The sequence below is a fragment of the Centropristis striata genome, chromosome 14, assembly GCF_030273125.1.
Source record: "Centropristis striata isolate RG_2023a ecotype Rhode Island chromosome 14, C.striata_1.0, whole genome shotgun sequence".
NCBI classification, from domain to species: domain Eukaryota; kingdom Metazoa; phylum Chordata; class Actinopteri; order Perciformes; family Serranidae; genus Centropristis; species Centropristis striata.
In genome coordinates, this window is record NC_081530.1 from 21,151,729 (window position 1) to 21,293,513 (window position 141,785).

The following is a 141,785-nucleotide window of genomic DNA, read 5'->3' on the forward strand; positions in this document are numbered from 1 at the left end:
TCCAAACTTCCAGTGTTTCCTCGTGTCATAACTAGTGGTGGAATGTAACTAAGTTCATTTGCTCAAGTACTGTACTTAAGCACAATTTTGAGGTATTTTCCACATTTACAGTCATGGAAAAAATTATTAGACCATTTTTTTCGTCATTTTTTTGTTCATTTTAATGCCTGGTACAACTAAAGGTACATTTGTTCGGACAAATATAATGATAACAACAAAAATACCTCAAAAGAGTTTAATTTAAGAGCTGATATCTGGCCATTTTCCATGGTTTTCTTGATAATAACCAAAATCATTATAGAGAAAACCATGGATAATTTTTTCCATGACTGTATGTAACTTTATACTCCACTACATTCTAGAGGCAAATATTGAACTTTTCACTCCACTACATTTAACTGCCAGCTTTAGTTACTTTTCAGGTTGAGCTTAAACATGAAAAACATGATCAATTTAAAAATAATTATTAGAAGTTAAACCACATGGCAGTATATTATAATCACATGTGGAATGTAACCAAGTACATTTACTTAATTTAAATCAGGTACTTGTACTTTACTTGAGTATTTCCACATATGTAATTTTATACTTCTACTCCATTACATTTTAAGTAAAATATTGAACTTTTTACTCCACTAGCTTTAGTTACTTTTCTGGTCGAGATTCAACATGAAAAATGACAATCAATTTAATATGATTATGCATATTTATAAATTAAACCACATAACAGTATATTAATTCATTCAATCACTATCTTTACCCGCCTATCTGCACTCGGGTCGCGGGGGGGCTGGAGCCGATCCCAGCTGACATTGGGCGAGAGGCGGGGTACACTCTGGACAGGTCACCTGACTATCACAGGGCTGACACATAGAGACAGACAATCACGCTCTCATTCACTCCTACGCGCAATTTAGAGTCACCAATTAAACCTAAGTTCATGTTTTTGGACTGTGGGAGGAAGCCGGAGGACCCGGTGAGAACATACAAACTCCACACAGCCACAGGCCGGAGTCGAACCAGCAACCCTCTTGCTGTGAGGCAAGAGTGATAACCTCTACACCACCGTGCAGCCCATAACAGTATATTAAGTAGTTAAAATAAGCCCTACATGGACATCAGTAAAATGCTGCTTACATAAAGGCATCAATAATAGTAATTTTATATATTTAGAATATATAAAAAAGTCTGAGTGGGTCCATTCTGCATAACTAGTACTTTCAGTTTTGGTACTTTAAGTACATTTTGATGATACTATGAACTTCTGGGGCTGTGGCTCAGTTGGTAGAGCGTTCATCCAGTAACCGGAAGGTTGGTGGTTCTATCCCCGACCATGGCAGCTACATGTCGAAGTATCCTTGAGCAAGATACTGAACCCCAAATTGCTCCCGATGCTGCGATTGGTGTGTGAATGAATTCCCAAAGGTGGCTGGTAGCCTCGGTCAACAGTATGAATGTGTGTGTGAATGAGCGTAGTGTAAAGCGCTTTGGATAAAAGCGCTATATAAGTGCACCCCATTTACTTAAGTAAGGGATCTAAAGACTTGTTCCACTACTGGTCACAACAGTAAAGCAAGTGGTTATAATATGGTGAATGGATGCACATATTTTCAGTCAGTCTACTCCTGGGTGCACATAATCTTAATTTACAGTGATCAGTTATTTAAAAAATAGGAACTACTAACTAACAGCAGGGCAAAATAGACTTTCTTTAAAAAAAAAAAAACTGTTTAAACTCTGAGCGCCAGTCAAAATAAAACTGCTATCTTTACAATCTTCAGCTGTGACATCAGCTTGTAGTTCATGTTTAGTTTAGTTTTAGTAAGGAAACACCACATCAAAATCACATATCAACGCCATTTAAAAGGTTTTTTGGTACTGGATGTATTGTCATTAGTTGCACATACACGGCCACTTTATTAGCTAGCTAGCAAGGTATACCAAATAAAGTGGCGGTATGGTCTTCTGTTGCTTCAAGGTTGGACGTGTTGTGCATTTAGAGATGATCTTCTGCAGACCTTAATTGTGACAAAGTGGTTACCGTGAGTTACCGTTGCCTTTGTATCATCTTCAACCAGTCTGGCCATTTTCCTCTGACCTCTGGTATCAACAAGACATTTTGGCTCACTGGATATTTTCTCTTTTTCATACCATTCTCTGTAAACCCTAGAGATGGTTGTTAGGTCAGCAGTTTGTGAAATACTCAGAACAATCATGCCACGTTCAAAGTCACTTAAAATCACCTTTCTTCTCCATTCTGATGCTCCTTTTGATCTCCAGCAGCTCGTCTTCACCATGTCTACATGCCTAAATGCATTCAGTTGCTGTCATATGATTGGCTGATAAGATATTTGTGTTGACGAGCAGTTAACAGGTGTACCTAATAAAGTGGCCGGTGAGTGTACAGTCATGGGAAAAAATTATTAGACCACCCTTTTTCTTAAATTTCTTGTTAATTTTAAAGCATGGTACAACTGAAAGTACAAATGAAATAACAACATAAATAGCTCATAAGAGTTCAATTCAAAAGCTGATATCTGGCCATTTTCCATGGTTTTCTTGATAATAACCAAAATCATTATCAAGAAAGCCAGCTATAACAACAAAAATTGTTATTATTATAGTTGTCCAAACAAATGTACCTTTAGTTGTACCAGGCATTAACATGAACAAGAAATTAAAGACAACAAGAATGGTCTAATATTTTGTCCATGACTGTATATTTTTTAAAGGGACTTAAAGATTATGCAGGGAGTAAAGAGATGAGGTCTAATACTGAAGTCACAAGGAGTCATCTCCAGCTATGCAAAGCATTGCAAATATTTACTCTTGTTTTACTTCTTTTTATCATTTCTTTGAGGTTCTACATGTTTTTTTTCCTGAAGCAGGCGGTTGGGATGATCATAAAGGCCACTTGCCAAAAGCTTCAGTCATCTTTTTGTGCATTGTGCAACTAACCCGCAGCTGTGTCATTAAAATGTGATCGACAAGCCCTCGGGGGAGCTCTACTACTTTTATCTTCCTCCCATTTTGGACTGAAGGCAGACTGGAAATACAGTGACTCATTATATATGTCAAGAAACAAAAACCTGAATTGTTGAGCCCCTTAAGCCTAATCTTTATGTAAAATAGCTGAAGGGCCACTTGCTCTTTTATTTGGTCATGCACAGATCAAATGTTGTTGTTTTTTAAGGTTTTGGCCAGCAGGCTTACTGTCTCTTCAACCACAAAACTTATATGTATTTCAGATTGAGAAGGCACAAAGTTAGATTTTAGGGATCAAAAATAAACTGCCGTAATGGACTTCAATCCCACTGTTTAAATGTAATCAAATGAATGGAAAACAGTGCAATACGGCAAGACAAACTCAAAACAATTATTGTTTTGAAAAAGAAAAGAAAGATGGGTTTATTATGGGGTTTTATTCAGAACAATCTGGTGATTTTTCTCTTCACTTCACCATTTTACACCTGATATTTTATAAGACTGTCATCTAAATTCAGCCCTGATGGGATCATGTGTGTTATCTGAACAGTGTGTTACCTTTTCAGTGAACTTTGCTGCCCCCTAGTGTTTTTTTCCACCCATTTGCACAATGTCACAAGGAGAGTCTTACTATGCTTTTACTTGTGTTTTTGTATATTTACAAATACAACACTGTGATTACTCCACTACAAGTAAAAGTCCTGCATTCAAAAGTACTTAAGTTAAAGTGCAAAAGTATCAGCATCAAAATGTACTTAAAGTATCAAAAGTAAAAGTATTCATTATGTAAAATGACCACACACAGATGGGTTTATATATTCCAAATATGTTATTAGATTATTATTATTATTATTATTATTATTGATACATTTATCCAAGCAGCATTTTACTGTTTTTTAAGTTGTCATTTTAACAACTTAATATACTTTTATGTGGTACCTCCACCACTGCAACTTGTATTGATGGAGAGTTTTTATTTAATAGCACAAGCTGGTTCACTGTGTGAGACTAACTGAAAGATTAAGTTATATCATTGTTTGGCTGTTTTTAAATTGGACAGTGGACAGTGGCAAGACAGACAGATATTTGACAATGAACAAAAGCCAGCTGGTGCATTTTAAACATAATCAATAGTAAATTGTGTCTGTCAGAAGAAAATAGGACATGCAGGGAAAGCTATTTATGTCTGCTCTACTCTTTCAGGATGAAGATTAACTTTATAAATACCCTCAGATTTGTGTTTTTGGTGTGAAACCCACCGTAGAAAGCGTGGAAACCAGGAACCAGGAACCAGGAACTGATATCAGCTTACATGATGTTCAGGCTCAGATTAAGGTGTACAAACTGTGGCAGATTAATTTTTAAATGTGGGTTTTTGCTCCAGCAGCCTGAGGCAATGCAGCACTCAGCTGTCTGTCAGCTGAGCTGCTCCTGTGTCACAAGAGCAGACTTCAGGCCAAACACAATGTTTGCACAGGACATCTATGTGTAGTTAAGCAAGATTATAAATAAGATTTTAGGCAAAAGAAATTGCAAGTAAAGACAAAGCTGCAACAACTTCACATGAACGTCTTTTTCTAAGTCAATCAATAGATATTATTATTATTATTATTAGATATAATTTATTTGACAGTTACAGTTTCTTACTTTCCAGAATTCATATTTGTATAGAAAATAAACTCAGTTTTTAAGGCATGATCAATTGTTGTAAATCAGATTACCTATTCCAGTAATAGCTATACAATTCTCTCCAGATACAACGTTTAAAAAGGCTGATGTATTTAATACAAAAACAATCTAAAAGGATCATTCATTGTTACTTTTTTGTACCTTTACTGTACAAATATTTTAATAATAATTTGAAATAGTAGGGGTAAGATTTTAATATTGTGGTAATCCGAATACCCAATACCAGTGGTGGAAAAGTCATTAAGTACATTTACTTAAATGAAGTTGGCTATTTTAAAAAAAACATACATTTTCTTTTTTTGTGATTTATAAGCAAATTTATTAATGCACCAAAAAAGTGTAATCTAATAATATTTCTCTGAAATATGCCATTCTGCATAATTTACTTGTTACAGGCTATCTACACTGCTGTATTACTTTAAGGCTACTTCAAAATTTGAATGCATGAGTTTTATCCAGCTGTAACAAAGTATTTTACTTTTAGGCTACTGAATATTCAAAATGCAGGACTTTTAGCCTACTTGTAATGGAGTATTTCTACACTGCTGAATTGCTACTTTTGGGCTACTTATTATTTAAAATGCAGAACTTTTAGCCTACTTGTAAGAGTATTTCTTCACCGCAGTATTGCTACTTTTAGGTTACTAAATATTTAAAATGCAGGACTTTTAGTCGACTTGTAACAAAGTATTTCTTCAGTGCTGTATTGATATTTTTAGGCTTCTTAATATTTTGAATGCAATAGTTTTACTTGTAACAGAGTGTTTTTACACTGCAGTTTTGGTATGTTTACTTGAGTAAAAGATAATACTCAGGTAAACCGCACAGGTGCAAAGCTCAGCATCCCTCCCCTCTCTCCCACATCAGCACCACTCTGCGTCCTGCTGAGGTTCTTTAAACCGTCCAGGAGGGGGGAGAGAGGGGACGCCATCTTGTTTGTTTTAGTCGGAGGAGGGGTGGGAAAACAGACACCACCAGCCGCAGCAGCTGCACCACCGCGGCCGGCAAAACGAGAAAGGCTCCAAACGGCGGAGCGGTGAGTCATTTGGGTTCATGTTTGATGTGAATTTTATTAAATGTGACGGTGTTAAGGAGGCGCTGGCTCTGCGGTGCTCAGGTTTGGGCATGACAGCGGCTAACGGATAGCTTGTCCGCATCATCACCTGTTGTGACAGAGGGGGGAACGTCAACGGTTAACGTCTACGGCTAATGCGGTTTAACGTTATGTGTCTAACGGTCGTCTCGTTTGAATGACAAGCCTGTCTGGATTATATTGTTATATTTTCTTTAAAATGCTGAACAGTTACCTGTGTATAATGTCACAGTGCTGAAATGTAATGATAGTTTAATGTCTGCGTTTTGTGTAGCAGTTGCAGGTAAGTTACATCAAAATGTTCCAGGTATGGCTGCCATTACTGCTACCTAACGCTATCTAATAGGCATAACACACTATCCCATATCTATGCCCCCCCAACACCCACCCCATTACAGCAGTAAAATGCAATGTTTTTTGAATAATGTAATGCCTAATCTGTATATCGTCACCCTGTTAAAATAATCGCCTAACTCATTTTTTCAAGTTTAGGAGGAAAGACAAAAAAAATTACCAAAAGTGTAACATATGACATTTATTGATCATTTCACTCAAAAAGGATAACAAATGATGGCTATTGGCATAGTAATAACACTGTGTGTAAATTATGTAACTTACTAATAAATGACTTAGGCAATTTTTTGAACATGCCTTTGTGACTTAAGCAAGATATGGTAACACTTTATTTTGAAGGTGTCTACATAAGAGTCACACAAGCCTGTCAGAAACATGACATGACAAGTATCATGAGCATTAATGTTACTTCAGAGTGTCATTAATGTTCATTACACATCCCATGTCATGTTTATGACACGCTCATGTCACTCTTATGTAGACACCTTAGAGTAAAGTGTTACCAATATTAGTGTCAACTATAAAGCACTGATGAACTAAACTGATAACTAAACAATATTCCTCTAGCTCTTCTTTGCTGGGTCATTATCTGATGCCTATGAATGTGGTAAATTGTGCACAATACCACTTTTCCAGGTCTGATACCGATATGGCAACCTTAAGTATTCGGCGATACAGATACCAATACCAATACTGTCTTTTTCCCTTGAACAACTTAGTTGGTAAAAAAAAGTTTCAGAATCCAATTTGCTTAACCTGGCCATCTTAAAGCATCATGCTCTAACTGTGAAAAAAAACTACTCCCTGAAAGAAAGAAATACATTACCCACAACAATACCTCAATATCACAGTAATTGTTCATGTGACATGTGCTGCTCACCTCTCTCTACGGCCGGTCACCAGAAGTTTAGTGAAGCATCTACGTAATAGTTTAGGCTTATGGATCGGATTATACTTTTTTGTGTGATACCAATACTGAATGTCAGATCAGTGCATCCCTATTGAAAACAACATAATGAATGTTGACGATGAGAGGCAACATTTGGCTTTTGGGATGTAACGCAATATTCGTAAGGTAGGAATTTGGCGTAAACACCATAACTAATCTTGAAACCTATTTTTGTTATGACTTTTTCTGTGTCTGACGGAGTTGACATAACGCTAATTTAAATCCTCAGCTGCAAAAATTGCTATTTAAGAACAAATTAGATCACTGGGAGGTTGGACTGTTACTAAGCTTAATAGCCAATACTTTTTCCCAGTAATAGTTGTGAAAAACAATGTTATTGTCCTATTTTAGACAATTTAATACCATTGATATGATGATAATAGAATAGCATAACAATGCAAATACAGCATTGGTTTTTTTTGCTAATTCGGCTTATGCGCAGTGCCTTGCCGGTCTGGAAAATCCAATTATTTTGGCATCCTGGCTGAAATATTGGTGACATTCTTATGTAAACAAACAGGCATGTAAACACAACGTGCAATATCATGCGCTACACGGACATGACCATAACTTTTTCTGAGCTGGATAAGTCGTTATTGTAATTTTTGTGACAGGCCACAAGTGTTGCTGTGCTGGAGTAGAGTTCATGCCACTGAAGCTATGCCATAATAATTTGAGATCTAATTGCTCTAATTGCATATCTTAGTATTGTGTGGGATCCTTGATATGCAAGGAAGAAATACAGACAACAACCATAGTACAACAACCCTCTATAACAATGTTAGGGGGACCAATAGATGGCGATATTTCCCCAGTAATAGAACTTCTGCTCCACTGATTTGCTGGTTCATTCAGAGACACTGAGGGAAAATTACAAAAAATAGCAGGGCTCTGCAGTCCTGACTGGGGCAGTTTCCACACCAGGCAATGGTTTAGAAAACTCCAAATTAATCACTTTGTACCCTGCTATGAACTGCTGTCACTGCTCCTATTTAGCTAAGATAAGCATGTCTGCATCTTCAAAGAGTTTGCTTGAATGCTTAGACCATACAATGAATGTGTCCTTTTCAGCTGTCATGCTTTGTTTACCTAGTCAGTGTTGTGATTTAATCATATACAGTGTGTTGTTTTTCTCTTTGTGTTGTCTCCTCTCTCCAGGCCTCCCCTTTCCCCTTTCCCTTGTGGTGAGAAGGCGCTGAGACAATGTTTTATGCCCACTTTGTCCTCAGCAAGCGTGGTCCGCTGGCCAAAATCTGGCTGGCGGCCCACTGGGACAAGAAGCTGACCAAGGCACATGTGTTTGAGTGCAATCTGGAGAGCAGCGTGGAGAGCATCATCTCACCCAAGGTAATTTCTCAGGGTCTTATTTTTCACAGGAGATGATAGTTTTAATTGTACTTTTTTCCTAACCATATGTGAATATTTCAGACTGAACACTCAAAATCTAATTAAGAAAAAAAAATCAAGAAAGTTTTGTCGGCTTCTTTTGAACATGTTAACATATTTGAACTTTGATTTGATTACTTTATAATTATTTAATTCTAAATGTATTACTTTTCATTTTCATTTCTGCACATACCTCTTTATAGGTGAAAATGGCTTTACGAACATCAGGGCATCTGCTGCTGGGGGTGGTGAGGATCTACCACAGGAAGGCCAAGTACCTGCTGGCAGACTGTAATGAGGCCTTCATCAAGATCAAGATGGCGTTTAGACCTGGTGGGGGACAAAACAAAACTTATTAGTCACCTAAAACCACCACCAGTTTCATGTCCCTCGATAAAGATGTCAAAAAATGTATTTTCTAAAGTGTTTCTATGAGATGATATTTTCACATAAGTACATTTAAAATAAGAGCATGCAACATGTTCTTCTGGTGCAATGTGACAAAGAAAACAGATGAATGCAAACCTGTTTGCAATATTTATTGTGTACATACACATAAACAGAAGTATATTCCTTCACCACCACCCTATACATGCAAAAACAAAAATTCATATTTATACAGATACGTACCTGGAATTATAATTGTTAAAATCATTGTTAAAATCAACAATTTGTCCACCTGTTCTTGGTTTTCTATACTTCTACCCATCTTAGGATCTTTCCTAAAACTGCTCATATTCGTATAAATATTATCATTATATGTCGCATGCTATAACTCTCTTCCTATGCGGTGTTTCAGGTGTGGTGGATCTTCCAGAGGAGAACAGAGAAGCAGCCTACAACGCTATCACGCTGCCTGAGGAGTTCCATGATTTTGACCAGCCACTACCAGACCTAGAGTAAGTCTTCTGTCAAACTACCTCTTCCTGAGAGAATAGTATGTAGATATATACTAGAAGGTAGGTAGGGAAAAGGTCCAGTTAGATACAGGTGGCTCAAAAGCAAGGCACAAAGTACCATTGAAGATATGGCAACTGACCTGGTGAAAAGGGGCAGGTATATATACTGCAGCACTGATAAGGGAAAGTGGAAACAGGTGAGCAGGGGGGCGAGGCGGGTAGTTAAGGTAATGGAAAAGGCTGAAAGGGGTTACTGCAGGGCACCGGGGAGTGGCTGTAGTCAGGTGATGGTTTAAAACTGGTTGGAGAGGGGGTCTGTTTTAAATTGCATACTAACATACCATTCATTTATAATATTGAGTATGTAGTGCATTCCAACTGAATGGTATGTAGTGGCTTTGATGTATGCAAGAAATACCCGGTATCCTGGATTCTGAATACTCATTTGCCTTTGAAATAATACTGGAAATATGACATTGAGTGTAAGATTTAATGTTCATTTACATTCATGATAAACTATTTATTCAACCTGTAATGTCCTGTAACATTAATTCAGTAGGCAGCATGCATGACAAACTGATCCTATATCTGCTGTGCATAACGTTATTATACAATTGCAAACACAGCCAGGAAAAGAGAGGTAGAATGTGACAGTAGCAATTCTTGAGATGGCTCTTGCTCATGCTTTCTATATCCACATCTTACATATTTCCATATTCTGGGAAATGTAGGTAATCACTTACAAATGTTTAAAGAGACAAAACAAGTGAGCTCACAAGCACTTCACAAAATAACTGCTGGAAGGCATTGGATAAGCATATTTTAGCAGCATATTTCATCTTCTTCCACTACTCACCAGAAACAAATTGAATTTGAAGAAAACTGCTGCAAATACAAGATGAATATTGAATAAACGGTGGTGTGTTTTGTACAGTGATATCGACGTTGCTCAGCAGTTCAACTTGAACCAGAGCAGAGTGGAGGAGATCACAATGAGAGAGGAGGTGGGCAACCTCAACCTGCTGCAGGACAATGACTTTGGTCAGCATCTTTCCTCTGAGCATTCATGCTTTTTACAGTAATGTCAGGCTTGAGACTTACTTTTTGAACATGTACTTTTCATTGTTAGTTGACTCATGCACACTCCTTGCTATGTATGGTAAAGACATTCTTGCTTTGCAGCTGACTTTGGCATGGACGACCGGGAGATGATGCGGGAGGAAAGTGCGTTTGAGGTGGACATCATGGGAGTGTCAGCTTCCAACCTGCTGCTGGAGGCTGAGGGTGGAGCTAACCCCATGGCTGACAAGTCTAATCATCTGGAGTACGATGACCAATACAAGGACGACTTTGGAGACAACCCCATGGAGAGCAATGAGGGAGGCATGCTGGGTAAGATCCTGTCAATATTATAGGCATGGACACGACAGTTGATTTGAGACATGCCCAGTTTTCATCTTATTTCAGTTTTACGACATCTGTAAGTGGTACTGTACATCCCGTGTATATATAAAGAGAACTAGAAAAAGGGAAGGCAGAGCTCTGGGAAGTTGCTTAGTGGCACATGGCCAAAAAAAGCTCAACTTCTGTGTATAAATGACCCAGAACTTCCGCATCTCTGGGGTCCCTTCCTTTAACTCACCTCTCAACCACTCATTCTCAGGCATCGTCTCTGGATTGTGAATTTTACAACTTTTAGGACCTAATGATTTTATGACGGGCTATTTGAGTGTTCATACTGGTAAGTCGATGTACCTCAAAAAAACATTTCCAATGATTTACAGAAATCTCTTTACCCCCCCAAGCAATTATTTTTGGGCCAAATGGCATCATGTGATGGACCTGAAAATTTTAATTAGATGGTTTGGCCACGATGTCAAATTGCCTTCACAGACCAGCGCCGTTCCTCTTCACCACTCATAGCTGACATCTAACACGAAATGTGTGTTATGGTTGCTCTCATCAGGTTTTTTTGTGCAGCCATTGTTATGTTAAGGAATCTAGAAATGAATGCTGTCAATGACATCTCCTGTTAATCAAAGTGAATTATCTTGATTGCACTGATTGAATTACCTCATCTCTCTGCGTAGTGGACAAGCTGCTGAGTAACGAGGATGGAGGCGGCATCTTTGACGACCCTCCTGCCATCGCAGAGAGCGTGATGATGCCTCAGGACCACGGAGACGATGACGACGACTTCGATGCTCTCTCGGGTCAGTTCCACAAATAATCTCAGCAGTAGACCCTGAAAAAAAGAGAGAGACAGATTCTTGTAAAGCAGTGGTTTGGGTTGTGTACAATAAAAAATTGCCTATATAATGTGACGTGTATATCTAACATGGTGTGTTTTTAGCGGGAGCCCCGGATAGTCCAGACTCAGGCCCAACAGAGCCCCTACCAGCCATGGCTGACCAGACAGAACAGACCAACCTGGTTCACAACGAGGAAGAAACCTTCGCCCTGGAGCCAATTGACATCACAGGTAACACTGCTGGTTCAACATTTCTTGATTTCTTGAATTTTTAATGGCTTTTCTTACCTTTACATGAACATGATCTTGAACATAGTATCATACCGGATCCCATGTGTGGCATAGGGATACAAAAATCAGAGACTAGAAGCAGACAGAAAAAGCTAAAAACGTGTTGAAAATTATGTAGTGTCTTGCTTTTAAGTCCATGAAAATTTGTCTCTATACATTCCAAGTAGAAATCATTTAATCAATTTTGCTCCAAATATTACAGCTATTGTTTACTGAGCTGATTCATCTCTGTCTCCCTATGGACTGTGCAGTGAAGGAGACCAAGGCGAAGCGTAAGAGGAAGCTGATTGTGGACAGCGTGAAAGAGTTGGACAGTAAAACCATCCGAGCACAGCTGTCTGATTACTCTGACATTGTCACCACCCTGGACCTGGCACCTCCCACCAAGAAGCTGATGATGTGGAAGGAGACGGGAGGAGTGGAGAAGCTCTTCTCACTCCCTGCTCAGCCTCTCTGGAATGCAAGACTCCTTAAGGTAACAAAACATTAGAGATGCACAGTTCAGGGTTGATTGTGGAAAGCAGAATTAAAATACAATATCTTGTTCTTTTTGTCTGCCTCTAGATGTTTACGAGGTGTCTGACACCGCTGGTACCAGACGAGCTGAGGAGGAGGAGGAAAGGTGGAGAGGCTGATAGTCTGGATGAGTTCCTCAAGGATTTGGAGAACCCCGAGGTGCCAAGAGAGGAAACAACAGCACACCAGCAGAGAGACATCCTGGGTAGGAAATGGGTGTTTTTTGTCGCAGTCATAATAGAAACAGTGTAGCTATTTTCATTCTCATACATTACTAAAGACTGTATAAAAGAAGTCAGCGTGACATTTGTGGGCTACTGGTTTTAAAGCCTTGAGTTTGGCATTTTAGCCATTGCCACCTTGGTTTTTGGGAGCGAGAATTGACCTTATTTGGACAAGAGGGTGGAGGTGGAGGGGTTACAGCAAAACAAGATATTTTGTTCATGCACAGTTTTATTAACATGTACAGCATGTCAACATTTCTCTTCCAGACCAGACCATCATGGAGGAGGCCAGTGTTCTGCAGACTTCAGCAGTGGAAGGCAGCAGGACGACACTGGACGAGTCAGTAATGCCTCCTCCCTCCTCCCAGCGTGGTCTGAAACGCAAAGCCCAGGACACAGAACCAGCTCTGCCTGTGAGTACAGTAATAGTGACTATTTACACTGAATCAGGAACATCATTACACCCACGAGACTTTTCCCACATCTGATATTTCCACATATTTGATGTCAAGACTCTAATAACTCGTCTGTGTATCCTTTTCTTTCCCTAGATGGGAGCTCTGGACCAGCAGCAACAGCCGCAGGGGTCCACTGCCTCTAACGTGTCTCAGCAGCTGGAGACGTCCAGTGTGGATCTGCCCCCAGAGGAGACCACCAACATCAGCCAGCTGATAGAGTTGGACCTGCTCTGCGACAAGGACAAGAAGAAGAACGACGATGACTCTGATGAAGAGGTGAGATAGAAATACACAAAAACTTGCACAGCGCCCTTGTGAGATTTATATGTTTTCGATTTTTCCACTTTTTTATGGTAAATTAAGATCATTGACACCGATTCATATTGACCAGGACTTTACTATCATGAGCTTTTAATCAGCGTTTTTAACTGTGTAACTTTCGGTGTCAGGAGGAGGAGGTGCAGGGAGGAGACCAGGACCAGGAGGAGAGGAGGTGGAACAAAAGAACCCAGCAGATGCTCCACGGCCTGCAGGTCTGTATGTTTTCACACTTTACTGGAAGAACAGAGCAATATTTTGTACTATGTCCTTTTTTTTTTTTTAACTACATTTTGCCTGTAGTGTTATATATGACACGTTGCCTGTGCTTGCTTATGTTAAATGTGGTTTTTCCTGACTCCCTCTCTCACCTCCCCACAGAGGGTGATGGCTAAAACAGGCACCCAGTCGGTCGGCCTGCTGGATCTGTGCAGGAACAACAACAAGAAGCAGGCGGCTGCTAAGTTCTACAGTTTCCTGGTTCTGAAGAAGCAGCAGGCGGTGGAGCTGGTCCAGGAGGAGCCTTACAGCGACATCATAGCTACGCCTGGACCTCGCTTCCACATCATCTAGAAAACACAACTTTACAGTATGGAAAACAAAAACCTCTACAGTGTACACCCTGCACACAACACTGTTGTTGTGTTAAGTTTTATTTATTCAAGTTTGACTTTGTTTTGTGTATAATGTGGAGTTTTATCTTCTGTCTGCAAAAAAATCAAGCAGTGATGGGAGCAAAGACATCTTAATAACATGGTTGGATTATTAAGAGGTTTCTTCCACATACTGAGGAGATCTGTGACTCCAACATGGGCACTTTTCCCTTTTATTTATTTATTATTATTTATTGCATCTTATATTATTGAAACTTACTTTATAACTTAGTTAGTAGTTAAGTAAAGTGAGTACTGTGTAGCCCACTTTTTAGTTTGGAGTTGCTTTCTCCTCATTGTTTTTTTCAAGCAGATGTCGATAACTTTAATGAGCACTTCTTCCCTCTGGAAGCTGCTGCGTTGCACTGACATGGACCCAATTTAAAAGGAGTCTATCTTAAGATATGTTTACAGTGAGGAGTGATAACTCAGTCAACCATGTTACTAAGAGACTTGTCTGTCCCACCACTGCAGGAAAAAACAGTTCTCATGTACACTGACAATAGCCAAGAGGAGCATGCACTATATCCACAGTCTGCAAGATACATTTAAACAGTTAACTACAGTAGTGATGTGCAGACTCAACCAGCAATTAATCATTATATGACTGTAGTGTAGCACTTTAAGCATTACAAACTCCAAGTTGTCGTTTTTGCAAATGTGTTGCTTGCATCATCAACTGTTTGCACAAAATTATAGTTGTGTCCCAAATCCATACAACATACTGATGCAAAGCATGTGTGAGCATCTGCTGTGCACATTATTCTTCTGCAATCTGATGTATGGAAGAAGTAGAGGAGACGATGCTCACTGCTGGAAAAATTGAACAAATTATTACACCACTGGACTTTTTTTTCATATCTCTCAATTACATTGAGAGTAGCAGTTAAATGCTAGCGTTAGAATTAACAGACAGTACTGCTTTTTTTCATTAAAACTATTGGGTTACTTTTGTGACTTTATTATGCAATCATAAAATAGATTAAAAAGTAAAACTATCGACACTGCAAGAAAAAAATGTTTTATTGCATTTAAAATAAATGTATAATTAAAAATGTATTAAAAACATTTGGATTCAAAAGTATTTTTGGGGGATTTGCAAAAGAACTAATACATTTTTAATCACAAATGTATTTGTGTTGATAATTCTCTCAAATCTATTTTTCGATTGCTGACTGGAAGGTTTTGCTGTCAAGCAGATTCTGTTATTGCATAATAGTAACCCAATAGCTTTGCAGTTTGTATTCAATAACACATTGATTACTATTAAAATAATACTATAAGTGCTGTGTGATTTGTGATTGAAAATGCATTATTGCAAATCAAAAACCTTTGATTGTAAATCAGAAACTTACCTTTGAATCCGAACGTTTTAAATACATATTTAAAACATGTTTATGGAGTTTATTTTGATTGCCTTGTCGATAGATTTTCTCTCGCATAATAAAGGCAAAAGAAATCCCATATGAAACCTATACTATAAGGTTAGCTTATATAGTACATACTGCATATAACTAGTATATACTATGGAATTGGGACACAGCTAATAAAAAATAAAAAAAGCTTCAGTTTCAACCTATAGATGATGTAAAAACCAGTGGTCTGCCATACTTGCATGCTCTGTCCTGAAATACTTTATTTGGGTGGAATTGCTCCAGAAACTACATTTTTTTATTACCGTGTTGCTCTTTTATTCTTAAGAGACTTGAAGTTTGTGATAGATTAAATGTATCCAGTGTCCCTTTTATATATGGATAATCATTAAGCAACAACTGGGTGACATACAGTAATGTATAAGTTCTGACAGTGTAAATCAAGTAGATACTTGTTCAATATTAATTTATTAACATAACATATGAAGAGAATTCACTGCTTTTTTATTTAAGAGCAAAATGGATTTTTAATCTAAAGAATGACTTGATAATATCATTTTCAATATCAAGTGAAGAGTGAATGGATATATTTGTTATGAACGTGGTTGTTTGGACTTGGGAAAATACTGAAGATTCAATTACAAAATATTACAGTTAACAGGAAAAAAAAAAACTTGCAGACAAACAAGTTACTGAGACAACTCTTCTTATGCTTCTGCAGCTGACTGCATCACTTTTGGTCTCCCCTTCCATATGAACTGTATTTCATGTAATGTCTGAGTGCATCTTATATGCTGAACTATGTGCCTGTAAACCTGCTTTTTTATTTTGTATAAAAAGCCAAAACAAATCTTGTCAATCTTAAAAATAATGCCAGTTTCAGTCTTATGCCTGTAAGTCTTGAGTCCCGGAAACTGTTGCACATTTTTCAAAATAAAACAAATACAATAAGCAGTATTTTAAAATGTAATCATGTGATAAACGTTCATTTATTCTATGCTGTAAGATTGTAAATACAGACTGTGAGTCTTATTATTTAGGATTGGGATCATGGATATCTTCAAATAATATTTATGCAAGAAAAAAAAGTCCCTGTCTTCCTCCTGAACTATGTATTTGTAGCAACAGGAGCAGACATGTTGTCACCTCCTTCCGTCTTCTGTTTCTTGTGTCGACTCCTTTTCTTCTTCTCCCCCTGCTCAGTCTTCTTGGGTGGTGTCGGCCCGCCTTTCTTCTTCTTTTTCAGGCAGCTCAGAGGATTGGGGTTGCTCTGTTTCCTCTTTCTCTTCTTCCCCCGCCTCTCTCCGTCCTTCTGGCCGATGCCCTGCTCCTCCTTCAGGCTGCGGATGCTCTGCTGCTGGGCCGGGCTCACCAGCTCTCCCAGCTGGACGGCCTGGACGTGGTCGAGGGACGTCTGGCAGGGCTTGTCCAGCACGATGGTGTTGAGGATGATGTAGAGCAGAGGAACGCCAGGGATCTTCTTCAGGCCTGCAGTTAATGTGTGGTCCTGGAGAGTAAAAAAACAGCAGATTTGTGTAATCTGTGACATCAATGTAAATTCATATATTCTTGTAAAACCACAGTTACATCAATAGTCCTACATTTGGCCCTAATTTAGTTTACAACACCCATAACAAGGAACACCCTCTGTCAATAAAGTTAGCACTTTTTTATTAAGGAAACATATGCTGCTGCGGGAAACAAGGTGAGGTTATTTGCATGCAGTTTTCACCAGATTATGAATCCTTAGGTAAATTAATAATTAGGTGTAATATAATATGACACCCTTTCAATAAATCCAACAATCATTCAAGTTAAACAATTTCTACAAAAACAACATTTTAAGAGCTTGTGTATTAAACTGTTTGATTATTGTAGAGTCTAGTTTTAATCAATACTAACTGAACAATTTAACAAAAACTGAGCACTATAAACCTTATAATATAAAATAGACTTAATTGCCATCCCGCTATAAACAGTGCGGCGCAGTAAATAGAGGAACAAAACGGTTTCCCTGGTACAGGTGCAAAACAAAAAGACTGAACACATAGTGCAAACAACATAGAAAAAACAGGTACAGAACAAGATACAAGACAAGGGTTGACACAAGTAGTGCCATAATAAACATAGAAATGTACAACGCAAAAATAATATCACAGATAGTGCCAATAAAAGTAAACTAAAGTGCAATAAATAACAGTAAATGCAGTTCCTTGAGGATATTTATGTAGTAGAAGTGCAGGAAATTCAAGTAAAGTGAGGTGCTCTTAGATCGTGTTTCCCCTCGTTTAATTCTCCCTCTGGCTGGGGTGTGTATATCTGTGATGAGTGTTATATTTACCTGTGTTGCCACAAAGTAGTGGTGTGGGTTTGTGTCCCCCAGCATGGACAGCAGACACTCTGAAGCAGAAACAGGCTCCTTAAAATGTGGACACCTCCTCGCCTGAAACCTCTGCAGGATGATTTTGGCTCCATAAAGCTCTTTCCCCAGAGTGTCCAGTTCTTTCAGAGCACAGCTAAGAATAAAGAGTAAATTAATTAATATTATATTAACATTTAACCTGTATTTTCATATAGTGAGTTAGATGAATCTACTCACCTTGTGGTACACAGCTGCACCTCTCCCATCAGGTATTTGGGCATTTGTTCCTTTATCTGGATCTTGTTCTTCAAAGCCGCCTGACAAAAAGTCCCATCGATGAGGATCTGAAAGGGTTCCCTGAAGCTGAAGTTGTATTTGTAGAAACTTATAGTTTTCTTGGCTTGTTTCTGTCGCTTAAGCCCCATGGCGGCTGACTGGAGAAGTCAGATCTATATGTTTGCACGATAAAATGTCCGTTTGTCGCTGAAGATTATTCTTCCGGTTACATTGACTCGTTTTATGGCTGCCCTTTACTGAAATACTTGAATCATCACTATCAGATATTTAAGCATGGACGTTTCCAGTATACACAACACGCTTGCAGTGCCTGCTTCAAATGACTCCGGGCGGAAACAGGATGTAGGACGATGGTTCCGGTCAGGTGTTGTGTTCATAGACATATACATATGATATAAGATGTCTATGGTTGTGTTTGCCCCTCATATACAGTCTATGGTTTGCCCACTGAGATCGGCGTACACTTGCGGGAGCGCGGACAGCGTGAAGCCAAAATAACCAAACATTGTTATTTCTACGAACAAGTACTGTATAAAAGCGATATAAATTTCTTTGAGGCATCGGCTCACATTACATGCAATTTATTGAGGGAAAAAAAGGCTGAATATTTAAAATAGAAGATTTACTATAACCCCATATGGATATGAAGAGGTGTGTCTGTGTATACATCTTGAAAATAAATCGTGAGTTTTCCCATTAAAAATACTTTAATTCAAATATTTATACAAGGTGGGAAATCACTTGAATCCATATCTATCCTATTTAAGTTTTAGGCAGATAAAAATTTTTTGACTTTTTTCAACCTGCCACAAATTGTATCCTCTGTAATGTACAATCTCTACCCTATCATCAAGACTTAATTTTGTTAATATTTCAGATCTAACAACCTTGGTGAATATGGTTACTACTTACTCATGAAAATATATATATATTTTTTTAAAAGTAGTATAAATCAGTGATTGCAAATGAATAAACGTAATATATACATGAATTTAGCAAATGGCGATGCATTATTGTTATTATTATTAATAATAATGGTTATGGAAGAAGTATTCAGATCCCCTACTACAGGGATGGGCAACTTAAATGCTGGAGGGGGCCACAATTTTTCATGGACACTACCACAGGGCCACATATAGGACGGTGCACTTAACCAGATATGATGCAACTGCAAATAAACGTTCATCGCGCTCTTTTGCTCTAAACAAAAGAGCACAATGAATGTTTATCTGCCATGTAATGTTTCTATGTCATGTGTTGTGTGATGTTAATGTTGAGCGTCATCTGTTGAATGTACAATGATGTGAAAATGAATTTCCCCTTGGGGACAATAAATCTAATCTAATTTTAAATATGTTAACAGTGCAGTAACTTAACATAGTTCATGCTCAAATGCATGTATAACAGTATAAATAGGAATACAAAAGGTCTGACGCAAATAAAATAACACTTACTGCGATTTCTTTTTTCTTTTTTTTTCAGTGCAAGAACAGCAGACCAACATTAATTGCAAGAGGTCATTTTGTGCATTTTTACACTGCACTTTTAAGATTTCATGCTCAAATGCATGTAGTTGTACTGAGGGCCACTTCAAGTGAGGGTGCGGGCCGTATGCAGCCCCCCGGGCCTCCAGTTGCCCATCCCTGCCCTACTAAGTAAAAGTACTAATACAACACTGAGGAATTACCTCAAGTACCTCACATTTACTTGACTACAGTACTTGAGTGAATGTACTTAGTTACATTCCACCACTGTTTATTATTATTATTATTATTATTATTATTATTATTATTATTATTATGGCTGAGTGTTGATATTGTCCCCGCCCCTCCTCTGTGTTTTCCCCGGAAGCGGAAGTCCAGACCAGGTAGGTAGAGCGACAGCAGCAGCCTCGGTGTGGTGACACTTGTCGCCTCTGACTCACAGCCAGCGTTAGCTCGGGTCGGGCCCGGTTGGGTTAGGTTGGGTCGGGTCGGTACCTTACCTTCCTCACTCGCACAGTACATATTATGGCGGCCGCGGATCCCCGGTCGTCGAGTGACGGCGGGCCGGCCAGCAGAGGAGGATTCCCGGCCGGGGAGAGCAGCAACGACCGCGACGGGCCGGGCGGCAGCAGCAGCGGCGGCGGCAGCGGGGAGGGCGACCGGGAGCGAGACCGGGCCACCTTCGAGTGTAACATCTGTCTGGACACGGCCAGGGACGCGGTCATCAGTATGTGCGGACACCTGTTCTGGTAGGCGGGGAACGGGGGGAGTTTTAACGTGTGGCGGTGGTTGTTTGTTTGTGCTCAGCCCACCGGACCGGTCTGTAGTTTTCAGCAGTCTGTGCGGCCTCCTTTAACCGTCAGTTGGTAGTTATTTAACGGTGGAATCACGCGCCTTTAACGGTCGGTTGTTTCTACTCTAAGTGGGAGATGACAGCCGCGTAGATGGCTTGTTAGATACAAACTGAACAGGGTGGTGATCTGTTGTCAGTGCAGTGGAGATGATTGAAGGGTGGCTGAACTCTAACCCTCATTATAAACCGGGTTTATGGTGTACATGTCCTGGATGAAGGCTGGTCACCATATCGTCACCCTGTTAAAGTAATCGAATAACTAATTTTTTCAAGTTTTGCAGGAAAATTAAAAAAACTTCACCAAAAGTATGACATTTATTGATCATTTCACTAAAAAAGGATGTAACAAAGGAAGGCTATTGGCATAGTAATAACACTGTGTAAATTATGTAAATTAAGAGAAATAAATAGTTAGGCTTGTGTGACTCTTATGTAGACACCTTCAAAATTAAGTGTTACCATATCTTGCTTAAGTCACAAAGGCATGTTCAAAAAAAGCCTGTCAGAAACATGACATGACAAGTATCATGAGCATTAATGTTACTTCAAAGTGTCATTAATGTTCATGACACATCCCATGTCATGTTTATGACACGCTCATGTCACTCTTATGTAGACACCTTAAAAATAAAGTGTTACCATGTCTTGCATAAGTCACAAAGGCATGTTCAAAAATTGCCTAAGTCACATTTTATTTTGACTAAAGTCACACACTTGACATAGGCCATTATCTTAAAGGGGTAAAATCACATGATCTGATCAACTGAGGATGTAGGCGATTGTACCATAGGTGGCTGGTGTCATGAGGAGATGATTTAGGCAAAAAAAAACCAATTTTGACAAAAATTGACTTAGGCGATTATTTTAACAGTGTGACGATATTTTAACTAGAGCCTGACAGATACATCGGTTGACAGATGTTATCGGCCGATACTGGCATATCGGTATCAGTGTGTATGCTGTCCGATATATAATGCAGCTATTATTTTGTAGTTTGTTGTTGTTTTTATAGTTTGTTAGATAATGCATGCATTTGAACTCATGACAGACATTTCCCATTTCTAAGCAGTATACACTAAAGAATTCATCAATTAATTGAGATGAAAACAGGTTAGCTGCCGCAAATCAAAACAATAAATAAATCTGTAATAAGGGATAGCTGGAATTTTCCCTCTCTAAAATCATGATTGGCATCAGTCTCAAAATATCCATATCAGCCGGGCTCTAATTTAAACATTTGAAGGGCTGCAACTAAGATTACGTTCGAATTGAGAAGAATCGAACATTTCATGTACAGTGGTTATTATAATATGCCACAATACTGTAAGCTAGAGCTGAACAATTAATAGTAATTTTATATAAATAACAATGTTGACTTATGGGTAAAATATGCAAAACACAGGAGGGGTAATATTTGTCAAAGATAAAATGTAAAAATACTATTAGGGCTTGATACTAACTTTTTTTTTAAATCACATTTTGGGTGATGAAACCAATAATGTGGTAGCCATTTTTAGTCACCATATAGTCAGTAATTATGACGCTATGATGCAAAAAAGAATAATTCCCTCCAATATAATTTTTTTCCTCCACATTATTCACTGTACTGTAAAGCAAGGCAATATTTAACTGCTACATTTGAGAACCTGATACATCACAATTTTTGGCTTTTGCTAAAAAAAAAAAGACTAAAACGAGTAACTGATAATCAAAATGGTTACAGCTTTATTTTCTTTGTCCAACCAATAATCAATTGACAAATCCTTGAAGCTTAACAAAATGACACTATGATCCGCTCTGATCTTGTGAGGAGTTAAGTGTCTCAGCCCTCAGTGACTCTGGTTTGATGTAGGTCAAAGGTCACAATGGCTCACTCACACTCTCTGTGACACATTAACTTCCAGTTTAAACTCTCTTGGCTGCTGTGTATGACCGAGAAAGGACCTGATCCCAAAGCTGCTGATCAACAAACACGCCACTGTCAGGTTACCTAGTGCTAAAAACATTGTTTTATTAATTAGATGATAGGCAGAACATGAACTTGTATTTTAACTCCCAAAATATTCTCAGGTTCCAGCCTCTAAGATATGGGGGTTTGGTGGGTTTTCTGCATTTATAGTCATTGTAAAAGTAATATTTTTGTTTTTTTGATAGTTGGTTAGATAATGCATATATTTGAAAAGATGTAGGGAACTTGTGACATTTTCTAACAGTATACACTAAACAATTAATTAATCAATTAAGATAAAATAACTGCAGCAAATCAAAATAATGCAATGGAAATTTAACTTTTTGAAGAATAAATCTGCAATAAGGGATAGCAGTACAGGAATGCCCAGGATGCAGTACGTAAATGTAGAAACAGGATAGTTTGCTACCGGAAAGCACTGTCATGTTTATTTTTCTTTCATAAAACGTCCCGCTGATGTCCCTTGAATTAGTTTAGTAGATGCCTCAATAGTGAAAGTAACTCTAGGTTGCACTGAAACTAATACCAGTCCTTTCTCCTGCCTTGGTATTTAATCAAGTCTTGTGCAAGCCTCAACATTCAAACCACCTTGTGATAAACATCTACACATGCAAACAGTGACGTGTTTCAAGGCTCATTCATGAGTATTGACTGATGGACGTGCTAGTTGCAGGTTGAGGCTAATGTGAGATTAGAGCAAGGAGATTGGGGTCAAACCTAAAGGCATTATAAACAGTAGTAACATGTTAATGACATGCGTTGTGTAAATGATAAAGATCTGTTTGGGTGTTTTGGAAACAGAAACGGAGGCAGAGTTCAGGGATGCAGGTAGTAGGATGTTCTTGCTGTGAACAGTGTCAAGGTTTTTACTCAAAAACAAAACCTTCTGTGGCAAACGAACCAAAAAAAAGCAAACATCAGTTTAAAGCTGCATAAGAACAAACTATACAAGACGTCACATACAAAATGGCTTTTAATTTTGCCTAACTTAATGTTTGAAAAAAATGGACACCTGATCCCAAAGTCTTCATCAAACCTAAAATGAAGAATAACTAACTGGTGGACAGACAGTTGTGAGGTGGACAGTTATTGTTCTTACAGCTTAATTAATTGCTTTTTGTCTAATAAACAAGGAAAAAGTGTAGTTATACAAGCAACATTTCTTTACTAAAAGGGGCAGAGCACTGGGCTGGGCATGAGGAAAAAGAAGGATTACTTCATAGCTTTGAAGTGTCATTAGTGCAGAAATCCAAATATTGTCTAATAATGTTTCACTGTTGATTTGCTTAATATATGATCAGAGAAATTCCCCTCACAGTTAACGTGCAGTTGCATTAAGCTCCTGTGTTGAGGGAGCTGATGTAACGTGGTCGCTATGTTACACGTGTCCCCCCTCGACTCTCATCTTCTGTAACGTGATGAAACTCTCATGTAACTCTGAGCAAGGAAGAAAGCTGCTGACGTCAGATCACCTGCTGCAACTTCAAATCAAAATTGCAACTTTGTTTGCTTATTAATTGGCTAGTTGTTTCTATTTGAATTTTACAAAAATAAATACATTTTAAAATCACAATCCACCACATACATTTTTATATTTAAAATGGCATTAGCGCAAGTTAAACCCTTAACTTTTATGACAGCTTTTATTTAACTTTGACACAATTTCTTACCCTGGACAAACTTGTCTGGTATTCCCCCAGTTTCGCTGCAAAAAAAAATAGTTTGCACATTAGAAATTATTTATTTACTAGCACTCAAACTGCATTTTACTCTTGATTGTGTTGAAATGTGATAGAAGCCTTTTAGACTGCTTTTTAAACTTTCCCCAGACACTTTTTGTAGAACTTATTGCATTAAAATCACAGGGACGGGGTCTAAATTAAGTTGAGATAATCTGGTCGCTGGTTAGTACTTTCTGAAATCACAGAAACTGAAAGTTTTCAGGGGAGAGTTTGCAGGTCAGTGATTGGTCAAAAACACACAGAACGGCTGCATCAACCTGTGTACTGCTTTATTTATAAGACAAGGAAGTATTCTAGTATTAATTGAATACTGAATAATAGTGATTGACTTATTTTAGGAAGAGGGGAGAACATTTTTCTCTTTGTTTGATGACATTAAGTTAGGCTTTGATTTTCTATCAAAAACAGAGTGAAAAAGGGAAAATAAAATATTACATGATTGTATTACAGCAGTTACATTCAAAAGCACAAAACCATCAAACAGTGATTTACTGTGGAGACTTACGCTTGGTTTTATTTTCCTCATCTACATTTCATTGATAACATCACGCATTGCAGTGAGAGGTTGTTTTTGTTTTTTCAGTAATTTTCTGATTAAAGGTGCGGGCACACTGAACTGCAGGCCTAACCACCAGCAGCCCTCCTCATGGTGTCTTTTCATACGTCTGCGGGCTACTTTGCCTAATCTTTGCAGGCCTTTAGACCGCTATGGAAACGCAGATAATAAATGGGCTAAAGGAGCCTCTTAGTTCCTTTAAAAGTAGTCTCGGGACTTAAATTACCAGGAACTTCTTGGTTGAAATGCAGCTAGAAAAAGTATTCCGGAAACTAACAAATTCGTCATGAGCAGACCGCCCTTCACTGTCTCACATTTGAGTTTCAAAAGCAAACAGAAGGATGCCCTACTGGCAAACTGTGCAGGAGATTATAGAGGAATGATTTGTGTGAAAGAGACATTGGTGTCACCTAAATATTTTGAGGTTGTAGATTGAGCAAGTGACGTCTAAGCATTGTGTCTACTGATTAAGATCAGAGAGGAGTAACTGACAATTATCCGGTCTCAGCTTATGTTCCTATTCTAATTTAACATTATGGTTGCACACAATGGAGTGTGTGCGTTCACAGTCAGAGCTTCACTGAATGCTCGTTGAGCCTCTTATTGGAAATTAAGCAGTTAATTTCAGGTCACAAGAGCTGGGCTATACGTGTGGCCACATGTTAAATCACAGTTGAATGGGCTGTTGTTGTTAACTCAGGCCTTACGCTTTGTTCAGCTGTCTGTAGTTGCAGGAATGCCATTCTCAGCAGTGATCTGATAGCCACCGCTGCACTGATACTGCACACACTGAGCTCGATGCGTGTGGAAAAGCCTGCAGAGTTGCATTAAAATCGTGTTTTATTTTTGGGGTTTGTTCGTGATTGTGTTGAGGTCTTTGTTTAGGCCCTCCTGAGGCTGTTTTAAATGTTTTACAGTTGTTAAGTACTGAAAGTTCTGAAAACAAGTCCTGCCTGTTCCTCTGCAGGATCTTTTTACTTCTCTGTTCAGCTCTCAAAGACCCTCTGATAGAAACAGAGATAATAAGAACAAGTCAAGAAGAGACCATTTAAAGAAAAAAAAAAAAAAAAGCTTTAGTAATAAGATTTTCAGCCACATACTGTGATACACACGTTCTGTATTTTTCTTATCTTTTAGCCTTCATGGCAGGAACATGTTATCTTATAAAAGAGGTCTGCTTAGTGGACTAAACTTTCCTTTTGATTATTTTTTTCATGCTGAATAACTTATTCCCATGAAACTTATGAGCACATCTTGTAAACAAAGCAGTGCTTTTGCATGTGTGGGGAAACACGTTTTTACAGACCTGTCGATTTAAATTAACTAAAAGATTAATTAACAAGAAGTGTTAGACTTTTATCATGCTCAGCTGTTGGATAAACCCACCTGAATACCACCCACTTCACCTTTGTTTGTCATATATTGTATTGTAGTTTATCTGTTGTGTCATCCTAAGCTAACTTATTTCAACGTTTCTGTGCACAATTCAATTTCTGTAAATAACTATAAAGGTTAAGACACAGAAATACCTCAGTGTTCAAGCTTTCTTGTTTGGCATTAAACTGGTGCGACGCTTTCTCAAACCTGCATCCTGCACTCCCACAATGCAGCAGCAGCAGGTCGGCATGGCCAGCAGCCACACAGGCACTCTGGCTGCTGACGACAGATGGAGCCAATTAATACTAACGATGGGGAGCAGGGACAGGTTTAATCAGCCACCTCGTTAGGAACAGGTTGTTCGGGGGCAGGTGGGCTTCCGTAGGTGGGAGATTCACAGGTGACGCAGGGTAAAAAGAAAGTACTAAGAGTTTCAAAAACAGTCTATCTCTTGAGATTTATATGATTAATATGCTCAATTGTCTTCAGGATTTGTTGTGCTGTTATTGAAGCAAGCAGCTGAGTTTGCAAGAAAAAGGAGCTATTGTGAGAATGCAAATTAATCTTTTTTTTCTGTTTGTCTCCGTCTCCACAGCTGGCCCTGTCTGCACCAAGTGAGTATTTCTTCCGTCATGTCACCCATTGTTTTGTAAAACTCGTTAAACAGTCAGACAGGTGTTTTCATTACTCAGACTGATTAGACTTTAGTCAGGTTCAGGTTGGGGAAGTGTGACATCACCAAACTATGTCGTAATGAATGTTGGCTCTGGTGAAATGAGCTGAAATCAGCAACAATTTCCCCAGCTTGATTTGTTGTTTGCGTCATTCACAGTTTCCATGCTGAGTCGTGGCTTTTTTGCCTCCAGCACTCAGCAAGTAAACCTCAATGTAATCAGCGTGAGGTTGTGTTGTAACACACTTGGAAACTACACCTGTCAGTTGACTTAATGCAGCTTAAAAATGCTAATGCACTTAATGCCTCTGTTTACTGCACTCTGAGCTGTACGTCGCTCTCACTGTAGCAGCGTAAACACGACATGCATTCAAGTAGAGATTAAAAATGATTGCAACCATTTGTGGGAATATACTTACTGCTTTTGTTGTTAATGTGCTGCTGTGTCCTCAAATCTATTCTGGTAAAAGTCACCAGATTAAAGCAACCACAAGAAAGTTTCATTTTGTGTTGATTTTTGCGCCCCCTTGTGGACAAAAGTGGTAGAGTTTCCATTATCACCACCACCTCGTGTCGTAAGCATCATGCTCTGGCTAATGCGTGCATTTGTTTTGGAAGCGAGTGAAGGAAAGACTATGTAAGATTAATAACTGTGATATGAACATGGTGAATTGAAGTAAACTTTTAGACATCAATGTAAATTCATATATTCTTGTAAAACCATTTTCGACATAAAATCTAAATATTACATGCATGTCTAGGAAGAAGAGGGCTCATTCAGGGTCAGTTTTGAATCCTGCAATTATTTCCAGATGGTTTCTTATAATCCTTAAATGATTGTGAATTTAAGAGGGGGGGGGCCCAAGGACTTGAACGTTTTTTTTTTTTTTAATTAGACATAAAGGCATTTTTTGCATTTTGCTTTATTTTTTTGTTTCTCCTCGCTGATCCTGCCCAAGCATAAAGACACATCTCCTCCTTCCATTTATCTGACTAACACACTGCTCACTGGCTGGAAAATGTAATCATAGCCCCATCTGGTCTGCAGTTTGTCTGATTTTGAGGGGACCCAGGGATTAAGAAAAACTAGATAGAAATAGCCAATTTTCTCGCTGATGGTCTTGTTTGCTTCTGCAGGTCATATTGATTAAATCAACCGTTTCATAACCAGTTAAAAACTGCTTGTACTGGGGGTGGTCCGTAGCGTAGTGGTTTACACAGGCGCCCCATGTATAGAGGCTACAGTCCTCGCTGCGGTGGAGCCGGGTTCGAATCCGGCCTGAGCTCCCTTTACCGCATGTCCTCCCCTCTGTCACCCCCTTTCTATCTGTCTCTCACTTTCAATAAAGCATGTGAAAATGCCAAAAAAAATAATCTTTAAAAAAAAAAAAAAAAAACTGCTTGTACTTGTTTCAAATCTATTTTTAACTGCTGCAGCACACGCCTTTCTTAGAAAACATGAAGCCAGTATTTAGACAGTTAGAAAGGGGGTTTATCTGATCTGTGTTAAAAACATTTGTCATCTGTCGATGTTTGTTGCTCCTCTCAGTGGTTGGAGACGCGGCCCAGCAGGCAGCAGTGTCCTGTTTGTAAAGCGGGCATCAGCAGAGAGAAAGTCATCCCGCTGTACGGCAGAGGGAGCTCCAGCCAAGAGGACCCCAGGTACACACACAGTTTACATCTGTGTCTGTGTGGAGTTTACATCTGTGATAGCTTTATGGCCGCTTCATGATCCGATGTTTCTGTCCAGGTTGAAAACTCCACCTCGGCCTCAGGGACAGAGAACAGAGCCAGAGAGTCGAGGCGGGGTGAGTCCCCATTCACATTCACTTATTTGGCTCATAATAAGTCTGTTTTATGTTGGGTTTTTTAACTTTATCTCTGTTTTTGTGCCAGATGTTTCATGGTTTCGGTGACACTGGCTTTCACATGTCTTTCGGCATCGGTGCTTTCCCCTTCGGCTTCTTCACAACAGTCTTCAACGCCAACGACCCCTTTCACAGAGCAGGTAAACACCGGGGACACTAATTGTTTTCTCACTGGTTGAGAGGGAGAAACTTTCTTATTGGTTTGTTTGAGAGAGAAAATTACACGTGCGTTTTATAAATCACTAGTTGTGTTTCTACCAACTGATTTCTATGCACATTTTGAAGATTTGCATGAAAAAAAGCTTGACGGAAATGCCAACGTTCGATAAAACTTTAAAAAATGTGCATAAAAGTTTTCATGCTCGCTTGAAGTTGTGAGCGAGAAAAAAATGGAAATGATTATTCAGAATAGGTTCTGACGTAGCGAACATTTAACTCAGACCGTCTGCCGGTCAAGACGAGCTGACATGAAAAAGAACAATTATAAGTTGCCCATTTGAATCCATTTCCTGGAGACTTTTCCCCATTTTCTCTCGTAGTTGTTGGCCAAGGTCGGCCCAATTATCAACATCTTTTGTTGTTGCTTTTTCTCTCCTCTGTCTTCTCCCGTTTACTGACGGATGAGCCTACAGCAATACATTACACTGCAGAATTCACTCTAAACCAGTTGATGGAAACGTCTCTTATTCAAATTTTCTTTAATCAAAATTTTGCTTCAAAAGTTGCTTTGACTTTATTGGGAACACGGCTATTGTCGGCCTTATGGTGGTACAAATGGTTTTTGTAAAAAACAGAAACTTTTAAATTACTTTCTTTGTGGTATTTATAAAAATACATTTAGTGATCACTGCAGAAACATTGTGATTGGAGTATTTTGATAATTAATGGGTAAAACTGTTCCTCCAGGCGACAGAGATGAAAGCATGGCGTCCCGTGAGACGCTCGTTATAACCTTTCCCACCCTTCTTCTCTCCTCCCATGTCAGACCAGTATGCAGGTGATCACCAAGGCAATGGGAACCTCAACAACGGCAATAACAACTGGCAAGACTCCCTCTTCCTGTTCGTGGCCATCTTCTTCTTCTTCTGGCTGCTGAGCGTGTGATGGACGGCGGACAGAACGGACGGATGGTTCGATTGATGAGCAGGAGGGAGGAGCGCAAAATAAAAACAAAAACTCTCACACACTTAAACTCCAGCCACAGACACACACACACACTGACTCATTATACATTTCCTAGCAGGTACTAACTTGGGAGAGAGAGGTATTGTGTTTGATCCCAAAACAAGAAATACAGGATTTATTATAGATGTAATGTTTGGTTTCTCCTCCTGGCAAAAGCAGATTCATTTTTTAGGATTCTCAGCCCCGCCCACCTGCTTTGTTGATTTTGTTTATGCAAGAAACACTGGAAAGTCACGGTGCGTGAATCCAAAATAATAAGTCATGTTGGCCCTCCCTCTCTACATGCACCTGTAGATATATGCACACAGAACATTGAGACAGTATTAAGTGTTCAGGAGGAGCTATGTATTTAAAGGATTTTTTTTTTGGTGTATAAAAGAGGTGGGTGGAGGATATTTCGAGGCAGTGACTAATTCTGTTTTGGGTTTTTCACATTCCTCTTGAAGGCTTGTGGTTGTGGAAGTGGGGTTCAAACAGAGAGGAGAGGGAAAGGGATGAGACAACGTAGTTGTTACTTTAGCAGCTTTTCTTACTCTAAAAAGGCCAAAGAGTAGCGGATCAGTCATATACGATGTCGGGAGGGTGAAAAATGTGATTGAATTATGTTCCTGTTTACAGTTTCCTCGTGAATTGAACTCCTACAATTTGCAACTTACTCTTGAAAACTGACGGACAGATATAGCACAGATGGATTTTTTTATATACATTTGTCTTAAAACCTGCCATTGCACTGTGAAGTCATTTGTAGACAGAGATGCCCTAAAGGTCGGAGCGCGTTCTGTTGTTTAACCACTTGTTGCGTCTTTTCCTCACAAAACTGTGCAAACATGGAGAAGCGTATCATAAAAGGGCAAATTTGGGAGAATTTTGCATTAAAATGAACAAATTGAGAGAGTAAAACACAACTGACAAACAGTTTGTTAATTACAGAGCAAATTGTCTGATAAAGTAGCTCAATGAGGTGCTAGACAATACATCATGACGGCAGAGTCGATAAGTGAGGAGAATCCTTTGAGTTAGTCGTGAAAATCTCGGCACGCTAAGAATTTACAGGAACGACAACAGTTCAGTGAACCGTCACAGTTGATTTGTTCTTTTCCTGACTGTATGTCTGTGTGTCTGAGTGAGTGTGTAAACATTATATATTTGTATATATGAATATTGTAAATGCTGTTTTTACGTGTTTTCTGAGTGGACGACCAGCCACAGAGGGAGATAGAGGACGAGATGAGCGAATGGGCCTCGAGATGCTTTTTGTAAAGTGAGAAATGATCTGGTTCCTGGTTTTTCATTAATTCCTTCCTTTTACTTGAGAAAAGGCTTGCAGCCCTAGTTAATAACTCTTCTGCCAACTTCTCCCATTAATAAAAGTTTGTCCTTCCCTGCTAATGTGATTTCATATGAGGATATTTTTTCTCTCTTGTAACTGACTTTAAATTAAATGAAAGATCTGCCTTTTACTATACAAACTAAAGCAGTTGAGCAGCGTTAACTAAAGTCACACACATTCGTCTTAAAGGGATAGTTTGATTTTTTTTTTTTAAGTGGGGTTGTAGTGAGGTACTATCATCACTAGATGACTGTCAGCACGGCCCAGTTTGGAGAGGCAGGCAGTCGTACCGACAAAAAAAGCTAAGCAATGTACTGCTGTGGACTGAGGCAGCAGGTAAAGTTTATTTTAGCCACCTAAAAAATCTACATTTGTACCCTTTAATTGGAATATTCTCAATGCTTTACCTTACAGCCTGTAACGGAGGGAAACTGAAGCCGTTATATCGATCAAAGCCACTACACTTCTTCGAGAAAACCAGTAATTTCACCTCGCAAAACACAGGAGTTGCTGGTCTACTGCTGCCTCAATCGGTTAGTTTGTTTGTGTTATTGGGTGACTTCTGTGTTTTAAAGGGTTAGTTTACATTCACCAAAGTCACAATAACACAAACAAACTGATTGGTGCAGCAGCAGTTGAGCAACTCCTGTGTTGTATGAGGAAATATTTGTGGTTTTGTCAATGGAGTCTTCGGCAGCTTTAGTTCTCTGTTGTTACAGGCTGATTGACAGCAAGGTAAAGCTCTGAAACGATTATAAATATAGTGTGCACTTAAGCTGATATTGATTATTTATGGCAGTAATTACTTGAGTCCCGTGTTGGTACTCTGCCTAATCATATCTGGTGGTGTGCTGACTAGCATCTACTATAGACACTACACTAACTATGGACAAGTACCTCATACAACCACACTTCAAATAATCAGAAATCTCACTTCGTTATAACTCCACACTTCCAGATTTCTTTTCATTTTCTGACTCTTCAGTCCAAACTGAAAAGACAGTTTATCAGATTGATTCTCCAGCACCTGTAAACATTCGTTGACGTGTAATTTCACACCAGGGTGAGATGGTCAGGATGACTGCGGGGGCTCGTCATTTCTTGCATTCTTGTCTGTTCAAGCTGCACTTTGTATTATAAGGCTTATGTGTCACTAAAACAAGTGATGGAAGTCACGATTTGACAGACTTAAACTGGAGACATTGTGCAAAAACCAAATGATGTAGGAAAATAAAACTTCATCAAAACATTTACTTGTTTTGTGTCGTCATTATCGACATTTTAATTTATAACATTTGGGTCTGTGTGTCATCCCTTCACTCAGTTATTTTATTTTATGCAAGAAACAAGGAAATGGTGAAAAGGATTTAAATGTAGTTTGATAGCAGCCAAACAGTACAAAACAGTCATATTTACAACTTTATTACAGTATTTGCAATATAATCAATAATATTGTGGTTATAAAATATTTTGTTTTTATGAAACACTTTCATACAAATATCTAAAAATATATGATGTATAAGAACTTTTTTTGCAGGTGTTGCAAAAAAAATTTGTTCCATCTTAAGAAATCATACCTGAGGACCCCTATAAAAGATTTTTAGCCAAAAGAAAAAAAAAATCTTAGATGCATTAAAAGCTGTTAAACTGGATCAACTAACACAGTATAAATCTATATAAGTCCATTTCAGCCAGTAAAAGATGAAAATGTAGTCTTGTTACCCTGTAAGTCATCAAAATAAGAAACTTATTCAAAAGGAAAATAAATAATTTCAAGATATAAAAATTCCCCATTATGTAAGAATAAGTAACTATTTTGAGCTATTACAGCATTATTTCAAGATAAATCATTATATTTAACATTTAAGAAAGATTCCCATTTTTTACAATGTGGATGTCATTATTTTAAGGTACTTAAACAAGATACATAATTTATTTATTTGGAGACATTTTCTCATTTTGAGGTATTTTCTCATTATTTCAAGAAGGTTTCTTATTAGAATGACTTACAGGACCCCTTTCTTTCATCACATAAGCAGAAATGGGTTTTTGAATAAAAAAGTCTAAAATGTCTTGGGGGTGTATTGGTAATGTTGAATATATTGTTTGAAATTATAGAAGAAATATTTCAGGACTTTCAGTTCAATCAAAGGCCAAGAGCTAAATCAAAAACCTAGTTTCCTAGTTTAGTAGGACACTGTGCAATGTAATATTGCATATTACCTACATTCACATGCTCAGACCTTTTATGTACAGTTATTAATATTATACACAATAAAAAAAAGTGCAAAATCAGCAAATTGGTTTTGGTGTTGAATGGGTAAAACACAAAAAGATATCCTGAAAATGTATGACACAGTGTTTAAGATGTGAAATGATCTTCAGTCTTTCCCTTTAGCCTTTTTTGGTGCTTTGTTGGATTTGTTGAGGATCTTCATGAGGTTTTTGGACATAAAGTACGGCTTCTGTTGAGATCCATCGTTACGCTCCAAGTCCTCCACTGTGAGAGTGAGAGCCAGATTGAAGGAAGTGATGAAACGGGCCATGTGTGCTCGTTTCTGGGTGTACTATTGTAGCATTCAATTTAAAAATGATCCATGAATGTAGCTTCTTAGCTTTAAATTGGCATGTTCAAATAAACTAAAAAAAACTTTGCATAAATAAAATTTACAAAAAACTAAAAAAAATATTTGAGTATGTTCTTCATGTTGGTGGTATTTCTGCGTCAGTAACATAAATGGTGCAGCCTTTTATTCATTTATAAGTTTATATAGTAAACTGTAAACTTGTACTCACAGAAACAGAGGAAGAGTGTATCGACAGCCATGTTGTACACACTGAAGAATCCGTGAGCTATGAGGTAGCTACCAACCACCACCGTCTACAAAAAACACAGAAACAAGACAAAACAAAGACAAGATTCAGAACAAACTTTGACTATGATCAAAAACAGAGAAGAACCATAGTTTTAACTTACAATAATTGGCATCCAGTAGTAGTTGAGGGCTTTACTGTGGAAAGTGCTTCCTGGTATCGATATTCGTCCAGAGAAGAAGAAGAAGGACAGCACACCTGCGGAGGGGGATTATATTTCAGTGTCTCCTCTCTTTCCTGATACATTCATGTAAATGCTTTTCAGGCTTCTCTGTATAACAACACACTTGATTTATCTTTTATATCTTCTTGATTATTTGGGTACAACACTGAAGAACAAAATATTTTAAAGCTGAATGTTATTCCAAATATATTGTAATCAGCCTTCAAAAGTACTTCAATCAAACCCATCGATATAAAAACAAAGTGAATGTATAATTAGCATTATTATTAGTAAAGTATTTAAAGATTTATCAATCTTTCAATGTCTGGTTTACTGTTCAACATGATGTAGAAATGGCAGTAAAAATTAGTCAAAAATGGTTTATTTGTGCACAAATTTGCTCTTTTCAAGATTTGTCGATAAGGCCTTTTGTCAATTTTGGGTCGTGATGGTTTGTCAAATAATGATGTCATCCTCACCCACTCCTCCGACCACCAGGAGCTTCCCAAAGAACAACAGCAGATCTGTCACTTTATCAAGCACCACAACCCTGAGGAGAAACACAACAACACTCTGTACTGAGCTGCTCAGACAAATGCAAATATATTCATGTTGTGAACAGGTCAGATAACATGTAGCCAGCCAGCACTGAAAACACTAAAACTCCTTCAAAATACGAAACAAGACTTCAGCACAAACCTCACTACGTTTCTCATGAGCAGCGAGAAAGCATTTTTGGCTGAGACACAGAAGTTTTTCCCATAAATGGCAATCTGTGGAGGAAAATTAAATAATCCATATTATACATATAATGATACAATATATTTTTTGTTACATTAAGAAGTTTTTTTTTTGAGTCAGAAGGAATAGTGTTTTTCTTAATTTAAGCAAAGCTATTTTTTCCCTTTTTATAGTACTTTTGTATCAGATGAGAGCTAGAAAAATGGTAATTATTACTTCATAGTAACTATTAAAAGAGGAGGGACTAATAACTTTGCAATAAAATGTTGTGCTCACCATGATGTAAGCGTTCCTGTTGAGGAACTTGATGAACTTCTCCAGACACCAGAGGCAGCACTTCATGCAGCACAATATGAAACGTGCACATGGATTCTGCGCCGCTGGAGACAAAAAGCCAAAACATGTATATAAGACGTTTGGAAAATAGAACTGGAGGCTACGTTAAGAAACATAAGAGATTGACAGAGAGAGCTGGATTTAATCTCAAACTGTCATGACCACATGTCTTTTATGACCAGTGAAAAACCACTTTGCTGTGATCATGTATATTTCAGCTAATCCCAGGAGTTTGTAAGGGTTTATTTATGTAGGAGGAGACCTATAAAGTAACACGTCACCCTTGTGTTATTCTGAAAAAACTCAAGATCATTGTGAAATTGTGTTTTGGTCAGTCACAATATTTGGCTTAAACATATCAGCTCTAAACCACTGAAATATGTCCTGGAATTCATATATTATACTTTTAAGACTAAAAGTTGCACCAAATAAAGTGCACTGTCAAGATAAAGACATGTATACTGAAGAACAAATTATTAAAAAAATAAACCAGGCAGATAATACATGCAGGATTTAATTCAGGCAAAGTAATTCCTCTATAAGTGCGTGGTGTTGCCTGTTTCTGCAGAGAGACAGCACTGGAAAAACACAAACACTAAGCAGATAAAGCTCATTCTAAAATGAGTGATTCTATAAGTTTGAATGTTGTGTTTACAACAGTAACAATTCCTGCATTGTATTCCTTTGAGGTAAAACAGAAAGTGAGATGAGGGTAGATCAGTATTACCTCTTGTTTTGTGGTCGATATACTCCAGAAGCATCCTCGCTATCTGCACCAGGGTGAGGATTAAAGCACCGAATGCCAAGGAGCCAACATGGTACCTGAAATGAAAAAAAATATTAATGTCTGGCCGCAATCTGCTTTCCCAAACTGTTATTTGTAGGTCTAATGTGCCCTCTAGGAGCCAGGGAGAGAACTGCAGTCAGGATTTAAGATTTTTTGCCATTTACACAGGTACAGGACAGTGATATACTCATAACTTTCAGGTTAAAGAAGAATTCTCTTCCTACATAATCCTCTGTGGGACATAATATAATCGTGTCACTAGAACTACAACAAAACAGAGTGAACAAAACCAAAAAGGCCCCCTTTAGGGCTGCAGGCATTTAGTATTTTGAGCTTTTTTGACAGGAATGTACACATTTATTGTCGCAGGAATCCAGCAGTTTATTAATCTACCTGAGTGCGCGGATAAAGCTAGCAGTCACAGGAAACATGGGGATGTCTTTTGGTTTGGTGAAGGCCCAGTAGTAGGAGGCAAAGGCACCGGCCATCGTACATTGCCCCAAGGCGATGACGAAGTTGACACACCAGAGGAAAGCCACAATGTTGTAGATCTGCAGGTTGAAGAGGTTCCTCTGGAAGAGACCCTCGTCGTTGTATTTGATGAAGATGCAGCTGGCTGAGGGGCATGAGTAATCTGAAGAATTGAAGTCCTGAGAGGACGAAAGAATGAATGAGTGTAAAGAGTGTGTCTGAGCATCAACAGTATGACTTTTTATCCCCCTCTTATATCACACATTGTCTCCGGTGATTTGGCAAGTTGTATTTACTTTTACTAGATAACTAGAAATTCAGTTTTTCAGGGGAAATATTTTTATGGTTGCACCCACTTACCTGAGGGTCACAGATGACACTGCCATTGATACTCTTACAGGCTTCTAAAGTGTTGTTAAGAGCCACGACTTTGTAGATTGGGTCTCCTGAAGTGGCCAAATATCTACATTTATCAGTTAAAGTGAAGAACAGATACATCTGGACTGTAGAATAGGGATGTCATGATACCAGAAACGTCATTATCAATACCAATACCAGTGAAATTTTGTGATTCTCAAGACAAAAGAAATAGAAAAAAAAGATGACAATAAATCTCTCTTCAATCTTCCTGACCTCCAGATACTATATAAAATACCCAGATGACAATAAACCCTGGCTGTCATCCAGAATTCATCGACTCTTGTTTACATCTGTAACTCTCGTTGGGTTTCAATCTTCCTGACCGCCAGAAGTCATCCAACTTTATCATACAGTCTCTTGTGGTCTGGAAGAATTTATCGAACCCTCATAACTCTTGTTTTTCAGGCACTTTTTCTCCTCTCTTTTTGTTACTCCTTTTTTTTCACCCAGTGTAGAGCGGAGAGAAAGTGGCAGTAATGACTTGGTAGCTTGCTTACTAGTTGATCTGTTTCAACAATGTAGGGCTAAAAAAAACAAGCATGCAGGCTGATATTCCAGCGTGGTGTTCTGTCCGGATTAAAGGGAAACTCTCCCTCCATGCTGCAGCGCATGAAGCTTGCATCATTGGCTAGACTTTAATCAGTAGGTGAGCAGTGGGAGCTCTGTGCGCCGCGGCTAGAAGGGTCACTGGGCATCCTCGGCTCCCTGCGGTACTGTAGAAAAATAATTACCACCAAGTTTTCTGAAATTTGGCATCAACCTGATACTTAAGAACCAGTACTTGTGACATCCCTACTGTAGAAGTGATAAAAAAATAAACATACATTTAACTTCAGTCTATAACTGCAGAAAGAGCACTGTATTATTAACAGCATAAATAATAAATAACATTAAAGGATACAAAGCAGTGGCACCCCAGTAAGCGACACACACCAGAATGAGGACAAAGGTGACCAGAGGGTACAGCAAAGAGGACATCATGTGACCGATTGCCCTGTGGAATATAAACACACACATTATGAGGTTAAGCAGACACCATATGCACTCTTTATGGAGAGATTTTTAAGAAATGAAGTATGAAAGTGATAAACCTTTAAATGTAATGCATGCATGAAACAAAACAAAATGACACAACACATATGCAGATAGCGGAACATGTTTATTAATGTTAAGTAAAAAAAAAAAAAAAAACATTTTCTTAAAAATTCTAACACTTTCAATGACCCATATCTATTTATGTCTATTTCCAATAACTTTTTTTCTCAGTTTCACAAACTTTACAGGATGTCAAGCACATGTGGGAGCCATTTAAACAAATGAATAGTAAGATATGGAACATTAGGTGCAATTACAGATGAGTAAACCCTGTGGACAGTTTCAATGTATAGCATCAGAACTCACTTGCTGGACTCCTGGATGAGGGCGATGGCTATGAGGATTCTGGTCCGCAGGAAGATGATGGTCAGGAGAATGATCGCCTCCGCCACAGATATGATAATCACTGAGGGGCAGGGGAGAGGAAAAGTGTGACAAGAGGGAAAAAAAGCATAGCTTAAGCATAACTCAAAAATCCAACATGGTCTGCACTTACAGTTGTGGCGGGAAATAACCAATAACTCAGGGTTATCTTTTATCAGAAGCATTTTATAATGTCATGAATCAGGTAGTGTTGTAAACATGTGACTCATGTGTATACCAATTATAGTTTTATTGCATTTATTTGTGGATGTGGATGTGATTTTGCATGTATTATGTCAGTGGTTATTTACATTTTACACCTCTCATTTCCTCTGTACTGGTACTTGACTGAATGAAATGTTCTGTGTCCAAACCTTACCAAGGAGCTTTAATTTCTAGCATTCATTTTTCTGGTCTTTCTTTCCAGTAGGTTTACTAATTAGGCAAGCATCTGTCACTCCAAAAATGGCACTAAGCCACCAGGAAAGCCAAAAGGATAAAAGTAATCCCCACACTGTGAGAAGAGTTTTGTGATGGTAATCAGACTCACAGAACGCCAGCCAGGTCTCTTGGACTTGCAGGTAAACTTTGAAGTTGGTGGTGAAACCAACATCAGTGATGGTTGCAGCGGCTTGCTTGAAGTTACTGTACTCCCAGTAACAGTGCCATATACCTGCAAGAGAAACAACAACAACTGAGAGGCCACTTGGAACATATAATCTCATCAAAATAAATAAAACTGCCCCTGTCGACTCCATGTTCCGAAAGTTAAACACAGGTCAAGCAACACTTTTTCAACAAGGAATCTGGATTTTTTAAAAGCACACATGCACACGTTATTTGTGGTGATGTGAAAATCTGCTGCAAAACAGCATTTCACTCATTATTTATTCAGTCTATATAATTGCACCCGCAGACGCTCTGTTCCAGATGTTCAAATGATCAAAGGAATGGATGAAATGGTACATATTAATGCTGCAGGTGAGAGTTTACCATATGCCCCAGCAGCCAGGACCCCTATGATGAGTACCCACACCATCACTGGAGCCGTGAATCTCAACAGCAACAGGAACAGCATACTGACCAGCATGGCTATTACCAGACCACTGAGAGGGGAGAACAAACAAGAGAGGAATGAAACAGTGAGGAATAAAGAAAACAAAACCAGAGAGGATTAAAAGATGAAAGGTCAATTACAGATCAAAAGCATACAGTATTCAATTGTAAAACATATGAGACATATAAAATGTTCCGTCACAGTAAAAATAACATTTTTATTTGAAAAACTCAGAGGAGTTTAGCACATTTGTTTTCTATGTATTTCTGCCAATAGGTGGCAGTGTCTGTGTGGTGTAGTTCTGCTAGACAACTCACAGGAGGATCCACGGCCATGACGACGCAAAATCCTCAAAGATTCGGACGCCTATCTCTCTGGCATTGAAGCCATTCACAATGTCCCTAATGGAGGACAAAAGCAGGACAAGTTGTGTTGGTGACAGTTCCCTTTTTAAACTGTAAAAATTAAAAGTAAAGGGTTTGGAAAAACTAATACAGAGAAGAATAAACCGGGAAAACTAACAAATGTGTTTCTACAACAAGCTTGAATACATTTCTCTAAAGCCTGTTAGAAGTTTCTACAAGTAATGCAGTGGTAAAGACTAAAAGGCTAAAAGACAGAAAGGACCTCAGTATTACAAGAGAGAGTGGATTTTTTTTGTATTTGTTGTAAGAGCAATATGCCTTAAAACTCTAACTATAAGTCCAAGAGAGTTTCACATAGGCTCGTCACGATAATTGTGTTATCAACTTATCAGGGTCAACAGAAATGATCATGGTCATGTCCATATATCGTACAATATTACCTGTTGTGTTGCTTGTGTACATAACAGTGTCACCCACATTTAAGCCTCATGGTGCTATAAAAACAGCAGGGTTTGCCCAACCATTATAAGACTTGGGTGCAATGTACAGTATTATGTCTGTTAATGAATGAATGACTCTCTATACCTGTGTCAAATTGTGAATATTAAAGCAATTGTTGTCAACAGAGTCCATTTTATTTATTTGTTGCATTATTTTATTATTATTATTATTATTATTATTATTATTATTATTATTATTAATGATAATAATAATAATCATAATAAATTTAGGATATATTCATATTGTTTTTACATTCAAAAGTCTGAATATTCTTAAGAATTACAGGTTTATTTATCTTTGAAAGGATGTCACGGCATTCTTTTGACGATAAATTATTGTTTTATCAGTGGCTTAAAATGACAATATTATTGTTTATCAGAATTATTTCTGGGACAATATATCGTCCAACAAATGTAGTTATCGTGACAGGCCTAGTTTCACAGAGCAACTACACTAAAAGGTCCACACAAAAACTCACGAAACCACTGACCCTGTGCTGGTGATGAGGAGGAGAAAGATACAATTATTAAGGTAGGTGTCTTCATATGTGCAGTTATCTGTGATTTCAGAGCATGTTCTAAAACAATGTTCATAGAATCAACATATAATGAGGTCAAAAACCGACTGTATCTTACCCAGTGCCGTTCTTGATTAAGTCGACTGTGCTATTGACTGAGATGGGTAAACCTGGAATACCGGAAAAGTATCCAGGTATCTCCCCCAGTTTTGTGACATCGGGCATACATCTCCCCAGAACTAACAGAAGATAAAAATTAAAACATCAGATAATTTATTACAAGATCTCTAATACACTTTGCATCATGAGACATCTTCTATTGAATATGCATGGAAATTAACAAAAAGTAGCAGAGTAGCTCCTGTTCAGTAGCAGTTACATCCAATCTAGCTGCATGAAAATCAAAACTGGCCGTTACTACAGTGCTCATGTATTGTCCCACTATACTTAATATTAATATAATGTATTGTATAGGGGCACTTTTCCTTACCAGCGATCGTGGGCATGCTGAAGAAAGGACACAGCTCCTGGTCCACAATGTTTTGAACAGACTGAGGGAAAAACATTTTTTGCAGGTTTAATTGCAGACCATCTGGAAGGCCAACATTTTTTCTTTACTTGAAAAATAAAAAAAAAATCCCATTTGGGAACTTTTATAGAACTGTTCAAAGTTTACACATGGTAACAAGCTGGGACTTACCAGTTCAGTAGTTTTAAGGTTAATGGATGGCACACAGAGGCTTTGATTGAAAACGTCTTTAGGCTTTTGGAAATATTCCTGTATTCCTACAGCCCAGAAGTCAGTGGGACAGCTTTCCACGCACACCTACAGGTAATGAAAAGAGGATGGTTTAGTCTAAGACACTGGAAAAGTACAGTTAACGGTCAAGAATAATTAGAAACAACAAAATCAAGAAGCCTTTAGTACCTGCGTGGTTGGACACTGAAAACCATTAAGAGCCGTTGCCATAACATTAACCGATGTGGCACATTTGAGAATGTCGAAGTAGAGCAGATGAGGTCGGCCTCTGCGAGTGAGAAGACAGAAAGAAAGTGTTGATTTTGTATCAATAAAATGCATATTCAGTACATCTTCATGTAAAAATGACATGAAAAGGCAAGAGAGAGATTGAATTACTGATTTTCTCCGATGCCACAGAACCATCCAGTTGAGTTTCTTGCATAAAGAACATGTCTTGGATCTCCAAAGAGCCAAGCTGGAAGAAAAACACACACACACACACACACACACACACACACACACACACACACACATACACACACACACACACACACACACACACACACACATTAGGACAGAGCCAATAACTGAAAAAATAAGGAAAAGTTAGTCACGCTCCATTTTGTCCATTTTATGTTTGGCATTGACAAATGGTACCACTGCATGTTTTAGTACCAAAACTGCCTTTCTTTTGTGTCTGTTTGGAAGGAACCTTAACCCTTTTTTAAAAGATTGCCTGTTTTTTGCTTTGTTTGGGGCAGGTTGTTCCATAACTTATTATTTTCATTTGACCACAAGATGGCACAAAATCTAGCAGGATGCACTTTCAAGTTTAGATAAACATCTCTCTTGTTCCTGTGTATTTTGTTTTGAATGTACTTATAAATTGCAGTGGACAAAAGCATATGCAAAATGAAGTCATTTAAATTACATGTAAGAGTATGACATGTAGTGTTTCTTCACCTGAGATAGATTCACACAGGCCACCCCTGTCTGTCATATATTGACTAGAATCATTTGTTACTAAAGAATAAATCCAGCCAATATGTATTGACACTGCCCAGTCATATATTTACAACAATTTAACCTCTGTTAACCAATGCTTTTGAACTGCCTCCATTGAAGGAAATAGCTGATTATTTGGGACACACTCAGCCGCTGACACACATAATACATATCCGACTTTTCTGTTTACTCTAGATAAAAGAGTGACCCGTGTGCTGGAATGAGTTTGATGACAGGGCAATAAAGAGGCGCTGACTGGATGTTAACGTGGAAATCAGCTGTTGGTGCGTCATAAAATTACTCAATATATACAATTTCGATTTAATTTTGATGATGAATCAAAGTATAGGGGTTGAGGATTACAACAGAGACATTCTGAGAAAGGGAGGAGATAAAAGTTTCTTTTTCAGATAGAAAAACAATTGGAATATTACCCCCCATTAACTGCATGGAATAATTGCAAGCTATAAAGAAATAGTAATCATGTACGACAAAAGCAGTGAATATAACATACAAACAGATTTACATTGACAGTGGTAGTGACTCTGACAAGCATCCAATGAAGGGCTTACGCAAGCCACAGTATAAGGTCAATGAGAAACCAGCAGTCATTGTCTGAGGTTTAAATGGAACAACCAAAATTTGAAACTCTGACAATTGTGACAGCTTTGTTTCTTTGCTGTAAAGAATCTATAGGGAAGCATTTGTTCCCCATATGTCCTATGTTCACCAGCTGAATATCCTTTGAATATGAGGCCTTTCAAAAGGTTTCATGTTCTTAGTTCCCATGTTTTTTTTCCCTAACTCAAATGTTCATTGTACGTTTTCCTCATGTTGAAATCACTCAGTTTATAGCGTATCGACGTTATACTCCTTCAAACCTACGCCGTCAAATTTGCAGGCTAGACAGTTTTCTTGACTTTAGACACTGATATCTCCACATTGACTGAATAGATTTTACCATTACCATTCAAACTGCATTTGAAACATCCATCTCCCTTCATTCTTTTGTATTTGCACTGTGAAGACATTTATTTGTTCATTAAATTAAATGATTAATAGTTTGGTCTATAAAATGTTTAAAAATAGTGAGAAATGTACAGTTTTTTGAAGTCCAAGGCAATGTCGGTCCAAAACTCAAATATGTTCAGTTAAATATAAATAGAATCACTTTTGCAAGAAAATGTATTTAGTGACAAGTTGAATATAAAACAGTTGGCAATTACTTTTCTGTCGATTGATTAATAGATTATTTGACTACCTTTTGCAGCTCTAATGAGGAACCTAGGGATGAAACCATCTATAGCACATACATCTTTACACTTATATACAAAACAAACAAAGTCAAATCTTAATCTAATGCTAGCTGTGCATATTGAATGGATAGAGTGGTGTCAATCTTACTGTCAGTCTAATCCACCTATCTGCAAAACTTTTTCCCCAAACTGTTTCTTGAACAAACCATTTACTTTCCCAGTGTCCAGAGAGGAGAGAGGGGAAAACAATGTCTGATTATGGTATCAGCCGGTATGGGGACAGACAGGGGGTGTGTTGGTGTCAGGTTACTCTCACCTAAAATCCCGACAACTATGTAGCCGAGGATGACTGCCATAAACAGGATACAGCAGATGATATCAGTGCACCCTCTGAGGAAGAAAAGGGAAACAGCAACAGGTTAAAGAGAGCAGGCTGAACTTCATGTTGAAGTTTGCCTTGGGGCTGACAAGTGTGATTTTATCAGTCAACAGAAACTCAGCAAACAACTAGTTGAGGATTTAGAGATGTATGGAGTTAGTGGGAAGCAGCACACGGATTTACCTTTTTTTTATGGTTCCACTGAATGTCGGGTCGAATTGAGCAGGTTCTCCTGGGAAAAGAAAACAGCATTAGGCAGCTTTTAATAGAAAGTAAATTAATGACTGTAACAGCTTTATCATGCAACATTAATCACCAACTTCTGTGTTTGGTTTAAGACAGATTAGTACAGACACATTAGTTTATTGTTTGCTTCTATATTGGCACTTAACCTGCAATTCCACCTCAAGGAAAAGGTACTGCTGATTAAATCTGAGTGCTGTACTTGTGGAAATATCAAGTTCAAGTTCTTTTATTTATCATATGGACAAATATCACAGAAAAGCTGCTGTTGAATCTCTCAGGCTCCCTACAACAATGTTCATAAAATATGGATAGGGAAAAAAAGGATCACACAAATAGGATTTTTGTGTATTTTATATTTTGTGTGTACATATATATATATATATATATATATATATAAACACACACATACACAAAGATATGTAAACAGTTGTTAAACAGCAAGTTTTTCTACAGGTAAACAAGTAGAGTGCCGGGTACCAAGTGATATGTTGAATAAATAACTATATGAGGAAGTTAGTTTGAATAAAAAGGCTCTTTGTGGGAATGCTCATTTTCTTAAAGTTAATGGATTACATTTCAAGCCAATGAGGAAATGCTTTTTGAGACAAGAGAAGAAATCTTATAGTTTTATGGGGCAGTAGCTCACAGGTACTTTACAATAAAATGAGGTGGCAGGTATTACAGGAAAGAAATGTCTCATGGTTGTTTCCTGGAACAGAGAGAGCTGCCAACAAGAACAAACAATGAAATCCACTGGGTGTTGTTTATCTCACAGAACAAGCTGCTTTCTATATGAACTTAAGAATAGTTTGTTCACGTTAGTGCATTCATGTGCTGAGAGACTAAAGAGAAAGTGATCTAAGATGGGGCACAGCGCTGACACTAAGCTCACGCTTATTTGAATAGAATTTGAATTCAAAGCTTTCCAAAGGAGATTCACAGACTTAAAATTATTTTAATGGTTAAAATTAACAATCTAAAATCTTGCTTGAGGAGATCCAAACCTAAAACACTCTTATAATAAGACTTAAATCGGCAAGCCTCGTTAAGCCTTTATCCAGTCTGGCAGGAAAAACACAACAGACTGCTCAGAGTATGTGGTCATAGGAGGAGCATACATCTGACACTGTTTGGCAGGTAAAGCAACTGCATGCAACCACAAAGGAGAATCTGAAGAATCTTTTGTGCTCCTAAACCTTACTAGAAACTGAGAACAGTAGAAGTTAAGAATGAAGAGCCTGAACGAGCAATGTCATAAAAAAAAGTGTGCAGGTGTTCTTTTGGTTATGTTTGGGAATTCTATCTGATACATGCAAATATTAATGCACCTTCCTAATTCAATTGTTCCTCAGGGAATGACATTTTGCCAGCCAGCTCACCATAATAATTTTATCACAGCACCGAGTGCCAAAATACCTCCTCTGTAATTTGAATAGGAGTGGATAGAGTCTGTGTCAACACTGCGAGTGCACTCTCGCATCAGGACTTCTGAGTAGGATGCAAATATTCAAACAGGATGCAATAAGTTGATAACTTTTTTTTCCATTCGGCTCTAAGACTATAGTCTAGTAAACAAATACCAAAAGACTAAACAAACATATTCAGAAGGAGGCTTTAACAAAGTTTCATACAGAGGCCAAGACATATAAAAACATCCATGGAGCAGTGATACATCCATCCATTTTTATCTGCTTAGTCGGGGCCAGATCAAAGGGGCAGCAGACTAAACAAGGGATCCCTGATGTCCCTCTCTCCAGCCACAACGTCCAGCTGCTTTTGAGGGACCCTGGGGTGCTCCCAGGCCAGGCGAGAGATATAATCCTTGCACCGTGCTCTGGGTCTTCCACAGGGCCTTCTACCAGTTGGACGTGCCTGGAAAACCTCTAACGGGAGCCGACCGGGCTAACGGGAGACGCCCAGTGAAACTAAAATTCTTCATCTTAGATAAGAAGGGCTCACCTCTAAACAAACTCCTATAATACAGTAATATCAGATATCGATCAACAGATGAGTGATTTCATGTATTCTGTCTTTGGAAAAAAAAAATATTCCTTGAGAGGCTCAGCAGCCATTTAAAAAAAAAAAAAAGATGGCAACCTCTCATCACATATGTGAGTACTCTCACCTCTCTGGACCCCAACTGAGTCGATTTGATGCATCCAATTTTCATTTATTTTATTAAGGGTTTTTTTTTTTTGAGCACACCAAGCATTCTGTGTTTATTTATGTGTTGCTATTGTTTGTATAATTGTTAATGTTTCTGTTTCTCTGCTCTTTTGCCTCCCTTTATATTATGTTTTTTTATTGTGTTGTATTTATTTCTTTATTTATTTCTCTATTTTTGTGGGTTGTCTTTTTTGTGGTTCTTCGTTCTAATGAACCGTTTAAAAAACAAAAATGCGTGGAACAGCTGTGGAATAACTTATGTCTTGTATTGATGCTTATGAATGCTGATTTCCAATAAAAAATATTATAAAAAATAAAAAAAAGATATGGATCAACAAACAACTGTGTGAATGACAGCAGCACAAAGAGTCCACACATCAGCCTCCACATCAACAGTTCTGTCCTCATCAGCTGTATCCTAAACCTACTTTTGTTGAAAAGTAGAAAAATGATTCGGGCAGTGATACAATTTTCTTTTCAACAAAGGAACCTGTTCATCGGCCCCTTGTAAAGCAACGAGTGTCAGATTTCTGCTGTGCTAAGATACTGCTGTTTGTTAAATGACAACATAGAAAATGGCTTACTGTAACTATGCGTGAGACAAAGGCCTTTTTAGTTTTTATGCCTTCGTAAAAATCTGGAGGAAAGCTATAAACCTGTAAACCTTGAACCCCAGACAGGCTAGCTGTAAGACAATAAATGTGAGGGTCATCACTTGACCTTGTGTCTCTAATTTCATGGCAATGTGCGCAAGTTAAAGTGATTCAGGGTAGCAAATTAAGATATGTATCAAAGAAATGGGTCACTTGACTGAAAGGATTGTAATAGATACTGTAAAGACTGTGGGATATATTGTACAAACCTCACCCTTTTCTCTATTTTAATGTGAAAAGCAATGACAAGATAAATTGGTTACCTGGAGTATACAAATGACTATCCAGGGGGAAAATAAATAAATAAAGACTAATCGTCATAAAGCAGTTATAAATATGAGATTAGGGGGTGTATTCGTTTGAAAGTGTGACTGATCTGATTGTTGAAACTATTATGTGACTCCTGAATACCTTTATGGTTAAACATGTCAAAGCCATGACAGCAACAGAAAGGACTTGTTATCTTTATACAAATATTCAACGAGCAAATAGAGAGTGGGGGTGCAACTAATGATTATCATTCATCATTCTTTTAGCCATAAAAGGTCAGAAAAAAGTGACAAATTTATCAAAAAAGAATACAATCCTGATTTGAAAAAAGTCAGGACACTGTGTAAAATTTATATGAAAACAGAATGCATCAAATTCACAATTCAGAGTGTATATTTACCAAAACAAGTGCATCGGAGAGTCTTTGTGCAGTTTCTAATAGAATATATGCCCAAAAGTTTTAGACAACATCTCAAGTTTTTTGGAATTGGGGTTGTAGATTGTTTTTCCAAAAAATGTGCAATCATATTTTTGTTTTTGTTAGCTGATAAAAATGTAAAAAAACGTGTTAAATGGCAATTCTATTGTCTCATATCGGTTGTAGGCCCCTGAATCAAAATTAAATTGTGAAATATATCAGTATTGTTATCAGCAAATATTGTTGTCCAAATAACTGATCAAATACTGTTTCAGTTTATTGGCATTTATGACAGAGAAAAGCTTCAATTCCTCATATTTGTGCAGCTGGAACCAGCAAATCTTTGGTGGTCTTGTTCAACGAATGACACTTTGTTATTAATTGTTAACCACTAATCACTCACCAAATAGTGATTAAGTGTTTCAGCTCTAATGGAGAGAGTTGCTGAATCCATCGAAATTCAGTAGATGTCTGTTTAATATTCAAACAGAGTTCCAAAATAAGGCATCCATTAGACAGCTGGCAACTGATATATATCTTTAATTCTCACTAATCCAACCTAATATTAAATGCTTTACTGGAAAAATATGATTTTTCTGTATGATGAACCCTACACCACTTTCAAAACCACCACTTTGGTTTTTTAACTCTACATTAGCTACATTAACTTGCTTTTGATTAAAAATCAGACCCAGTTCTTTTCCCCTTGTTGCCTCAAGCAGCTTTAACAAACTTTCTGGTCAATGATTTGCAGCAACAACCCCCTCGCAAGTCACTTATTTCCCAACACCGAGTGTCTTCACATCCTTAACAGAAAAACAGGTTGAATTTGAAATATGTAACTCCTCCAAACAAGACAAAACCAAGACATATTGTACAACAAACTGACCTAATCTAATTGGGCAACAACACACAGTCTGAATTAGGAAGTCTCGTTGTATTTAACATTCAAATTAATTTCTACTTCCTCATGAACGCATGCACGACAGTAGAGAAGGCCTTTGAGAGCAGAGGTTCAGTTGTCACGAGGATTAGTAGACTGGAAGCTCCGACACTTGAGGTCATCTCTTCTGTCATCGTCTTATTCTCTGGAGTTTTCATAAGTTATTTGAGGAGACATGGATATTTACCTCCAGGGAGGGTTTGTTTACTGTAGCCTTTGCAAAAACTCCCAGACTGTCAATAGACGTGAGACTCAATACATCAAATACCACAAAGAGTAAACAGGGATGCAAATGGAGATCTGCTGTAATGCAACATAACAGAAGGCTGAAAATCAAGTCGTCACAGGTAGAAATACTTCAGCAGATATTCCAACTTTCTCTTATGTGTCTTGTACGATACTGTAGTTCTCTTTCAATCCGTCTTTATCATCAGCCGTTCAAAGATTCCGATGTGCAAGAACAATATTAGAGCTGAAACAATTAGTTAATCAGCAGAAAACTAACCAGCAACTACTGTGATAATCGGATATTAATATAATTGAATCACTTAAAGTTTTAAGCAAAAATAAGTGAGGATTCCCTACCCAATTCATATGATTGTAAATTGAATATCTTTGGCTTTTGGACTTTCGGTCAGACAAAACAAACAATCAGTAAAAAAGTAAGTAGAGAAACAATAAATTGATTAGCTGATGACAGATAATGAAACAGCAACAAACTAATTTGTTGATTCAATTATTAAATACGTTTTTTTTTTACACTTTTTACATAACTAATTCTAATTTCAATTTTAAATAACTAATTCTAAAAAATAATCTGAATATTTTGAATTTTGGACTGTTTGGACAAAAGATGTTACCTTAAATTCTATAAAGCAAGGATGGACTTTGCTTCACTAATTTCAAAAAATAAAACTTGCTGATGAACTGATAATAAGAATAATAATTAGCTGCAGCCCCAGAATCTATAATTATAGTCAAAGACATCTGTCACTGCCATTGGCTTCTCTTGGATTTTACTTAAATAAAATTGCAATTTTCTTGTCAAATTAAACACCAGAAACATGGTTAATGCTTCAGATTTACTTCAGAACACCAACTGACAACTTCATTTCCAGCTTGACATCCCATTACAAAGATAAACAACTAAACAGACATTCCTTACATGGTGGTCAACGTGACTGACTGGCTGCTACCACAAGCCTTTACTTATTAACATACTAATTATAAAACCATATATCAAATATTTGTTTTGTTTTTTCGCGAACTCAACGCTTCAAGTTGTTTGTTTTTTTTTAGCATTTCTTCCTCTGTAGGTCAAGGTCTGGGATGTTTTGGCTCAGCTATAATTATATTATGACATAATTGCACGAGTAATGCGTAAACTATTAAACCATGTTTGTGGAGGACTATTTTGGGTCTCAGATACACACGTAACTCACAAACCTCAGTAGACAAGCCTACATTTAGATATCGTCACACTGTTAAAATAATCGCCTAAATCATTTTTTGTGAAGTTTTTAGTTTTCCTGCAAAACTTGAAAAAAATACTTGGGTGATTATTTTAACAGGGTGAGGAAATGAAACGTTAATCGTATTTAAAAAAAAAAAAACATTTGGTAGAATCACACAGAATTTTAGACAAACTTTTCCAGCAAAACAAATTAAGAACTCAGCATGAGAAACAAAATATAAGCTAAATGTAGTTGTTTAGCTAACAGTATGTACAGATATTTTAACTGTGAACTCTCTGAGGTAACGGAAGATATGAACTCACCATACTCGGACTCCGACTCCTTTTTGCTCTGTTTTTGACCCATTCTCCACCTCAACCTCCACCCTTTTCTTCTTTAACCTCTTAAACACAACTTCAGCTGCTTGAATCAACAGTAAAACTTTCTTTAAAAGAGGTAAAATCGCGTCTAAAACGAGCCCCGCGGTGTCTGAGCGGACCAGGTAACTAAGTGAGGAAATCTTTTCTTCCTTGTAACTAGGCACTGACGACACGAGCGCACCTGCTGAGGGATGCGCACCTGCGCGTGCGATCAAAGATTGTTTATTATAGAGGAGTCACTCTGATCTGATTTAAAAACTTTATCCCCACAAAGACTCAAAGAGTCAATGCCGGTTAATTCTAGTGGTTATAGGTACAATTTTGAGGTACTTGTATTTAACTTCAGTATATCCTTTTTAATATTTGTACTCCACTTCATTTTGGAGGCATTTTGAAGTCACTGATTCACTACATAGATTTAAGGTCTTTAAATCTACTAGTAGCTTTGTAGTTTATCAGTTGAATAATTGATTATATTATTGTTAAACATCTACAATATATTATTATAGATTGACCAGCTTGTGCTCAAAGACTTCATTGAGTGAGTTATGGAAAAATGCTACAATGTCCTTTCTGATTGGTTTTAAAGTCTTGAAATCTGGTGCAGACATACTTTGGACAGCAGTAGAACAACTTGGGAATTCAAAATCACACTGCATATGTGCACATATCTTTGATATTTAACTTGTTATGCGCACATAAATAGCTAATACTTGATTATACATATATATACATATACATATATATACATATTTACACACACATATATATATATATATATACATTTGTGCTTTGGCAAGCACAGACAACACAAGTGATTCAACATTTCAGTTATAGGCACAAATTAGTTAAGTAACAGTACATAAATTAATTAAAATTAGACCTGGCTTAACAAACCACATTATCAAAGCAACACAATGATGCATCACAATTTGATGCTTATGATTATCATTTATATTTTGGTACTTTCATTGCTGCTTCAGTAAAAGATCTGAATACTTCCGCTATTGTCCATATCTGTATAAATTACTAAAAGCGCAATATAAAATGAATTGATTGGGGCTTTAAGGTTGGATCCTCCTTATGATCTTGAGTCCCTATCTTACATCAGGGGTATGAGTTCCAATCTAATTTTAACATCTTTAGTATTTAAATTAATTCCTCTTTCAGCTTTTGCATACATATTATTTTTGTTTAATCAATTTAGCATAAACTAATAATTAACTAATACATAATGTACAGATAATGGTTTAAGTGTTTCATGATTTCAAGACTTGGCTACTTATTATACATCCTGAAATTTCAGGGATATCAGACAATAGATCAATGATCTGTGTTACCTTACCTCGTAATCCAAAGAGACTCATGGACACATATTTTATGGCAGAGTGGGACATCTTCCCTTCATTTCTCTTTGACATCTCTGACTGAACACAGAGCAGCATCTCTCTTGCTTTGCATTGTGGCCTGTGAATGCCCTCTGCTGCAAATACATAATCATTATTAGCAGGCAACAGTCTTGATGAGCGCTCACATCTTGTTCATACGGTTCATACACACAAAATTACACAAGATTAAAAAAGTAGGATTATAGGATTACATGAGATAATTTAAATCAGTGAGCACAGATTTAAAAAGAGAAAGACACATTTAATACAAGAGCCCAAAGTTCAACTCATGAGCTAATTTATTACACTAAATGTGAAAAAGAAAACGATGCGTATAAAAATAAAGAACACAGTCATCCAGAAACAATGTGATCCCTCAGGTCCTTGTTGAGTACAGTGTAGGTAAAGGGTTAACCCATTACTGTACGGTTTAAAAAATGCATTGTTCGCACAACAGAAAATACGACAATTAGATGATGGCACACAGTTCATGTATCAAGGCAAATGGACATGGTTGTGATGTACAGTAAACATACTGTATGTACAGAATCAAAAGTTTTTATGTTTTATACCCACACAGTTTAAAAATATGTTAAGGCCCATGTCCACTACAACAAGGGAAATTATCAACTTCAAGGTGGCAAGTTTTGGAGAAAAAAAGAAAGAAGAAGGTAATTTCAAGTAGAAAAAACAGCACCATGCATTAAACACAGAATTTTTAAACATGATAAAACTCTCAAGGTGCATTTCCATTGCCGAGGTTAATCCAAAGGCCTCATGGGTTAAGTGTTTTAAGAGTTTCCCAGCATGGTCAATCCACAGTCAGCTCCCGATTCTGGACAAGACTCCAGTCGAGCCAGTCGGCTCTGCTCCAAGGCGATGGCCTCGGCCGAGTGCTTGCATTTCTCTGATCCACACTGACAGGTGAAATACTTGCTCTTAATGTCCCAAAAGCGGTCTCCATAGTCGAATCTAACAAAAAAAAAAAAAAAAGAAATTTTAAAATTATTTGAATAAGCATTATCCCTTTGCATCACCTTAAAAGTTCCTCTTTCCTTCAGACAAAAATGTCTGGATCCAAAAAAAAAAGGGCAAAAAATTATATATTATTTTACACTTTTGCCAAAGTAAATATATTTACCAACACCAGGCCTGATCATAACTACCAAATATTAATGTTTTAAAATGTATTTATTTGAATAAATAAAAAATTCTGTTAATATAAAAACATTTTTTTTTTTTTTCACAGTCTGGCATATATCGTTGATTAGCAAGCATTGATTTTGAATTTTTTTTCGGGGTAGTGCAAGATTTATATATATTTTTTTTAATTATAAACTCACTGCGATAAATATTCTATAATATAGAATCTATATATTACTATTATTTTCCTGTTTCTAACCAAAATGATCATAACTTCAAAAATAGAAATTAGAGCATGTATTTTTTTTTTTACATTTCAACAGTTTAAATGCCAGCAAAAAAACACAAATAATTATTATCTGTAGCCTATTTTTCTAAATTAAAAAAGCAAAAAAACTCTTGGGCAGATATGTTGTCAAATAAGAAGGAATACAAAGTGATTAAATGCAAACCATCATACTAGATTAAAGGATCAAGAAATAAAAATGAGATTAGGGAATTTGGAGTAAGAAAGAAGGTTAACAAATCATTTCTAGTCAGGTGATCATAACTGTCTCAGCGTCTCACCCCAGCTCTTGTCCACTGAGGATGTCTCTGGAGCTGAAGAAGGCGATGCGGGGGAATCTCAGGTCCTGGTGCAGCATGAACACACGGACCGGGATGAGGTTTGGGTCACACAGGTGGTTGATGAAGCGGCTGATGTTGCCGTAATACCGGGCATCGATACAATACACCTCCCCATCCTTTACAGAAAACACAAGACAGAAAACATACATTGTGATAGAAACCCAATACTGTCAGCTTTACTGAAATATGTACATTAAAATTATGATTTGTTATTTGACAAGTTCTTTTCTGTTTTTATTATCGTCAACCTTCTTGTATGAAAAAAATAAATGAAATCATTATGTTTGGCTTTTTCCAACTCCAAATACAGGAGGTGATGGATTCATAAATGTTAACATTGTAACTTCAGTATTTACATAAGTCAACAAAAGCCACTTTTTTCTTAATAAATGTTACCTGGATGTAAAACATTGGGAGATCTTTGTCTAGCTTAGCTGCTGTGGGTGTATTTTGTGTGCTGACTGCATGGCTTAACATCTGGTCAATTATTTACTTTAAGTCATTTATTATTGGTTAAATGTCCTAAAGGTTCTCTTCCACAATGTTAGTTGTAGTCACCGCTCTTTTTTTGTTTCTATACAACAAAAACTGAAAAACAAACACATTTAAAGAGGGTGACCTTGTTGTCCAGGTCAAACAGGTAGGAGTCGTCTTCCCGAACATCTGCCTCCGCGTCAGAAATGAGCTCACCGACATATCTGTGTAAAAAAGGAGGAAAGAAGCTTAATTTTTAATCTCCGACTTTTCATATAAAACAGAACCTGTTATGTGTCTAGAGGATGGACTCTCTTACTCGCAGATGAAGCTTCCTTGGGGAATATCTTGCAGAGCTCGAACTCCCCAGCCCATCTTCTCCGTCCTGTAGAGCTGAAGACGAACTCTGAAGGAAAAAAAAGGACATCTTGTGGTGTCAAAGCCCTGGCATAAACAGGTGCATCTCAATACATTAGAATATCATGGAAAAGTCAATTTCCAGTAGTTCAAGTCAAATAGCCCCAACCAAGTATTTAGTGCATATATAGATGGACATACTTTTCAGAGGGCAACATTTCCATATTAAACATACTTTTTGAAATTGGTCTTTTGTAATACTAAATTTTTTTGAGACACTGAATTTTAGGCCTTCATTAAATGTAAGCCATAATTATTATAATTAGAAGAAATTAAATAAATTAAGACATGAAATGTTTCATTATCTGTGTAATGGATCTTTATAATGTGTTATTTCCACTTTTTGAATTGAATTACTGACATAAATAACCTTTTCTATGATATTTTAAAGCTTATTCATGCCAGTCAAAAAACTTCAGAAAGTAGAAATCCAAACAAAGATCAAGAAAGTTCAAATTAAAAGTTCTCACTTGATGCCGGCCTGCACCACCCTGTTCTTGCATGTTCGGTAACAGGAACACGCCATGTTACATTCAAATATAAGTGGAGGTTCAATTTTGTTGAATTCTTGGAGCAGCCGCTGGTCCTAGAAAAACAAAAAAACATCAAGTTAAAATCATTTTAACCCCTCTAGTTTTTCTCCAGAATTTCTGCTTTTAATTGCAAATTGCACAGATCTTTATTGATCTGATGGAAAGACTGTTTTTTCTGCTAGTCAGTCAAGGCTTTCAATTAAATCAAACAGCTATTCTGAGCAGATTATTTTGATGAAGTGGCTGTAAAAGTTCTGTAACAGTTCTGTTTACCTTGTCGTACCAGCAGCGGATACTGAGCTGTCCACAGAGGCAGTTACTAGATGAGCAGTCATCAGTGCAGCTGCAGTGCTGAAAAAAAGATAATGAAAAAGGCATTAGATGCATTTTTCGCAAAGTAAATGCTTTTGTAATAGATAGAATTAAGTTAAAACAAGACTCTGATACCTGTAAGTGTGTTATATTGCGGTCTATGTTCATTGCTGAAGTTTCACAGTTTTCTGACACATATTTGTAGTCTGAAGGACAGCCCTCATCGTCGACTGCGTTCACACAGGGAATCGGTACATTCTCATAGCCCTGCGCAACATCACTGGAAAACAAACAAATAAGGAGTTAAATCTGGGGGGAAAAAATACAAGATCAAGTATATCACTGGAATACAAGACTCAATGAAAATAAAACCCCTACCTGCAGATAATTCTCTCAGTCCGGAGCATACGATTGGTTATTCCCCTTCTCAGCTTCCTGTTGATCTGTAGAGCCACCCACACTGGTGTGTCCGCACGAGCGAGGCTGAGAGGCGTGTCTCCTTCCCTGTTCACAATGTCAATGTCTGCACCTCTGGACAGGAACAACCTGCAGAACAAAGACCAAATATTTGTTAGTATAAGAGCTGGACACACAGGGGGAAATTGGAGAGCAGATGAGGGAAATGCTAAAAGACGTTTTCGAAAATACACTATAATATATATACTTGTCTCGTACATTAAATGAGGCTTCCAACTTGTTAACTTGGACTCACGTAACACACTCCAAGAAGCCCTCTCTGGCGGCGATGTGGAGCGGCGTGTCTCCGTGCATGTTGACTGAGGCGAGTGAACAGCCAGAGTTCAACACCAGCTCTGCTATGTCAACGTTCCCTGCATACGCCGCCCAGTGGAGACACACGTTCAGCTCCTGAGGGGGCGGAAAGTGACTGTTTAAAGTAATAACCTGAAACATTTTCATGAGACTATGTCCGTTAGGTCTCTTTCACCACCTGTTACGACACAACACAGCTGAGAGGGGCAACAGGGAGTTAAAAAACAACGGATGGCACCCAATGTTTTGCTTTGTTAAGCACATACAGGAATGGAAAAAAATATTAAACCACCCTTTTTCTTCAATGTCTTGTTCATCTCATCATTAATCTCTTATAAGCTATTTTTGTTGTTATCATTTCATTTGTGCAAACAAATGTACCTTTAGTTGTACCAGGCATTAAAATGAACAAGCAATTGAAGAAAACAAGGGTGGTCTAATCATTTTTTCCATGACTGTATAACAGGAATACTCAGAGAAGCTGCCACAAATTCAGTAAAAAGACTTTTCATGTCACACAATCGACAAACATCAGTGTTATGGAGTAAAAACTTACTTTATCATTAATGGTGACATCAGCTCCTCGGTTCAGCAGCGATTTTATCACATCTACGTGTTTGTGCTCTGCAGCCCAGATGATCGGCGTCCAGCCACCGCTGTCCTGAAATAAACCGACAGGAAGAGTCAGAGGTAGCCTTCAATGGCCTTTTAAGGTATGAAAGATTCATTACAAATAGAAGGTTATCTGAAGGTGCTAAAATACTGACATTTAGACCCTCCTTTACCTGCGCGTTAACGTCAACCTGCCCCGTTTCCAGGAGCATGGTGACGATTTCCAGGTTGCCCAGCTTGGCTGCGTGGTGGAGGCCGGTATATCCATCCTCCTCCTGAAGAACATAAAGCAAGACTGAAATCCAGATCAACTTAAGTTCACAATTATGTTTTTATTGAAGGAACTAACAGACACTCACACTATGATAGACACAGGCTCCGTTCTGGACCAGGTAGTGAGCCACCTCGATGTGATTGTTAATGATCGCTTCTAACAGAGGGGTCCTCCTTTCCTTGTCCTGGGCATCCACCTGAGCCCCGGCCTGTCAGTGTACAATAACATATGATCCTTGATATAAGATCTAATTTGTCACTGCAATATGTACAGTCATGGAAAAAATTATTAGACCATTGTTTTCTTCAATTTCTTGTTCATTTTAATGCCTGGTACAACTAAAGGTACATTTGTTTGGACAAATATAATGATAACAGAAATAGCTCATAACAGATTTAATTTAAGAGCTGATATCTAGCCATTTTCCATGGCTTCCTTCATAATGATTTTGGTTATTATCAAGAAAACCGTGGAAAAATGTCTAGATATCAGCTCTTAAATTAAACTCTTATGAGCTATGTTTGTTATCATTATATTTGTCTAAACAAATGTACCTTTAGTTGTACCAGGCATTAAAAGAAATTGAAGAAAACAATGGTCTAATCATTTTTTCCATGACTGTAAATCCTGAACCTCTATCGAAACAGCAATGTCATGGCTAGAAGTAGGAAAAACTCAAAAATGTCTTTTGTACAGAACAAACCAGTTATTATTCCATTCATTATGTAAAAGAAAATAAATGCAAGTTCTATTAATCAAAGAAAAGAAACCGTCTAAATTTCTCACCTGTATGAGTATGTAGCAGACTTCGAGCAGACCTCTCTGAGCTGCAGCGTGTAGAGCAGAGCGCCTGTTCTGAGACTCAGGCTGGTACGTTGGATCGATGCCATCCACTGTGACACACACACACAGTTTTAATACAAAAAGACTGTCCAAATTCACAATTATCTTGTCTCGTGACTAGCAGCCAAGAGGAAATGCACAAACATTTCCCACAAAAGAAATACACATTAAAACCGTGTGATCAAATCCAGGTAAAATCCGATACACCATCAAGCTTTTTAAAAAATATTTGTACCACATGAATTACACTGTCATAATTGAAAAGTGCAGGCCCACTCACTCAGCATGAGCAGGACTCTCTGCACCTCTCCCTGCTTGGCAGCAGGGTAAAGCTGGCGGGGGTGGAACCTCAACTTCTTCCTCCTGGCAAGTCAGAAACAACAACAATCACCAAATTGGTCTAAACTCATCGGATGTCCTCTTGTCCGCTGATAGCTATGCATTTACACACAACAGAAAATACTTTCACTGCAACTTACAATTTTGCTGCCGCTTCAGACGAATTGTGCGCAACAAGCAGCTGATTTCTAGAGATAGTGGAGATGCATGAATTGAGAGTTTATGAACAGATACTGATTGTATTTTTAAATTGTCTGCTGCTGGAGAATATAACAAATGTATAAACTAGCACAAAAACATCTTCAATATATTACTATTTGCAAGAACTTTAAAGTAATAATCTCAAAGATTTTTAAATATTGTCTGTTAAGTCAGTATCTACCACAGCCCATAGGTTTTATTGTATATTTGCAGTGTACAAATGTTAGCATCAACAATTTAGCATTTGACCAAATATAAAATATGGTCACAATCTCCACTTCTGTTGCTAAGTTATGGGGCTGGAAGGGGCCAGAAAATAAATGTCCGCAATTACTGCACACCTGCAGTTACTGGTTATCATAATAGGTGCTGCCAAAGACAATAAACTAGATCTTTGTGATTGTAACTTTAAGGAACTGAAAGCTTATTTTTCCGTTAAAACTAAACATTATATACAAGATCCCAAAGTAACATCATTAAGAAAATTTACTTAAATCTCTGAATTATTGTATCTAGTCCACTGTTCAATCCTTTAACCTACTGGGACTGTTTAATCAAATCTAAACTCCAACCTCTCGGTGTCTTGTGTGAGAATGGCCTTCTGCAGCGCCGCCCTGCTGGGCCCGGGTGGAAGTGCACTAGGGCTAACCGGTTTCCCGTTTGGCATACAGAGAGACGGCCCCACGCTGTCCACCCCCTCCTCTGCCGGGGGGACGGTGGCTACAGTTGCTGCAGACGCTACAGGCTGCGAGGGCTGCTGCTGCTGCTCCACTGCCAGCGTCACCAGGCCATGACTACGTATACGAGCACTGGAGGAGCAAGTGAACAGGTAAGAAAATCAGATCTCTATATCTTAATGGAGCCAATAATTCCCTCGCACATCATCTAATCTTACCTGACAGGTCTCTCAGGCATCTTCCCATCCTTCATCCCTCCTGTCGAGGCTGTGAGGGAGGGCGCTGTTGGGACTGGGGGCGGTAGAGATGGGGTGGTGGTGGAGGAGGCCGACATGGTGACGACGGTGGTCGCCGAGGCTGTGGCCGAGCTGAAGGAGGGGATGGTGACCTCCTGTGCCTCGGAGGCATCTTCACCGCAGTGGGGACAGAAAAGCATGCCGCCGCCGTTTGATCTGCTGCGACCACCGCCCAGCACGGTCACACAGCCCCGGTGGAAACGGTGAGCGATGCGCTGGTCTGGGCAGCACTCAAGAAACGTGCCCTGAAAGTAAAATATCAAGGAGGAGAAAGTGAGAAATCAAGAGAAGAAAGAAATATATCAATAGAAGAAAGTAGGACATCGAGGAGGAGAAAGTAGGTAATCAAGAGAAGAAAGTAGGATATCGAGGAGGAGAAAGTAGGTAATCAAGAGAAGAAAGTAGGATATCGAGGAGGAGAAAGTAGGTAATCAAGAGAAGAAAGTAGGATATCGAGAAGGAGAAAGTAGGTAATCAAGAGAAGAAAGTAGGATATCGAGGAGGAGAAAGTAGGTAATCAAGAGAAGAAAGTAGGATATCGAGGAGGAGAAAGTAGGATAGCGAGGAGGAGAAAGTACAATATCAAGAGAAGAAAGTAGGATATTGAGGTTAAATCTCCTTACCGCGATGCAGAAGTATCCACACCCCGGACAACAGTGGTGTTTGACCATGTGTGAGCGATGGACGTCACAAAGCACCATGAGGGGCACCCGACTTGACGGCCGCATCGTTTCCCCTTTTATAGTCCGGCTGGTACAAGCCCTCAGCTGAGAAACAGAGCAGCAGAGAGACGATTACATAGTCAGCCAGAAGAAACACTGCCCTGCTATCCAAATCAACAGAAACAGCAAACATTAACAAACAGTATAGTGAAAAGGTATGCTGGTGCCAAATAGAAATGATATTACTGCTTTGTGCGTTGAAAACAAAGCCTTTTAATACCCATTTTTCTGCACGATGGTACTCATTTCAAAATGACTACATGTGTTGTGACCACCTGCGGAATCAACCCAAACACAAAAAAACAAGGCAGACAAACCTCTCCATTGATGCTTTCAGTGGCCATACACTGTCTGCTGACGCGGTGGCTGGTGCTGTCGACTCGAGGAGCCTCCATCCTGCAGCTGCACAGAGGAAGCTCCTCCAGCCGCTCCGTGTCTCCTGCATCACTTCCTTCTGCAGAGGAGAGAAACATTTTCATTCTTTATAAGATAATATAAGTCTTTATTTTTTCCGCAGTGGGGAAATTTAGTTGTCACAGCAGCTCAAGGTACAGATGTATTTATATTATTGCTGTCTAACAGCACCATAAATTACATTTATACGACCACAATAACAAGAAATCTATTTTAGTTGTAACAGTATTACGTAAATTCCTTAAGATGTTATAAAAGAAAGTAGAATGAAAACAATGATCATGTGCATTCACTTGGTGTCACTATTATGCCCACCAAGGTTGATGACCTGACAGACCAAAAAAAAGATTTGAGTGTGCAAATGCTCTTATACTGACTTTTATACTTTATAGCTCCAGCAGCTGAGCTAGTCTAATACCGGTTAAGCAGTATTTTTTCTCTAGTCATATAATGGTACAACCCTATTAAAAATGAATTACAATAGTTGCAAGTTCATTTTATGTTGATTGACCAATCATCCCAGACACACATCCAATTAAGTGTCCTGTAAAGACCTGGCAGCAATCACCGATGTTAGAAGTGAAAAAAAATAAATAAATAAAAGTATTGTCCCTAAAAGTGCTTGTTTCATCCAACTATGATTATAGAGAAAAGGACAATGGAATGACACTTACCCAATAGAATTTTAACCAATTATATGTATATTTTGTATGTTTTTTATATGCAATTACATCTCATATATTACTTTTAATAGATGTCAACTGACATATATGTCACAAAGGATTAGAAAATGATTCTGTATTATTTAAGTTTTAGACAACATCCCATCTTTTTTTAAATTGGGGTTGTATCATAAATGTACCATGATGAGGAGAAAGTGTCAGACTGTCTGCAGCAGCGATGTCCAGAGCATCCAAGGGAACCTCAGTGTACTCAGCAGGCCTTCCTGCTGAGAACAAACCAATTGACCAATCATCAACCACAAGAGATTCCTGTTAGAAAATTCAGATTTAAAGCAGTACACATGCTGAAGATAAAATACCAAAAAAAGCTGTTCACTTCAATGTTTCACAACATTCGAGTGCCTATTTTCCACAAACACCAAGTTTTTGACCACAACCTGCTCTTATGCCGTACCATATTCTTTCCATTTTCTGATGATTGCCCTAACTGTACTCCGAGATACCTTCAGCGCCCTGGAAATCTTCTTGTATCCTTCGCCTGATGTGTACTTTTCAATAATCTTGTCACTTATTTTTTGGTGATTTTTCTTTGTCCTCATAGTTTAGGTTTTTGACAGGAAACTGGAAAAGCAAGTGTTGGCTTTTCCAGACAAGACAGGATTTAAGCTTAAATCCTTCGTCTTGATTAGACACAGGTGATCGTCATTCAGCTTATTATGCGACTGGCTGCATGAGTGAGGACTATGAAAGCTCAAAGTTACGGGGGTGAATACTTGTTTAATCTATATAACATTATGTTTTATTTAGATTTAAGATTGCAATAGATGTTTCTGTTAAAAAATATTCTAAGAGGGAATGTCACTCACCTCCCGCCGTCTCCACCACATCAGCTGTGTTTCTGTCATTGTCCTGGTCTGACTGCTGCCACGAAGACTCCTCGCTTTCATTTCTACTTTGGATGGCTCTCTTTGTTACAGACTCTGAACTCTGCAAGGGAGAAATTCTGTCTGAATAAAAAATGTGACATCTGTGAAGGGCAGAAAAAAGAACAAACTGACGAAGTTTGTACAGTCGCAGTTTTGAGATGTTTGTGACCACAATTGGCACTACATGGCAATTTTAAGACTGTGTCCCTGATAAGAGGATTAAAGAGACAAACAAAGTTATTTTTCATCTGAATGCATACAAATCTGTGTTGCATCTGGCTCAGTGGTCTACTGCAATATCATCTGTGTCAGCACAAGTATGTACAGTAGTGTTCAGAATAATAGTGACTAACCAGATTATCCAGGTTTTTTGTATATTTTTTATTGTGTGTACATCTGTGTGGCATGGAGTCAACTAACTTATGGCACCTTTCATCTGTTATTCCACTTCAGGATTCTTTAAATACATTCCACAAATCATTTACATTTCTTGATTTTGCTTCAGAAACAGTATTTTTGATGTCACCCCACAAGTTCTCAATTGGATTAAGGTCTGGGGATTGGGCAGGACACTCCACATCAATGTTGTTGGTTTGGAACCAAGATTTTGCTGGTTTACTAGTGTGTTTGCGGTCATTGTCTTGTTGAAACACCCATTTCAAGGGCATGTCCTCTTCAGCATAAGGCAACATGACCTCTTCAAGTATTTTGACATATGGAAACTGATCCATGATCCCTGGTATGTGATAAATAGGCCCAACACCATAGTAGGACAAACATGCCCATATCATGATGCTTCACTGCCTTCACTGTACTGTGGCTTGAATTCAGAGTTTGGGGCTCGTCTCACAAACTGTCTGCGGCCCTTGGACCCAAAAAGAACAATTTTACTCTCATCGGTCCACAAAATGTTCCTCCATTTCTGTTTAGGCCAGTCGATGTATTCTTTGGCATATTGTAACCTCTTCTGCACATGCCTTTTTTTTAACAGAGGGACTTTGCGGGGGATTCTTGTAAATAGATTAGCTTCACACAGACGTCTTCTAACTGTCACAGCACTTCCAGGTAACTCCAGACTGTCTTTGATCATCCTGGAGCTGATCATTGGCTGAGCCTTTGCCATTCTGCTTATTCTTCCATCCATTTTGATGGTTGTCTTCCGTTTTCTGCCACGTGTCTCTGGTTTTGCTCTCCATTTTAAAGCATTGGAGATCAATTTAGCTGAACAGCCTATAATTGTTTGCACCTCTTTATAAGTTTCCCCCTCTCCAATCAACTTTTTAATCAAAGTACGCTGTTCTTCTGAACAATGTCTTGAACGACCCATTTTCCTCAGGCTTTCAAAGAGAATTGCATGTTCAACAAGTGCTGGCTTCATCCTTAGAGGCCACCTGATGCACACCTGTTTTTTCACAAAATTGATGACCTCACTGATTGAATGCCACACTGCTATTTTTTTTAACACACCCCTTTCAACTAATTGCCCAATTCCACAGCGTTCATATCACGAATGCTGGGTCTTGTTGGTTTTCTGAGAATTTACTGCACCCACTGGTACCTTGTTTGCCATGTAGCAATAAAAAAATATACTAAAAACCTGGATTAATCTGGTTAGTCACATTGGACTGCTATTATCTTGACTACTGTAACTGTGACCAAGCTAAAACTTCAAACTGTTGCCTGAAGCTACAGATAAAGTAAGAGATTAGTGTCGCTATAACTAGATAAGAAAGTAATTATCAATCTGGTAAGATAGATAGAATCACTCACATGATCCGACATGTTCACTGACCCCCCTATGTCTTTAGTGTGCTGCCTTACTTCTGCACCACCATCTTCAAACTACAGAAGAAACAAAATAAATACATGTTTACTACGAAAAAATAATAGAAAAAATAAAATAAAAAATTATAGAAAAAATTATCACCATTGACTTTTTTTATGGAAATCCTGCAGCATATCCACATCAAAACAATATGTGCACAAGTGTTTACTTATAGAGGACAAAAAGTAGATAGACGCCTCAAACCTTTTCTGAATCTCGCCTGGACGGACTGGAGATCTGTTTTTTCTCGGCTACCTTCTCCTCCAACTTCCCCACACTGCCATTGCTCTTCTCTGGTGAAGTCTTGGTAACAGACTCCACCTTTTTGTGGAATAACGGTTCTTCCTGAGTTTTGAAAGAAATAAGAATATTAAAAATCGAACTAAGTACATGTAATAAGATTAGTAAATGTAAATTATGTGCCTGCAAATACATAATCTTACCACAGTTTGAGCATTTTCTGGAATGTTTTCTGACTTCTCAGGTGTGCCGTCAGATAAATGACCCAGTTTTCTCCTTTTTGCAACTATTGGTAAGATGACAAGCACAGCAGAGAGAGTCCTAACTTATACAAGAAACCACTTTTTTTACAACAGTAAGTGTGATAATGCTGTAGTCACTAACCAGTTTCAGGGTCAGAGGATCCTGAAGGTGTTGCAGGTGCATCACTGTGATTCATCTGTGAAATGAAATTATTCAGTGACTCAAATGGTCATGAAGAAATTGCTAAGAACTCATGAAGTCATCAAATCTCATTTTAATCACAATATGCTAACCAGTTGCTCCAATAGTGTAAAATTCCCTATAAGTTAATGAATTCATTAATTAAAATGTGTATCCATCTGAAGGTATAAGGGTTTAGAGCATTATGATATGAGCATACAAAAACAGATGCTGTGCTCAATTATGTCTCATAAATTGTTGCAGCAATTTTTAGGTTGATACCATTTGTTACACAGATTATGAGCAATTTTTTGTAATACATATTATTTAAAATGGCCAAAATATCACATTAAGACACTAAGACCTTCGGGAACACAATAGAAAAATCCATGATGTGATTTGGTATGAAAAACTTCAGACATTTTCTGCAAGAATTGCATTTTTTAGTGATGGGATGGAGATGGGAAAACTTCTGTTCTGGAAACTGCTAAAAATGCTCTTATTGTCAATATACCTTGGAAATCTATAAGTGCATTTATTGTTGTTGTTATTCTTAGTTATTTTATTCAAAAGTATTTTTTGTTTCATTTTTTCATTTGAAATGTAAGTCTTAAGGTTATTGTGCTATGACTGATTTTGAGTCTGTATGTTAAAAGTATCTTACACTAAAAAATTACAAATGTAGTTCAAATTACATGGAAATGTATGCTGTAGATTTTATTTGATAGACGTGGGGTATAGGATGCAATTGTGATATTATGACGTTTGGATCTTTGCTGAGAGGATATTTTTATGAAATGGACATTTTGAATTTTGAGTGGATGCTCTATAGGCTCACCTGCCCTAACGGAGGCCTGTTCATGGTCTTACGGGCCCGGTGGATCTTGGGTGGGGCAGGAGAGACAGAAGGAGACGAGGAAGCTGTGGCAGACGATGAAGAGGAAGAAGAAGAAGAGGAAGACGACGAGGACGATGAGGAGGAGGAAGGGGCAGGTGCCATGATGGATTTACTACTGCCAGGTCCAGAAACACTCATCTTTGCTCGGCCAGGGGACAACGCTGAAGACGTAGAAGGAGAGGATGAAATTGACTTGGCTGCATGTCCTGTGAGAGGGAAGTAAAAAAACAACAACAATCAGTTATCAAACAGAGAGTCCCCGCTTTAGCACCATGGATGAAAACCAACTACATCCAAAGTCCTACCTGCTGCTGGTTTGCTTGGGGAGGAGGCAGGTGACCATTTGTCTCCCTCCTCTCCCGCTCTAGAAGACTCCTTCCCAGGCTGCAGAGACGACAACATTGAGGACATCCCACCCATGGGCTCTATCTTCTTGGCAACAGAAACTGTGGTGGAGGCTGCATTGTCTGGAAAAGTAGTAAAAACAAAAATCACAACAATTCAGTTTATTTGTCTACATAAAAAGGCATAGATTTCAAACATTATATACAATATACATAATGTATGTTAATGTAATATCGCCCTGTAGACGTACCTTCCTTTACTTTACTTGGTCCAGCTAATGGCTCTGCTGGTGTTTCTGAGTCATTTGCTTCAGGAGGCTCCTGGCAGAGAAACAACAAAAAGCAGAAAATGCTAATTTTTGTCCTTGGAAAAAGCAATTGATATTCACGAGGCAGACTAATGGATCCATTTATTCACTGTTGTTCACATTGTTGCTATTATTTTCATCCTTATTATTATTATTATAATTATTATTATTAATATTATATGTATTATTATAAAGATACATTCTTTTTTATGCTCAAACCCAATCTGTCCACCAATTCTACAACAAAACCATCTGGTCATACAGTAATATACAACTACTTTTCAATAGTGGTCGACCAATTAATCAATCGACTGATTAATGCCATCAATTAATGACCTTGATAAGAATGCCTGGCCTCGTGAGGCCTGATTACAACAACAAAAATATCAGCAGATACATTTAAATATATGCAAACTTTTGCAATGAAAAAGCATATGTAATTACATTACCACCTATAACTGACTTGTCATTGATACTGTACAAATGTGTGTAAAAAACACAGGTCTTTGATTCCTGCATTTCAGCTTGCTATTAACTATGGGTAAAACTCAAAACAAAGATGCTGCTCTCGTCTGAGGTCATTATTATTAAATTGTTGCATTTTATCAGATGCAAACACAACATATCAGCATTACATATCAGCAGCTGTGTTCTCTCGTTGTCAACAAACCAAAGCACTGAAAAACCAACCACAAGCTTTCAAAGCATTTTGCACACTATAGTATGGACTGCCAAAAGAACCCTGAACATGCTGCTAGTGAAAACACATTTCAAAGGACACAAAGTTAATATTCACTTAATCGTTCAGGTTTTGTTTTCATTACCAGTGAATGCCACACAAAGCTGGACACAACATGAATCATTTGTATTTCCGGTGTCAATCAGCACAACTGACAACATACTCAAGGACTATTTGGGGTCACCAGTAACACACACACCACATACCTTTGTACCCTACACATCTGTTAAACGAGAAAGCTAACAGTCGTGTTAATGCTATGTTAATGTGTTTATAACTACCAAAAGCATTTACGTGACTGATTTCCGCCTTCTCCGTTCCAAAATAAACCGTTCAACCAATGGCTGATCTCCTCTCTTGTTACGTCAAGTGCCGCCATCAGTCAATCAATCCATTCATGTCTTTTACCCAATTCAAATGAATAAATATTAGTCAACTAAACAGGAATATAGTACATTTTCACAGCTTAAAATAGTTTCCTTTAGACTGACATTGCCCCATAAATAATAACAGCCCAGTTTGCCTCAACATTAGGTTTGAAAACTGGTCTAAAATGAGCATACAAGATCCAACACTGAACGCAAACTGTGATTAAAGCAACGAAAAAACGACGGGTATATAAGGAATTAACTGTCAAGGAGTAGAAAAAATAGGCAAAACAATAACAAAATTAGAGCTGAATAACGTTAGTTTACAAAAAGCTGCTACAGGCTAACGTGGCTAGCATAAGAGCAGCTTGCAACAAAGAGCTCCTGTAACCGACAAGTAGTCCGCTGTGTATTATGGCAGGCTGTAGCTTAAGTTGTGTGCTTTATCCATGTAAGTAAGTGCGTTTACAGGTGGTTAAATAAATGTAAATGTCGCTAGTGTTGCAGTTTGGTGTTGCAGTTGCTTCGCTACCTTCGTCGTTGTCTCAGATGCCGACATGTTTCGCGACGTGCGTCAACGTATATGAACCAAACGTCCCGCGTCACCGCCCGAAGCCCCGCCCCCCAGCGGTCCGCTTGTTTTAAATCAACTGATCAGAAGTCAGCGTGCATACTCTGATGTCACCACTGACCGCGAGGAGAAGCCTCCTACCAAAACCGATCCAAGGTCAGATTAGCGGAGAGAGACCAGCGGTTTGTATTTGTTATCACGAGATGCGCTTCCCCCGAAAAAAGAGAGAGGCCAAAAGTAAACAGAGATCGAGGTAGTATCATTAGCTGGTGGGATGAGGAACCACAGCCGGCTAACGTGACTAACAGCGCCGGAATTAACGGCTGTCCTGCTGAAACAAATCCAGATTTATTTATCTTTCTGGAGAGCCCAAAGGACATCCAACAAAAGGAAAAGGGAGAAGGTGAGTGACGGCAAAGTTTCACGATAACTGGGGAGCTTTTGTTTGTTGCTGTGGTTGGTCACTAGCAAATATCAGCGAGCTAACTAAAGCTAACGTTAGCTACCGTTCAGGCCAGAAGGAAAGGACGAAAACAACTGTGTTATGAAGGATTTTAACCCTTTACGACAACGTTATATCGCCTAATTTTCGCATAGACTCCACTACTCTTAAAACACATGTAATGTTGGTATTCATGGCCTTCCCAACACCCACTTGTTAGCCAACTTTTTAAGTCAAAGCTGGCGGTTTATCGATAAAATATCGATAAAGTGAGACTAGATACCATCTATAGCAACTATTTTCAATAACAGTACTATAACATGTAATAGATTCGTAATGCTTTCTAGAGTGTGTCTTTTCTTGGTATTAAAGCTGCTTTACAAGTTAGGCTTGCACCTAAGATCACAATGATTTGTTTAATCGATTCATCTGCTGATTATTTTCTCAATGAGTCAACCAATCATTTGGTCTATAAAATGATGGAGAGTTGAGTAACCGGGGTGGACATTTTTCACTTAGTCTAAGGGGATGTTTTGAAATATCTTGTTTCGTCAGTCCAAAACGAAAGATACTACGTCTAATGTTATATAAAACAGAGAAAAGCAATACATTTCAATAGTTTGGTGGCTGAAAACAGCCTTTTTTGCATTAAATTTTTCCTTTTTCCTACAATTAATCTATTGTCATTATGGCAAAACTTGCATATACTTTTCTGTTCATTGACTTATTGTTGCAGCTCTCCACGTGATCAACTGAACTGAAAGGATTAATGTTAAACCTAAGTGAAATTACCAAAAACTGGAACATTTTGTTTGGCATATCAACATTACTTTTCTTCAGGTCACATCCTTCACATGTAGAAGCAAGTGCAGGTTATATACATGTGGAAACTTTTTCCCCAACTATACACATGTATATGTACAGTATTTATGAATGAAACTCGACAAAAAATGACCGTCTTAATACCAGATTACACATCATGCCCGGAGCATTTCATTTAACTCATGTGAACCCTGTCTGACTGCATTCCATTTTTCTGCTAAAGTGCGATCTTGAGTTCATGTGAGACGGCCTCAGATGTGTGTTTGGGGTTATATCAGGTAGCCATGATGTATCAGACACTGAACGTATTGTTTGAGTGTCTGCTTTTTGATCTTCAATATAAATATTTAAAGACCACCTCATTGTGTTACTTGTAATGAATACTTCCCCATTTCTCTTCAGACAAGATGGAGATGCTGTGCTTCCGGTTACCGGGCCACGGGGACACCACCCTGAAGCAACTGAATTCTCTGAGGTCCCGTCAGCACTTTTGTGACATCACAATTGTGGCCAGCGACAACCAGACATTCAGAGGACATAAGGTGGTGCTGGCTGCCTGCTCGCCCTTCTTAAGGGATCAGTTCCTCCTCAACCCGTCCCCCAAACTTCAGGTAGATTAATCTCAACACACACAGCGTCACACTGTTGTCTCTGTTGAAATGTGTCCATTTCACACTTCTGCTGAGTAAAAAAACAAGGCTCTTTATGCTATTTTTCCTCAGGTGTCGATGCTGTACAGCTCGTCAGTGGTGTGTGATCTGCTTCAGTCTTGTTACACTGGCATCCTGCAGTTCAACCCAGAGGAGATTGTCAACTACCTGACGGCTGCCAGCTACCTACAGATGGAGCATATTGTGGAGCGCTGCAGAGGAGCACTGAAGAAATATGTGCAGTTAAAAAACCCCAGTCCACCAAAGGTCAGTAATCCAAAAAATAACCTAAATTATTGTTAACTTGTGACATATTTTGTGCTGTGATGGGAAAAATACTTGCCCCTTAGATTGTCCAGATTTTTCAGTATAAAAGTTTTCTTAATTTATAGACAAAACGTTGGTGTCTTTAATTTTTCCTGTTGCATGTGAATCAGTCTTCAAAGTAAAAACGGACAAACATTTGGTTTTTTTTTTATTTATTTGATCCTAATCATCGAATCATACAATCTGAGTCATTTTCAGTTTTCAGTTCTGCGTTTTCTACAAACACATTTTCAGCCATTTCTTAATTTATAGTAATGTAATCTCATTTGTTTCCATCCTTCTTACCTTCCTCTAGATAACTTCAGAGGAGAGCCAGGCTCGACCTGTGATTGTCAGCGGGAGTATTCATTCTGTTGCATCTCCTCCCACGACCCGGCCCTCCCCTGTGCACCCACTCAGTCCTGTAGTTCGCTCTGTGGAGGAGAACAGTGGCGACATGTCTGCTCAGGGCAGCAGTCAACACCACGATGGCAGTCCCATGCTGGATGAGCCGTGCATTAAGGTTTGTGTGTGAAAGAAAAAACGGATACCAGGATATCTTTTTAATCTACAATGACTACACACATCTGCAGTATTCTTGTCATACTGATAACAATATCAACTTCATATAGTACCTCTCTAAATTAAGTAACAAAGTGCTTCAAATTAAAACAAAAATCAAAATGCTAAAATGATCAGATTACAGGAATAATTTAATAATTTCGGACCATGTGAAAATAGCAGGACATATACATGGTTGTATTAAAAATGGGTCTTTAGAAGGGATTTAAAGGTACTGCAGAGTATATTTATATTGTGTCACCCACAAGGGTCCGGTATTTAATTTTGTTTTTTGGTGGAGTCATTTAACCTGCTTTGGATGGTAACTGGTGTTAACTGTCACACTTTTTTTCTGTTTGTCCTGTTGAGCTGTATTCAGAGCTACAAAGTTAGCAGATAAAAAACGTTTTTGGTTCCTGAATAACATCCGACCACACACACAAGAAAAGAAGACCTTTGATTTCCTTTGTCCCTTCAGGACTTTTATAAAAGGTCCATAAATAGCAGCTGGACAGTGAAGCGTGATGTGTGATAAAGGGTGGCTGTTGAAGAGGGCAGGGCAATAAAAATGTGAAAAAGAGTACAGCACAGGATCATGGAGCTCCGGTACACGCACAATATCTGACAGCTCATTTATGACACTTATAGTCCTGAAACAGTTAATTAAAAAAAAACGAATCCGCAACAAATTTAGAAACCATTGAAAGTCATCTATGAAGACTTAACGCAGAGTATTTGCTGGTTGAGTTTCTTTAATGTGAAGATTTACTGTATTTCTGTTTTTATCTCTGTATCTTTGTAGTACAGTTTTAACAGTCTGTCAAATCTTTAATTCCAATATAATGTGTGCGACAGTAATAAGCCCAAAGTCATTACTGTACAAAATGCCCCCTTCTCGTCTTGTACTAACATGCAGCCAATTAGCAGTCTAATCAAAAAGCTTCTACTGTCAGTCACTGGAATTTCATTTCTTAATACGGGACATGATGATGCATTATTCAACTTTAATTTCTGTTGCAGGTTAATGGATCAGACGAGGAGGAAGAGAACAGACAGGAGGACTACGATGTGTTCAGAGTTTATATCAATGAAGAGGCGCAGATGAACAGAGAGCGTGAGGAGGAGAGAGGAGCTCCCTCAGATGGACCTTCAGATGTGTGTTACCCTGAAACAGAAGGTGTCCTGATTGGAGAAGGCGGTGAATATGACTTGAATCCAACAGAAGATGATCTCACTACAGGAGGACTTTCAGTGGAGGGGCTCCGTGCTTTCAGACGCAGGCTGTCAGACCCAAAAATTGGCCGGGGCAGAGGGAGAGGCAGGGGGCGGGGTTTTAAGAGGAGAAGGTGGTCATCGCAGGAGAAAAGACCTCCAGGCATGGCTCCAAACCAGGATATGTGGTATCTAGCAACTGCAGGGATGGGAGGGGGGTTCAGCTTAGACTACAGCCAAGAAGGACTTAAGACAGGAAATTATGTGCCAGTTGAACTCCCACAGTTAGACTTCAGCATGGGCGACACACAGGGAGAGAAGGTCTCCCCGATGGCGGCCAACAGTTTGACGCAGTTTGGCCTGGAGGATACGAATGCCGGTGAGGGGAGTTCAGGGCTGGCTGGAACAAACGATGGAGGGGATGAGTCTGTTGCAGTGGTGGGCTCTACTTCAAGTGTAACAGGACCTGTGATCTGTGAGCACTGCGGCATGACGTTCCCCTCTGCCCACTCACTGGCCCTCCACTCCCGCTCCACTCACCTGCTGTACGCCTGTCCCTGCTGCGGCAAACACTTCCACCACTCCGCCAACCTCACCCGACACATGGCCGTGCACAGAGGCGCTGGCAAAACCCACCAGTGCCCCCTCTGCTATAAGACTTTCACCCAAAAGTCCACACTGATAGACCACATGAACCTCCACAGTGGCGAGCGACCACACCGCTGTGCGTACTGCCATGCTCGATTTGCCCACAAGCCCGCCTTACGACGCCACTTGAAGGAACAACACGGAAAAACAACGGGGCAGAACTCACTGCACGAGCAGGAAGAGAGGGAAAGAGCTGGGGGGAGGATAAGGGAGGAAGAGCAGGAATGCCTGGTTACTGAACAAGTGTCATAGGTCAGAGCGCTAAAGACAGCAAAGTGTTGAGAAATCTAAAAAAAAATCCAGCTCCTCAGGCTCAGCAGTTTACTGCAGTTACAATTGGCAGAGTGACGAGCTGTGCAGTGGGGAGGTCAGTCTGCAAAAGGGAAAATTTGTCAGCGTTGATGGTAAACGTAGCCGATTAAATACATTCCTCAGTGTGCGCTGTATTGACACAGAAAGCCGCTCATAGAGTCGGCCGGATTTGCCAACATGTACCAGGATGCACTGAACATGAGCTGCTGACACCTAGCCAAAACAAAGTGTAGCCAAGAGTTATAAGATACAGCAACTAAGGTGGCAATAAATATGTATTTTCTACATTGTCAAAGGCAGCATATTACAGCTTCACAATAAAAGCCCAACTTAGATTCACTCAACAAAAGAGCTGATAATAAGGATGTGCTCACAGGTTAAAAAACGTTTAAAAAGTATATAAGGAAATTGGGTGGGCAGAGTATTAGATGACAAAAATACTCACCATATGCCCTCTGTCTCAAGCACACTTCTAAATGAGGAGTAAAACTTTTATTCACAGACACATACAATCGTGGAAAAATATATTAGACCATTGTTTTCCTCAATTTCTTGTTCATTTTAATGCCTGGTACAACTAAAGGTATATTTGTTTGGACAAATATAACAAAAATAGCTCATAAGAGTTTAATTTAAGAGCTGATATCTAGCAATTTTCCAAGGTTTTCCTGATAATGATTTTGGTTATTATCAAGAAAACCATAATAAGCGAAAACAAGGGTGGTCTAATCATTTTTTACATGGCTGTAGAGACAGACAACTATTCACGCTCTCATTCACACCTTCGGGCAATTTAGAGTCACCAATTAACCTAAGATGCATGTCACCACCACACCTTTGTTAGCACTTATGATTACACTACTTACCATAGCTTTTCTATAATCTTGATCTGTATTTATATTTTTCATTCAAAGTACTTCTATTTATACTCGCACATTTGCTTCTGTTTTTGCTGCTGTGACAAGTGAATCAATAAAGTAGTATCTAATCTAATCTAGTCTTTGGATTGTGGAAGGAAGCATAAACAGTTTGCAAGCAAAGAGAACAGGGAAGTATTTAAGGTGCACGCCCCATGGCTACTGAAAGAAAGCCAAGCTGAAGTAACCTGTGGTTCCTCCTGCCGCCAACTACGTCACAGTCATGTTGGTCGAATGATTGCGCGGGACAGAGGAAGAGCAGCAGATTTTCCAGCTGCTTTTTGATCAACATAGCACACACTGAGGAATGTATTGCTTCAGTCAGCTACACTTACAGTCAACATTGATTGAACACCCACATGAAATGTGCCAAATGTCTTTTTTGAACAAGTGCTGAATACTGACCGAGGCCTTTTAAAGTGTCGGACTGTGAAAATAAAAGCCCCTTCATACAAATATACACACTGTGTGATAGCTGTGTGCTAAAAGAGACTGAACAGTCCTCCACCCTCTTACACTGAGACAAGAGGCCTTTTTCACAGCAGACATTTTAACCAGGTGTCACTAATAACACAAATGATGGCTCTGTTGTATTAAAGTGTCACAGTGAGCCACACACAATAACAGGACCTGGAAACTGAAGCAGCTAAATGCTGTGATGTCAAAGTGTCCTTTGTGACAAAAGGGTAGTCTTTTCATGTCTCTTAGATTAGCTTCATTAGTTTGACTCATAACTGTAATGTTATACTTGATTAATATGTAATACATGTTCAGTACAATGAGTGGACACATTTTCCAATGAAAAGATGATGTAAATCAATGTAAATAAAATAATTTGGAAGTCTCTTCTCAGTCAATTGTTTAATATCAGTCAACTAATACAGGTGTTGCTACTCATGTTGTTATCCTGTTAGTTTTGTTGCACCTGTTCAAGCTGCTGTGTATTTTTTTATTTATTAAACCTTTATTTAACCAGGAAAGGTCCCATTGAGATTAAAAATCTCTTTTTCAATGGAGTCCTGGTAAAACTTGAATATCCAATACAACCTCGGTATTAAAAGTTGTTCATGAAACGGTTACCAATGCAGCACTTAACTTTTCAATGTTTGTCTCAGGTAATACCTGCTTTTTCTCAAAGACACTTTTAAGTCCTTGACAAAGAAAATGCAATGTTCTTTCCACAACAAAGCAAATGCACATAAGGGGTGGGCTTCATGCTTGAAATCACAATACTAATCAGGATATTTATCTACATACTTTTGTGTCTCTATATAATAACCATATGTCAAATATCAAATTAATTGAATACGCAATGAGCTCTGTCCCACTGTTACACTTTACATTACCAAGTTAAAAACAACACTGTAAAACAATAAGGCTGTTTGGGGCTTTCTGTAGCTCACCTGGTAAAGGGCCCAATGTGCACAGGATGAGTCCTTGCTGCAGCTCAGAATCGAACCCTCGGCCATTTGCTGCATGTCATCCCCTGTCTCTCTCTTTCCTGCCTATCTCCAGCTGTCCTGTCCATTAAAGGCAAAAATGCACAAAAATATACTAAAAAAACAACAATAAGGCTGTTCTGGTTGTTCTCGCATTCTTCTTGAGTAGACTATAGTGAAATCTTCACTGTAAAACGTGTTACAATGGATCTAGTTTTCCTCCACTAACAGAGGGCTTTGGGTCTTCTCTGGCATTAGTTTTGCAACATCTGTGCAGTTTCTGTACTTTTTTGTACCTTTGTGAGAGCAGCTGTCCTGTGGAGAACCAATCGAGATATTCCAAGAAAAAGAAGGAGCTGGACCGAGTCACGACCAAAGACCAAACCATATTTAAATATTGAATCCTGGAGAGACACTAATGTATTATCTCCAATTTTAATACCTACCATCGTTAAAAGTAAGGCATTTTTGTGCGATAAATTATGAAGAAAAAAAAGACTAAAGGATCACAAGTTAACATCGTGTGGATACTTTTTATTGAGGTCATAACAGTATCTCTAGTTTCATGAGCCACACACAGCATCACATACAGACAAAATATGTCTTTTTTGTGTTTATGCTGCAACACTGACACTTAATGCAGCTAGCGAAATAAACAAAAACATAAAAGGCTATATGCAAAAATAAAAAAAACATTTTTTTCTCCAATTCAGTTTCCCAAGAAATCCTCACTGTACACGACTTGGTTCCTCTTGTCCCTGTAGGAGCCTTTAGTGCTGTTCTGCACAGCTGTGAAAGAAGAGAGACATTGTTGGAGGTTAATCCAGCTGTGCAGAGACACACGGGGAGTCTGATCAACGTCTAAACAAACAATGAGAGCGCTCGCTGTGTTTACCCAGTGAAGCCCAGACAGATTTGCCAGTAGCAGCATCCAGCATGGGCTGTTTCCTGGCGATGCTGACTTTGATGTGAACGTCTCCCACCGTGGCTCCGTTCAGCTGTGAGACGAAAACAGCAGCAAAGTGTATTTAGAGTTTTGTTCACGTTGTTTCATAATAGTAGTGTTGAAAGGGTCGTTAAATGTATTTCTTGGGATCCAAAATTTAATTTCAGTAATTACTCAAGTACCTAACTCGTGAATGTGTAATTACTGTTTAATTATCACAACATCAACTTACTAATACAGGCAAAATCAATACATAACTCCTCAAAATGCACTCAGATACAAAACACAATACAAACTCTTTATGTGTCTGAGAATTAATTATTAGCATAAAACTGACATTATTTTAGTGGTCAGCTGAGTTGCTCTAATATTACATGTATATTTTGTTTGACATTTTAAGTGTATGTTGCTGTGTTTTGAAATCTATGCTTACAATAGTGATAATGATATGAATATGAATGAATGATAATCCTTGACAAAACTGGCAACCCATGAATGATTCAGCTGAGACACACAGTCACAGGAGAAAAATTCTGTGAAATTTGAAATTAACTACAGACTGTTTACACAGAGCAGAGAGGAGAGGACAATTGAGGTTAGAAGTAGAGACTGTAGGCACTTGTAGATTTAATTTTTACCCCCCAATTTTTGTAAAAGAAATGATCAAACTTAATTTTTTTTCTCTGTTATGGTTTGTGTCATTATAACCATCTTACCGTCTGCTTCTGTGAAAGGTGCAGCACTTATGTATTACAGTGAAATATGAGGCCACAGTGAGTAAAATGTGATAGGAGTGAAAAACACCCTGAAACTTAAACTGGGGTTTTCAGGGTTAATAGGGGAAGAAGATCAGATGCATTATTGTCAAATTTTTTGTCAGATTTTTCATCAACCTCAGCTACAGCCTGGTCTGCAGACTCCATCTTCTCAAAGGTGATAAATGCACAACTAGAAAGAGAAACAGAAATAAAAATCACAGGATAAAACAGAAGCAGGAGAAGTCACTATAGTGTGTAATAACAGTGCAACAAATGTATTATAGTAGATAAAGAAGTGGTTTCATGATTCCATACTTGCGAGGGTTGTCCATGGAGAGGTCTATGATGCTTCCGTGTTGCGAGAAAGCAGATCGCAGGTTTTCCTCGCTGAGCCCAGAGCCGTAAACGTACACCGTGTTCCCCTTTCGTACCCCTCTGCGCTCTGGGTAAGAATCTGACCCTGCAGATGAAAACATGGGAGACAGAGAAAAATCATTTATGTGTCCCAGCATGTAATTTGTCCCTCTTTATGGATGGATTTTTACTCACGTCTGAACGGTCCATCTCTTTCTCTGTCCCGCTCCCTGTCTCGATCTCGATCCCTGTCTCTGCTTCGGTCTCTGTCTCTCTCTCGTTCCCGATCTCTGTCTCTGTCCCTGCCTCTTTCTCGTTCCCTCTCCCGGTCTCTATCTCTCTCTCTGTCTCTGTCTCTGTCTCTGTCTCTGTCCCTTTCCCGCTCTCTATCCATCTCTCGGTCTCGTTCCCGCTCTCTGTCTCTGTCTCGGTCTCTGTCCATTTCACGGTTGGTTGACATGCCGCCTCCGTCCTCCTCATCTCGGTATCTGTCGCTTGAGCTGACAAAGCTGCAGAGAGAACATGTGAAATGATGTTACACCCACAGATTCTCACTGTCAGTGTTTTAAAACAGGTTGATTTGCTAATTCATCATGTTTTTTGAGGCATTACCTCTCATACAGAGACTTCCGTTGGGCTCTTTTCCCAGACTAGAAGAAGCACAATTATGACATCAGAACAAGCTGTAGCTTTTGTTTTTTTCATTTAGTCATTTTCAGAACTTGTGAGTAAATGTGCATAATGTGGCATATGTGCACTACCACTAGGAGTCACCATTGACAGATATTCTAGATAAGGTATTTAACTTTGAGTAGAAATACACACTTGAATGCAATATTATTATTTCACCACGGCAAGATGTAAACATTGCATTTATTTCTTCCAATAATATTCCAGATTTGAGGACTGGGTGCTTTCTATGTGGCACAAATCGGCTCACGTCGTCAGTGCTTAATCAGGATTACAATCAATTATGCCTCTTTTTTAAATGGTTTATATTTTTATTATGTTTAAATTATTGTTATCTGTTTGCACTAAAACAAGAGATTTTCTTTTAAATTTTGCTGCACTTCCGTGCAATGACAATAAAAACTATTCTTATTCTGATTCTCAAACATAACATAGGAGACACCATTTGCAACAAAGGGGTCATGTTTACATCCATGTTTTTTTATCATCCATCCACTATCCATTATACCTCAGGTTGTTCTTCATCTGTAGAAACACTCCTTTGGAACGGTAAGAAAGCAGGAATTGGGCCTTTCTCTGGGTCCTGTGGCAGATAGAGAGCAACAACTAAACAAACAACAAAACAAAACAAAGCAAGAAAACAGCTGAACATGAGCCTAAACAACACAGTTCAAAGGAATAAATAGATCACCTTGAGCTTTATTTCCAGCATTCGAGAGCGTTTAAAGCCAGAGTTCTTGTTCTCTGATTTGATGGCACTGATGGCACCCGTCTTGATCAGCATCTTTGCTTGCTCAGTTGCTGTCGCAGTGTCAACAACAGGCTGGTCTGACAAAGCTGTAATAAAGGAGAGGATAAAGTACATACAAGTATAATCAGTCTTTATGCAGATTAGGGTTTAATAAAGTAAAATGCATTAAATAAAAACAGGCCCTTGAATAGGGAAATTATGAGCCAACAAGACCCTGGACACAGTCCTGCAAAAGGGCACACCACCGATCCTATATCTGTGCAAGATACAGACTTTCTGGTGGTTTTGCTTTTTTCTTTAAACTATTATTTTAGGTCTTTTTTTAAGTCAATATGCATCTTTTCTTGGTATGTGCCTTTGTGGTAATTTTCTGTGTGGTCATTTTGTCTTTTTTATATTGTTTTGTGTCTCTTTGTGGTCATTTGGCCCTGACACTTCATCTGTTCCCGGTAGACCTGTTCAAAAATCCATTCACACATGGAAGTCATATATATTCTGTATATGTTGTCCAGCTATTTGTTAGTATTTATGGTCAGAACATTTATGATTCACCTTCATTACTGAGTTCACTTTTGTCACTGTGGTTTCATTTCTTTTTAAAATTATTGTGAACAAGACACACTGTATTTGATCAGAGTCTCAACAGGTGTCACTGTATAAGATTCAAGTGTTTGCATGAAATGATTCTTAAACTTTACACATTGGGGAAGCTGACTGCAAGTAAACACAAGGGGATTTCAGTTAGCTGAGAAAAGACAAAAAGCTGCAGTACACAAATTACTTTAAACAAAGTCAAACGCACTTACTCCGTTTCAAGCCACTTTGGTTTGTCTGGTTGGTGGAACTCTGCTTCTTCAATGCAAGCAGCGCCTTTTTCTAAAAAAAAAACACAAAAAAAACAACAACAAACAAACAAAAAACAAACAGTAAAAATAGGTTTAATGGCAAAATAATGTGGTCGTCTGAGTTACTCACTCCATAACCAAAAAATTCAACACGTGTCATGTAAACAGATTACATGTTGTTACATAATCGCGTCTCCATTTAAGCCTTTGATGCACAACATATTGACACCCCTTCTAATGCACAACATGGGTCAAAAATGACCCGCATTCATTTCTCATGTTATTTAATGCTGGCTGTGTGTTTCTTTGCTCTATCTTTTTAAATCAATTTATTTTATGATTGAATAGTCCAAGTATTCTTATATGACAACCGCTCATTATATCCATTTTTCCTTTATTACTTTATGATGAAAAATAGTTTTTGTATTATTACATCAATTTTACACACATGGGTCAAAAATGACTCATTCATCCAAATTTGATTTAAAATTAAATGGCCTAATACTATAATAATAATAATAATAATAATTTATTTCAAATAGTTACTTTAACAGTAAGAGGGGCCAACACTCATATATTTAAGATATTTAACATGTTTATGTATCATTTTGTCACACATACAGTGTATCTGGAAGGTTTTCACTTTTTCCACATTTTGTTATGTTACAGCCTTGTTCCAAAATTCATTGAATTCATTTTCCCTTAAAATTATACACACAATACCCCATAATGAATTTTTCAACCGATGTTGTGCATTAGAAGCCTAATGATACAAAAAGGGTTTTTATTAAAATATTTTTTTATTCAAAAATTCAGAAATGAAAACAAATAATTAGGGTGTATGATGATCAGATACCGTGATTTTAAAGGGATGTGACAGGAAGCTTCCATTTATTTACCTTTTTCTTGAGTTTAGCATATTTCTTCTGCAGAGCCTCCTCCTCCTCTGTCAGGGAGCTTGGAAACACCACCATGACGGCAACAGCTACAACACAGACAACTGCATTTAAAGCTGGTAATAAACGCAGCTGTAGTAAAACAAAAAACACATAACAAATTATTAATTTTCAGCGTATTCACAGCTGTTAGCCTCGGTAAGCTAATGAGCCTCAAGCCAAAACTTCCTTCCGAGAGAATATAAATGTAGTTAGCTAATTCAGACCAACATAAAAATTAAACCACAAACCCGACAGAATAATAAAACATACATGCTCTGTCAAAACTACTTCATATTCAATAGCTATAAGCGTTTTTATATAAACTAATTCATTCACTCACCAAATTTAAACGCTTTCGACAAAAACACCGACGCGTAAATATGACGTAACAGCTGGCGGTTGGGTTTTGCTTTTTTTGCAATAAAAATATTTTTAAAAGTTACAAAACGACATTGCTATAAAACAAAATATAAAATTTAAATTATTATTTTTTTTTAATATGTTTGCGAAAATGTATTACACGTTTACAGTTTCGTTGATCTTTTTCTTCTTTTCTTTTTTTTCTTTTTCCTCTTGTCATTTCCGGGGCGACAGCAGGAGGAGGAACTAGTTTGGTGGCAACTTTTAGCTTTCACTTGGGAGTGGAGACATGGAGAGAATAAGTAAGTTGTTGCCTTTTAATTGTGTAGCCTTCGTGCATATTTACATTAATATACAAACGTGATTAATGTCACTAAAACTGCTCTCTGGAGTCGCTTGTGTGATGATGTGGCTCAGAGCTGTCAATCAGAGCTCCATTCAGCAGCCTCATGGCTTATTTATTATATTTAGCTAATTGATCAGAGGCTACATTTTGGTCTAATCAGTTTGTCTTGAACACTTAGAAACAATAAAATAGTTAGATTATGATTGTCGTGTATTGAGCGTGTCTTCCTGCCTGTATGTGAACTGGCTCCATTGTGTTTTTGGTCCATTCAGACTCTTTGTGTTGTTGTTTTCTGCAGATGTGCCCCCTGCGGGCCCCGCGGACCTGCCGCTATCCCTGCTGGAGATGGGATGCTCCGGCAGGTTTGAGCTCATCACACACCCCTTGACTGACCAGCCTTTACCCCCGCAGAGCACGGTGAGTGAGCAGCAGCATGACTGTGTACATTTACTTAAGCACTGTGCAGTCAAGCACAATTTGATGCACTTAACTTTAAATACTTCTATATTCCACTACATTTCAAAGGGAAATATTGGTCTTTTTAATATAGCTTATAGCTGCTAGTCTAAAACCTATAATTCTGATAAAATATGATGCAGGGGGTACCAACGACATAAAAATAAAACTTTATTAATGATCCAGTAATGTAAAGCACTTTAAGAGGTTTTTTTTTTTTTTTACAAATCCTTCTGTTTTTGATACTTTAAGTATATCTGGCAGATACATTCTTCTACGATTCTACGAGTTTTTTAGTTTGGTTTGTTTGTATTTTCATTTTTATACTATTACTTTTTATTTTATCTTTATTCTATTTCATTTTTATTATTCTATTTTTATTACCTTAATCTGTTTGTACTCTGTGCTGCTGCAACACCTGCATTTCCCCCATGGGGGATCAATAAAGGAATATCTTATCTTAATAAGTTTATCAGTGCAGGGATTTTACTTGTAATTGTGTATTACTAATTTTACATTGTTGTTCTGTTATTTTGAATTAACTAAAGCATCTAAATGTGTCAAAACTGTACTTTTTACCAAATATTTGAGTCAATGTTACTATCAGTTAAATCTAGCTATAATAATTAATGTTGTTGTTATTGTTAAAGTGGTAATAAATAAGCATGTTTGCATGTTGCACCTTATCACATATGCATGTTTTGTTTGCAAACTATATTATTATTTTTTTTATTTAATTTGATTATTTTTGTGACATTTTGCAGATACACGGATAGATGCTTTTGAGTAGATGAAATTGGAAACTTCACCTAAAAGAGATTAGAAGAAAGTGAATACATGTACATATAAATTTAGGAATCAAACCTGAGATTTACAGGTTACATGGTATGCATCAGCTGGCTCAATAAGTTGCTGAATATCTGGTCTTATTTTTTCCTCCGCAGCTCCCTCATGGACTTCCTCCCACCAGCCTGAGCCTGGAGACCGAAGTGGAGAAACAATTTTTACGGGACGCCGCCTGGCTTCCAATACACGACACAGACTTTGCCTTCCAGAAATTTCTTAAGTATGTTTTCTTATGAAGAATATAGACCAATATGTGCTTCAGAGTCAGACAATATAAGTGGCATATTTGCATATCTGGATGTAATGGCCGTGTTTCAAAATTCAATTTTATTTCTCTGCTTTTTAGGGGGAAAATTATCTTTAAGTCTTAGAAGGGAATTAATCAAATTAGCTATTGTATGAAATCAAATATTGATGTAAACATAAATAAGATATTATTATTAAATAACTTTCGTCTACAGAAATGTAACCATTAATGTTTAAATATTTCCTCATAGAAATAATTATGAATTAATTATGAATATGAAACTAGAGACTTTAACCAATCCTGAGCAGATAAAGTAAAGACTTATGATTACAAGAATTTTTGAAAATCACTTTTGATTGATTGATTGAAGTCATTCAGTTTGTTTAAAGGGACTTTTTATGAACAATGGTTTATCTGAATAAGACATGTGAACTGTTGTGTTGTGTTCATAGGGTGACTCAGAGAGAAGTTAACGTCGACTCTCTGATCAACTGCTCTCCGTCCGCTCTTCACTCCGGTCTCTCTGTTGTCAGAGATCCGACCACAGGCATGCTGCTGGACTTCACAGAGGTAACACACCAACCCAGTCGGCCTACTGCACTGTTATTAGTTTAAATGTTTAATTATAAAGGATAATGTCATCTACAGCTGAAGTCATTCATTTTATCTGTTTGTCAATCGACAGAATATTAACAGCCAACATTTCTGATGTTTGAGCAATCACTTTAGTCATTTTTACTGGAATTTTTAAAGCATTAAAATATACAAAACACAAATTTACTTACCCCGGTATTTGTTTTCTTTCTTTAATTTGTTCCATGGTAGTAAACTGAATATGTTTTGGTTATTTTGGGCAAAAATGACACATAAAATAAATAAACAATTTATAAACAATAAATACATTTTGATGAAATATCACAATTTTTAGCTTAGATTTGGTTTATTTTTCCTGATGGAAGTTTTTGTCATACATGATATGTTTAAAGACTGTCGGATATTTGAAAAGGTGTCGACATTTTGTATTTTTACAGTTTTAGCCCATGATAAAGTGTGTTATTACTGCATTTTTTTTTTATCCACTGGCCTGTTGTAGGGTTCAGACAGTTTAAACAAAGTAAAGGTTAATTATTTTGGGGTCTGTTTTGTTTTTCATTCACCTTTAGGTGTTACTGGAGAACACCGGCCTCTCAGCGAAGAACTCTCTGTCATTACAACGTCAGCCTGGACCTCCTTCTGAGAGCCTCAGAGGAAGCAACACCAACTTCCCCTTCCTCCCCGGTGAGATACATTCATTCAAAACATTTTCTCTTCAGTAAAATATGAAGTCTTCATTTAGCTGCAAGTGAGGTGTTTTAATTTTAACATCTAACAATTTGGTTGTTGTGATGTTGATCTTCACAGGAGGAATGGAAGAGCTGAATCTGGATCAAATCATGAAGAAATCTGAGCTGGAGGAGGACATAGACTTTGAGAAAGGTGATTTTTAAATTTTCACCTGCAGTGTTATTAAATGATGATGAGACTTCTGTTGCCATTTCAACTCTTTATTGATGAATTTTCTCTTTTTTTCCCCTCAGATTTACTCAGAGTCGCACCTGGACTCAAAGCTGGGATGGACTTCACGGACAAAGGTTAGATAATAATAATAATAATAATAATAATAGTAATAATAGTAATAATAATAAACTTTGTTTCTATAGTGCCTTTTAGAATCACAGTTACAAGGTGCTGAACAAAATACAATACCATACAATATATGTGCAAAGATTAACAAATGTAAAAGAAATTAAATTAAATTAAAAAAGAAAAAGAAATAAAACAAGTCCAAATCAAAAATAATATACTTACAATATATTTGCAGAGATTAAAAAAATAATAATAATAATTTAATAAAAAAGAAAATTAAATAGAAATAAAACAAGACAAAATAAAAAGTATACATACAATATATGTGCAAAGATTAAAAAAATGTAACTAAATAAAAACAATTTAAAAAGAAAATTAAAAAGAAATAAAACAAGACATAAATTAGTATAGTATAGACAGATGGTGCCTTGCCTATACCTTGATTGTTTGCTTTTATTCTTCCTGTAAGTCGCTTTGGATAAAAGCGTCTGCTAAATGACTAAATGTAAAATGTAAATGATGCGATAAGATAGAGAGTGTACGATCATGTCAATTATAGAAACATAAAACAAAGTGTAAAAGAACAGCGTTAAAACTTTTTTTTTCCAGTGCCAAACAATCCTACAGGTGTCAAAAGATAATTTTGTATGATTTTGTATCCTAAAGATGCCAAGGTTGCAAAGGCGGAGGTCAACCTCATGTCCCTGCTGTCGACCCTGGATGACATCACTGATCTGCAGCCTGAAGCTGCGGAGAAAGAGGAAGGCAAAGGAAGCGCAGAAGCTCCAAAACTACCCAGAACAAACAGCCTGGAGGACCTGGGAATCAAGGTGCTGCAGTTTGATTGTTTATTACAGTACATGAAGTGCATTTTACCTCCTCTCTTACATGATCATTAACACTTGAATGTTCAGCTATGAATAAGATACATTTGACTTATACAATTAGTGTTCATTAAACATGTTTGCATGATGAGAATAAAGTGTGGAAATATATGTGTGATATGATTCATGGTTGTCTTTCCCTGCAGATATTCTATATGTAAAAAAAATGATGCAGTGTGAGTCATTTTGCAAAGTGAAAATCAATCACAGTGTAATGCAGTTCTGCCTTGTCCCAAACCACAGCAGCACTGTAATGGATACAGTCTGAACTTTAACTGTTTCTCCTCCTCCTCTTCTTGTCTTCAGGATGTTGTGTCATCCTCGACTCCCTCTGAGAAAGGAAAAAATGAGAAATCAAAGCCGAAAGAAAACCCAGAGGAAAGCAAGAAATGGGCCATCCCCGTCAACATAACTTCACCCTGCGATGATTTCTATAAACGCGTCCCAAACCCGGCTTTCAAGGTTGGTATTCAAGAAATCACCCAGTCAAAGAAATGTGAAATGTTGTCTGTTTTTGTAAATATGCAACACTTCCGTCTGTGTTTCTCTGTATATGTGATGAATCATCACATGAAAATCTGCTGAGCGTCCTGTAATAACTGGTGTCTGTTTCTCTGCCCGCTCGGCTCCAGTGGCCGTTTGAGCTGGACGTCTTCCAGAAACAGGCTGTGCTGCGGCTGGAGGCTCACGACTCCGTGTTTGTCGCCGCACACACATCAGCTGGCAAAACAGTGGTGGCCGAATACGCCATCGCCCTCTCACAGAAACACATGACAAGGTGTGTGTTTGTTGGTATAAATCAATTTCCCTCCTGCCCTTGCTGTGTGTGTGTGTGTGTCTGTGTGTGTCTGTGTGTGTCTGTGTGTGTCTGTGTGTGTCTGTGTGTGTGTGTGTGTGTGTGTGTGTGTGTGTGTGTGTCTGTGTGTGTGTGGGCGCAGAGCTCTGCAGCGAGCTAAATGCAGTTCAGAAAAGTAGAAGGAAGCAGTTTGTGTTTGAAGTTTTTACTGGATGTTTTGGAAAGAGATAAAAAGATAAAGAGCTTGGAGAATTTTCTTAACTCCCAGAGGAGGAGGTAATTAATTAACTGACTAAATCAGAGATATGACGTGAGGTCCATTGTGAAGTGAGCAGGCTTGTGTTCTAGTGATCAAGACATCTGGATCCTTGTGGCTTATTGGGGATAATTTTGCCTTTTAATTTCTACTCTTTTTAAATAATTTGCCTGTATCGATGCATACAGCATTAATTTTGGTGAAGGTATGAGTTGTTGCTTTGGCTCCTATAATAAGTCTAAAAGAACCTATGTAGCCAAATTCAAAGGACAAAAATGCCCCCATTTAAACCAAAATCAATGTCTCTTATCATTGACATATCCCAAACTGTAAAAAAAATTGTATAGTATGTAGTATACAGAACATCATTTCATTTTTGTGTCGGTTTTTTTGCATTGAAAAAACAACAACACAAAAATCTAATTAGTAGTATGAAGGCAAACGGGCATTTAAGGGTTAAAACTTTTGTCTGAATATTTGGTAGTTACAATCAGGACTGACGTTTCTTAAAAATGTAAGTGAAAAATAATATTAATATGCAGTATTTATTATAGCAGTTTTAGATAAATTTGTTTTCTAAGATAACAAGTGGGATTTTTTTAAAATTAAAATTCAGAAAAAAATTATGTTTTCCCCATTAAAAAAACAAGAGTGTCATTATGTAAACAAATTGACATTTAAAGGATTAAAATTCTGAAAAAAATATTAATATTTGTTAGTTATGATCAGGATATTGGTTATAAAGTGAGGCTTTCTTAATAGCTTTTTTCAAGCTCTGATGTAGAAATGAACAATTTCAGCTCATCATAATTTAATATCTGTTTATATTTGTCATTCTGAAGTGCTCATCTTTGTTGTTATAATTGTTTACTACATAAAGATTTGACGTTTTTTTTTAAACACCAACAATAAGGAATTTAGTACATAATAAGCAGGGCTCTCATATCTTTCCTCATTTATATATTGTTTTTACTGATTTTTACTCTGTTCTTCTTTCTGTTCTGGTGTTTTAAAGGACCATCTACACATCTCCTATCAAAGCTTTGTCCAATCAGAAGTTCAGAGACTTTAAAAACACTTTTGGAGACGTCGGACTGCTGACGGGGGACGTCCAGATCAGCCCCGAATCTTCATGTCTCATCATGACCACTGAGATCCTCCGGTACTCAAGCCTTTAGTTTTAAGATATTAAATTCATGTTTTTAATGAAACCAAAATAACTTTTACACCTTCTCTCGCGCTCTTTCAGGTCAATGCTCTACAACGGCTCTGAGGTCATCAGAGACTTGGAGTGGGTGATCTTTGACGAGGTTCACTACATCAACGACGCTGAGGTCAGCTTTCTGTGTCTTTAAGTTATCCAATTCCACTGTTGAATTCAAGATAGATAGATAGAGAGATAGATTACTTTATTCATCCCCGAAGGGAAATTCGGTTGTCACAGCAGTCCAGTATTCAAGTACGATAAAATACAATAAAATACAATAGAATAAAATACTGAGGTAGCATAAATAAAAACAACAATAGAAAAAAAACACAGAATAGAACAAGGACACTTAAGAAGTTAAAAAAAAAGCAGATCAGTTGGTAGGTTGGCAAGATGATGGTAATTATACTGATGATATGATGGCAACAATGCTATAGTGACTAGACAGTATATAATAATAATAGTACAGTATATAATATAATATGTAATAATAAATAGTAACAATATAAAATAAAATAAAAATAAATAAAATAATTATAAATAAAATAATATGATATATAATATATAAATATATAATAGTAATAATAATAATAAGAGTAACACGCACTGTTTTTCCTCAGAGAGGGGTGGTGTGGGAGGAGGTTTTGATCATGCTCCCCGATCACGTCAGCATCATTCTCCTGAGCGCCACGGTGCCAAACGCTCTGGAGTTTAGCGAGTGGATCGGGTAGGTGCACTCAATATCAAAGAGTCACAATAAGAGCCAAGCTTTTAATTGCTTTTATGCATCTTTTAGGCATTGTTTTTTTTTTCTCTTAGCCGTATAAAGAAGAAGCACATTTACGTGATCAGCACCATGAAGAGACCCGTTCCTCTGGAGCATTACCTGTACACAGGAAACAGCACCAAGACTCAGAAAGAGTTGTTCCTGCTGATCGATGCTGCAGGAAACTTCCTCACGAAAGGGTACGAAGGGGAAGCTGCTGTGGATTTGTTGTTAGTTTTAGAAGCTTTTTCTCTTAAAGTAAGGTGTGTTTGTTGTTCAGGTACTACGCAGCAGTCGATGCCAAGAAGGAGCGCACCAGCAAACACGCCCAGTCATTCGGCACGAAAGGCACTTCTCACAACACCACAGCCAGCCAGGTAACTCTTTTATTCTCCTTTGATTTAACTCGAACAACATCTTTTTGCTTCATGTTCACTGCACTTTATTTATACTAATTAAACTATTTGCACTACCTACTGGTATCTGCTGCTGGAAAAAAAACACAACAAAAACCCAAACCCTATTGTATTATTGATATGACTTTTACATATATAACTGTACATATCAAGGTTATAATTGTTTTGGATTTTTCAATAGTTTTAGTTTTAATTTCGTTGTGATTTTTTCTTTCTCTTTCTTCAACGTTTTTTTAGAGTGAGTTTGCTAGTTTTAATTAGTTTTTATTTTTTGGAAAATGCTTAGTTTTAGTTTAGTTTTTATTAGCTTTAGTGTTCATTTTAGTTTTTTTGTAATGGGGTATTTGTTGGGTGCGAGATTAAAAAAAGTCACAATTAATGTTGCCTTTATTTCCTTATCCATCTCAGCCCCAATAAATTTATTAAGTCATAAAACCAGATAGATGAAATAGATTTCATATCAACCAAAGGGTTTACATATAAAATGGTGGACAAAGACTAAAACAGAGAACATTTTCATATAGGTTTAGTTAGTTTTAGATAGCAATGACAATCAAGTTAAATCTAATCTAATCTAAACCTAAAAATGTTCTCATCTCTTTTTTGTATTTCTTCCCCCGCAGGATCGGTCGGTGTGGCTCACTCTCCTGCACTACCTGTCCCAGCGGCAGCAGACGCCGGTGGTTGCGTTCACCTTCTCCCGGACACGCTGTGACGACAACGCCCGCTCGCTGGACTCCATGGACATGACCACCTCCGTAGAGAAGGCCGAGATCCACTCGTTCTTCCAGAAGAGCCTCAGTCGCCTCCGGGGAGGAGACCGGCAGCTGCCGCAGGTAAAGAACGGACGGCTTTGGATTTCTTTTCCTCAGGGTTTTTATTATTAAAGGCAGCATCTTGAAGAGATGAGGGATTTCTTAATTAAAAGCAGCTACAAGGAACTTTAAATTTGTGTTGGTTTTGGCGCCCCCTGTGGACAAGAGCGGTAATGTTCCTATCAGCTTGAAGATCTTGATCTGGCAAGCGTGCATTTTTTGTTTTGGAAGCAAGTGAAACAAAGACAGAAACTGTTTGCAGGATGTATATTATTTTGATGAGGTAATGTATCTATTTGTGGCTATGTAAGATTAAGATCTGTAACTTTTTTTATGACGAAAAGATTTGTAACCATAACCATAACCATAACCTCAAAATATAACAACATTTAATAAAACTCTATAAAGAAAAACATCCTCTTGCTTCCTATTAAGTGGTTCAAAAACTACTCGCTGACAAATTTTCCTGATAAAATGTAAAAAAGGCTCTTACTCTAATTGCAGAAATCATTTTATCTGATTTAACTGTGAATCTGACCTGAAAAAAGGCATTAGCAATTACAAATCTTCCCGCTGATGGTCTCGTTCTGCTTCTGTAGGTCATATTGAGGCATCTGTGTTAAATTGAGGCTGTTTCCTAACCAATTGAAAAGTCTTTGTAGCTGCTTTACCAATGAAGTCAACCCCAATAACACTTTTAAATGCCTTGTTCAGATCTTGGTCATGAGGGACCTGTTGAAGAGGGGAATAGCCGTCCATCACAGTGGCATCCTGCCGATACTGAAGGAGGTCATCGAGATGCTTTTCTCTCGAGGTCTCGTGAAGGTGAGTCCGAATGCTTCTTTAACTCTTTAATAGTTTTTTACTGATGGTTTAAACAATACTCCTGCATCTCCCAGGTGCTGTTTGCCACCGAGACGTTTGCGATGGGAGTGAACATGCCGGCCAGGACCGTAGTGTTCGACAGCATCAGGAAACACGACGGGACCGGCTTCAGAAACCTGCTGCCAGGTCTGTCTGTCTGTCTGTCTGTCTGTCTGTCTGTCTGTCTGTCTGTCTGTCTGTCTCTCTCGCTCTCTATCTCTATATCTCTTTGTATTGTGTTATGTATTTATTGTTTGTGCAGCACTTTGGAAACCTTGTGTTTGCTAAAATTGTGCCATATAAATAAAGGGGATTGGATTGGATTGGATATGTCTCTGTCTGTCTGTCTCTGTCGTCTGTCTGTCTCTGTCTGTCTGTCTGTCTGTCTGTCTGTCTCTTTTCTGTCTCTCTCTCTCTCTGTCTGTCTCTCACTATCTCTCTGTATGTCTGTCTGTCTGTCTGTCTCTCTCTCTCTCTGCGTTTCCTGTCTTTCATCTGAACCAACATTTCTGATGCTCTTTCATCTCCGAGGATGAATCAAAGTTGCGGGAAAAAACAACGGGATTTTTCTTTTGTCATCCCTTTTAATGTTTGGAACTTTTCCAGGCGAGTATATTCAGATGGCGGGACGAGCAGGCCGCAGAGGACTGGACGCCACCGGCACTGTCATCATTCTGTGTAAAGCTGGAGTTCACGAGATGGCAGATCTGCACGTCATGATGCTGGTGAGGCCCCCCACCTGCATCACGAGTTTATATATCACTCTGTGTTAAATCTCCTTCTGCAGGTCAGTTTGACAGGATGTGTTTAATCTCTCGAAGCTGAGCCTCCTGTTTTTTCTGGCCGCATTTCAAAGGAAGGTGTTGCACGCCGGGTTATTCATTTAACATTTAAAAGCACGGCTGAGTGGGCTATTTCAGATCACTTTCAGGAGAGGAAAGCTTTGATTTTGAGGTGCTCTTCAACAAAAATAATTCTCCTTCATCTCTAATCGGAGCTTTATCTTCTTGAATGTTAATGTTTAAATATGAATAGTTGTTTGTTTTTTTTACCTTAAACAGCTGGTGCTCTTTTTTCTCCAGTCATTTTATACCAAAATGTATGTTGATTTTGCGCCCTTCTTCGTATCTGACTCATCTGACTGACTTTCGGGCTTTTTAGTTTTAAAAATGCAGGTGTGAAACCTTCCAAATAACTGAACAAAAAGAGGTTGTCCTGCTCCAGATCCAACTGAACCATGTTTTTAGTGTAAAAACAATGTAGTAGTTCAGGCTTTCAAGCAGGAAAAAGAACTAATTAATCTGTTAATTCATTTCTCTCCATACATTCAATCTGCAAAACAAAGCCATCGGCCAATGTCAGATGGACGCCTCCAAACTAATCATAAAGTTAAAGAAAACGCGGCTCTTGTCAGTGATGACGATGGGATATAATTGGAAATGTGTAGTTCTATGGTGCGCTCATATAATTGCAATGTGAATCAAAACTTGTAATTTTTCTTATTACAACTCATAATTTTCTCATCTCTGTTTTGTTTTTTCTACATTTTGGGTTCTCAAATCTCAAATTTGTTATGTTAAGCAACGTTAAGTACCTTTTTAAAAGTGCTTTAAAAATCTAATGTATTATTATTATTATTATTATTATTATTATTATTATTAATAAAACGTATTGGATCAAATTTATACAATTTTTAAAAATGCAAAAATGGGTTCAGACTCTCAGTAGTAAAAGGGAATTTCACTAATTGTTTTGTTGTTTAACATAGATTTTTATTGATTTTTTTCAGCATTACTAAGAACATTTTTCAAAAAGTGCCCTTACATTCTCAGCAATTACAAAAAAATCAAATAACAATACAATAAAGGGTTAAAAATAATAATAATAATAATAAATATCTCCAGGCACTCCTATCTCTTTACTACCTCTTCTTTTTTACCGCCAAATTCTTCCTCTTTTGGCTCCTTCCTTCAGACCCAGAAGGTAATTCTGTAGTTTTAATATATACCCAGCATCATAGAAAAGCAGCAGGTAAAATTCAAATAAAAGAATGCATGGCATTAAAGGATAAGTTTAATTGATATTCAATGTTTTTATTTGTGTCAGTAAATCCTGTGTTGATCCTGGAAATCCTGTCTTTATTAATGGTTACATGTCCAAAAATCGTACCATTTTTGAAAATCTTCTTCTCGGTCTGTCTCAGGGTAAACCGACCACCCTCCAGTCTCAGTTCAGACTGACGTACACGATGATCCTCAACCTGCTGCGAGTCGAAGCTCTGCGTGTGACCGACATGATGAGGAGGAGCTTCTCTGAGAGCCACAGGGACACTCAGGTAACGTGCACTTGCACGTTTTCAGTATAAATGCCATACTGTACACATAAGGTTCATCATAAAACAGTAAATTTAAGTAAACAACATCCTGCTTGTAGGAGCCAATATTATGTTAAAGAAAGTCGAGATTTTTATTGTAGATTACAGCATATTTGATATTGGTTTTGGTTGTGTTATGACATTATTGCCTTTTATTGCATTGTTGTCAAATTTACCACAGCACCTGAGGTAGGCGCTGCTAATGCGCATTGCATTATTCTGAAAGACTTGCTAAAAGGTAAAAACGTGGATTAGCAGAGTGCTAGGAGGTACAGGGAAAAAAGGTTTTTTGACCGTCACTTTCAGATGTTACCGTTACTTCGTGATGTTGTGGACCATTGTGAAAACCAAGAGAAGCTTGGAATGATGTGTGTATTAATGGAAATACCTGGATTCAGCAACAAGAAATAAAACAACGAAACTACGACCTGACTCTCCGGTGGTTTGTGAGTAGTTAAGGAACACAAAACAGTAACATACGAGTCGAGCCAGCTGTACCAGCCTACTGCTAATAAATCAAGTTGCTTTAGACTTAAGATCTACGTCTGAGTCAAGAAAGACCAACAAGTGTGCTATAAAATCTCTCTACTTCCTCTCTTCTTCTCCTCCTCTTCCTCCGGCTGCAGGCTCATGAGAAGAGGATCAGCCACCTGAAGCAGTCGTTGTCGTCTCTGCCTGTTCTTGACACAGACGGCCAGCTGTCCGACCTGTTGCCTTACTACCACACTGTAACGGAGCTACGAACAACCACAGAGGCCCTCCAGGTAAAAACACACTTAAACTGCATATAAACACAAAAAAATGCATCATGTTAATCTTCTGTGTCTGGTTCCAGCGTGCTGTTCTGGAGTCGGTCAACGGGCTGAAAGCGCTGTCTGTGGGTCGAGTCGTGGTGGTGAACAACAAGCAGCATCTCAACGCGCTGGGAGTTATTTTACAGGTGTGTGTGTGGGTGTGTGTGTGTGTGTGGGTGGGTGTGTGTGTTTGTGTGCGTGTGTTAATGTGTGTTTTTGATGCAGCAGATGAAGACATGAACACTCCCTAATACTCCTCACATTGCACCTAAACCATCGTGTCTTAATTGCTTTAAAAAATCCTGCAAAGTGAAAATGTAGTAGACAGCTGTAGTAAGCCCGCCGTGCCAAATCCAAGCCTGATATTACATTTATTTATTTTATAGGGACACTAAAAGTTAACGTACTGTCACATTGTCTCCAGCGGGTGTAAAATAAACTGAGTAGTAAATCCCTCTTTTGCAAGGTAGGGTGGCTGCATGAAATGTTTCGCTGTTTAGTCACAAAAATAGAAAGAAGTTGCTCCGACTGTTAAATGCTGCTGGTTGTTTCTTAATAATTTAAATTTAATTCAAGGTGGCAGCCCATTGTGTGTTTTATTTCCTCCTTTAGCAAATTCTAAATGGTTATTTCTTTAGTTTTCTCCAAGATCAATAAACAATCAGAGAACTTGAACTGTAGATCGTTTGAGGGGGAGTTTAACCTGATGATGAAGTTTTACTTCTTAAAGTCCGACAGTGATGGAACATTGAGCCCAACGTGTCGTGATTAAAACCCCTCATGCAACTCTCGGTGGTTTGTGGTTGTACTAATTGCATTTATTCTGTGCTTAAAAAGTGTTTTAAGTTACCAACAGTGTGCAGAATTTGTGAGGTGGGCATTAGGGCTGTCATTTTCTTTTCCAAAATCAAGTTCAAACAAATCCAGAGTAAAAAGACAATTATTCATAATGCAGGGCAAGTGTTATTTTGAATTTGATCACATCATTAATATTATTCTAACCTTTATTTAACCAGGGGAAAATATCCCATTGAGGTTAAGAACCTGTTTTTCAAGGGAGACCTGGCCAAGATAGGCAGCAGCAAATAAGAAAAGAGTTACAAAATTACACAGTTAAAACACAAACCAAGGACAAACAAAAAAGTAAAAATTATAACATTTACAAAGAGATTATGAAAAACACATACAAGTTATGGAATCGTCCTCAAGTACTCTCAGTTTAGATTTAACTCTGCTAGTTTCCAGTCATTCTGTAACTTATTCCGTGCAAAAGGTGCAGAGTGGACAAAAGCTTGTTTACCCAATTTAGTAAGGGCATATGGAACAGAAAGCAACAAAAGATCATGAGAACAGACAAAGAATGAGGAACAACACTTCTCTGAGCAATTCAGTCAGTCAAAATTATATTACTTTTGTAGTAATACTGCTGTGGACATCTCCAAATGCCATTCCCAACCCTTGTCTGATGTTAATTTTAATGAAACTTCTAATTAAAGTCCAGCACAAAGATGAGAAACATACAGTAGAGACAAAAAATAAATGTGTTCTGCACAGCAAATTAAGCAAATACGATGTTTTTAGTCTCTAAACATAATAGATTAATTTAAAACTATGTAAATCAGTTCATTAGACAGCCAGTAGAGCTCAGTGATGTGTGGGTGTGGAGATTATCTCAGCATGCAGTGGGCAAACGGCAAAAATTAAGATGGATTAAGCAGATTATCAATCAAAGTCATGCAGACCTGCAGACTGTGGGAGGAAAGTGGAGCACTCAGAGGAAAAACCCACACACAGAAAAAAAAAATCTTCCCGATTCCTTCATCCTTCTCCTGTTTTCTCTCCTCGTCAGGTGTCCAACGACTCTGTGAATCGCACCTTCACAGCTCTTATCATCTGTGAGAAAGGCAACGAGGAAGTAGAAGGGAAAGGAAACAACAACAACGATGCGTTTCCTCACCTCTACAACACGGCGCTCTTCATACCCGAAGGTTGGTGGTCAGACACACTAATACAGACACACATACTCTGTTTTCTGTCTTTCTCTGTCTTCTGTCATTATTTCCACCCATTGAAGTATAAGCATGCATGAGGTTTCCTTTCCTTTTGTTTTTTTTCAGGCCCTTGCAGCCACACAGTGCAGAAGTTGAAGCTTCAGGATGTTTCAGCCATCACAGTGAAAACCCTCAAAGTGATTCCAGATAGAATCATTGACAACTACAACAAGAGGCAACAGCCACGATTCAGGTCAGAGAGAGAGAGAGAGAGAGAGAGAGATGTCTTTATTGAGGAAGTTTTGGGGTCTCATTGGCCTCTAACACCCTATTAATACTGTATTCTTTTTAATTAATACTGAATACTTTTGTATTCTATGTATTCTCAGAGATCCGAATAATTGCCTCCTGAAAACCAAATTCAACCTTTGCTGCTTTCACTTCACTGCATAATGTAGAAGCATAATTTAAAGGCACCATGTAGAGTTTTGTCTGCTAGTTGGTAGCGAAAAGGCCCAAAAAACATAGTATGCACCAACAAAGGTTGTGAAGAAGATTTCTAGCTAGTTGACATCGATATATATATATATATATATATATATATGTATATAAATATACATTAAAAGTCACTTCAAAGTCCAACAAATACAAGGCAGCTTTGCAAAACAAAAAAAGAAGAAAAAAAGAAACAAATTAGTCCTTAAAAAAAGAAAAGTGAATAGATGCAACACTACACTCTCTTTTAATCTGGAGATCATTTCAATCATTACATTTTAAGCTGTTATAAAATGTTTAGACTGAATGGTTGACAAAGGCTTTATTTAACAATATAAAGTATCTATAAATCTATACATGATGCTATAAATCTACATATACAGTGATGTATAAGTAGAGTTATTCTGCCGGTATTATTTTCTGGAAATGATATTTGGAGTTTTACAATTTTTTTCCCCTTTTAACCATCTAAGTGTTTATTATTTATTGTTGTGTTTATTTGACTGTTTTGGGTGATTTATTCTCAATTATGTAGCCGATATCACAAAAAGTAAACTGTTTAATTATGTGTCTATGTCTCTGACCGCTCTGGTTATCTTCACTCACTTTTTAATCTTTTTCATCGTCTCCCTCTCGTCCTCCAGACTCGACCCTCCCGGCCAAGCCATCTCCACGGCAACTCAGGAGCTCCTGCGATTGGCCGAGGCCAACCCCAGTGGCATGGCGAGCCTCGACCCCGTGAACGACCTGCAGCTGAAGAGCGTCGACGTGGTGGAGGGCTCCATGCGGCTGCGTGTGCTGCAGGAGAGCCTCAGGGAGTTCAACTGCATCCACTCGCCCACGTTCGCAGAGCAGGTGTGTGTGTGGGTGTGTGTGTGTGTGTGTGTGTGTGTGTGTGTGTGTGTGTGTGTCTTTTTAAGGGGGGCCACTACAGGTGAATAGGGTAATTTTTTAAACCTATTGATATCACCTATTGATGAAACTTTCCCAGTTTGTTATTTACGTGAAGACAATAATTTTTTGCATTACAGTTTTTTTTAAATTGTATGTGTAGATATGCAAATGAGGCGTTAACCCATAAGATATGCACTCATTTGCACATATTTCCAAATTACATTGGATAAAGCAAATTTCAGAGATATTATTTTATTCTATATATATATATTATATTAAAAAAATTACAAAATAAAACTGGGGTATCTTCTTTTATCATTTCATAAATAAGAAATTACTGTGAAAAGCCATTAAAAAATACATTTTTGTCATTTTTTTGGGAACAAAATGTTATATAAATCAAGACATAAATGAGGAACACCTCTGTAAAAACCTTCAGATTATAGTTAGGAATAAAACTGGTAAGTTTGGGGGATGTACGTGTAGCTGAAGTTGAGATTTATGGCTCAGAGCACGAGAAAAAACTCATTTTTACAAAACGACCTTTAAGGTTTCTCAAATTTTTTTACTGTAAATGACAAAACACAATATAGTGTGCATGCTGCAATAGAACGCCAACTTTTAGTGAATTCAGGAGAAATCTACAGGCACAAATGGATCTAATGTAGTCAAATACACACTTAAATGTTGGATGTTTTCTTTCCACTATTCCGAAAGAAGACATGTTATCGGAGAAAAATAGCCCAAATCCTCAAAATTGACCAAAGAAATTTGTGGTTTATTCATGGGACTTATTTATGTTTCTGAGATGCTCTGTGCAGATGAACAACGAGGCGAGTGATTCATTTCGCAGTTTGCTTAATAAAGACATCAAATTCTTTTGTGCAGCCGTTGCATATTTATGCAGCTAATTAACATCATACCATTACATAAGACACTCAACAATTGGCCCCCCTCTGATGCCTCCTCTCATTTCTCCCGTTTCATCCCCGGCGTCACTCTCCTTTCATCCTTCCATCATTTTTTCTTCCAGTTTCTCAATAATAACATCAAACTCCACCACAGGATTCTTTTTGCTTTCGTGTTTGTGTGTCCTGTCTTCCTGGCAGCGTCGTTGAGGAGATAAGATTTGAGAATCTGAGCCGGCTGTTTCTATAATTACCCATATAGGCTCGTAGCTCATCGCTGTCTCACATTCACAGTGTGTCGTTTGAGCCATCACACACACACACACACACACACACACACACACACACACACACACACACACACACACACACACACGAGAGCTTTCTCATTACTTTCCAAGATAACAAGCTTTTACTCGCTGTATCACTGTCTCCTCTCATCGCTGTAGATTCACTCTTTCTTGTCTTTATGAAGCATTGTGGGTATTATAAAGTGATGGTTCATGCAGTAGGCAAACTGTTTGTATGCAGTAATAGGCCTCAGTGGATTTATGTAACAGATTCTGTCAATGAGAGCACAATAGGAAAAACGTTTTCCTCTCTTGTTTTTTGAAATCAGGTCAAATGCTGCAGTGCCGCTGTAGTATACTCCAGTTAAGTAACCAGTGTGTGTGTGTGTGTGTGTGTGTGTGTGTGTGTGTGTCTGTGTGTGTCTGTGTCTGTGTGTGTGTGTCAGTTTGTGCGGGTTAAGGAGAGGATGAGTGTGCAGGAGGAGCTGGACATGCTGCTGTTCCTGGTGTCGGACCAGTCTCTGTCTCTGCTGCCTGAATACCACCAGAGGATCAAGGTTTGGATCAGATGTTTTGACTCGCTGTCCTGACCCGTTTCTGTCAGGGTGCTTCTTTTATTCTTCAAAATAAGGTCACTTTCCACTCCTGAAGAGGGGGCTTGTTATTTAGCAAATTGAAAATAGAACTTGTGTCATATCTCTGTGATAGTTATAGGTTGTTGTTTTTTTAAAGCATTTGCATTTAGACCTTTAGCCTCTTAAAACACAGTTAGAGGAAAAAAGCTTTTTGTCTGTTTGAACTGATGTAGTTTAGATGGTGTTTTAGTCTCATGCTAAACAAACACATTTTCAGAAATTGAATATGTTGCCTTTAAATTAAAATATTTTTGGTCTAACCCAGACCGAGCCCAGGCCAGGCCAACCCTTTTATTGAGACTCCTGATGAGGTTACAGTTGGGGCTGCATTAAAACATATTTTTATTGTTGAAATAATCCAGCAATTGTTTGTTAAACTAATCATTTTGGCCTTGAAATAACAGAAAGTTATGTAAATGTCCCTGTTGGAATCACAGCCCTGATGTCTTTAAAATAGATACAGGCAAAAATTATATGATGGCATAACAGTATACCCTCACTTAAAAGGGGGGAAAAAACAATTGACTAAGTGTACATCAAAATACATAAAATAACCATAGATGAAGCAAAACCTTAATAGAATTCCATCAGTAATGGAAAAAAAGATTTTTAATTTAAATAGATATTCAAAAGAATATTTAAATTATTGTTTTTAAATTGCTTGTTGACTCTCATAAACAGCCCAAACCTTGGGTTGTTCCCATGGCAAAACATTTTCATCTATCACTTATTATCTATCTACTTAATATATTAAAGGCATAAAAATCTACCTAAAATAACAAGAATAGACACAAAAACATACAGTCTAAAATCCAACAATATTCGCTTTTCTATGAATGAAAGCAAGGACCAGGAAATGACTCACAAGCCACAAAATATTGAGAAACCTTGTCCTAGATATTTAATCATACTGTAAAGTTGTAAAGCTGTCGTGGCATGACCATATTTTTGTGATACAAATAGTTGTTTTTTATGAGTGAATTGAGGAAATTATGATTCAGTCTGGCCTTCTGGTTTTGTTGCCATTCTAAAGAAGAGTATTTTAACTGAGCGCAGCCTGATTGATCGTGAACAAAACACTCAGAGGTTTATTTTCCCCTCCGCTCTGCCTTCTAGGTGCTTCAGTCCCTCCAGTACGTGGACAGCAGCGGGGCGGTGCAGCTGAAAGGCCGCGTGGCCTGTCAGATCAGCAGCCACGAGCTGCTGCTCACCGAGCTGCTGTTCGAGAACGTCCTGAGCCCGCTGGCGCCCGAGGAGAGCGCCGCCCTGCTGTCCTGTCTGGTGTTCCAGCAGAACACGCAGGTGGAGCCGCACATCACCAACACGCTGCAGGAGGTGAGGAGGAAGAGGAAAGATATTAAAGGGATCATTTGGATGTTTTTAAGTGGGGTTATATTTTTGAAATAACAAAAACAACTATCACTTTAACCCCCCGCTGTTTTGTGGGTCAAACTGACCCATTTCTAAGTTTAAAAATCTTTAAAAAATAATTAAAAGTATTTTTTCATATAAAAAAATTTAAATTAAAATGTAAAATAAATAAATAAATAATGTTTACTTCATGTAAAAACGTTGTATTTTATATGGTGGTCTTTCCAATGTACATCAAAAAAAAGTTTTAACATGCATTTCATTTCACGATCTGTGAGAGGTTAAGAACACCATGGCACTAAATATTGTGTTAAATGGTTAGTAATTGAGTTATTAATGAAATATAAACAATGTTTATTGGGATTTTTTGGTTTTTGACACTTTTGGATAATTAAAGATGTCCCGAGTCAAATTAACCCACAAACATTATTGCTGTTCCTGAGAAACGAACATAACAGGAGGGTTAAAGCTCCAGTTATGATGTGTGTGTACTGACATACTGTACTGACTTCATATCCTCCAAGGTTGACTCACACACACACACACACACACACACACACACACACACATTCTCACCATCACACTGCACATCCTCTCCCTGCAGAAAGGACAATAAGGGCACTTCACCTGACTCATCCCTCTGACCAGTTAATTCACTCGTCTGTCTCTGTCAAATTCGCCTCCGCTGTGTCAGTTTGTGCCGTTAAACAGCCGCTGATACATGAAAGTGCTTTATGAGAGCCTGAATTAGTGATGACCCGGGCTCTGTAGTCCTGCAATGTGAGAGCAGACACGTCACGGTACGGTTTGTACAACAGATTTTCTCGAACATCACAAAGACGCGAGAGAGCGAGACATTTAAGAGTCGCTTGTAAAAATAAAATCTCTGTCTTTCAGGCTAGTTTCTCTTTTACATCTGTTCTCCCACCTCTCTCTCTCTGTCTGTGTCTCCGTATTTTCCTCTCAGGGCATCGACCGGGTTCTGTCAGTGGCCAAGCGCATCGGAGAGCTGCAGAGGGATTGTGGGATACCACAGACAGCGGAGGAGTTTGTCGGACAGTTCAAGTTTGGCCTGACGGAGGTGGTTTACTGCTGGGCCAGAGGCATGGTGAGGCTTCACTGTGACTGTTGTTATATTTAGTTTTGACTCTGTTAACCCATTTAGGCCTAAAACGCCTGGAAAAAATGCCTGTAAAGCCTATGGGCGATTTTAAAATAACCCCCTTAAACCTGAAGTTTTTCTGGAAATTCAACAGAAGTGTGAAAGCCTACTAAATAATAGATTTTTCAGCCTCTGTTGCAGATAGAAATGAAATTCAAAAAGTATTTGAGAACTTATACCTGTTATATCTGAGCTCCCTCTGCTATAGTCGTCTTCCGCCATGATTTCAAAGTTCTGGAAAAGTCCCATGTTGCATTGTGACACTCCCACATGTATTCTGATGAATTTCATTGGCCAAGAGACCGAAAATAGGTGGAAAAAACTACAAATACTACAAAACGACATATCTGCTTTCCCGGCTTTAATGGTAGAAATGTTGTAATGCTTTCCCGGCTTAAATGGGTTAACACCTGGTATCTCTGGATCTCAACCAAGTCTTAGTATTAGAGAGGCTAATGCTGTATTCCAGACAACTCAGAAGTTGAACATTTTCAACCTCCTATTAGGAAAAAGTACCATTTTGCTACTTAAAGTCGAGCAATGTCTCGTTGCTCGTGTGAGTTTATCCCGCTATGAAACATACAGGCATCGTAGCTTCAGCAGAGAGAAAGTTATTAAGTTACTTACACCAGGGGTTCCCAAACTTTTCCATGCCAAGGCCCCCCAAATAGCATTAGCTTCTGGCCGGGGACCCCCAAACCCACCGACAATGCTACAAAAAAACGAGTCCTCCACGGCAGGGCTGTTGGTCTTCTCCTTTGGTCTTTTTGTTGTCAAAAACCTGTCCATTTTGCGCTAGCTAGCTACACGCTAGCTTGAGGAGCAGAGCAGCTTGATAACAACGGTCTACACAGATTATGATGTCGTCATGCCGAATTTGCAGCTGAACTTGAGAATCCGACGATTACGGCAGTTTACGTATTGTACGGTTCAGGACAAATGGTTATTAAAAAAATAAAATAAAAAAATAAAAAATAATTTGTTTTTGATTTTTTAAATTTTTTTTTCTCATCTTCCCTCCAATTTTCTGAGGCCCCCCTAGCGCCCCCTGGCGGCCCCCCAGGGGGCCGCGGCCCCCACTTTGAAAACCACTGACTTACACAACTTAAGGGTGTGTTGTCTTTCTAATTTTGTATTTTCACAGTTTATACTTCAACAGGTTTACAACAAACTGCAACTTTCTTGACTTAAATGTCAATTCAAAAGATAATGATATGTGTAATTCATGGGACAGTTCAAACGGGCTAAAAAAATATTTGTTTCTCCCCTTTAATTGCTGCACACATATTTTTTACACAGTAAGGTCCCATGGTGGTCCACTGGAAGGAGGAGAAGAGTTAAACACTATTCTTTAAAAAAAAAAAAAAAGACTGCCAAAGTAGTTTGAAAGATCAACTAATTCAGCCTCTTTCTGCCTTCTCATGCAAGCTTGTAAAAGTTACTGCGGACAACTTTTGATCTGAGAAATATCCTGTTTGCTGCCAGCTCTGCCCACCTATTTTTTTTATTTTGAGGCCTGATATCAATGCATGCAGAATCCAACAAACAAAAACACCAATAATGAGTTCATGCATCAAAGGCCATTAATCAGATAATGTATTCAAATTAAAGCTGCAACTAAAGATTGTTTCAGAGACCTGTTTAAAAATGGCCATGATAGTTCTTCCCTGTTTTCAGCATTATTCCTTCCCGTAAAATGCATTATAAGAGATTTTTACTTTGTTTAAATTGCTTTTTCTTAAACCGTATTAAAGATCGAAGCTTGAGTTGATATTTATGTTGTCTGTTTATTATATATTTATATATTACCTTGAATGGTTTTATAGTTTAAAATACTTTCCATCAGATTTTGCTTGATGTAAAGATACTTTCTGACAGAATATGTTCTTCTCTTTTCCTGGTTATGTTGCATCATTCATGTCACATCTCACCTTCTCTGAAACCTGTCCTCCTATCTCACTCCTCCTCCTGTCTCACTCCTCCTCCTGTCTCACTCCTCCTCCTATCTCACTCCTCCTCCTGTCTCACTCCTCCTCCTGTCTCACTCCTCCTCCTGTCTCACTCCTCCTCCTATCTCACTCCTCCTCCTGTCTCACTCCTCCTCCTATCTAACTCCTCCTCCTCCTATCTCACTCCTCCTGCTGTCTCACTCCTCCTCTTATCTCACTCCTCCTGCTGTCTCACTCCTCCTCCTGTCTCACTCCCCTCCTATCTCACTCCTCCTGCTGTCTCACTCCTCCTCCTATCTCACTCCTCCTCCTATCTCACTCCTCCTGCTGTCTCACTGCTCCTTCTGTCTCACTCCTCCTCCTCCTATCTCACTCCTCCTGCTGTCTCACTCCTCCTCCTGTCTCACTCCTCCTCCTCCTATCTCACTCCTCCTGCTGTCTCACTCCTCCTGCTGTCTCACTCCTCCTCCTGTCTCACTCCTCCTGCTGTCTCACTCCTCCTCCTGTTTCACTCCTTCTCCTCCTATCTCACTCCTCCTCCTGTCTCACTCTTCCTACTCCTATCTCACTGCTCCTCCTATCTCACTCTCATCCTCCTGTCTCCCTCTTCCTCCTGTCTCACTCCTCCTGTCTCACTCCATCTCCTGTCTCACTCCTCTTGTTGTCTAACTCCGCCTCCTATCTCACTCCCCCTACTGTCTCACTCCTATTGTTGTCTGACTCCTCCTACTATCGCACTCCTCCTCCTGTCTCACTCCTCCTCTTGTCTCACTCCTCCTCTTGCCTCACTCCTCCTGTCTCCCTCCTCCTCCTGTCTCACTCCTCCCCCGTCTCCTCCACCTGTCTTACTCCTCCACCTGTCTCACTCCTCCTGCCTCACTCCTCCTCCTGTGTCACTCCTCCTCCTGTCTCCCTCCTCCCCCTGTCTCCTCCACCTGTCTTACTCCTCCACCTGTCTTACTCCTCCACCTGTCTCACTCCTCCTGCCTCACTCCTCCTCCTGTCTCACTCCTCCTTCTACGTCTCCCTCCTCCTCCTGCCTCACTCCTCCTCCTGCCTCACTCCTCCTCTTGTCTCACTCCTCCTCCTCTTGTCTCACTCCTACTCCTGCCTCAATCCTCCTTCTGTCTCGCCCCTCTTCCTGTCTCCCTCCTCCTCATGTCTCCTCCTCCCGTCTCGCTACTCCTCCTGTTTCCCATTTCCTGCTGTCTCACTCCTCCTCTTGTCTCACTCCTCCTCCTGTCTCCCCACAGCCGTTTGCAGAGATCGCCCTGCTGACAGACGTGCAGGAGGGCACGGTGGTGCGCTGCATCCAGCGCCTGGACGAGGTGCTGAAGGAGGTGCGACAGGCCGCCCGCATCGTGGGAGACTCCGTCCTCGGGAGCAAGATGGAGAAGGCCTCGCTGGCCATCCGCAGGGACATCGTCTTCACCGCCTCCCTGTACACCCACTGAGAGGAGGAGAGCGAGAGAGAGTGTCTCTTTGTGTGAAAGGTGTGAGAAAGACGGAGCTCCATGTGGGCGAGGTAAAGAGAAGTGAACACGTGCTGTATGTGCCTACAAAACACGTTGATGTTTACATGATTTTAACCAACAGACCAAAGTACAGACTGTGGGAGTGAACATGAAATCTGCCTTGTAATTTATTGTACAGTAATAAAAAAATCTGTATTCAACACACATGATGTTGGTTTGTCTCCGATATCTATACTAGAGATTTAACTTCCATTTGAAGACTACATTTAGTATGATAAGGAAAAATACCAAAACATTTGTTCTGATCACAACACAAATCACACTTTTTTCAATAGTTAAAGTCAGAATATTTTGAATAATGAAGAAAAAAATAATGTGTTTATCAAATGTTTTCCTTATATGTGCATATCCCTGATATTCAACATGTTTTGAGTCCATAAATACAAAATATTTGTTTGTGCTCATCAAATTCTACATTTTGTCTTTGGGCACAAGGTACTACTGTTCTTCCAGAATTTTATTGGAATCTTCTGCAAAACAGCAGTCTCATGTGCCTGTAGTATGATAAGAAAACTTATTTTCAGCCAAATGGTTTAACAGATTTTGATCCACTCATTATCAGTGTATTCTGGCTGTGTTGACACCCTGTAAACCCAATGAGTCTCACACAGGAGTCTATGGCAGTCTGCAAATGGGTTCTTTCAGATTCTTTAATTTGAATTGTCATATATTGATTTATTTTTGTATTTTTTATAATAGGCTTAATAGTATTTATATGTGTTAAAAATCTTGTAAATGATCTTCATTTTGTCGTCCAAAATCCAAACATATTAAATGAAATAGGATATAAAACAGAGACATTAAAGGAAATCTAATTTTGTGTAATTTAAGAGACTGAAAACAGCAATGCTAACACTTTTGCATGGAAATGTAAACAATTAATCAATATTCAAAGTAGTTATCTATTATTTTTCTGTCAATGACTAAAATTAATTAGTCGACTCATTGTTGCAGCTCTAAAAATGTTTGGTTGCAAAGTCTCACAAATAATAGCCCTATTCAAGTTATTTTGTTTTAAATATATAATAATTAATAGAATATGTAAAAATCTGACAAATCTATGACTGTATATTAGAAATAAACAAGTTTTGCAGATTGCAAATATGCTTAGTTCTAACATATTTCTTTTATGTTATAAATGTATAAAAAAAAATAGGGTAAATCAAATAACTTTAGGGGAGATTTATGAGGGGGTTCCTGGTATATTTTCTTTCTTTTGAGGGCTGAACTTGTGCTCTAAACTTCTCCTCGAGGTAAAATATGCCATCTGAGGACAGCGTGCATGCGAGAGGGAAAACAAGCTGAGGTGTCCAAATGTCACGCAGGGAAATGAACGCATGTCTCTTTATATTGAGCTGTGATGGGATGCTCCTGCACTGTGCATGTGCAGTTTCGCAGTCCGGGCTGTCGCTTTAAGACAACGATAGCTTTGTGTCTGATTAATTCAATGTACGGCGACGCGTTAGTGGAGAAACCTTATTAGACTGCCAGCCGCACAGAGAGACAGCGGAGAGGAGGAGAGCTGTGCAGGCTGCAGGGAGAATTAGCTTTAGTTTAATAATAATATAAATAAATAAATAAAAACACTTGAAGTTATTATTGCAATAAAACCGTGGGTGTTTTTAAGATGAAGACATCTTGAGGATGGGTTGTTTGGAGTAAAAGTCTGCATCATCGGCAACCAAAAGGAGGGATTTTTTTCCACCAGCAGCTTGGAGTAAAAATACATCAGAGAAGCTCGGAAGGCATGTCGTCTGAAAAACACGGTGAGCTCTTTTTAATTACCTCTAAATGTGGCCTATTTGATAATTAGCAGCCCTAATTGAGCCACTTCTGCCTTAACCCCCTTCATTGAGACGTGAGAATGTGGTTATTTTTAATCATTTTTTGTGTCGCGGATACATACCAGGCTGCTGAGATGTCTCTTTTTCTAGCTCTCCCTCTTTATTGTCAGCATCTCCATCCGCTATTTGTCTGCACAGCGCTGTTTCTATAGGGTGATGCACCGCTGTGTGGGTGCAGCCTGGGGACAAAAAAAGGCACCACAGGGCCTCATAATAAACCCATGGTGCCTAATAGAGAGTTTATAATGACACTTTGTGTGATTGTACTTGTATCTGAAGTAGATTGTTTCATTTATTTTCGCCAATTTGCTTAAAAAATGACTTTTAAATGATATCTATATACACATCTATAGGCTAGTTTGCAGTTTATTATGAGGTTATTATGCTTTTCTTCCCTTTTCTCTGTCTCATTGTCATCATTACGCACAGGCCTACGTACATCTCTCCTGACTATAGAGTGTGGGTGTCCTCTGCGCGTGCACGCCGTCACATGCACGTGTTTAACAACCTTAATTAATAGTAATCTTAAACGTCTGATGGTGCACTGGAACAAAAAAACAATGTCTAATCTTTCCAGCTTTTTCTTCCACCACCTTGCACCAGCTTATGAAGCATCTTAACAATAAAGAGGTCATAAATAAAACGCATAAAGTTGCCATTGTACAGTACAGTAAAGGGCAGACTGTGTAGGAGGCTGCAGACTGCTGTAAACCTGATTGTGTCTCCTGCGTTAATCAAGCCTGAGTGGCCCCATAATCCATCACTGATGCTAATAAAAGAACAACAGGCCTTTACAGTTATTCATGAGGATGCAGGGCATTTAAATGCAGAAGGGAGAGAATGATTTTTGTCCATGCACAATTCAGAAAACTCAGTGTTGTGTGTTTGAAATGATATTCTTTCATGGTTGCACCTGCAATAACAGATGAAAACCTCCTGCATTTGTTCCTAGTATCCCCCAAAGGAGTAAATAGAAAGCATTAGTAGCCTGTTTATCAGTGATGGAGGAAGTATTCTGATGCTTTTCTGAAGTAAAAGTACTAATACCACACTTGGAAAATACTTTGTTACAAGTAAATGTGCAAAGACGTTAGTTAAACAACTTTATATGATATTATGGGTTAGTGCAGTGGTGGAAACAGCATCTTATGAATGTGTAACAGGAGATTAAGTGGACGGGGTGTCTCTCTGGGATCAGTGCTGGGCTCACGTTAAAATAGAAAATAGATGTTAAAAGAAATTTCGTTTTCTCCTGTGTAACTGTGGGAGCCTCCATAAGATAAGATGATATGGAACTGTATTAATCCTACAGGAAGTACTTGTGCCAAGTTTCTCCAAAAGTACATGAAAATACCGTAAAATTAGAATAACATACTGTAATAAAAAAGTAAAGTAAGAATAACATACAGTTAAATAAAAATAAAATACAGTAAAATATGAAATTATATACAGTAAAATAAGAATTAAATACAATAAAATAATAATAAAATATAGTAAAATATGAATAACATACGGTAAAATAAGAATGAAATACAATAAAATAAGAATTAAATACAATAAAATAAGAATTAAATATAGTAAAATATGGATAACATACAGTAAAATAAGAATAAAATACAATAAAATAAGAATTAAATACAATAAAATAAGAATGAAATACAGTAAAATAAGAATGAAATACAGTAAAATAAAATACAGTAAAAACATGATTAACATACGGTAAAATATGAATTAAATACAATAAAACAAGAATAAAATATAGTAAAATATGAATAACATAAGGTAAAATAAGAAATAAATACAATAAAATAGAATAAAATATAGTAAAATATGAATAGCATACAGTAAAATGGGAATAAAATACAGTAAAATAAGAATAAAATATAGTAAAATATGAATAACATACAGTAAATAAGAATTAAATACAATAAGATAAGAATAAAATATTGTAGAATAAGAATAACATACAGTAAAATAATAGTACAATCAGATAAGTGAATAAAAATGTGAATAACAGAAATACATCAATACTAACAAAAATAATTGCACATAAGAAGTAATATTGCCATAATATATGTGTATAGGGAAGATGCTCTGAGTCATCAGAAATCTCTTTGTCTTTGTCAAGTCTCTTTGAACTAACTTAAAAACATTCTTTAAAGAAAAACTATAGAAGTAAAATCAGAAACAAAAATGTACTTCAAACACAATCATTTTAATATGAAAAATGACTGAAAGAATTCTAATAGTTCTCTCAATCAACTAAATAATAACTTCAGCTGCACCAACAGGCCTTTTTATTGTTGGGTAGTTTAGTTTATAACAAATACCATATTTTACACTGTGTTCAGTGTTTTGCACACTGCCTCACTGTGATTGAGTAAAAACAATCTTCGCTGCTATTAGCTGCTCTTGTGTACAACAAATTTAAATGTCAGACTTTCTATTTAGTTTAAATGAACACAGTAGTTTTAATTAAAGTCAATGTTTTTAATTCAGCTGGTAAGCTCTACAATACTCACAACTTAAACTTTGATTGGAAACTGCTAATGTGTAACCATGGTGGAAGAAGAACTGAGAACTTTAAGAAATAGTCATAAAACCACAGTATAGAAATGTTAATTTACAAGGAGAAAATAGGAAATAATACATCATAATGTTTTAGTTGATTATATTTTGTGTTATAAATCTGAATCTTCAAAGTTGACATAAAGTTCTGCTACTGATTATTACATTATGGCTTGAATTGGGTCAATTTGAACTATTATTCCACTTTTTAGGATATAAAGAAAGAGATGATTTCAAGTGAAGCTCAACATCATTAACCTGCTCCTGTTGTTCATATGCAAAAAGCAAAAGTTAAGTTACCCTAAAAACATATAAATGTGTCATTTGAATTTGATGAATGACACATTCAACGACACTGTGAATAGTTTCAGCCTTGATCCATCCGCCCGTTTAATCATTTCATTCATCATTTCAGCTGTTTCTCCCACACAGAACTAAAACTTATTAAAAAGAAGCCGATGTTTGGGACATTTTGCTGTCTCATGTTTACAATTCACCAACTTATCAATTTTTTTATTTGGCAGAAAGATAATTGTCTAATAAGTTAATTTTTAAAGTAATTTTGTCATGCAAAAAATTATATTATCAGTCCACTACATGGTGCCCTAAGATTATATATAGCTTAATTTAATTTCAAGTTGCATTGTTTAAAATACCTGTACAACAGCAGTAAGCACATTTTCTGCTTGATAATCCCATTTTACAAAAAAAAAAATGAGGCGAGATTAACAGACTAAGAACTTCACCCTATTAGATCAAAGAGATGTTGACATAGTTTCTTTTGGGGACATTATGCAGTTAAAAAAATGTAATTGATTACAATTTATTGCAATATGATATCACAATACCTGGTATATTACAATGTGTTTAAAATAAAAAATATGGTATTGTATGGTGAGGTTGCTAATCATGAGTTGCAGATCAATTTTTTTGCCTGTAAATCCACCACTCCATCTTCCTCCTCGACAGATTTTGGATTCCTTTATAAGGAGACACACCGACATGTGTTTAGTCTCTCGTGTTTGCCAAGCTGCTCGTCACGTCACATCGTGCCCCTTTAAAGGTGTCCCTTCCCTCATGCTCGCTCCTTTCCCCTCTCGTCTGTTTCTGGTCCACTTCCCGCTTGTGACAGAGTCGGGCACTGTTATGTAAAGCTGGTCCCCGAGCACAAGTCGTCATCCCTCATCACTCTGCCGCTCCGCTCTCCTCCTGCTCTCCTTCCTCTGTCCCATCAAATCCTCCCTCACCTCCGTCTATCTCCATCTTCTCCTCCTCGTCCCTCCTCATGTCCCTGTCAAACTGGATTACCGTTTTCCTCGGCCGCTTCCCCGCTGCGAAAACACGACACCCTGTCAGTCACTTTCAATGTTAAACAAACACAAAGGCAGCAGAGGTGCGAGCGTGAAATGTTCAAAAAGCAGGAGGAGGCCTCTCAAGGACCACCAGATGAAGTTCTGAGTCTGAGAAAAAAACACATTTCTAATAAACATCGTTTACGGAGGAGAGAAAAACGTCTTTCTTCTCCGCAGGTGAAAATGTCAATCACTGTCATCATTAGCACACAGACTACACAGGCTGTCTGTCTCTGTGCATGCTCTTTGAAGTCTTGCTGAGGGGCTGTGTAATTGTTTCTCGCCCTCCTCGGCGGTGAGATAAGACATATTACATCCAACATGCGGACAAACGTGTAACAGAGCTCGAGTTAGATAACATGCCCTCACTCTTACATCTGTTTCTGTTATTGTTCTTCCTCTGCTTTTTCTATTTGTGATTCCTCTCCTACCTGCGCTGTTCTCATCTTCTCTCTTCTCCCTCTTCTTCTTCTTTTTCTCTCAGGTCTCGATGATTCTGGCCGTCAGACCATGCAGCCTCCTCCGTACCTCCCCGGCCCGCAAGACCCAAACGTGCCCCAACACCCCAACATGCAGCCTGCGCCGGGTACCCAGCCCAACTACCCTCCTCCGCCTCCTCCTCCGGGCTCTGAGGGATATCTCCAGGAAACCCAGTTCCACTGTGCTCCGATGGGACCGCAGGGGGCCCCGCAGGGCTACACGGTCCAGACCCAGGGCCCCGGAGGCACCATGCCTCACCCCCCTGTAGGATACCTCCACCCGGGCTACCCGCTCCAGCTGCAGCCCTGCACAGCTTACGTACCCGTCTACCCCATGGCCTCGGTGAGTCACAGATATGCTTTTTAAGATTTCTGATGTCAGGCTGCTGAAGATTTACTCTTTGGTAAATATACTTTTATGCAATTCTATCCACCTCATATCAGTTTTTATTTCCAAACCTTCAAATACAGACAGGCATTATCATTATTAAACATATAAATCTGAGCAGCGTATTTAAAAAGTGAGCAGAGGAAGAATAAATGAATAAATAAAATAATTTAAATTATAAATATATATAATTAATTAAAGTAATTCAAATAATCTTTAAGGGGGTCTATCAATAAATAATGCAAGTTGTTCAGAGCGTCTGAAGGCATTCCTGTTTTTAAAGGTTTTTTAAGGATTGAAAGAGTTATTTTTAAATGCTACAAAACTTAAAGCAACTTTTTAAAATTTTAATGTATTATTTTTGCTAACCTCTGCAGACAACCATTTGTATATATAATTAAAATAATTTGATCATCTTTAAGGGATTAATCAATAAATAGTTCTAATTATAATGCCACAAAACTTGAAGCAACTTTTGAATATTTAAGTGTATTAATTTATGATGAGTTCTTGCAGATAAGCATATATATAAATATATATTTTTAAAAAGCATAAATATATATAACTAATTAAAATAAATGAGTCATCTTTAAGTCAATAAATAATGCAAATACAAAAATGTTATTTTTAAATGCCACAAAACTTCAAGCAGCTTTAAAAAATTTAAAGGAAGCCATAATTAAAACATTCTTTCTCTCTCTCTCTCTCTCTCCTCTATTATTTATCTGATATCTCCAAATGTATGATAATTTTGCATACTTTCGCAGAGAAAGCATGCAATGATGCATGCACATAGGTGATATGAAGCTACTGAAAGGTGATCAAATGAAACCGACCGTTACCTAGATTAAATTTACAGATTTCTCTGGGTTAAAGGATTCTGGTCCTCTGCTACGAAGCCAGTTAAACATACCCAGGGTATCTTTTTGTTATCTGGCTTTACTTAGCCTAACAGGCACAGTTTGGTTAAGTGTTACAATGATGCTGGTTATCAACTCACTAAATTAACCCAGGGTTCCCTAATCTAGTTACGAGCAAGTTCACACAGAGCAAACTATAATATTAGATAAACACAATTTAAACACATAATCCAGGCTAAAAGCAGCTCAGTTACAGCTGATAAATGCAGGATGGAGAGCTGGCAGAAAAAAACGCTGACTGTGTGAAGGCATACATTAATATCTGTATGAACTGAACAAAGATGTAAGTGCAGACTCAGGTTCAAGAGCACGTAAAAGACGGGAAAAATCTGAAAAAGCTTGTTGCTAAGATGTATTCTTAAGGGGTGTATAACAATTTCAGCCTTATTCTTTCGGCTGCAACCCTCGGTGGTGTAAAACTGATTCTGGAGCAAATAAAAATGAAATATAACAAACATAACATAGCAGTAACGAGGCTCACTTTAGTGCAGCAAGTACAAGGCTCTGTTGTAGGATGATATCGATATAAAAACATAATGGCTTTGACATACAAAGAGTCTGCTGGACTGGTAATGCACTAGTCCAATGTGTGTAAATAGGACAGAGAATCCAGGGTTAACCCCTAAAGATACCTCAATAACTGCAAGTCCTGCTTTGTCGTAGCAGGCCCACCACTCAAAACGATTTAAATGAGACCATGTGAGGTGTCTTAGTGTCCACAAACCTCAAAATCCTGACTTCACATTCTTTTCCTGTCATCTCTGTTGGCTTTCCAATAAAGGCATAAAAATCCCCAAACAACAATGAAATGAAAAAATGAGAAGGGAACATCAGTCATCAGCTGCAACCTGAGAAGAGCAGATGTGAGGAGGCATTATTTTGTTTCTCTGCAGCAGCTTTGATTGAATGTTTCCCATCCATTGACTTTTAAGACACAACTCAAGACAAACATGATATCAGTCACCTTGGTAACTCTTTGTGGTTTTAGCATTTTACAATCTTTTTTTTAAATGAATTGATTAGCACCACATTTTATTTCATTTCTGTGTTAGTCTTGTGCACATATTAAGACACTACCTTGTATTTATCCTTTGCCATTTATTGTTGTTTTTGTCGATCTTACTTTACTTGCTATGAACTTCACTTGATTAGCTTTGAAGAACATTAGATCAATAATAGGTGTCTTTTTGTGCCTTTTCCCCCCTTTATTTATTTATTTATTCATTCATTCTGCACAGTATTTTTGAAATATAGCTGCACATGTTTACACAGCAGATAAAACCGTCCACAGCACTCCCTGAAGTGAACTGAAAGTGGTGACATTAGACCCCAAAATGTGACTGTGAGTCATTAAACTACTGAAAGTGCTTTTGTGCGACCACAAGTCTCACCAGCAAGTGCACCGAACTGTAAACTAAGAGCCGAGCTTTAATCCTCTCCACCTCACCAATCTCATTTGATAGAAAAAAAATATGAGTTACCCTTTTTTTTATTGAAATTGAGTGTTATCAAAAGCAAAACCTGCACTGTATCTTCGCTACAAACTCAGAAATTCATCATAAGGTTTTTTTGACATTTCCTGCCACGCTGCTGATAAAACTTGCACAACTGTTTAATGCATCAGAGACTCATGCAGCTGTCGTCCTCTCTGACTGCGTCACCTTGTTCCTGTGTCTTTTGAGCAGAAAATGCTTTGTAAGCTGCTCTAAGCTCTCAGAGCACTTACTCTCTGTCTTCTCCTCTCCCTCTGTTCAGGGTCAGCCCTACATGCCGGCCGCGGGAGGCCACCCAGCGATCCCACCGGGCCAGATTCATCCCATGCAAATGCCACCCAGCATCACCCTAATGGACCGCCGGCCGCCACACGACTACCTGCCCATCGCCGTGCTCACCACCGTCTGCTGCTTCTGGCCAACAGGCATCATTGCCATCATCAAAGCCGTGCAGGTTAATCGCACTTCATCATATCTTTTCATCTCTGAGGTTCATTAGCATAATGTCGCCTCACTGGGGAGACTTTGTAATGTAAATGCATCCTGGAGTCATTTTACCCTTCATTTTATTTTCAGAGATATACTTGACTCTCAGAAACACTGTGATAAAAAAATGTTATCGTGTGCAGAAAAGTAAAATACTATAACTCACACATATTTTAGTCACATTTTGGGGCTCAGGGGATGGTTATGATGTTCTATTTAATGCTTTACAATTTTGTTTATAGCACCCAGAGGATAAATTCTACTGACTTGAGGTTGACATTTGTGCTTTTAAGTGAAATATCGTGACAACTTTAGGATTTCACATTAGAAATAGTCATTTTCTCCACATGATGAATCTCTAATAACTTCGAAGGTTCCTTAAATTTTCCGAAATCACCTTCAAAATTGATTTTTTTCCAAATACACAAAGGATGGAAGAGATCAGCCTCAGCTGTATTTTATGCTTAGTGATAATTAAAAAAACATGTTTACACACTAAACTAAGATGGAGAACATATTAAACATTATGCCTCAAGAGAAATCAATATATATTAGCATGTTGATGTTAGAGTTTAGCTCAAAGCCTGAGCTGCAAGCATTATCGTAGACTCTTGACACTAGGCTGCATGTTTAAATTATTATTGTACCCATAATGATGTTAAAACAGGTGATTTTTCACACAAATCAAAAAAAAACTTGATTATTTTGTATGTTTGTATTTTAATTCAAAAGTTTGATTCAGCTAAGTTCTGCAAGAACAAAATTTAAGTTTTTTCCTTTGTGCACAATTTGTTAATTGCACATCAATATATTTTTGCGAAATGTTCTGTTTATCTTGAGTTCTTTCACACAGAATGTGAATATTATGTGGAAAAAAAGGATTGTACATTCTTCCACAACAAGGTCGAATTTTCTAAGCTTTCGCAGCACGAATAAAGACATTCATGTTGCTTTGTTTACTTACGAGGATAAAAAAGCAACAATTTGGAGGCTCTGCCATCCGAACCAAGACCTAATTATTCCTTTCAGCCATGACAATTCTCTGCATAACTGTTTACCAGAGGAAACTCAAATCCACTAAGAGCAACAATTAAATGCAGAAAGACTAGCAGACGCTGCTCTGGGTCAATACGATCCTGGTAATTTGTCTTCTGTCTGCACAAATCTGTTTAAACCTTTTTACTTTGCTGACAGTAAAAGTAGTTTTAATGCAGAATATTCACATTTTATTGGTGTTTTTCCATCAAGCCCTCGGTATGTAAAGGCCTTAACAGTGACCATATATATGCAGTATATTTATTTTTTTTATTTAAGTGCTAGAAAATGTACAATTCAAGACAGAGAAAACATCAACAAATAAGGTTGGAATAACAAAAAAGAAACCAATGGAAGAATTTATGGAACACCACAATCTTAACAATAATCAATATACCAGAGTCTTTTATAAACAAACAAAGGAATAGCAAAAAAACAATGAGACACATAAATAAAGAGCATACAAATAAAAAAACAAAGTAGGATACATTAAAATAGCAAATATTTAGATACTGATGAGCACATTTTTTCACGTTTAAGGTTCAAATTCATCATATTCTTCAAGGACTCTGCAAAATCACAAATAAAAAAATAGAAAGTAGGAGTACAACCTTTCCACCTGCAAAAATGAATATGATATTTAGCCAAGATAATGATAAGATTTATTGTATCACATTATATAACATTTGCATCCAAATTGTCCCATATACGCAAGTCGTATACCAGGTCCACTACAAATGTTCTGTGTTTTCCAATACTTTTGAATGATGCACAGTCAGAAAAAAATGGAAACTGCCACTGCATATCCCAGGATTTATACAACACACTTAAAGGGAACTTATCTCGGGTCAGTGCACCGCCATTACACCCACTCTCGGCGATGCCATCTATACGACCTCTGCATTAAAAGGCCCAGTTTGCTCTTTTTCAACCCTTTTACTGAAACCATTTAACACACAGGTTAAGTTGAGCGTGCTGTTAGACATGTAAAGATTCAGTCTGGTGGCTCTCATACCTCATGATGCCTGTTGTTTGCCTCTGTAACGGCAGACAGCGCTGACCAACATGCACACAACAGACCACGTTACGTAACGCCACCATTGTCAGTGCAACGGGATAGAATGGATTTTTTCCTCTGGGCCCGCTCAGCTGGCTTTGAGTTAAGTTGAGCTGACAAGGCATGGACCCACCGGTCTGAGCTGTATATGTTGTGATGGTGTGTTAATGTTGTGTGGAGTGGCCTCTTTCTGCACATTCAGGCTCTGCTGCAGTGAAATCGATCCATTCATGGTGTGTGTTTTAGACTCTTTCCTGCTCCCACTCGTGCATCTTCTCGTTACATAACATATTTTTCTAATTTCTCCTCTCTCTATCTCCCACACACCCATCCCCTCCCTTCCCGCATCACTTAGGTGCGCACGGCGATAGCCAGAGGGGACATGGTGACGGCGGAAATAGCCTCCCGCGAGGCACGCAACTTCTCCTTCATCAGCCTGGCTGTTGGCATCGCCTCCATTGTGCTGTGCACCATCCTCACCGTGGTAGTCATCATCGCCTCGCAGCACCACGATGACGACTGGGAGCCATAACTCCACGCACGCAGTGTCAGACAGATGGGAAATCATGGCATAAATTAGCTAGCTAACTACTCTCAATCGTTTGGAGGAAATAAGAGCACTGCACACAAACTGCTACTGCATTGCCGGCCCCTCTGTGTGCAGCTGCACACACCTAACACACACCGACGACCAAAAACAACCAATCACAACACCAAATACAAGCAGCTGTCAAATGAGGCCCCGTATTGCTGTTAGCACAGCGACCGCTTAATATTTACACTCAGATACAAGCTGCAAGAGGGAAACAAAGCTCCCTGTATTAACAATTCATTTGACGCTGATTAATTCATACGGATGATGCCGTTTAGACAAGAGGATAGGTCACTGTGTGGTTCAGTTTAAATATTCCAACAGCTAAATCTACTAAATGGGCCCACACTGAGTTATTTTAAGCGTAGAATAATGCACATTTTAGTCTCTAAAAGTACAAGTATACATGTTTTTCTTCTTTTAAAAACAAAAAAAGTGCCATGATGAAACAGTGTTGATTTACAGAGTAGTTTTTTTGCCGACACACTCAGATAAAAGAGTGTCAAAGTGATTGAAAGTGTTAGAGGCGGGGATCAATACACATTTAACACACCAAATGGAGACTGGACTGACAGAGTGTCTAACCAAACAAGAGTATTTATTTGAGAATTGTATGTTACATGGATGAGATGATACATAACTTATGAATTATGTCTGTTGATTTATTTAAAATCTGTTATTTATTAATTTATTCAATATCTACCCATCGATCGACTTTGTCTGCTATAATTTACAGTATATCACTAGTTTGTTGCAGCTATCTGACACTTTGAAATTGGCTTAAATTTGATATCTGATGACGATGCACTTTGTAGTAACCAGACGCAGCTGCTTACCTTCATAGTTCTTATAGTGCATGATAAATATAAATTTAAGATGATAGTGCAATACTAGCTTGTCTCCCGGCTGTTGGCGGGAATATTTCCTAAAAATGTCTACAAGTGTGTGGTACAGTATTTTTCAAACAAGCTACTGTGAAAACAAGAAAAAGGAGACAATTTAGATGATAAGTATTTGAATCTTAGGTTTGCAAATATTGTTTTTGCAAGTATTAAGTGAGTGTTTTGGCCTATTTTGTGTTGCACATCTTTTAGCTATTTAATCTCTCAGACACTGTGTGTTAGTGCAACGTTAGATTTATGAGGCAACATAACCCTGCATGTCATCCTCAGTTTGTTTCCATTCGTCTCAAATATCGAGGCTATAGATGTGCGGCTGTGAGCTCCTACAATGTTGTTTCACTGTTGTAACGCTATCAGTCAGGGTTCATTTCATACACGAGTATGGTCTCCATAATGTAGCAGCAGGTGTGCTGTTGTTTATAAGAGCCGACGTGGCTGTAACGTTACTGTATGAATTATTAATATGAGGTCTCTGGGGTTATGGGAGGAACTGAAAATGAATGTTTCCAATAGGAGAGAGAGAAAATAATAATGCCTATACTGTATTGTAGCACTTTCCGCTCTATGAAATCTATCCTCCGGTCTCTTTCCTCTCTCTGTTTGTCTTTCTCCTGTCCACATGAGTTATTGGACCTATTAATATTTCCCTTCTGCTTCCCCTCTTTCTCCTCTGTTGGTCCTTTTGATGATGCTATTTTTAAAAGAATTATAAAGAGATATTAAAAAAGTATGTTTGCTGACAATGAACACAAATAGAGACAGTATAAATACAGTTTATTCTGTAGTTTATCTATAATTGTTTTTATTATGATTATTATTATTGGCATTGCATTTGATTATCACTCATGTATAATATTAAGTACATCTGGGCATGTATTTATCAAACTTATATTAAAAAAAACTTTAAAAAAGCCACCTTAGTTGTTTAAAAAATGCCTAAAAAAGACATTTATGAAGTGACTTTCTCCCAGTTGACAGTAAAAGGTGGAAACAGCTAGCCACTTCAGTCTTTGTACATATTAAAAAAAGAGGTATGACATGATAATTGGTGAGCTGAAGTGGATTTCACTTTTTCATAAAACCAGGCTAGCTGTTTCCCCTTAAAATGTCAAAAATATTTATTATAAGTGAGAAAGAATAAAAATGTACTTTTAACATGAACTTAAGCCCAGAATAGAATTAGTTGGGAAGATTTATGCCAATCATGTGCTAAATGTCAAGCTACAGCCATGAGACTGTTAGCTCAGTTTAGCATAAAGATCGTTTACAGATCAAAACAGCTAGCCTGGCTCTGTCACCTCTAAATTTACCTCAATTTAATGTTGTTTTTTTTACACGTCAGTTCTTTAAATAGAGAGAGATACAATGTTATAATAAATTAGCTTTACTACTAGTAAGTGGATTTTATTATCTCGGATAAAACAAAGCAACCAAATTGGTCCCTGTGGCTAAGCTAAGCTAACTAGCTTCAGGCTGTTACTTCATATTCGTCATATTTATATCAAGCGTCTATTGGAGCTCTTGGCAAGAAACTATGAATAAGCTTGCCAACATGTCAAGTCGCTTATCTTAAGTTACACTTTATTCCAAAATTTAACTTGTAGCGGTTTGATAAATACAGGCCTTGTCCTTATTTGATTGACTCAGTGATATTTAAGTGTTAAAAGAATAAATGAAGCACAGTATTGTTTAGTATTATTATTGTACAGAGGGCTCTGGCAGTGAGTGTGTGTCTATACTGAATAGAGTCACTCCTAGCATATCTAGTTTATACCGCGCTAGGTTTCATCTCCCCGTGTGCTTTCTGATGGGACTCTTCTGTGCTCCGCAACATTAAAGCTGTAGGCAGCTGGGAGATGTATTCTTCATTTTCTTTTTCTTTTTTTTTGTTTTGTTTTTTGAGCTTGTAAATGCGACGGGTTGCTTGTTTCAAAGAGCCAAAAATTACCTGTGTACATGTGGTTCTCTTGGGGTTTATTATTATATGAATTCTGTTCATGGCTGTGTTGCACATGCGTTGGTTGTTTCTGACTTTAGTTGTTTGAGTAATGAATAAAAGAATCATTTTTGGGTTGTGAACGATATGTTGGCGAAGGCGGTGGTGTCTCGTTCTTTCAGTCTGTTTTTCCCCTCTCGCTGTCTCTCCATCCTCTCGCTGTCTCTGTGGCCTTTCCTCTCTCCCCTCATCACTGAGGTGCTATTTATAGTTGCCCCGGTTTTCTCCCACTCCGTCTCTCTTTTTCCTCCCTCTGACAGAACATGAGCTACAGTATCGCTCACCATCTTCTCTTTAATCACATTGTGTTTCACAGCTGCTCAATTTCCTACATTAGGGTGGCATGTTATACATAATTATTTTTGCCTTCTAGTGTAAGTAGTACAGGACTGTCATTTGGTTGATCGGCCACTTTGTTCTGAACTGACGTATCTCAAAAACTATCTGATAGAGTCCCATTAAATTTTGAACAGAAATTCATGGTCCCTAGAGGATAAATGCTAAAGATTTTAAGTTTGAGTAAAATGTCTCAAAAGCTAAGTAACAGCTCTCTGGCTTACCTTAGCTTAGTTTACATTTAGTTAGTTGGTTGCCCCTGTCTTGTATTGCTCTTTGTTAGTAGAAAGCGTTATTTTTACACTTGTTGTCCCTTTACCAAACTTTATTGTTGGTTAACACCAACACCATTTGTCGTTTGTAGCATGGATCACATTAATTATATAATTTCACAAGCTAGCCAACTAATATTCTACTGAGATATTTTTCTATGGATAACGTTAGTAAGCAAGCTAAGGCAAAAAAAAAGACAGTTTAAGATATAACTCTGTCTTTGTGCTTATGTGGACTTGGTCCTGAACTCTATGTTATCTCCTCTTTCATCACATTGAAATTGTAGCTGCTAATTTTCCTACATTGTAGTGGCATTTTTGTTTTATTCATTTTTACCACATTACATATACACATACACATTAAAAACATGACATTGCCTTCCCCTTTAGGCAGTATCAGACTGTCATTTTGTTGGTTGGCCACTTTGGTCCAAATTACTGTATCTACTGTAACTATTGGATGAATTCCCATTTAGTTTTGTACAATATTGCCACAAAATGTTGCAATAGTTTACAGCTTGCGGGCTTATCTTATCTTAGCTTAGGTAACAGTTAGCTATTTGGTCACCCCTGTCTTGTGTTCTTAGCTAGTAGAAAATGTTTTTTATACACTTGTTGTACCTTTACCATAATTTATTGTTGCTTTAAATCAACACCATATGTCATTATACACAAGTTAGTATCATGGATCACATTAGCTGGTTAATAATTTTTGCAAGCAAGCCAACTAACTAAACATTCCACTGAGATATCAAGCTAAGGAAATAAAGGCAAGCTAAGATTTCTTCCAAGAACAAGAAATCCAGCTCATGGTCAGTTTTTTCATTATTAAATAAAACTCTTTATTTTTGTGCTTATGTGGACTCAGTCTTGAACCCTACTTTGGGTAGCGGCCATTTGCAGACTCCTCTGCTAAGCTAACATTAGTGTCGCACACTGTTGAGGTAGGGGAGCTGAGGAGAGACAAGGCCCTCCCAACCTCACAAAGTGGACTAACAGTAAAATAAGCTGTTGTTATAATAAAACCATAGCCTTAAATCATCTATCTGATGAGGTAAAGTATGGGCCCAAACAAACTGGCCAATAGAAAAGATGGAGAAACTAAAGGTGGGAGCTGAGCCAGCCTGTGTGTGGAGGATCACAGATGGCCATTTAGCCCCCCGAGGACAGCCAGCGTCTCTGAGATCGTTTAACTTGGCCTCACGCTGCATGCCTCGCTCCTCCATCACACAATCCCAGCTTCCCCCAGGTCAGCCACGCTGGCTGTCTCGCTGTGTGTTTGTGTCATCCTGCAGCTCTCTCGCTGGGCTGTCATCTCAGCCGCAGCGCCAGGACTGATGGGTAATCGCTGGTAATATATGAGAAAAAACACAGTGTCCTGCACACACAAATGCATAGATATCTGAACCACCTACACATAAAACCGAAGGTGTGAAAACACTAAAACAAACACTCTGGTGCTGTTTCTGTCGCTGATATCTGAGGTAATATATCCAGGAAACTAAAGCTGGTGATTCGTGTTAACCTGCTTTCAGCGTCATTACACAGCTGCATCAGGGGAAATCTCTCTTTCATTTCATGCTTCTGCTGTCTTTGTCCACACATCAACTATCAATCCTCCAAACAGTGGTAAAAGTACCAAAACAACAACATAAAAATACTCCATTACAAATCATTTAAATAAACAAAAAAAATGTTTTTCTTAAATGTAGTGTAGTGTAATTTTTTTATGTAAATGTAGTGTTCAGACCAACAATTTCAACACTGATGATATTTTATAGATCTTTAAAATTAAAGTATTTTACCTGTATCATCTCCTATTTTTTACCACGATATAGTATGTTTCTTAACTATTGTATACAATACATACTGTAGTATTTTATTATTTTAGGATGCCAAACATTAGGCAAATGGACTGCCAAGCCTTTTAGCTTACTTATTTACATGGGTTTGCATGTTGATTAATGAACAATGTCCCTTACATTATTATTATTACCAATATCACAAATTACAGTTTGCCTCATTGGGTAATCTACAGCATACGACAACCTCTACAGTTATTTAAACCTACTTCCCCGACACTATATTACAGTTTCATTATTTGTTATCAGTGAAAAATTTGTTAACTTTTAACTTACATTAAAAATTAACCATTTATTAATGATGGTCAATTTGAGGTGTTACCATAAATCCAATTATATAATATATATTAACAATTTGAGTGCAGTTACAATTTAACAGATGTCTCATTCTGTTGCATGAAGAGTACTTTTCATTTTCATACTTAAAATTCAAAGTATTTTTAACATTTAGGTATTTCTACTTATTTAAATCAAATAGAGGCACCAACTAGACACTGACTTTAAGTAAAAGCTCACAAGCCAAAATAACTGGAAAAAAACTATATTAATATTTAACAATGTGTTGTATTTTATAAGGTTACCATCCTTTCTTTTATATAAAATCTTCGTATGAAAAGCAACTTGTCACTATAGCTGTCAGATAAATGTAGTGAGATAAAAAATTGCACTAAAAAATAGCATAAAATGTAAATTAATAAGTAAGTAAAGTACCTTGACATTGTCCCAAAGTACAGAATTTGAGAGAAAAGAACTGTTAATTTCCAACACTGCCTTCAGTTCAACCACAAAGATGAATTATGAGAATCTATATTTTTTATTTGTGCAAATAACTTAAACAGCCTTAACTAAGGTCGTGATTGTCATGTGTACAGGAGTGCAAATATTGTTTTACAGCAGCCGGATCAGACAGCGTTTGGCATGGTGCAGAAATTGTTGGGACTGTCCAGGTGGTGCAAACATAGAGCTGGCGTGAAGACAAGCTGCAGACCAGAGACTCAAAAACAGAGAAATCAAGAGGGTGAAGCTCCGGACAGGTTAGTTCATTTGATCAAAACAGCATAATTCGTGTTTGCTCCAGAGGAGACACTTTATCTCAGTTTGTTCAAGAGCATGGGTGCAAAGCAAAAGTTTTTTATATTTAAAGGGAGTTTAGTCCACCAGGTTCCTGGTTTGTCACCGGTTCTGTTATTGAATGATCTTCTTTGTGATGTACTGGCAGAGGCAGAGAGGGGCGGTGGTGCAGTGATTCCTCTGGGAGCGGAGGCGGTAATGTGACGGTCCTGACAGCCTCTCAGACACCAGCAGCTTCACATAAGCTGCACTGTAGGTCATCAGAAGCTGGTAGGCTTGAGCCTGCGAAGAAGTACAATAACACTTATCAGTTCACTCAGAGAAATATTGGGTCTATTTTGTCTTTTTTTTTTTTTTCAATAACATACAACATATCCTTCCAATTGACCCAAGTAATTCTAACATAAACCAAAAAAGTGCCATTTATATATCTAAATGAAATGTAGGGGAATAGACTGTCAGTAATGTATCAAACAATAGCTTATAAAATGTATCGATTAATTAACATTAATACAGTTTATGTAATTAATGCAATTAATGTTAATATATTCTGTGTATGTATGTTACCAAGCAAATTAATGTTAAATATATTTTAATTGGATAGAAATGTGTAATTGGAACATTAGGTATATATATATATATATATATATATATATATATATATATATATATATATATATATATATATATATATATATACATATATATATATATACATATATATATATATATATATATTTATTTTTTTACTCTTGAGGTGTTGTAAAACAAAAAAATCCCAATGTGGGATCAATAAATTAAATGATAATAAACTATCTTATCTTTCTAATAAATGTGACATGCCCTGTGATTTGTTTTTGTGTATTAGTAAACATATACTGCAAATGCAGATACATCCATAATGATATCATGCTCAAGCTCTTATATAATATATTATTTCCTTAAGGTGGGAAAAAAGAAGTCATGCAGCATCTTTACCTGAGCAGGTAACGATGCATCAGGGATGAGGCTGATGTTGGTGGTGACTTTGGCGCCCTCCCGCTGGTTGGATGCCGTACTGCAACCCGTGTCCTCATGTCTCAGCAGAGGCCTCTGTTCGTCCGAGTCCTGATCCACATCTAACCCTCCGGCCTCGGGGTCAACAGCCGTGTCCTCTGTCACGAGGACGAGATGTAACATTTTCTTCTTCATTTTTTTCTGATGAAAGTGGGAAATTGATCCTTTTAAACTTCCTCTACAAGCTATGAAATGTGAAACCATCCTTCAAGGACTAAACTAAGATATAGGAATAAATATCCTTTAAACAGCAGCTGGAATTAAATTTCAATTGATTTTGAGGGAAAACTTACATGGGAGAACACGAAAGAAATCGATAAAAGAGCAGGAGAACAAACAGAGGGACAGATGTACTCGACTCGCTCACCTGGGTCTCGCTTGCCACAAAGCTGCGCTCCTCTAAAGTTTCAGTCAGTGCCCTCAGACAGCGGGACATGTCCCAGTACACAAAGTGCAGCTGCAGAGACACGAATACAACAGCATCAGTGACTGCTAAAGAAAAACGATTCCATTTTCTCTTTATTGCCTGTTTCCACACCACTAAATAACCACCCACGTCTCGGGTTTTGGCAAGTTTAAACATTTTTATTGATCACATGAAGCTCTGTACTCCTACATCATTAGTGGAGATGCACTTCAATACGAGCCACATAACATTTATTTCAGCATTTCTTTGAAGTCTTCAAATTACTCTCCTTATTCTGTTATTACTGACCTCCACATTTTTCCGTAAATAGAGTAATTTCTTTTTCTAAAATTCAGTTTTTACTTTGGGTATATAAGTAAAATAGAGCTATTCCTTAGATTCTTTCCAGAAAGATCTTGAATATTAGTGTTGGGCTGTTGGTTGTGAGCAAGCCCACACAGTTTTTTAAAAATCCACTTGTTCTTTACAAACTCATGTTGTGTGAGCAGGCATTGCATAAACCTACAAAACTTTATTTAACATTCTCGTAGAGATGGCAAAGTAATTATTCCAAATATATGAATATATAAAATATCTATAGACTTTTTTACGGTACGGTGCAGCCCCAAGAACGGCATTATATATAGTTTTAGACTAATTAAGCTGTTGGTGTGTATTCCCTTTGTCATTTGTCATTGTGGTGTTGCTATGCCTGCAGAAATGTTGTTTTGATAGTCATCTTGTGTCATTAACCACATGTTTTTTGTTGAATCATCCTGCCTTCTTGCTGCCTTACTCTCAGTGTCATCATCTTTATGTTTTCTCCCCAACATATTGTCATGTTGTTTCCAACAAAAAGATTAAACTAAGAAACAAAAGCAGTACAGGAGTACTAACAGCTGTGTATCAGACAAAACAATATCTAACAAGACATGGGTAGACATGGACATGTATTGTACATAGAAGTTATTATTAGAAGTATTTTTAAGTATAACCTGCATGTGTCCGGTGCAGGACTGCACCCAGTCGGCCACGGCCACCAGCAGCTTGTGTTTCACCATCCTCTCATTCACCTGGATTAACCGAACGTCTATGTTCATGTTGATCTGACATCAGAAACAAACATGTTTGAGAATCAATAATTTCACATTTAAGGTTTATTTAAAGAACTCCCCATCAGATGAATCCAAACTCAGATCATTAATATGAACGTGTCAGTCTTCTTTACCTCCTTGTTACTGTGGTGGAGGATGAAGATGATGGCCGTGGTGAGGAAGATGGAGACCATGCTGACAGAGAGGCAGAGGACCCAGTAGTCGCTGACGGTGATGTAGAGGTGGAGGGTGGAGAACACGGCGCACCACACCACCACATACAGCACCTGGTGGAGGAAGGTTCAATTCTTAATCAGCATTTTTTTTAAATTGCCTTTGTTCTGAAAGTTAGATGAGAAGATATATAGATCTAATGTCTGTTCATTAACAACTGAGCCAGTTAGCATAGCTTAGCATAAAGATTGAGAGCAGATGGAAACAGCTAGCCTGGCTCCATCAAAAATTCACAAATAGGCCATCAGCATCTCTTAAGCTCACTAATTAGCAGTTTATATGCAAGTGTAAGCATGTATTTGTATGTATTTTAAAACTTGTTTGTGTATTGATAAAGCCCCTCGCTTCTAGTCTTAATGCCAAGCTAAGCTAACTGCCACCTATAGCTCCAGTTATGCATTTAACTCAAAACAAAAAACAAAACGTGGTTTCTAGAGCTTCACAGAAAGCCGCTGTTACCAGCTGACAGCAGTACACAGTAACGGTGTTGTTTTGACTGTTATACTGTATAATATGATCATTTATTGCAAGACTTTAAGACTTGGACAGTAAGCCTGGGTTACAGAAAGATGTAAGATATTTATCAGACAGAAATAATTTAATCAAAGATACTATTGTATTGGGGGGATTGCAGGTTTTCTTGCAGACTGATTAAAAGTTAAGGGGGGGGGGGGACTGCAAATTTCTGCCTTTGATCTTGACATTTTTCTTTTCTTTTTGATTTTTTATCAGTTTATTGCAAGTTTCCAAACTTTATCATGTGTAATAAACTGGAGTGGTCATTTAAAGCAAAACAAAAACAGTAAAAAGTATAAATACAGGACAGAGAAATGAAAAAAAAGTGGTGAGAGAGGTAAAGCTGCAGAGGAATGGGTGAGTTTAGAGTTGGTAAGACTGGACTGACAGCTGGACAACGTACCGGTGCCATTATAAAATGGAAGATTGCGGAGTTGAAAACCATGTATCTCCTGACTGAGGGAACGTCCAGAGCTGCCTTGAGTGGAGTCTCCATGTCTCCGACTGGAATCTATAACATTTAAACAAATTATCAACCGGAAATAAACACAAATATGAATATAAAAAATATAATAAAATAAATATGAACTTCAAAGTGCCAAAGTAGGTCATATGTGTGTGTGCTGACCTGAAAGCCGTCATTCTCCAGTTTGGCTCGACACAGAGACAGATCAAAGCTCGGGTTCAGCGCCGAATAGCTTGGCACCGCCACAACACACTGACCTGAGCAAGAGAGACATGTAACATTACATATAAGCTAAATGCTTAATGTTTGCAGATGATACGGTTTTCTTTGTTCATGGTCCCACCAAAGACACTGTTGCTGCTAAACTCATTAATACAATGTCCTGTTTTACAACTTGGTTCCAGGAGTGCTGTCGGCAGCTAAACATTTCTAAAACTGTCGGCATGTATTTCACTAAAACAAATAGAGTATCATCTGACCCCGACATACATGTTAATGGAGAAAGACTACAAATTGTCAGCCAATATAAATATCTTGGTATAATAATAGATTCAGAGCTTTCTTTTAAAGCCCATATTGGCAAATTGTGTAAAAAAAATCAAGTTTAATCTTGCAAATTTTCGTGCAATTCAAATTGAAATGTCAAAGCCGCAAAAATGTATTTGCATTCAATGATTTTTAGCCACTTTAACTATTGCCTAACCAGCTGGTCCCAGGCTGGTCAGTGTTCAAAGAAACCATTGGAAATCTTGTATAAACAAGCAATTAAAGTTATGGATAAAAAACCTAGGCACTATCATCACTGTGCAATTTTTAAAAAATACAGTATTTTAAATTGGGACAGTCTTCAAACATTTGCAGACTTAAAACTGACCTATAAAGTACTGCATAAATCGGCTCCAGATCCTCTGCAAGAGTTCATCAGCCAAAGAAACAGCCTTGAGCGTGTTACTTGAGGCTTTGTCAGAGGTGACTGTTATATTCCTCTGCGCAGGAGCACTTTCAGTAAGTCGGCCTGGTCAGTAAGGAGTGCAAGTGTGTGGAACTCAGTACCTGAGGAGGTTAAACTGCTAACAACATACAAGACCTTTACAAAAAAGTTGAAATTGTGGCTTATCAACACCTACAGCTGCCAACACTAAAAGATAAGCCTGTTGTGTTGTTTTGATGTCATGATAAAATGTTATGTTGTGATGTCGTAATCATCACAACATAACATTTTTTTTAATCGTATCGTAAGTGTTTGTATATGTATTTTGTATATTGTACGTTTTTTTTTTTTGTTTGTTTGTTTGTTTTTGTTTGTTTGTTTTTTGTTTCGTAATTCTCAGCTTTTTTACATCATGGCCAGGGGACTACAGATGAAAACTAGCCTTCTGGCTAACTCTGGCTTTTTTAACCATGTATAATCATGTGTTTTATGAAATTGCACTGTCCCCTTTTAAATAAACTAATAATAATAATACAGTGGGGGACTATGAGGGACAGGGGCAAAAAAATAAAAAGGGCACCAGCTTATATGACATTGTAATACATCTTCTTAATTTTATGGCCAATGCATAGGCCACTACATTATGTTTTATCCATTTAATGGTGCCCTAGAGGGTAATTCATCACCTTTTTTCGACTGGTAGGGAACCCTAGATTGCACTTTATCGTGTTTTCTTCATTTAAAGGCACCTTAGAGGGGATTTCATCACGTTTTCTTTACTAGAAGGGCACCTTGGTTGCACTTTGTCATGTTCTCTCCAATTAAGGGCCCCCTATTGGGCACTTCTCCATGTTTTTCTCCCTATGGCACTTTATCATGTTTTCTCCTTATGTAAAGGTACCCCTGAGGGGACTTCATTACCTCTGATTCTACTGGTGGTGCGCTCTTGATTCCACTTTAACCATCTCTTCTTCATTTAAGGGCAACCTAGGGGGCACGTTATCATGTCCCATGGGGCATTAAGGAGGGCATTTTTGCAGCATTTTTTTTTTTTCGAGCATGGGAAGGACAAAGGGGGTGGTTTAACAAAATACAATACAGTTAATTCTGTATTTCTTATTTGTCTTTGTTTCCATATGTTCAGTCAGTTATCAGGAGACTTTTGTTTTCTCAGTTTTTAATTATGTTTTAGTTTCTTTTTGATCAAGGTTTTTTCCCAATAAAATTTAGAGCACAGATTCGAAGTTTACATTACAAATTTTATATGAAGCTCAAGGAGCATAAACTTCCCTCCTCTTCTTATTGACACACCTGACCCATACCTGTGTCATTAGTCCTTCCCTGACATCCTGCCAATCAGCTCTCTGCCTGCATTGCTAGTTCATTACCTCATTCCCCTCACCTGAGATTCTCTGCCCGCACTCCATCTCCTCATTAGTTTGGTTTGTATTTTAGTCCTGGTTTTCAGGTGAGAGTTTGTTGGATCTGTTAAATGTCCTGCCTGTTCTGATCTGACCTACTTTGCTTAAGACATGGCATGTCTTCAAGTTCCAGTAACACAAAAAACAAGAACTGAAAGTAACACTTCAGTATATGGTTGCAATGAAATGTGGATGTGCTGTCAAACACACACAAAACCCACAGAATGAGGGCAGTCAAAAATAAATAACCCATCAAATATCACTGACCTAAAGGGGGCGAGTTAGTACAAATTCATGCTGTGCAGCCAAATATTGTTACAAAACCTTCAAAACTTTACTTTATTACCAAGTTTGCATATAATAATGGCATGTTTATGCTATTTTAAGGGAATGTGTATGAATAAATAATAGACATTCTACATTTGACTCACTGCTAACAAACATTACATAAAGAGATGGAATAAAGCCACTACAGAATGAACCGTATCTACACATGATACTGTAGGACAGGTAGGATATAATGACTGCAATAATCTTAAAGCTAATTAAAGGGAAATAAGATACATTAAGTAGTTAAACAATCTCTCATTCACATCTTTGCATGTCTGTTTAATGGCATCTTAAGAATGTGAGCGTGGTGTTATGGTGATAACATGATAATAAGGCTTCTCTAAAGGCGTACAGTTCAACAGTAAGGCCCGTCATGAGGAAATCTAAAATAAGATCACTGATCTGTTCTGCTTTAAGGGCAACAGCTGAAAGATTTCTGAAACACTGCAGGGCCAATGGTTTATGAGGCAACGCAGCTGTAACACTGGAAAGCTTCAGTGTGACTGGGACTTTTGTTTCCAAAAATATTTTAGAAATTGAAAATGAAAGTCAGAAAAAGGTAGTGAAAAGGTTATCTTATCTCTGTATGGCTTTTTGGACAAAGGTGATACTGAATAACTTTTATAGACTTTTCTAAGTAGATACCAGCTTGTCCATGCTTTTTATTGCTCACAGATAGTGTCAAAGGCTTCAAACAACAATATATCACCTGCAATTCAGGTATGAATATTATTAGGTTCCTTCTGTACATTTGTAAACTGACATATGTTTTACATCAGCATAAACAAAAGATATGAGTCCATTTAAACAGCAGTAAAAATGGGCCATTACTGTTAAAATTTGAGTACTAAATTGTGCCTGTATCCTTTTAAAATACCAAAACAGTATATCATAACAGCATTTTGGCACAAATGGAGCCCCATATTGCCTTCATTACTTTTAAATACAAAAATATGTTGGGTATGTGTATTGGTAATTAAGCCCAGATGAGTCCTCCTGATGATAAACATGACGTTGACAGTTTTTTTTTTTTTGCAGTACTATTCAAGACTCCAGATAAAAACAAATAAAGAAGAGTTTTGTTACCATTGGACCAGTTGGGTCTGTTGTTGTTGGCCTGCTGTGGTTGAGCTTTGGTTTGTACGGTCTGTACGTCCACCTCACTCTCCTCCATCCCAGGACAAAGTCTGTCCTTGTCCTCCATCATCTCAGAGGAAACCACGACCTAAAGAAGAAACAGAGCAAGAGATAACAATGAAAAGAGGAAACAGCTGCTGTTTTATTGAGAACAGAAAATTTGAAAGTGGGCTTAACAAGAACATTTAAGTCCTGAAACTTTCTGCTCAAACATCCATGAAATTTAAAGTAAAAAAGAAAGAGGATCCAGCGGTATCATGTGACAGCAGTCATGGTTCACTTTCCAAATACACTAAAAAGAACAGTTATAAAAAGATAAAAAGCAGAAATAGTTATATTTAAATGTAATGGATATAGCATTACAGCTAAAAGCAATGGATAAATAGTTAAAATAGCAAGCTAAAACTTTTAGTAACTGATAAATAGTTTAAATGGTTCACTAAAAGTCATGGATAAACAGCTTCACTTATAACAGTTGGCTAAAATTACTGGATAAACAGTTTAAATAGTTAATGTTAGCTATAAAAAAAGGATTAACAGTTGAAGTAGACCTAAAGTTAGTTAGTTAACTAATGGTGATAGTCAAACTGTTGAAATTGTAAGCTTAAAGTGAAGGATAAACAGTTCAACTCATGGATATTCAGAAATAGTAAGTGTTAGCTTAAACTCAGGGCTATTAAGTTCAATTAGTTAGCTAAAATTTTTTATGATGAATAGTTTAGTTGTAAATAGTATAAATGATTCACTAAAAGCGATGGATAAACAGTTAAACTGTCAGTTAAAAGTGTTAACTGTTGATATAGTCAGATTAAAGTAATGGATAAATAGTTTCAGTTAGAAAAGTTGGTTTAAACTACTGGATAAATAGTTTAAATAGTTAACGTTAGCTAAAAGAAATGGATAAATAGTTGAAGTGGGCCTACAGTTAACATTAGTTAGCTAACTAATAGTGATAACTGCTGAAATTGTTATCTGAATTAGCTAAAGCCAAGTAATGGATAACAGTTGGTATAGTTAACATTAGCTAAAAGTAATGGATAAACCATTGAAGTGGTTCTAAGGTTAGTCAGCTAATGGTGAAACTGTTGAAATAGCTAAATGTAATGGATAACAGTTGGAATAATTAACGTTAGCTAAAAGTAATGGATAAACCATTGAAGTGGGCCTAACATAAAGTGAGAGTTAAACAGTTTAAATGGTTAGATTAAAATAGTGGACATACAGTAAGATCTTTAGTTGACTAAAAGTCACGGATAAACAGTAATAATGTTAGTTGCGTTAAAGTCATGGAAAATCTGTTGAAATAGTTCATGTTAGCCAAGTAATGGGATGAGTAATTGGATAATTTGCTGAAACAGCTTCTGTCACATCATGAAGTAACATTATCAGTAATGAGTGCAACTTGCCAACACAGCACACTGAATAAAAGAAATATAAAATCCAGTTTGTTCTCCTCATCATAAGGGAAGGAGTAGAAGAGTAGTTGAGCTCCTCTGCTGTATGGACTAACTGTTAATCAGACATGATGAAAGGCTGAGAACAACAGTTCTTACTGATAGGTTGTCACGCTTGGAGAAGCAGAGCCATCACGTCTGACGAGTGTAATCTCTTTTTGTTTTAAAGCCCTTCAGATAAAACCACAGGCTGACCCACATGTTGACAATTTATTTAAAGAAAGGCAGAAAGTCTAGCAACCTGCAGAAAACCGGATCACTTCTGCTTTCAGGCCCTTTACTGCAGTGACACTATGATGGTTTTATCTGCTGGCACAGGCAGAACATTAAGAGGCCATTACCCTCTTATTGGATAGATTCAGTTTAGAGGAGTACATTTAGGTGAATTTGCATTTTTATGAGCCTTTTAAAGTTACAGATACCTGCACTGCCTTTATACTAAATGTCCACGTTTTATGTGTTACTCAGTCTGTTAATAGAGGATAAGAGGTATCTTTTAGTCGAGACTCCGCACCTCCACAGAATATTTATTGAAATAAACCAACGAAATGCTACTCATAATTAAAACCAGCTCTCTCTTGGTCTCTATCCATCTCATGCTCTCACTTGCATGCCTGTGCCGGAGCCACATTTCAGCACTGAAGTGTGAAAACTCAATGCTGCAGTTGTGATTTCAGTTTCTCACCTTAGTCTAACCTCTTTCCCAGCCCCCCTCTTTACACACAGGCCTCCTCTCTGCCTTTATCTACACTCTCATTTCCACTTCTTTGCATGTAAACAAAATCACGCACACTCTGGACCTATTTATCACTGCCTGCTTACACTGCACCTGCTCAAGAGGAGGGAAAAAACAACATATTGCTCATACATGTGCAAGAAGAAAGGCTGTTTTTCAAACACAGGCAGCAATATTTAACTGCTAGATACAGGAAATAGCTCTTATCTTAAAACTGCATATTGTCTGTTTACGCCCATGTGTGGTGCTGCATACTGCTGAACTAAATTACTATGTATTTCCTGTCTATTTAAGGAGGAAAATGAACATTTCCAAAGGGTTTTTACTCCTTGAGTTAAGCTGATATTTGCATATTGAGCAGGTTTACACAATGATTAATCTTACAGCTGGGCATTGTCACTAACAGATCATTTCTATATCTTGATAATGATCGCGATGTAGCATGTTTGGTGGTAACTCAACAAATAAATGAACTTTTACTCACATGGTAAAAGCCTATTTTCTTATTCTCGGGAATGACTTAAATGCTTGACAAATAAAAGAGTATTCTCCTGTTTAGTTAAGAACTGCGTGGTGATGTTAAGTGTGATGAAACAACAACAAAAAATGTTATGCCTTCAAAATATTTCACATCCTGTTTTCCGAGAATTTTAAGGTAGTATGTGTCTGGTACTATGAATTAAGATTACATAAATGTGCATTGTGATATATCAATTTATATGCTTTCATCACAATATGATCCCATTGAATGATTATGAGTTATAAAATGTGGAATCATTCATCCATTTCCAAAAAAACTGTTAAAAGTTCAAATTAAAAGCTCTCATTGGACATAAGGATATATAAACAAAAAGGCAGAGTGTTGCGTTCAAAAGTTCTATTCAAAAAGTGTGTGTTTTTCTGTGGTTACTCAACATGTTTAACTTGAGGAGCTCACCTTTAAAACTTTGAGGTCTTTAAACCAAAACCCACATAAATCAAACTAGAACATCAATGTTTCACATGATCAGACAAACCTTACCTGCTTTTGAGATGAAAGTCCATCATGTCAACAAACATGTGATGGTTGTTTTCCCTTTCTCAGGCCTGTCGTAACATTTCCAGACATGTAGTGGATCCCTTGAAAGCAACAATACGTCTTACTTCACGTACAAACTGTAGTGTTTGGCACCTTCACGCTCAGATGTGCCTCACCAGTTTATCTCTCTCTCTGTCTCTCTCTCTCTCTGTCTCTCTCTCTCTCTCTGTCTCTCTCTGTCTGTCTCTCTCTCTCTCTCTCTCTCTCTCTCTCTCTCTCTCTCTCTGTCTCTCTCTGTCTGTCTCTCTCTCTCTCTCTCTCTCTCTCTCTCTCTCTCTGTCTCTCTCTCTCTCTCTCTCTGTCTCTCTCTCTCTCTCTCTCTCTCTCTCTCTCTCTGTCTTAGCGTGTGATTCAGATCAGCTCGGCCTCATGACTGCAGGAATGTGGTTGTGGTTCTTAGCTCAGCAGCCAACACTAGAAGGAGGGTGAAGGGTTTCTTTTTTATTTAGAGGCTCATTAAGGAAGCTTAGACACACCTTGTTTTTGAGGTGGGACTTTGTGACACTTGTGACCACTGACTTACTGGCATGTTGTGGAGAGTTTCCAGTTTGTTTTGTTTGGCATGGTGTTGCAACGTTCCAGGAAATGACACAAAGTTACTCATAAAGTCAGATGATAGTTGTGGATCAATACAAGAACTAAAGAAGGTCTTAAATGTTTCCTCAATTGCACTTGTGAAAACACTACATTTTTTTTGTTTTTTTTTATATATGTGAGAAATCCTTTTTTTTTTTTTTGCTGTTATATCTGATTTCAATAATAATAATAAAAAGTAACAATACACATACTTTTGTATTGATTTGAAATGTATTTCTTTAACAATGATGTTACTTTACTGCATGGTTAAACTCATGAAAACTGAACCATAATGCCAAATACTGTACCGGACTTTATGTGGGTGGTTGCTCTTTTGTTTTAGGGAAATTCTGCCACCATGTGGATGAAAGTAGTAAGTGTATTTGATATAATGCTTTTATTATAAGATAATAATAATAAAAAAAAACATGACCAGAAGATTAAATGCATAAATCAACTGAAATTAATAAACATTTTCTGTTGATAGCATTTATCCATGTCTGCCGTAAATATTAAACAATAATTTCCCAGCTGCTCTTCCATCTGAGCAGAAAGAAATGTCATAGACTTGATGTATGTGATTCATTAGATGTGAAATGTAATCACCAGGCATTTTATTAAGTTTATGAAGATTTACGCACATTCATATATTATTTAAATTGAAATATAGCAACAAACATTTGGTATTGTATGTTGTGTTGCATACAAACGTTTCTAAATATATATAAACAGGACCTTTATATAAATATTCATATAAAAAATGACTTTTCAAAATAATTTTAAAATGAAGCAAAAATAAATAATAAATAATGATAAGTTTACGATTGTCCAGGAAACTGATCAAACAACTCTTCCTTTTGTCAATACATTATTGTGAATACAAACATAAAATATCCAATACAACTTATTATAACTAATTTAAAATATATTTATAAAATATAAAGCAAATGACTTATCAGACAACTCTTCTTTTGTCAGTGTTTCATTAATAAAAATAAAATAAAATATTATGAAGTGGAATAATATAAAAAGATACATTAACAAGACAAAATACAATCATCAAATGGTTGTGATTTGAAAATTATATTTATTTAATAAATATTTAATAGTTATTTATAGTTTATAACTTCCTCTTTTATTTTGGTGAGTGACGGTAGTCATGTGACCGCCCACCTTTGTCACATGACTTTCAAGCTAAACGCTTCAGTTTGTGAATGAGCTGAGGAGAGCATTTCCGGCTTTTTCTCTCTCTGTCGTTTCTGTTTGTTGCTATTTGCGGATTTGTTTATAATTTTACTGTCTGTATTCTGATGTTATTTCTCAGTCGGATCAAAGAAAAAGGTTTCAGGACGTGAAACTGTCATGGAGACTAGAAACCGGCTCGCTGCTCTGTCGTTACTTCTCTCCGCTGTGTCTTCAGTCTGTGTTTGTGTTACCTTCAGCCCTGAAGAGGTAAGTTGCAGTTCACTAAATGTCATAGAAATAACTTACAACAATATGCAGTTACGCTGCTGTAAGTACACACATTAAAGAAGGGAGTGATCTTTAGTTGCAGCCATAAAAAGTGTTGATTTCAGTGACTAACACTCAGTTTTTTAACCGACAACATGTTTCTGTAATTTTGTCCAGCCTGTGCATGCATTCATTTTTTATAGTGAGTGGTGTAAGAAATATTAAAATAATTTACTCAAGTAGAAATGGTGATACCACACTGTAGAAATACTCAATTACAAGTTAATGCCCTCAAAGTATCAAAAGTAACCGTATGTGGTATTTAAATCAGTGGTATATATCATAGGTCATATATATATATATATATATATATATATATATATATATATATATTGCTGGGCCATTATTGTTAGTATATTAACAATAGGGAAGAATACTTAGTAAAATATCTTATTGCGATTATTTTGACTGATTTTGCAATTGAAATATGATTCACAGTATTGGAGCAAATCATAATTTTTGCGTAGTTATTCAATTATTTTATTTTAAAAAGGAAATCATCATGGTGAGATTTTTAAAATTGTATTTATTTATGTAGAATATAATTTGCAGGCCACTGTGACACTGCTGCAGCACCACAGTACTTTATTCTGAATTTTCAATTTTTTATGAATTTATATAATCTCAATTGCAGCCATGTAAGCATTTAATGTATACAATGTATGCATATTTATATAGTTTATAATGTCTTATTTTCTATTTCTGGTGCTCTTATATCTTTGCTATATCTTGAACTTCTGTATCTTAAGCTGCTGTGACGACTGAATCCCTACTGCGTGATAAATAAACTAATTTTATCTTATGTTGCACAGCATAATATTTCATATACTGAGCACATTTTTTGTTTGTAAAAATTTTTATCTGGAAGGTGATGTCGTTAAAGAACAGATGGTGTTGTATGCTGTAAAGTCCTTTCAGGCAAATTTGTGATTTTGTGCTATATACAGTACTGTGCAAACGTTTTAGGCAGGTGTGGAAAAAATGCTGCGAAATAAGAATGCTTTCAAAATAGAAATGTTAACAGTTTTTTTTTTATCAATGAACAAAATGCCAAGTGACTGAACTCAAGAATTATCTAAATCAAATCAATATTTGGTGTGACAGACCTTTGCCTTCAAACCAGCATCAATTCTTTAAGGCATTTACTAAACTTGTGGAGTACAAAGTACAATATTTGTCTCTGAAATGCAGCTGAGTAGTATTAGTTTAAAGAACCAGAAGTATATAGTAGCATAAAATGAAAATATGTCAAACTTTTCCTTACATGCAACTCTTAAATAAAAATAAATACATATAGAAATAACTGGAAACCAAATTAAGCCAGGGGCGTACAGTGGATGGATACCAGTGACTTTCCTCATTTCCTATCCTGAACTTCCGGTGCTCGGCTCACTCCCAGGCACTCGTGACTGCATATTGCCGGTTGTGATGCTGTTGCAGAGATAAAATGTGGCCTCAGAAATGTAAACACCTGGCAAAGTACTCAAAATCGCCTCTGTGGTACTTCCCAAAACAGTAGGTGTCTCCAGGAAAACATTTTGCTGAGGTGAAAACAATACCAGGTGTGATCATCACCTGACTGTGTCACCTGACACCTGATTATTGCTGCACATACCTCAGACATCTTCTGCCGCAGGCTGAAGACCTACCTCTTCCAACAATACCTCGGTTAAGTCATTGTCACCTAACATATATATATTTTAAAAAAAAAGAAAAAAGAATGCACTTATTATAAGTCGCTTTGGACAAAAGCGTCAGCTAAATGACATGTAATGTAATATCATAACTGGTTTCCCCAGCAGCAGGTTTTTTCCCTTTTCCTTATGTCAGCTTCTTTTTATTTATTTTTTCTCTGCCGTCCAGATCGACCCTCTGCTGTATGAGGAGCAGCTGCTGTGGGTGAGCGGCGCCCAGGGCCAGGTGAGCACCTACAGGATCCCGCTGCTCACCTTCACCCCCAAAGGAAGTCTGCTGGCTTTCTCAGAGGGCAGGAAGTCCGCCGCTGCCGACATAGGAGCAAAGTTCCTAGCAATGCGGCGGTCCACAGACAAAGGCAAGGACGAGCAGCAGACAGTCATGTGAACTGTGTTACACACACTAACAGAGTGGTTAGATATCTACAGGGAAATATATAACAGTTACAAAGGGAGGAAGAAGTTCAAAACAATAGTTAACAATCACTGTGTGTGTTTTATTTATTTTATATTATTTTCTTTGTATATGTGCATTTTTTTCTCTCATTTCTTTTAAGAGTTTGTGACACACTAGGCTCGCGGCTCAGAGGAAGGTGTTTTATTTCTTTTTCTTGTTTTTTGTTTTTGTTTTAATGCACCAAAATATTTTTAAAATCTTCATACGACAGTCGCAGATTTAATGTGCTTCAGACTAAAAACAAAACAAAGATTATTTTTTTTTTCATTTTATTAATTCTTCTTTTCGAACCAAAAAAATAAAGTATATATAGCCCTATACATATATATGCATCTCCCCGTCTAAGTAATAAGATAGAAATAAAAACCAGTTAACTTAATATTCACTACGCATTTCCTTATATCACTTTGGTCCGAAAAAAAAGTGAGTAGATTGAAGTAAAAAATACTTATCTGGGCCTCTCCCCTGATACTCAACACTTCAAATAAGAAATTTTCTCTCTATATATAGCCACTTAATGTCAAATAAATATGTATTATTATTATTTATTTATTTGACATTAACATATTAAATAAGAACATACAAATCAAAAAGGTATTACATATATAAAAACACATAAGACAGTAATACGAGGAAAAGGGAATAAGGAGGTAATATTATTTTTATATTTTTTTAATAGGAGGATTCATAAAAAATATTAATAAAGACAATAATAATAATGATTCTCATATCAAAGGTTTCACCCACTAACCTAGACTTTAAACCAAACTAAAAGCTTGTGAAAATTATATATTTTTAATCTGATTTTAAAAGACACAGTGTAAGTGGAAGATTTCCTGAGAAAATAGAAACATAATGACCATTAAAAAAACAGGAAAAACTATTTTGCAACACACATTTGTACTTTGTATTTGTAATTTGTATAATAACAATTTTGTGCTTAAAAATATAGAGTATAAAACTCACAAAACCTCCAGCAAGAAACATTTACGCTTTTGTCCAAACTGATACATGAATATCTCTGCATTTTGTGACCAAAAAAGTGACTGAAACTGCTTGAAGAGACAAAACTTTATTGTCTGAATAGCTGATTGCTTTAAAATCAAAGCACAAAAAGAAGGAATTAGAACTGAATTTGAGGTTGAAATAGAAAGTGAAACAAATGTGAAATGTTCTGATCTATGAGCAGAAAGTTAAATAACTAATGTCACTTAACTTTCTGTCTGATAAATAATGTGTTTTTAGGGTCTAGAAGTCTGTAATAAATGGTTGAATTTGGTGTAAAAGTATCAGGATTTGGTGTCTGAATCCACCTGTGTTCCTCCTCCGTCCCTCAAGGAGCCACCTGGTCCCCGACCTCCTTCATAGTGGACGACGGATCGAAGCCGGACGGCCTGAACCTCGGCTCGGTGGTGGTGGACGAGGAGGCGGGCTCAGTGATTCTGGTCTACTCCATCTGCTTCCACCTCTACCACTGCAAGCCGTCCAGCACCATGATGGTGGAGAGCACCGACGACGGCCTCAGCTGGAGCCCGCCCAGAAACCTCTCGGTCCAGCTCGGGGTCAAAAACTTCGCTCCCGGACCGGGCTTCGGCATCCAGGTGAGAGAACGAAACAGTGACTTCTTAGAAAGTTCTTAGAAAGAGGTATTTAGTTATGCCATATAATTATGGTACATTTTTGGGGCTAGTACCTAACCTAAGTTAATCAAACCCCTAATATACAGTCATGGGAAAAATTAATTAGACCAACCCTTTTCTTCAATTTCTTGTTCATTTTAATACCTGGTACAACTAAAGGTACATTTGTTTGGACAAATATAATGATAACAACAAAAATAGCTCATAAAAGTTAAATTTAAGAGCTGATATCTAGACATTTTCCATGTTTTTGGTAATGATTTTGGTTATTATCAAGAAAACTATGAAATGAAAAAGAAAATTGAAGAAAACAAGGGTGTTTTAAAAGATGTTTCCATGACTGTATATTTTTGACTCAAATGAAACTCTGGACCTTTAAAACATTTTGGTTATTACAGTTACAACAGTCGCATCCACCAAATTTAAATTTGTGAGTATCAACAATAGATTGGATTATAAATATGGAAAATTAACCTTTACAGACACTGATCACATAAAAATAAGATAAAAAACAAGATATTCCTCAAAGATAGACTTGATAAAATAACTTATTATTTCAATCTAGTCCAAGATTTGCAATAAATAGGGTTTTTATTAGGTTTTGTGTCTTCTAGTTGTATTTTGTCATTTATTAATTTAACATTAATTTAAGTAAGTAATAACGAAAAAAGAACGTAATGATTCATCTGCCGCACTGTTTTTTTTTATCTTAATTCTGTTTTTCACATTATACATCACATATATTCCTTAAAACGAACCATAAACTAGTTGAATGTGAATCCTTTTTTGATTACATGGTATTATTCTTTGTCCCAGATCAATTGGAGGCATTTTTATGCTAAATTTGTACATATTATTCCTTTAAAGCTCAAATATTAGGTTAAGATCATCTGGTTAAGATGGCAGGGATTGTGAAAACATCCTCACCTTTTGTGCAATCTACTGTTCAGCAGCAGAACTTTATCTGACTCTTCTCATGTGTTGAACCTATAAATTCTGTATGGAAGTGCAGGGTCCTCCTGTTTAAACACACTCATTATAATCATTTATTTGTTTCTTTGTCAGTTAAACTGATCAATGGAGAACAGACAGAAGAGTATGGAGACACTTAGATAGCTGCAGTTGATGTGATGCTTGTCAATGTGTCATTTATGTACCAAAGAGTGAATGTTTAGAGACGTATGCCTCCATTTTCTTAGTTTGACTCTCCCATGTAAGACAATGAAGTAACCATATAACCTAAGTTGTAAAGTGAGATAAAGTTTTAACTAAACTACCTTTATGCTGCGTTCATGTCACGTTGTTTTTACTGTGATTACATGATACTCAGCGGTGTTAGTCATTCACATCACATTCTAGTGGTGATTACAGAGGATAAAGTGAGATTGTGAACTTATTTTAGCCACCAAAAAATA

The 141,785-nt window shown here is 37.7% G+C and overlaps 11 protein-coding genes across 15 annotated transcripts in view; 6 read left to right on the top strand and 5 right to left on the bottom strand.

Annotated features, from left to right (window-relative positions):
- The first annotated feature begins 5,606 nt into the window (after positions 1–5,606).
- rad21b (RAD21 cohesin complex component b) lies at positions 5,607–16,393 on the top strand. Of its 2 annotated transcripts, none has more exons than XM_059350166.1 (14): positions 5,607–5,710; positions 8,229–8,417; positions 8,660–8,789; positions 9,256–9,355; positions 10,290–10,396; positions 10,538–10,747; positions 11,446–11,568; positions 11,709–11,837; positions 12,149–12,372; positions 12,462–12,618; positions 12,905–13,050; positions 13,189–13,371; positions 13,545–13,628; positions 13,795–16,393. In XM_059350166.1, the coding sequence occupies exons 2-14, from the start codon at positions 8,274–8,276 to the stop codon at positions 13,984–13,986; spliced, it is 1,929 nt and encodes a 642-aa protein (XP_059206149.1). In that variant the 5' UTR covers positions 5,607–5,710; positions 8,229–8,273; the 3' UTR covers positions 13,987–16,393. The 2 variants fall into 2 exon arrangements, with proteins under 2 accessions (XP_059206149.1, XP_059206150.1); XM_059350167.1 differs by lacking the exon at positions 5,607–5,710 and adding an exon at positions 5,891–6,050.
- utp23 (UTP23 small subunit processome component) lies at positions 15,891–18,520 on the bottom strand. Its single transcript, XM_059350168.1, has 3 exons — positions 18,039–18,520; positions 17,781–17,955; positions 15,891–16,946 (listed from the first exon to the last, which is right to left on the bottom strand). The coding sequence occupies exons 1-3, from the start codon at positions 18,224–18,226 to the stop codon at positions 16,548–16,550; spliced, it is 762 nt and encodes a 253-aa protein (XP_059206151.1). The 5' UTR covers positions 18,227–18,520; the 3' UTR covers positions 15,891–16,547.
- A 1,460-nt stretch (positions 18,521–19,980) lies between these two features.
- rnf5 (ring finger protein 5) lies at positions 19,981–32,119 on the top strand. The gene is made up of 6 exons (XM_059349585.1): positions 19,981–20,331; positions 26,675–26,693; positions 28,302–28,414; positions 28,503–28,560; positions 28,649–28,760; positions 29,606–32,119. Exons 1-6 carry the CDS (start codon positions 20,108–20,110, stop codon positions 29,722–29,724), a joined length of 645 nt encoding a protein of 214 aa, XP_059205568.1. The 5' UTR covers positions 19,981–20,107; the 3' UTR covers positions 29,725–32,119.
- A 550-nt stretch (positions 32,120–32,669) lies between these two features.
- slc44a4 (solute carrier family 44 member 4) lies at positions 32,670–50,856 on the bottom strand. Its single transcript, XM_059349584.1, has 22 exons — positions 50,681–50,856; positions 44,391–44,439; positions 44,145–44,218; positions 41,964–42,042; positions 41,754–41,853; positions 41,526–41,651; positions 41,316–41,376; positions 40,944–41,064; positions 39,760–39,843; positions 39,379–39,491; positions 38,936–39,058; positions 38,329–38,428; positions 37,829–37,921; positions 36,868–36,970; positions 36,430–36,686; positions 35,977–36,071; positions 35,190–35,293; positions 34,872–34,945; positions 34,652–34,722; positions 34,113–34,207; positions 33,932–34,016; positions 32,670–33,635 (listed from the first exon to the last, which is right to left on the bottom strand). Exons 1-22 carry the CDS (start codon positions 50,721–50,723, stop codon positions 33,517–33,519), a joined length of 2,169 nt encoding a protein of 722 aa, XP_059205567.1. The 5' UTR covers positions 50,724–50,856; the 3' UTR covers positions 32,670–33,516.
- Positions 50,857–52,406: 1,550 nt separating this feature from the next.
- ehmt2 (euchromatic histone-lysine N-methyltransferase 2) lies at positions 52,407–68,096 on the bottom strand. Of its 3 annotated transcripts, none has more exons than XM_059350375.1 (29): positions 68,067–68,096; positions 66,371–66,440; positions 66,081–66,242; positions 65,716–65,981; positions 64,839–64,893; positions 64,658–64,740; positions 64,419–64,559; positions 64,160–64,231; positions 62,330–62,450; positions 61,643–61,726; positions 60,684–60,820; positions 60,268–60,411; positions 59,567–59,889; positions 59,244–59,480; positions 58,611–58,658; positions 58,412–58,494; positions 58,075–58,181; positions 57,374–57,496; positions 57,188–57,289; positions 56,959–57,063; positions 56,344–56,498; positions 56,010–56,177; positions 55,767–55,911; positions 55,593–55,670; positions 55,257–55,372; positions 54,689–54,775; positions 54,515–54,593; positions 53,836–54,011; positions 52,407–53,097 (listed from the first exon to the last, which is right to left on the bottom strand). In XM_059350375.1, exons 1-29 carry the CDS (start codon positions 68,091–68,093, stop codon positions 52,917–52,919), a joined length of 3,675 nt encoding a protein of 1,224 aa, XP_059206358.1. In that variant the 5' UTR covers positions 68,094–68,096; the 3' UTR covers positions 52,407–52,916. The 3 variants fall into 3 exon arrangements, with proteins under 3 accessions (XP_059206358.1, XP_059206357.1, XP_059206359.1); XM_059350374.1 differs by having other exon boundaries at positions 61,643–61,729; XM_059350376.1 differs by lacking the exon at positions 58,611–58,658 and having other exon boundaries at positions 61,643–61,729.
- A 272-nt stretch (positions 68,097–68,368) lies between these two features.
- Positions 68,369–74,827, top strand: LOC131984984 (zinc finger and BTB domain-containing protein 12-like). The gene is made up of 5 exons (XM_059349982.1): positions 68,369–68,508; positions 69,772–69,980; positions 70,092–70,286; positions 70,642–70,848; positions 71,907–74,827. The coding sequence occupies exons 2-5, from the start codon at positions 69,777–69,779 to the stop codon at positions 72,996–72,998; spliced, it is 1,698 nt and encodes a 565-aa protein (XP_059205965.1). The 5' UTR covers positions 68,369–68,508; positions 69,772–69,776; the 3' UTR covers positions 72,999–74,827.
- A 1,100-nt stretch (positions 74,828–75,927) lies between these two features.
- On the bottom strand, positions 75,928–81,069 carry nelfe (negative elongation factor complex member E). 2 transcript variants are annotated; one of them, XM_059350050.1, is made up of 11 exons: positions 81,037–81,069; positions 80,658–80,743; positions 79,720–79,789; positions 78,854–78,999; positions 78,671–78,745; positions 78,085–78,122; positions 77,668–77,981; positions 77,434–77,578; positions 77,254–77,308; positions 76,310–76,412; positions 75,928–76,203 (listed from the first exon to the last, which is right to left on the bottom strand). In XM_059350050.1, exons 2-11 carry the CDS (start codon positions 80,730–80,732, stop codon positions 76,124–76,126), a joined length of 1,101 nt encoding a protein of 366 aa, XP_059206033.1. In that variant the 5' UTR covers positions 80,733–80,743; positions 81,037–81,069; the 3' UTR covers positions 75,928–76,123. The 2 variants fall into 2 exon arrangements, with proteins under 2 accessions (XP_059206033.1, XP_059206034.1); XM_059350051.1 differs by having other exon boundaries at positions 80,658–80,786.
- Positions 81,070–81,289: 220 nt separating this feature from the next.
- Positions 81,290–105,119, top strand: skic2 (SKI2 subunit of superkiller complex). Its single transcript, XM_059350552.1, has 29 exons — positions 81,290–81,358; positions 81,701–81,819; positions 82,803–82,924; positions 83,404–83,521; positions 84,115–84,229; positions 84,353–84,427; positions 84,529–84,582; positions 85,244–85,407; positions 85,768–85,923; positions 86,094–86,239; positions 87,529–87,675; positions 87,763–87,847; positions 88,341–88,447; positions 88,540–88,686; positions 88,767–88,863; positions 89,526–89,738; positions 90,432–90,542; positions 90,617–90,728; positions 91,188–91,306; positions 92,785–92,916; positions 93,582–93,719; positions 93,791–93,895; positions 95,599–95,737; positions 95,867–95,993; positions 96,880–97,090; positions 98,774–98,884; positions 100,079–100,297; positions 101,301–101,441; positions 104,698–105,119. The coding sequence occupies exons 1-29, from the start codon at positions 81,346–81,348 to the stop codon at positions 104,896–104,898; spliced, it is 3,744 nt and encodes a 1,247-aa protein (XP_059206535.1). The 5' UTR covers positions 81,290–81,345; the 3' UTR covers positions 104,899–105,119.
- A 1,159-nt stretch (positions 105,120–106,278) lies between these two features.
- prrt1 (proline-rich transmembrane protein 1) lies at positions 106,279–118,691 on the top strand. Its single transcript, XM_059349891.1, has 4 exons — positions 106,279–106,745; positions 111,228–111,565; positions 114,286–114,477; positions 116,957–118,691. The coding sequence occupies exons 1-4, from the start codon at positions 106,727–106,729 to the stop codon at positions 117,131–117,133; spliced, it is 726 nt and encodes a 241-aa protein (XP_059205874.1). The 5' UTR covers positions 106,279–106,726; the 3' UTR covers positions 117,134–118,691.
- Positions 118,692–121,213: 2,522 nt separating this feature from the next.
- Positions 121,214–134,616, bottom strand: tmem268 (transmembrane protein 268). Its single transcript, XM_059349890.1, has 9 exons — positions 134,435–134,616; positions 131,173–131,311; positions 127,567–127,661; positions 127,342–127,449; positions 126,323–126,475; positions 126,090–126,200; positions 125,056–125,145; positions 124,611–124,829; positions 121,214–123,914 (listed from the first exon to the last, which is right to left on the bottom strand). The coding sequence occupies exons 2-9, from the start codon at positions 131,291–131,293 to the stop codon at positions 123,747–123,749; spliced, it is 1,065 nt and encodes a 354-aa protein (XP_059205873.1). The 5' UTR covers positions 131,294–131,311; positions 134,435–134,616; the 3' UTR covers positions 121,214–123,746.
- Positions 134,617–136,254: 1,638 nt separating this feature from the next.
- Positions 136,255–141,785, top strand: part of neu1 (neuraminidase 1) — a 13,331-nt gene continuing 7,800 nt past the window's right edge. The window contains exons 1-3 of the mRNA XM_059349361.1: positions 136,255–136,519; positions 138,443–138,632; positions 140,069–140,331. Of these exons, the coding sequence (XP_059205344.1) occupies positions 136,430–136,519; positions 138,443–138,632; positions 140,069–140,331 (543 nt within the window). The 5' untranslated portion in view covers positions 136,255–136,429. The remainder of the gene's footprint in view (positions 136,520–138,442; positions 138,633–140,068; positions 140,332–141,785) is intronic.

What these genes read in the sequence shown, in the direction of transcription:
- ehmt2 (XM_059350374.1), bottom strand. Translation starts at nt 68,093, where the DNA reads ATGTCGGCATCTGAGACAACGACGAAG. An exon ending in CCCAAGCAAACCAGCAGCAG is followed by an intron (nt 65,982 to 66,080) that starts GTAGGACTTTGG and finishes TCCCTCTCACAG; the next exon opens with GACATGCAGCCAAGTCAATT. An exon ending in GAGCCTGTGTCTATCATAGT is followed by an intron (nt 57,290 to 57,373) that starts GTGAGTGTCTGT and finishes TATGTTCTTCAG; the next exon opens with GAGGAGGATGGATATACCGG.
- nelfe (XM_059350050.1), bottom strand. Translation starts at nt 80,732, where the DNA reads ATGGTGGTGTTTCCAAGCTCCCTGACAGAGGAGGAGGAGGCTCTGCAG. An exon ending in TGCTGGAAATAAAGCTCAAG is followed by an intron (nt 78,746 to 78,853) that starts GTGATCTATTTA and finishes TATCTGCCACAG; the next exon opens with GACCCAGAGAAAGGCCCAAT. An exon ending in CAGACCAGGCTGTAGCTGAG is followed by an intron (nt 76,413 to 77,253) that starts GTTGATGAAAAA and finishes TTCGTCTCACAG; the next exon opens with CTGAACGGAGCCACGGTGGG.
- slc44a4 (XM_059349584.1), bottom strand. Translation starts at nt 50,723, where the DNA reads ATGGGTCAAAAACAGAGCAAAAAGGAGTCGGAGTCCGAGTATG. An exon ending in TACTGGGGTGCCACTGCTTT is followed by an intron (nt 36,971 to 37,828) that starts GTATCCTTTAAT and finishes TGATAAATGTAG; the next exon opens with ATATTTGGCCACTTCAGGAG. An exon ending in GTGTCATCTGTGACCCTCAG is followed by an intron (nt 36,687 to 36,867) that starts GTAAGTGGGTGC and finishes TCGTCCTCTCAG; the next exon opens with GACTTCAATTCTTCAGATTA.
- tmem268 (XM_059349890.1), bottom strand. Translation starts at nt 131,293, where the DNA reads ATGATGGAGGACAAGGACAGACTTTGTCCTGGGATGGAGGAGAGTGAG. An exon ending in TGGAGAATGACGGCTTTCAG is followed by an intron (nt 127,450 to 127,566) that starts GTCAGCACACAC and finishes TAAATGTTATAG; the next exon opens with ATTCCAGTCGGAGACATGGA. An exon ending in ATGCATCGTTACCTGCTCAG is followed by an intron (nt 123,915 to 124,610) that starts GTAAAGATGCTG and finishes ACTTCTTCGCAG; the next exon opens with GCTCAAGCCTACCAGCTTCT.
- utp23 (XM_059350168.1), bottom strand. Translation starts at nt 18,226, where the DNA reads ATGGGGCTTAAGCGACAGAAACAAGCCAAGAAAACTATAAGTTTCTAC. An exon ending in GTGCAGCTGTGTACCACAAG is followed by an intron (nt 17,956 to 18,038) that starts GTGAGTAGATTC and finishes CTTTATTCTTAG; the next exon opens with CTGTGCTCTGAAAGAACTGG. An exon ending in ACTACTTTGTGGCAACACAG is followed by an intron (nt 16,947 to 17,780) that starts GTAAATATAACA and finishes TTTACTCTCCAG; the next exon opens with GACCACACATTAACTGCAGG.
- rnf5 (XM_059349585.1), top strand. Translation starts at nt 20,108, where the DNA reads ATGGCGGCCGCGGATCCCCGGTCGTCGAGTGACGGCGGGCCGGCCAGC. An exon ending in TCCAGCCAAGAGGACCCCAG is followed by an intron (nt 28,415 to 28,502) that starts GTACACACACAG and finishes GTTTCTGTCCAG; the next exon opens with GTTGAAAACTCCACCTCGGC. An exon ending in CGACCCCTTTCACAGAGCAG is followed by an intron (nt 28,761 to 29,605) that starts GTAAACACCGGG and finishes CTCCCATGTCAG; the next exon opens with ACCAGTATGCAGGTGATCAC.
- rad21b (XM_059350166.1), top strand. Translation starts at nt 8,274, where the DNA reads ATGTTTTATGCCCACTTTGTCCTCAGCAAGCGTGGTCCGCTGGCCAAA. An exon ending in CAAGATGGCGTTTAGACCTG is followed by an intron (nt 8,790 to 9,255) that starts GTGGGGGACAAA and finishes GCGGTGTTTCAG; the next exon opens with GTGTGGTGGATCTTCCAGAG. An exon ending in GGAATGCAAGACTCCTTAAG is followed by an intron (nt 12,373 to 12,461) that starts GTAACAAAACAT and finishes GTCTGCCTCTAG; the next exon opens with ATGTTTACGAGGTGTCTGAC.
- skic2 (XM_059350552.1), top strand. An exon ending in TGCTGCTGGACTTCACAGAG is followed by an intron (nt 83,522 to 84,114) that starts GTAACACACCAA and finishes ATTCACCTTTAG; the next exon opens with GTGTTACTGGAGAACACCGG. An exon ending in TCACAGAAACACATGACAAG is followed by an intron (nt 86,240 to 87,528) that starts GTGTGTGTTTGT and finishes GGTGTTTTAAAG; the next exon opens with GACCATCTACACATCTCCTA.
- prrt1 (XM_059349891.1), top strand. An exon ending in CCGTCTACCCCATGGCCTCG is followed by an intron (nt 111,566 to 114,285) that starts GTGAGTCACAGA and finishes CCCTCTGTTCAG; the next exon opens with GGTCAGCCCTACATGCCGGC. An exon ending in CCATCATCAAAGCCGTGCAG is followed by an intron (nt 114,478 to 116,956) that starts GTTAATCGCACT and finishes CGCATCACTTAG; the next exon opens with GTGCGCACGGCGATAGCCAG.
- LOC131984984 (XM_059349982.1), top strand. Translation starts at nt 69,777, where the DNA reads ATGGAGATGCTGTGCTTCCGGTTACCGGGCCACGGGGACACCACCCTG. An exon ending in ACCCGTCCCCCAAACTTCAG is followed by an intron (nt 69,981 to 70,091) that starts GTAGATTAATCT and finishes ATTTTTCCTCAG; the next exon opens with GTGTCGATGCTGTACAGCTC. An exon ending in TGGATGAGCCGTGCATTAAG is followed by an intron (nt 70,849 to 71,906) that starts GTTTGTGTGTGA and finishes TTTCTGTTGCAG; the next exon opens with GTTAATGGATCAGACGAGGA.